Below are 121,079 nucleotides of genomic sequence, written 5' to 3' on the forward strand. Positions count from 1 at the left end.
CTAATACTAGAGTTAATATGCCATGTCCCAGCCTGAAGCTGCTCATCACTGAGAAGGCCATCATGTTGTCATTTCTGGAAAATTAGGTCCGCTTTTATGAGTTCAAAATCCATTACAACTCTTGAAATCAACTTGATCTATGAAAGGCAGTTCAATCTAAAACTCAAATGATTAGCAACATGTTCGTTCATAGACCTGCTAAAAAAAGAGTTGATAGTGAACAGATCTCAATTTGATGATAATCTGGAGGTTGGCTTGTCCTGTACAGAACCCTCTCTATGAGACTGGAGGTCAAGCTGACCTTCTGAAGAACTGCTGTGTCTGGACTATACTAAATACCTGAGCCGCTAGCTGCCTGGTAGAGTCACTGCTCCCATACACCCACCTATTCACCCATACTATGGGAGAGACCAAGTCATTCAACTAAATATATTTCTAAAATATCCAAACAGTAGGCTACTTTGACTACCACTGCCTGCTCTATGTCAATGTACTTATTGGTATGTGACTGCTTCATTGTTCATGAGTATTTACATGCTGCAACACAAATGGCCCTTTGGGACAATACAGATCTAGTCTTCTTTAATGTCCCTAAATAGATTGTAGGTGAAATGTGAAGAGAGCTCTTTTCATCACACTACTGTATCCCAGTTTCTTCCGTGACTGTATTTGATACGGATTCTTCTCGTAGGACTGAGTTCAAGGCCCACAGGGATGTGAAGCCAGTGAAGCTGATCCGAGCCAAGTCCCAGTTCCTTCCCCCTGATGAGAAGACCAGCCTGGAGACCAGCTATAGTGCCACCTACAAGGGAGAGCAGGCCAAGAAGCAGCCCAGTGACAACAAGGCTGTGGACAGGAGGAGGATACGTAGCCTGTACAATGAGCCCTACAAAGCGCTACAAGAGACCAAGGTGAGGACGTTTCAGCTCCTTTAAATCATGCAGGCCATGTCCTATTGACTACACCAATGGTACAGCAATAATGCAGCCCTAGTAAAAAAAAATCTGATAGGATTCCCAAAAACAAATTCCAATAGAAATTGCAATCAGACTTTGGAACCTATCCTATATGATTTTATCCCATATTGTGATGGTGCGATGAAGAGTTTGAGAACCTCAGGATTTTTTCAGTGGTATGAATAGGCAAAGATATGGAGATTGTGCTCCAGAGACACGGGTGAGATGATGTTCCTCAGTTTACTGGTCTTTAATCTTGATTGCAGGTAAACATAAATGTTCAGGTTTCTGTTCCATATTTAGCTGTGAGATTTACATTTTAGCAGACGTTCTTATCCAGAGTGACTTACAGGATCAATAAGGGTTAAGTGCCTTGCTCAAAGGCACACCAACAAAAAACAATTCTCCTCACCTAGTCGTCTCCGGGATTCAAGCCAGCGACCTTTCGGTTACTGCCACCCAGATTTTCCAATAAAGCTGTATTTATGTAATTCTAGTGTCCATACAATGTGATCTGAAATAAAAATGAATAGAATAATATCAATATTATGGCTTGACAGGTTATAATAAGTATGCAGGGTGAATGAACTGCACAGTCACTATGGGAGCTCTTTGCAGAGCAGGCCTGTTCAATTGTGCAGAAGAGCATTTTTTTACTCTGTAAATTGTTAAGCAAGTGAGAAATTGAAATGTTGATTGATTTTTATACCCTCAATTATTTTATATTGCGCTAATTTCCTGCACGTACAGAGTTCTCCCCTAATCAATATGAGTGATCAATTGCCACTTGTCAAAAGTTTATAAGTAATATGATCGCTATTATGGTACATGTATGTGTAGGTAGTGCATTTTATGTTTAGGTTTTCAATATATCACAAATGGTTTATTCATTATTGATTTGGACACTTCAAAACAGTGTTTTGACATTAGGCTCTTTATCAAAAGTTATTGTCAATGGGAAGCAGCAACAGCATCATTTTCAATGTATGTTTTAGGAATATAAATGGCAAAATCAATTTTCAATAGTATATGTAATGACCTGGCTAGATCATAAAGGAACAATTGTCCAGACAGAGGAATGAGTTTACAAATTCACGGTTTATTCCCAACTCTGCACAGGTTACTGTTTGGCCGTAGCCCATGCCAAATAAATGAAAGATACCCGTATAAAACAACCATGACCTTCTCTTGTAAAGACCAGACATAAGCGAGAGAACATTGGCTAAAACATGGGCTTAAACATGCAATGCTCCACCCCCTGCCAACCCCTGTCACTCCACCAACCAGAACATTCCAGGCATTCCCGTGATTGGCAGATAGCAGGTTGATTGGCATGTCAGTGGGCTGTCTGGAGCCTTGTCTGCGGTGCCGGGGGGGAGGCTGGTGAATGTCATTGGCAAGAGAGGAGAATTGTGGTGGTTCCTGGGGTTTGGGGAGAAGAGGCCCCTCTGTGTGGGGTTAACTTGTCCCATAACAACAAAAAAAGCTGCACCTGGGAAACAACCTCTCCTACCCTCTGCAGGGCTCCACCCAGTGCCTGTCCAACTTGGGGCATCTGCCTTTCTTTCTCAGGGGGCTATAGACCCAGACTAGCTCCCCAGCCACAAAGTGCCTTCCCCGGGTGTGCACATCATAGTTCCTCATCTGCCTCACACCTGCATTCACCAGCTGCTCTCTGGTGAAGGTGTGGGCTGTCTCCAGGCGGTCCTGGAGTCTCTGGGCATACTCCGTCCCGGGGGAACAGGAGGGCTATCCAGGGGCCGACCAAACGCAATCTCTGCAGGGGTGCGGATCTCTCTCCCCAGCATGAGGAGGGCAGGCGTGCAGGAAGTGGAGGCTTGGACAGCGGAGCGGCATGCCATGAGGACCATAGGCAGATGCTTGTCCCAGTCACGCTGGTGTTTGGCAGAGACGATGGCCAGCTGCTGTCCAAGCGATTTGTTGAAGCGCTCCACAAGGCCATCACTTTGAGGATAGAGAGGAGTAGTGCGGGACTTGTGCAATACCCAGCCTCTCACACATGATGGTGAACACACACAAAGTTTCTGCCTTGGTCATTGTGGATGGACTCCGCAGCTCCAAACCTGCTGAACATCCCCGCTGTCAGGGCGTCGACGATGGTCTCTGCCTCCTGGTCAAGCAGAGCATAGGCCTCGGGCCAGTTTGTGAAACAGTCCATGGCCGTGAGCACCCATCGGTTTCCACTGTCTGTGGTGGGGAACGGCCCAACTACATCCACTCCCATCCTCTCCATGGGAGCCCCAACTGGGAACTGTTGGAGCTGAGCATGAGAGAGGCCTGGAGGCCGGCAAAAGTCCTCCACATCCCTCTTGTGCTGCCCCCAATAAAAGCCTTGACGGAGGCCGCAAAGTGTTTTTGTGACCCCAAAGTATCCAGTCTCCACCACCCCATGAGTGCTCTGGAAACACAGCTCTCTCTCACAGCCCTCTCTCTGCTCACAGTGGCGGCAGCTGTCTGCAGTACAGGGCTGATGGGACATGGCATCGGCGTTGGAGTGGCGTGTCCCTGCCCTGTGCACCACTGTGAAGTCGTACGGCTGAAGCTCCCCCAACTAGCGTGCCACCTGCCCACCTGAAAGACATGAGCCACTGTAGAGCAGAGTGGTCAGTCCTTACAGTAAAGGGCAGGCCACCCAGGTAATACTTGAAGTGTTTGATGGAAGCCACAACAGCAAGGAGCTCCCGCCGGGTGACACAGTAGCGGCGCTCATGTTTGTTGAATGTTTTGCTGAAGTACGCCACCACTCTCTCCCCCTCTGGCCCCACCTGGCCAGCACCCCACCCATGCCCATATTGCTTGCGTCAGGGGGGGCAAGCACAGGGGCCTTGATCAGTGCACGTTTGAGGGTGCTGAAGGCCTCCTCGCACTCCACTATCCAAGTGAATGCCTTGCCCTTCGGCAGCAGGTGGTTCAGGGGAGCACCCTCGTCTACTTCTAGGGGACATGGAGCCTTGCTCCCCCATCCTCGTCGGTGGGCTCCTCCTGAAGATGGTGGGGGTTGGGAGACCCTGGGACTAGGGCGTGTGTTTCGTGCTGCATGTAGCGACACAGCACGAATGAGTTCAGTCATTTCAGCCACTCATGCAGGCTTTTCCGGCTCTGGGCTGCTCTGCCCACCAGCTCAGACAGTGGGTCTGTCTCCCTGCAACTTCATTCGACCACCCCCCAAAATGAGCTAACAGTTCTACCTGAGCATGACAAGCTTCCCAATCCGCCTTACCGGAGTACTTCGGAGTCTTACCAGATATGGACGCAATCGGGAACTGGACGCCGCCATGTTCGTTTACATCCTGAGCCTCAGATACCTAGTCCCGCAGCGTTGACGTCACCCCTTCGGTCCGCCCATTAGAATCCGTGCGAAGCACGGTCGATGAAGCTCTCATGCCCGCTTCAGCCACCATCATTCTAGCGGTCTCCATCAAGTGGCCTCTGTGCTCCGATGCCCTGGCGATCTCCTCAACCAGATCCTCCAACGTCCATGCACATGCACCTCCTTGGCCATAATCATCCCCTACCTCCACCTCCACTCAGATTCGGATTGGGTTGACAAAAAAAGGTTTATCAAAGACGTATAAGATCCAATCAGATTACTTTTGATTTCCAATAAGTAAAAACTAGTCCAATAGAATTCCAATAGGAGTTTGATAGAATTGTGAGAATCATATAGGGTCCAATAGGAAAGAAATAGTCCAATATAATTCCAATAGGATTCTGATACAGGTGACACAAAATCCTATAGGACTGTGAGAATCCTATTGGATCCAATAGGATTACTTTTAATTTCCAATTGCAAAACAAGTAGTCCAATAGGATTCTGATAGAGGTGACACATAATCCCATAGGTTGGTGAGAATCCTCTAGGATTCTATTGGAAAAATCACTTATCCTATAGGATTTTTTGACTAGGGAGATAATCTCCTATTCAGAACCACAGCCTCCTAGAGTACATTTTCAAACCCACTGTCTTTGTGAATGACAGAATATTTCTCTTGCTGTTCTGTTTACTGTGTATTTCATGATGGCAAAACACATCTAATTGTAATAATGAAACAAACACAACATCAAACCGAGGACTGCTGCAGCTTTTTTTCACAGTGATTTACTCCTGTTGCTAATTTCTTGGGTGATAGACTATATAAAGAATCCCAATCTTCCCCATCACCTGTGCCTAGGTTGAGAGGTCTAACAGTGCTCCCCGATCCAAGCCCAAAAAGGCGGGCACCAGGTTAGCGAGCCAAGGGGACAAACCTGTGAAGAAGGCAAAAGAGCAGAATCTGCAGGGCAGCACAGCACTGCAGGGAACCAAGAAGAAGACCTTGGAGAACCAGCCCACTGAGTCCAGGCCTGCGGAGATGGACAAGGAGAAAAGTAAAGAGATGAACAACAAACTGGCTGAGGCAAAAGAGTAAAAATCATCACTTCTACCTTTTATTCTTCTTTGAGGGAAAGAACACAAAGGCTGCATAATTAGAGGTTCTCATCCCCTTTTTAAGTTTTGTCTCTCTTTTCTATCTCTCCTCTTTCTGCTCTCTCTCTCTTTCACTCTCTTCTCTCTGCCAATTGGCTAAGTTAGTAGTAGTTACAGTAAATGTCAGAGTTGGGACATGACATGTCGTTTCTTCCCTGCCTCACATTACATTAGATCACCGTACTAACGAGGGGATGTGTGCATCCGCTTCCTCTGCTTCCTGATGCCACCGACCACCCCCCTCTCTCCGTCTCCATCTCAAGGTTGCCATGGCTACCAATGAACGGCGTGTGCTATTGTTGCATGAGCTCACCGACTAGCAATCCTGTGTGGTTGGCTTCCATCTTCCAACTGAACAGATTGCTTTGTTGAGTTTATCAAGGATTTTTGGGAAAGAGAAAACCATGTAAATTGGGTCACTGAATGGACTTGATCTTTATAGCTGTAACTTGCTAAATGTATCCAAAGATAGATACTCATCTAGAATTATGGTCTGAAAATCTTTGATAAATGTGCAGCTTGGTATTTCTAGAGTGTATTGGTCCGTGGCTGAGTGTATGCCTGCTCTGTAGGTCCTGAATGCTGTCTTCCAGTGCACACGGGCCTCCAAGTCTGTCTATAATCAGATTGCCATTACTAAGATGCTTTGTTCAACTTTGCCATCATTCCTGAATGAAATCTTATTTTGTAAACCTAATAACTGTTGATTGTGGATGATGTGGGAAGGGTTTTGAGCAATGAATTGTCAGGTAAACATTTAAAACCTCATACTGTCTCATTCAAAGTGTTCTCTCTATTCACAGGAAAATAAGTTAATCAAGTTATTTTAAAGGTCAGACAAGGATATCTTATTTCATCAACCTTGTTGCCAAACCAGGAGCCATCTGGGTTACAGTAACATGATGATGCATTACTAGACCAGTTATTTGCACAGCAGATAAATTAAATGTTACTATCATGAAATTATAATTACATTATCCATTTGCATAACTACATTACATGTCACTGAGTCACGATAGGAAATTGATATTGTGGCTCTGTGGTCGTTAGCTATGCTTTCACCCAGACCATGCAGACTCTGTATAGATAAAGCTCAGTGGAGTGCCAGGATCACTTTCTAATCCTACATAGAGCAGCCTAACCTATAACCTCACACACCCCCGCCTACAGCCCCTCCCCTCCTCTCAGACACACACACACAGAGCCATGGTGGACTGTAACCGACGTGATTAGGCCCGCATGGGACTAGCAGATGGGACCCCAGCAACACTATCACATCCCAGAGGTCTAAAGAGGTACCTGGCTGGATGTGATATTAGTCCACACTAGTAGGAGCAGACTCATGGTTAAGGTTTTGGAATTATATGTCATTTATTATGTTTTATTTATTAATCTATTTGTTTGGGTATGAAACAGTGATTACCACCTCTGCTAATACCTCTCTATTGAATAACAATGCGACTGTGATGTGATGGTAAGTTGAATGCTGGCTGTTTGGAATGCTTCTTTTTCCCAAATTATTATCTGTATGTGTCTGTCTAACACAGGCCTCAAAGAACTGGCCTCTTCCACAACCAGGTGTGTGTTTAAGTGTGTGGATTTGATTAGGTTGACAAGATTACGTGTAGATGTCAAGATTATATTCAACACATTCAACTTCAAATCCATCTCTCTCTGCTGCCTTCCATGGCAATCTAAATATTGTAGGCATAGGCTAACAATGTAGAGCAACTTGATATTTCTCCCCTGTGATTTCATTGAATTAGGATAAGCAGCAAAACTCGATTCTATATTTGGTTTACATTTGTGTTATACTTCTGCATATGTTTGCAGTTTATTGAATGGGATAAAAATGAGTGAGCAAGGAAAATGATCTCTTTTACAAATGAAACCCTAATTATGTCCAAATGAATCAAGTTAGACTTGTCAACTTTGTATTGGCTGTATAGTGCCAGTGGAGCTCTATTTGCTGTAAGTAATAGCATGTTACTAGACGTCTGCTTATGTCTTAGCAGACAGTAGTAAAGACCAGAACAGCCTCCTGACTCCTGGGATAGGATAGGCCTCAACAGAGCAGTGCGTTGTGCAGCACTTGTCTTGTCATGGGTCAACCCCCACCTCCTCACACTCCCCAGTCTCTTTCTTGTGTTGTTGTAATCTATTGTGCTAGTCAGTGTCCCCTGACTCCCTCCCTCCCCTCAGTTTTGAGTAATGGAGTGTGTTGTCTCTCCATTTGACATGGTGGTGTCTTGGTTAATATGTCACAATGAATCACCACACCATATTCCACTCAGACTGAGCATGCGCCCACGGAGCAGAGAGCGAGGGCCATCTTATTAGCATTTTGCAGCCTTTGGTTGGGGAAGGGGGATGCTTCCTCTCGTAACACATGAAGGGGGATGCTTTCTCTCGTAGCACAGGAAGGGGGATGCTTTCTCTCGTAACACAGGAAGGGGGATGTTTTCTCTCGTAACACAGGAAGGGGGATGCTTTCTATCGTAACACAGGAAGGGGGATGCTTTCTCTCGTAACACAGGAAGGGGGGGTCGGGGGGTCATACATGTAAAGTGCTGACACAACCCACCCAGTGATATCGATTTTGAATCCAAGTATTAGAAACAAAAGCTAAAAATTGAAAGTAATAATGGAACAAAGAAGTATTGGCCCAATATATTTTACTGTGAAGTGCTTGTGTTTCTCTCTGCTTGCTCCTATTTACTGAAATATGAATAAATGCAAAAGCAGAAAAAGCAGTGTCCTCTTGGTTCTTTGTGTTGAAACGTATGGAGAACGGTGAAAGAACAGTGGTTGCAGGTATTTGTTTAAATGTTTTTGTGTCTTTGTCTTTGTGAGACATGAGATGATTTTGAGAGAGTGAATCCACATGGAAAAAAAAAAAATTATCTTCAGATTTTCTTTAGCGCTTATCAAAGCTCATCAAAGACATTCTGGCATGAGTTCTAACATCCTTTCAAGAGCTTGAATATTGCTGCTACAATATGTTATTTTGCATCATGTGTCCCAATATATTCAAAGCCTAAATTATACAGCAATGTACAATTTAAGGATGGGTGGAACATTATTACAGAATTAGATGTCATGTAAATACACTGGGCCAACAAACTGTACAAATTTACAATGTAATGATTTATGAAAGGTGCCTTTGTTTGGCTGTGAGAATGTGTGAGACATTTGGATATATTTTCTGAAACCATTTTAATCATGTAATTACTATATTTTTCAGCTTTATCTGGTATCATGAGTAGCTTTTTGAGGATGTGAAATCCTACGTCTGGAAAATCTAACCAGTGACATTCTGATTCATTTGAAGGGTTGTGCTAAAACAGTACCACTACATACAGCTCTGTCAGCCAATCCGTGATACAGGCTGGGTGCAGACGCTAAAGCAACACCTGTGGGGCTGTGCACTACCCATTCCAAGGTAACCTAAAAACACACACAGCCGCCACAAGCCATAAATCCCTCATTATCGTGCATATGTGCTCATAAAATTTCATTCAAAGTCATGATTTCTTCGATATTTGATAGTGGCACAGTTTTGTTTTGAAAGTAACCCACCATGAATCTCTCTGTACTAGGTTACAGTTCCCACCAGGTCAGATTCCTCTTCCATATGGAAACGAGTAGGGGAGTGAGTGAGTCAGTCAGTCAGTCAGTCAATGCTTGAAAGTTGGCTGTCACATCCTATACTGTAGGTATGGTGCCTTAATAAACATGTTGGATAACACACCTTACAGATGTTTATATTAACACAGTTATACATCTGAACTTTTTTGTTGTATCATTGTTGATCATTTGATGTAATGATGTTATGTTGTTTGCGTTAGATCGGCAATCCAAATGTTATACTGTAGTACCAAATCTGATACTAAATATAACATAACGATTTATTTTCTTAAATGTATATTGAATGGGTATTGGGATGGGTTTCAATAGGGTGGGTATACTGAAACTCTAGCTGTAAAGAGAGAAAATTCTGCTACTAGAGAAGATTGTAAGTGCATGTTTTAGTCTCCTCAAGTTTCTAGCTCATTTTAGGTTAGATTATTTCTGAATGTCCTGTGGCTGTGTATCCTTGAACACCCTGGGCCTCTCATTAGACTCTCATTATTCCCATTAGTGTGCTCTAGCTTTTAGTCTGAAAAGGTTTTTGGTGACAGGTTGGATTCAAACTCGGAGAGCAGTGGCTATTTATTGACATGAACTAAGTAACAAAAATCCCTCAACAGAAATTGATCAAATCCTCACTCTGATTGAAGAACAATGCCAACTTTTGTTCGGATTTGGGGAAGGTATGTGTTTTCTTTATAAATGCCAACAGTCTGTTCCAGAATGAAGATTAGGGAAGAAAATATGAATCGTTTAAGTCCACCAACAGTCTTTTTGAGCAACATTAGATTTAGTGACAAGAAACCAAGAGCAGCTTTGCCTGAGACTGAGCTTCATGCCCCCACAGTATCAGTCTGATGTTGTACACTGATATGAGTAGCCACAGGGTGCTCAACTCAGAAAAATGCTTTTTGATTGGCCTTTGAGAAATGCCTCATCTTGTGTCTCTTTGTTTGTGCCTTTTTATTTGTATTTCAACTATGTGCTGCCTCACCTCCTAGAGAGCCTAATGGCGAGGTTCTCCGACCCGGTGATCATCATTCCCAGGGTGCCGTTGGAGGAGAACCAGAACCACTGGAGGAAAGACCCGAACCACGGAGGAGCGGCGGAGTCGTGCGCTTTTCCCCAGATGTAAAGTAGAAGTAGATCCACTAGATCTACACTGTAGGCCTGTGGTATACAGGGAGGGACTATTGTTCTGATCTGTACTGTATCTAGTATTTTCAACTGAGTTCTATTCATGAAGAGAAATACCCCATTAAGAACTCCTCTGTGTGAGGTAAACCCACATACACGTAGTGTGTTTGAAACAGCGTAATGGTCATAGCTGTTTGAGCAATTGCAAATGCAAAAGGTGCTATGAATAGAATTTCCGTGACATGCTCATGTCTGAAAATAATGTTGTTTCATTGGTAATGATATTAGAAATGCCAAACCATAAAGTGCTTATTGAAAAAATGAAACGGTACTGTACTATATATTGATCAATTCAAATGCAAATAAATATATATAACTTGTGGATTTGCTAATCTGTGTTGCATTTTTACTGGTGTGTTGTAACGGCTTTCTTCGGGTGAAAGAGAGTCGGACCAAAATGCAGCGTGGTTAAATCGATACATGTTTAATAGAAGAATAAACACGATAAATACAAAAAAAAACAATAAACGTACGTGAAAACCGAAACAGCCTAAACTGGTGCAATAACACAGAGATAGGATTTTTTTTAAATAAAAAATAATTTATTACCTTCAATACCATTCATTCTTTACAACTCTTAATTTTCATACATACTCCAACAATGGTATTTTAATTTAACTAAACAAAAACCCCAAACAAAACCTCAGGGGAGCATCTTCCCTCCCCGTCACCCTACAAACTACCTTTCCCTATCTCCCCATCCGTAATCTATCCCCTTACAAATCTAAATGACACCCAGCCCTAAACCCCCCTTCCACCTCTCCCGAGCAGCATGCTGCCCCCACTTCCTCTCCTCCCTCTTCATCCTCCCCCTCAAATCTCCTTCCACCCTCCTCACTATCCCTTCCACCCCCAATCTCTCCCTGTCTTCACCATGTTCTGCCTGGCTTCCCACAGCCCCCGTTTAAAGAGACTCATGAGAAGCCAGAGCAGAAACCTGTCCCTATCCGTCCCTCTCGCCCTCCCTACACCTCTCTCTAACCTGGCCCACGTCAATACAAAATCCCCCCTTACCAAACCTAACAACACCCGTGCCCTAGCCCATACTACTCCGGCAAAGGCACAGTCCCAAAAGACATGGCGCACAGTCTCCTCCCTGCCACAAGAGGATCTTGGACAGGTGGGGGATTGCACCAAACTATACCGGTACATGATGGAACTCAACCAATTCAGGTCCTTGAGCCTGTTGTCCAGACCACACGCCTGCACTCCCTCCCAGACCACTTCCAAGATGCCCACTACAGGCGCCGGACTCCCTGCCACTCTGACCTCCTCGTACAGGTGCCTGTGATCTAAACCTACTCGGGCAACTTCAACCTCAGGGTGCACACGCAGCCACTTGGCCGCATGACCAAAGTGCCACGGCAGCTGTTCCACCCGAGGACCCGTGTTAGACCACACCATTACGCTTCTCGCCTGATACGAGAAGAACACCCGCAGGAGGTAACCGGACGGGTGTATCACTGGATGAGCAAGCTCCGTTAACAAGAAAGAAACACAAATTGTGTCCAGCTTGGGGGGGAAATGTGGTACCCCCCTACCTCCCTCCCCGATGGGACAGAGCATGCGTGCCCTGGCGACCCACTCGCACCTGCTACTCCACATGAACTGAAACACAAGCCTCACTAGAGGCCTCCTCAGACAAGCCGGCAATGGGTAGATGTACGCCAAATACAAAAGAGACGGCAACACATCCACCTTTAGGACCAGGACTTTGCCCATAAAAGACAAATACCTAGCCTTCCACATTGCTAGCTTCCTCTGTACCACTGCGATACGCATGTTCCAGTTTAGCGTCGCTGAGCCGGAGGTCTCAAAATGGACCCCGAGAATCCTCAGGGCCCCCTCACAGAGAGATAACCCCCAGGCACATCTGTTCTACCGCGCCATCTACCGAAAAACTTGACGGAAGACTTTGCATGGTTCAGAACCGCTCCCGACGCTCGGGTGAAATCCCCAAAGATGGCAAGGGACCTTGTCAGGCACGAGTCCTTGCACAGCAGCAAGGAAGTGTCGTCGGCGTACTGCGTCATCTTAACACGCAGCCCACCACTTCCAGGGATCAACAAGCCTACCACCCCTGTGTCTGCCCTAATGGCAGCCCCCAGAGGCTCCATGTACAGAACGAAGAGGAGAGCCGAGAATGGGCACCCCTGCCTGACCCCAGACGAGAGGTCAAAAACGTCACCCAAGTGACTATTTACACTAACTCGGCACCCCGCTCCGACATATAATGTACGAATCCATCCTATGAACTTCTCCCCAAATCCTAATCGACCTAACACTCTGAATAAAAAGGATCTATTCACGCGATCAAAGGCTTTCGCCTGATCTAGCGCTGCTACCATTAAAGGCAGTCCTCTATCTTCAACCCAAGCGATGGAGTCCCTGATTAACTGTAGGTTCCATCTAATAGAGCGGCCCTCTACCCCGCACGTCTGATCCTCATGGACGACGTAGGGAAGGGCTGTGCGCAACCGGTCTGCTAAAACCTTTGCAAGTAGCTTGTAATCTACACACAGCATGGTCAACGGCCGCCAGTTGCCAAGGTCTGTTACTTCCCCCTTCTTATATAAAAGTGACAGCACACCAACAGCCATTGATCCCCCCGGGACCCCCCGTCTCAAGGATGGCCTTCAAGACTTCGAGGACCACTGGTCCAAGTATACCCCAAAACTTGAGATAAAACTCAGCCGGCAGCCCATCCATCCCAGGCACCTTCCCTTTTCCCATCCTCCTAAGAGCGCTCTCAACCTCTTCTAGTGAGATCTGGGCCTCCATCACTTCTCTAATGTCCTCCGGCAACCGCCTGGACAAGTGTTCTAAAAACACATTTCCCTGCTCTACATCTATTTCCCTTTCCTTAAATAAACCTTGGAAATGATCAGTTGTCACCCTGACCATATCCTCTGGTTCTCTAACTATACTACCATTTTCTTCCCTAACGCCATGCATTACCTTCCTACTCTGTCTGGCCCTAACCGACTTAAAGAACATAGCAGAACAAGTCTCATTGTGTTCTAGAAAGCCACTATGCGCACGCTCCAGGAAAGCTCGAGCCTTCCGCTCCTGCAACTCCCTGAGCTGCGCCTTTAGGGTTGCGGATCTCTCCCAGTCAAACGACCCGCCGAGGTTGCCTGCCTCGTACTCGAGTTCAATTAACTTTTGGATACGATCCACCTCCCTCCTCTCCTCCCTTTTTTCCTCTTGCAATACCTTATTATAAAAGCCCTAATCCTCACCTTAACTAATTCCCACCACTCTAACACCCCCTCGCACATGGACCGGAGGCCTTCAAGCCTCCAAAAGAAACCATAAAACCCGTCAACAAAAGCCTGCTCCTCGAGCACATCCCGATCTAACTTCCAGTACCCCCTACCAAAGAGGCAGACTGGCGACCCCACCTGCAGGAGCACCCCGTCGTGATCCGAAAAGAAAACAGGCAACAGCCGCCCAGACAACTTACCCAAAGACCTGGGTACAAAAATATAGTCGAGCCTCCGCTCAACCCCCCTGGAGTTGCGCCATGTAGGACCGGCCATTTTCGGAGTAGTGTGCAGACCACCATCAACCAGACCATGGCAAGCCATTAGCCTGGTAATGGCGCCTGCACTGCTATCCCCCTATTCCTAAATCTGTATTAAAATCCCCCTATCACTAATTTCCTATTTGTGACACACAGGGCGTCAGACAGTCCACCATCTCCCTCCTGTCTGCCACCACCTGTGGCCCATACACCACCACTAATCTAAATTTACAATCCCTTATTGTGACATCCACCCCTATAACCCTCCCCTGCATTACCACAAAAGAATCCTCCACTTTTACCTCCCTGTGCCCACACAAAATCCCTACCCCGATGAGTGCACCCCCAATACCCCAAACCGACTCCCCCTTGTCCCACTCCCTCTTAAACTTACTAACATCCCCTCCATCCCTCAGGTGAACCTCCTGTAAAAAACAAAAATCAAACCCCACAACCTCCAAATAACTAAAAACCGCCCTCCTCTTAACAAAATCCCTTAAACCCCTTACATTTAAACTAACAAAAGTAAAATTAGATGCCATGAAAAAATAAAATAAAATCATGTAATACACTCAAATTCTAAACCCAGACAGAAAAAAACAAAAACAGGAGACTCACCCGATGCTCCCCTGCTCCATATCTACCGGTGAGAACACCATCTGTACTCCCGACATCCCCCCCTCTTCCTCCATCTCATCAACCCAGGATGCAGGAATAGTGTTTGGCTCCGGGGTGCCCTGCACCCTGGGTCTATCCCCACACTCCTCCCCCTCCCCAGTGCTGCAGCTGGTTTGGAAAAAAATCGGGGAGGCTGAGTCCCCAAACAAAAAAACTCCCCACCTCCTCCTGTACCCAGTCTTGAGTCTTGTTAGGTGTGTCCCCACCCAACAGAAGTTGAGGGCCTGGGGAAACCAGCAGCAACCCAGAGGTTTCTCCCACCCCCATCACTCTCTTGGCCATCCCCTCCCTCTCACTGTCGGCCAATCGCACCCTCCTCTTCATTCTCTTCTTTGGTGATGGCGGCAGTGGAGAGATACCACCCTCCCCCCCGCCAGCTCCTCCACCATACCCCTCATCTCTTCCACCAGGGCACTTTCCCCCCAGTCCACTTGCTCTTCCACCGTCTTCTTCTCCAACACTCCTCCATCGCTTTCTTCTCTCTCATGCTTCTCCACTCGGTTGCCTTCTTCCGCCGCTTTTCCTGGTTCTCCTACTCCCGTGCCTTCTGTTTCCTTCTCTCTTCCATCCGCCGCTTCTTGCTCCTCCTCCTTCCTTGCGGCCTTCCCCTCTGGACCTGTACTCTGGTCATGAGGCGTGCTTCCTTCCGCTCCTCTTCTTCCCCCATCCCCCGCTCCTGCTCCCCCACCAGCCGCAGACGCATATGACCTCTGACGAGCCGGGCACCCACGCCACAGGTGTGCAGACGAGCCACACCCGTGGCACGCCTTAGGCTTGTCACAATCCCTCGCCTCGTGTTCCTCAGATCCACAAAATCGGCATTTTCTTGTGCTGCACGAGGCGAATATGTGGCCGTAGGCCATACAGCGCCTGCAAAATGGGGGCTGACGTGCATAAAACAACGTCCCCCTGTCAGCCCCTAGGGAGAACATAGCAGGAGGATGGAGGTAGCCACCATGTCCCTTTGGGTCCTCCCTGAGGAGGGCCTGGAAGCCTCTCCTCCCATTCCAAAACCCAAGGGAGTCTTTGAGGTGCCTTGCTGAGGAGACGTTATCCATGTATCTCCCCAGAAAGGCCCTCACCTCTTCGTCCTTAACGTATGGGTTGTAAATGTTGACAGTTACAACCCTAAAGTTGTTCTTCGCCAGGCTTGTTATTTCATAGTGGCTCATCGGCCTCTCACCTCCCACTGCTCTTGCCCTTCTCAGGATATCATCGTGTTTCTCCTCTGTATATAGTGCCACGTCGTATGCTCCCTCCAACGAGTTGCCTTGGAAACAAAACACGTCCTTCACCGTCAGCTTTAGAATCCCCATCAATATTATCCTTCCAAAAGTTTCACGTCCTAAAGGCTCCAACTCCTTTTCCTTCCAAGCAAACCGAATCGTGTTGGCCAGCCCAATCCCAGGGACCGACCGTGTTGATGTATTTAGCACCATCTCCGCAAGGAGAATGGCGCTCGTTCTCTTCTCTTCCAAAACAAGGAAAAAATAAAAACCAAAGTGACTGAGCCTATTCTGTGACAACAAACACAGAGACAGGAACAATCACCCACAAACACACAGTGAAACCCGGGCTACCTAAATATGGTTCCCAATCAGAGACAACGATAATCACCTGACTCTGATTGAGAACCGCCTCAGGCAGCCATAGACTATGCTAGAACACCCCACTAAGCCACAATCCCAAAACCTACGAAAAACCCCCATACATAAACACAACACAAAATAAACCCATGTCACACCCTGGCCTGACCAAATAAATATAGAAAACACAAAAATACTAAGACCAGGGCGTGACATGTGTGAAGTGTGTAAACGCACTTCAAAATGAATATCAAGGTTGTCAGGCCGCCCTTTTGTGAAGCAGAAATGCTTTAGGACACATATTAATTTTTAATTTACTGTATGAGTTTCATTTTAGTCTAGTGAATATTTGTGTGATAATGCTATATAAACTCTTGTGTGAAGGGGGTTTTAGTTCTTGGCTGGAGCAGCTGTTTCTCTGTCACTCTTCATAATACTCTTCATTAAGTACCCCTCTCTCCTTTCTTTGATTATGGAGTAAAAGATGAGGAAAGAGTTAGTATTAAATAATAAGAATAATCAGTGTAGGCAACGAGACATCTGACTGTACAGATGTGCTCTGCTGCCTCCTCCTCAATGTGCCGCCCCAGAGGAGTAAACACACATGCATGCACACAAGACTTTGATGTGAAGCCTTCACATCTTCACATGATGCTACAAGGACTTGAGTTGCTCATCAGGATTGGAGGACTCGTATCTCTGAGGATGATTCTTCTCCTATAGACTGTGTCTCATCACACACAAGTCTCCTCCTACTACCTGTAAACATAGCTATTACAATTAATAATAGCTATGTCCAACTAGAATCTTGTTGCAAAGTTATTGTCGGTTATAACAATTAGAGGATATTTCAGTAATTTTCCATATAAAGCTGTTGTCTATAACAGGGACATGGACAGAGGAGAGATATGTTGTTGTTTTTTCAACCATCTACACACAATAGCCCTTAATGACAATTTTTAGAAATGTTAAAATGTATTGAAAATTAAATACAGAAATATCTCATTTACATAACTATTCACACCCCTGAGTCAATAATTTGTAGAAACACCTTTGGCAGTGATTACAGCTGTGAGTCTTTCTGGGTATCTAAGAGCTTTCCACACCGGGATTGTGCAACATTTGCCCATTATTATTTTCAAAATTCTTCAAACTCTGTCAAATCGGTTGTTGATCTTTGCTAGACAATCCTTTTCAGGTCTTGCCATATATTTTCAACTAGAGTTAAGTCAAAACTGTAGCTCAGCCACAGGTAGACATTCACTCTTCTTGGTAAGAAACTCCAGTGTATATTTGACCTTGTGTTTTAGGTTATTGTCCTGCTGAAACGTGAATTCATCTCCCAGTGTCTGTTGGAAAGTAGACTGAACCAGGTTTTCCTCTAGGACTTTGGCTGTGCTTAGCTCCGACATACACAACATAACCAAAAGTATGTGGAAGCCTTCTCCTCAAAAGTCTCATTCCAAAATCATGGGCATTAATATGGAATCGGTTCCCCCTTTGCTGCTAGAACAGCCTCCACTCTTCTGGAAAGGCTTTCCACTAGATGCTGAAACACTGCTGCGGGGACTTCCATTCAGCCACAAGAGCATTAGTGAGGTTGGGCAGTGATGTTGGGTGATTAGGCCCGGCTCGAAGTCAGTGTTCCAATTCATCACAAAGCAGTTCATTAGGGTTGAGGTCAGGGATCTGTGCAGGCCAGTCAATTTCTTCCACACCAATCTTGATAAACGGTTTCTGTATGGACTTCGCTTTGTGCACGGCGGAATTGTCATGCTGAAACAGGAAAGGGCTTTCCTCAAACTGTTACCACAAAGTTGGAAGCACAGAATCATTTGGAATGTCATTGTATGCTGTAGCATTAATATTTCCCTTCACTGGAACTAAGGGGCTGAGCCTGAACCATGAAAAACAGTCCCAGACCATTATTCCTCCTCCACCCAACTTTACAGTTGGCACTATGCATTGTGGCTGATAGCATTGTCCTGCCATCCGCTAAACCCAGAATCATCCGTCAGACTGCAAGATGGTGAAGTGTGATTCATCAATCCAGAGAATGCGTTTCCACTGCTCCAGTGGCAGCAAGCTTCACACCACTCCAGCCGACACATTGCACATGGTGGTTTTAAGCTTGTGTGTGGCTGCTCGGCCACGGACTCCCATTTCATGAAGCTCCCGATGAACAGCTCTTGTGCTGATGTTGCTTCCAGAGGCAGTTTAGAAATCGGTAGTGAGTGTTGCAACTGGGGACAGACGATTTTTACCCACTACGCGCTTCAGCACTCGGCGGTCCCGTTCTGTGAGCTTGTGTGGCCTACCAATTCACAGCTAACCCGTTGTTGCTCCTAGACATTTCCACTTCAAAATAACAGCACTTAGAGTTGCATACATTTGACAAACTGACATGTTGGAAAGGCGGCATCCTATGATGGTGCCAGCTCTTCAGTAAGGCCATTCTACTGCCAATGTTTGTCTATGGAGATTGCATTGCCGTGTGCTCCATTTTTACATCTGTCAGCAACGGGTGTGGCTGAAAATGTTTTGGAATGTTTTTATTCTCTACAGGCTTCCTTGTTTTCACTCTGTCAATTAGGTTAGTATTGTCGAGTAACTACAATCTTGTTGATCCATCTTCAGTTATCACAGCTATTAAACTCTAACACTGGCTTCATGATGAAAACTCTGACCGGTTGCCTTCCTCTCCGGCAACTGAGTTAGGAAGGACGCCTGTCTCTTTGTAGTGACTGGATGTACTGATACACCATCCAAAGTGTAATTAATAACTTCACCATCCGGAAAATAATATTCAATGTTAGCTTTTTTTTATTGTTACCCATCTACACATAGGTGCCCTTCTTTGTGAGGCATTGGAAACCCTCCCTGGTCTTTGTGGTTGAATCTGTGTTTGAAATTCACTGCTCAACTTAGGGACCTTTACAGATAATTGTATGTGTGGGGTACAGAGATGAGGTAGTCATTCAAAAAACATGTTAAACACTATTATTGCACACAGTGAGTCCATGCAAATTATTTTGACTTGTTAAGCCAATGTTTACTCGTGAACTTATTTAGACTTGCCATAGCAAAGGGATTGAATAGTTCTTGACTCCAGACATTTCAGCTTTTCATTTTTTATTAATTTGTACAAATTTTGAAAATAATATTTTCACTTTGACATTATGGGTTATTGTGTGTAGGCCAGTGACAAAAACATACATTTAATAGATTTTAAAATCAGGCTGTAACACAACAAAATGTGGAAAATGTGAAAGGGTGTGAATACTTTCTGAAGGCCCTATATATACACTGGCTGTATAAAACATAACGAACACTTGCTCTTTCCATGACAGACTGACGAGGTGAATCCAGGTGAACGCTATGATACCTTATTGATGTCACTTCAATCAGTGTAGATGAAGGGGAGGAGACAGGTTAGAGAAGGATTTATAAGCCTTTGAGACAATTAAGACATGGATTGTGTATGTGTGCCAATCAGAGGGTGAATGGATGAGAAACAATATTTAAGTATCTTTGACAAGGTGCTAGGCACACAGGGTTGAGTGTGTCAAGAATGGCAGCGCTGCTGTGTTTTTCATGCCCAACAGTTTCCTGTGTGTATCAAGAATGGTCCACCACCCAAAGAACATCCAGTCAACTTGACACAACTGTGGGAAGCATTGGAGTCAACATGGGCCAGCATCCCTGTGGAACGCTTTTGACACCTTGTAGAGTCCATGCCCAGACGAATTGAGGCTGTTCTGAGGGTAAAAGGGGGGGTGCAACTCAATATTAGGAAGGTGTTCCTAATATTTTGTACACTCAGTATATACTGTATATGCCATTTTAGCAGACTCTTTTATCCAAAGCAACTTACATTCATGCGTGCATACATTTTAAATATGGATGGCCCCGGGAATCAATCCCACAACCCTGGCAGTGCAAGCCTCTGCTAGACCAACTGAGCCATACAGGACCATGCAGTAATATGACCTCTTAAAGTAGTGAATGTCCTCACCTTCAGCGATAATTATGTAGTTGAGGTGCAAAGAGCATGCCCTGGCTGATTATGGTACATAAATGGACAATAGGCTTAAAGTAAGAGGAAGAGAGAAAATGAATTAGTAATAATCTGTGTGATTTCTGAGCACTGAGAAGGGACTGGTCTGAAAGCCCAGGGAGATGACTGAACACATAGACAGACAGACCGACTGCTAGGGTGATAAATGCTGTCTGTGCCTGTCCTATCTGCCACAGAGACGATACTTAACAATGGGGGTTCTTTGGAAATTCAGTACAGCTTTCTGTGTTTTCTTATTCACTCTGAATGTTATGGATGAACCAACACATCTGCCCACCATAAAAAAACTGTCCTGATATCCCTAACAAGGTAATCGAATGTGTTTAAAGCCAGAGTAATTGCTAAAGGAATCTCTAATTAGGTCATTAGATCAGGGGAAGAATGCATATAACAAAATTGCAGAGGTGGATCATTGGGAATCCAACCTAAGGCACTGACAATCATCCAATGAATTTGATTGAAGGAGGATGTTATTCTGGTGGGTACTGAATCTACAGTTCACTCAGCTTACAATGTGGGTATAACTGTAACAAACACCCCCGTGCACACTGAGGCTGCGCCAGAGGTGTTTCCATGGAAACAGATTGCCAGTAACGGGGGGCGGCTGTATGGGTTAATTGGGGGTGGGGTTTATAAGAGCCCACCTCAACACAGATGTTAACCCCCAGGTCTCCAGGGTACGCCTCTCAAAGAAACCAGCCTCTTGGTTACCATGTATCCCTCCACCGGACTCGCCTCTCAGAGAGAGAAAGACGTGTGTCACAAACAACCTACCTATCAGGATTATCAGCACTCATTAGCAGAAGGCTCAGCGGTTTGAACTGAACTAAAAGGAATTTGAGTAAAGTGGTGATTTATGAATGTAACCATATGTAATTAATATTGTCATAACACTGTAAAATCACATCTGTGTCCTATATGTAAAGGGGACATGTTTTTTTTTAGTTTTTTTTTTTACAGTGGTTTCATGCAATGACCCAACAGTGTCCTCTAGTGTATGGATCATTACAGTACTTCTAAGATTGGATCACAAATTCAACATAAGTACTTATTGTATTTCACCTCATAAATAGCAACTGGGGAAATACTCTCTTCCTCTGCTACAAATGATCCAGTATACAATTCATTCCTTTTTATTACTATGGTTTTTATTAACATATTTTACATTTCATCAGGTCAATATTCCAGGAAGTGTTAGCTATTGATTGAATAAGACTTCAGGATATGCTGATAAAATAAATGCAATTTCCATCATTAAAAACGGTAGATTTTCTCAGTTATAGAAAAACATCTGTTAAAAATAAAATAAAGTGATTGTAGTATATATATTTGATAAATACAATTTCCTATACAAATCTGATCTTAACTAGACTGTTACAAATCTGGTAAATGGTGCCTTTTAAACACGAACATACCGTATACATGTATCAATGTTGAAATAATTGAAGTGACGATGTTATTCAAATGAATAATGAGTTGTGGCTTTTGATACACTTTTCTAATAATATATCTCTATTTCAATTAAACTATCTACAGTATATTGACACTTTCATTACACTGACGACTACACAACAGGCATTGCAGCTTGAATCCCAACTTTAATATCTCTTTAAGTTCTCTAAAACTACCCTAAAAGCATTCCAGTGCTAAGCATCAAAAACATGATAGGTAAAGTTCTCTTGCTTGGGTTTAAGGCTGAAGCTGTAGGTTCCAATTCGCTTCCTGTAGCAGAAGAACAAGGACGAGAGACTACCGACGAAGAGGAGGAACAGTCCTATTCCCAGTAAGACGTAGTCCACCAGACGAAGAGTAACAGAACTCTCTTTGATGGGAACTGCCAGAAAACATGTCAGAATACATTAACTCCCCAATATGTACATCTGATCATCATCATATACTGTATGTCATGGGCTATAAGTAGGACATTCTGGATATTTTGGATATTATCAGTAGCCTAGTCATTATTTGATGCAGTCACACTTTGAAGAGCATTTACCTTTGTGTGATCGAAGGAATGGTCCACAGGTTGCTTTTCCCATTCCGATTAGATTAGAGAATCTTTCTGTCCGTTCAATACAATCCTAACAAAAATTAATATATGGAAAGAGAACAGCATTGAACTAGTTAAACTTCTTCTCCTAGTAGAGAAGTTTTCAAAAGCCTCTAGGGTAGTCATACCAAAATGGTTGAACACAGTGGCTGAAATTAAACTGGAAATACCCGGAGCCGGACTCCAGCACCTATTAGGGGTGGCAGGTAGCCTAGTGGTTAGAGCGTTGGACTAGTAACCGAAAGGTTGCAAAATCGAATCCCCGAGCTCGAATCCCCAACCGGAAGGTTGCAAGATCGAATCCCTGAGCTGACAAGGTTCAAATCTGTCATTCTGCCCCTGAAGAAGGCAGTTAACCCACTGTTCCCAGGCCGTCATTGAAAATAAGAATTTGTTCTTAACTCACTTGCCTAGTTAAATAAAAGGTTGAAAAAATGGTTAAAGGCAGAGCCAGGTAGAGCAGAGCGCCAGCACCTTGGGTTAAAGGGAGATTCATGCAGAGCTGAGCTCCAGCACCATACGGGTTCAAAAAAGAGTAGGATAAAGTACACTGCTCAAAAAAATAAAGGGAACACTTAAACAACACAATGTAACTCCAAGTCAATCACACTTCTGTGAAATCAAATAGTCCACTTAGGAAGCAACACTGATTGACAAGGAATTTCACATGCTGTTGTGCAAATGGAATAGACAACAGGTGGAAATTATAGGCAATTAGCAAGACACCCCCACTAAAGGAGTGGTTCTGCAGGTGGTGACCACAGACCACTTCTCAGTTCCTATGCTTCCTGGCTGATGTTCTGGTCACTTTTGAATGCTGGCGGTGCTTTCACTCTAGTGGTAGCATGAGACGGAGTCTACAACCCACACAAGTGGCTCAGGTAGTGCAGCTCATCCAGGATGGCACATCAATGCGAGCTGTGGCAAGAAGGTTTGCTGTGTCTGTCAGCGTAGTGTCCAGAGCATGGAGGCGCTACCAGGAGACAGGCCAGTACATCAGGAGATGTGGAGGAGGCCGTAGGAGGGCAACAACCCAGCAGCAGCAGGGGTTGTGCTTACAGCCCAACACCGTGCAGGACGTTTGGCATTTGCTAGAGAACACCAAGATTGGCAAATTCGCCACTGGCGCCCTGTGCTCTTCACAGATGAAAGCAGTTTCACACTGAGAACATGTGACAGACGTGACAGTCTGGAGACGCCGTGGAGAACGTTCTGCTGCCTGCAACATCCTCCAGCATGACCGGTTTGGCGGTGGGTCAGTCATGGTGTGGGGTGGCATTTCTTTGGGGGGCCGCATTGCCCTCCATGTGCTCGCCAGAGGTAGCCTGACTGCCATTAGGTACCAAGATGAGTTCCTCAGACCTCTTGTGAGACCATATGCTGGTGCGGTTGGCCCTAGGTTCCTCCTAATGCAAGACAATGCTAGACCTCATGTGGCTGGAGCGTGTCAGCAGTTCCTGCAAGAGGAAGGCATTGATGCTATGGACTGGCCCGCCCGTTCCCCAGACCTGAATCCAATTGAGCACATCTGGGACACATCTGGGACATTACATCAAAGTTGGATCAGCCTGTAGTGTGGTTTTCCACTTTAATTTTGAGTGTGACTCCAAATCCAGACCTCCATGGGTTGATAAATTTGATTTGAATTGATCATTTTTGTGTGATTTTGTTGTCAGCACATTCAGCTATGTAAAGAAAAAAGTATTTAATAAGAATATTTCATTCATTCAGATCTAGGATGTGTTATTTTAGTGTTCCCTTAATTTTTTTGAGCACTGTATTAATCCTAACCCTAGAATAATAATACATTGTACTCACAGCAGTAAGCCTAACTCTAACCCTAATTTTGGCATAACCCTTATATTCAACCCGCCAGGACTTCCCCAGTTCCCAATTGAACCCCTGATTGAACAGTAAATCTAGACATCAATATACATACTGTATACTTGAATAGTCCAGTATGAATAAAGATGGACAGATACTCACAGGCTGGCAGGTGCCTGAGCCAGTCTCAATACAGATATGAATCTGGCAGTGCAAGTAGATGACATTGAGGTTGACGTAGGAGAAGATGCGAAGGGACAGGCGAGACTTGCTGGAGTTGCCGTTCTCCAAGACTGTGGTGTATGTGTTGACGAGGGGACAGCTGATGAGAAAAGAGAGACAGATAACTAGCAGAAAGCTTAGATAGTACCTAAACACATCTGAATCTTCAGGAACATTTCCATTCTATTCTGTTCTATTCCATGCCACTTAAGGAAAACCTAGCATCTAAACTAACTATGATATGGCAACATAAAAATAAATTGTAGAACAGACCTGTTTTCCAGGAACAAGTAAATTGTTGGTTCCAAAGGGTTGCTGCTCTGGGTGGCCCAGCACTTGTTGATGACCACTTTGATCTGGTCAACTGTGGAGTTGACGCTGACCTCGACCACAACTTCCTCCTCGGGAGATAGGCTGTAGTTCTGAGGGAGAGGGGACATTCCATTCAGGAGCTGAACCGTCACATGGAAAGTCCCTGAGCCCATGACGACATCTTTAATCATGTCATACCTGTCAACAAAATATATCATGAATAAGATATTTTGTAACAGCATGCTGAATATGTCATAGTTCATAGATACTGCATTACTATATGTCAATCAGAGAGACATTTCAAGCCTTTATTGAGTAGAGTTATGTGTAATCAGTTTCAGTCTAGCTGAGCAGTGACTTGTGGGTGTATAATGGTGGTGACCATAGTGACGGTAGATAAAGTCACCATGGCGCCTGGCACAGCGTACCCTGTGGGGTCATAACCCGCAGAGATGAGGATGCTCCTCCCAAAGGTACACATGATGGGGACCTCCAGTCGTACTGTAGGAACTCTTGTTTTGCTGTCGGGCAGGCTCTGGAGATCCATGGAATTGAACAGAGTCGTCTGAGCAGTGTAATGAGTGCTATTCTGAAATACAAAAGTTAACATGGGTATGGGAAAGTTATTTTACTTTCTAACAGACCATGAGGACAGTTCAATCTAGTTTGGTCATCAAACATCTGCACCTACAAGAGACCATGTTCATAGGCTGTTCACAGGCATATTTTTTGTTGTTGTTGCATGTTTAGACTAAATAAGGACATTTAAACCTGTAAAATACAGGTCTGTTATGTACTGTACATTACAGAATAGCCTTTAATTTACCCAAAACACACCAGAGACGCTCGTTGTGACACAAAGGGGCAACAGTTATCCTCCTCTAGCCACTGACTCACAAATGTACTGACTCACATATAAGAGTTGTGTGTTACACTGGTCCCAAGCCACCGTCAGCTGGACATGGCTGCTGTTCGCTTCGTTCACGCCACACTCCTGTCTCCCCAGGTAGAGGGAAGAGTCCCCGATGTGCCTCGCCTCCAGGAAGTCCCTCGCAACTGTCACGATGATATAGCTGGCCCTGCACTCCACAGAGATGCCCCTCGTATAAGAAACCAGAATAGCCGGAGATGTAGGAGTCTTAGGCTGCAGACTCGTTGTGATGAGACCGCTGGTCACAGTGGTGGTCATTGCTGTAGGAACGTCAGTGGTGGTTGTGGTTGGAACTGGGGTCATGGTTGTGATTAGAATTGGAGTAGCGGTTGAAACAGTGTTGTTGATTCTAACGACATTGTTGGTTGTAACTTGTGTGTTGATTGTAGTTGTACTTTTATTGTTGGATGTGATTGAGGTTGGATTGTAGGTTGTAGTGGTTGAAACTATATTGTTGGTTGTAACCAGAGTGTTGGTTGTGGTTGTGATTGTAGCTGGAGCTGTGGTCGTCTGGACAGGTGTCGTGATGGGCATTGTAGGTAGGGTTGTGGTCAAAGGTGCTGCAAGGCAAAAACATGAAAATTACAGGTTGAACTGTAGTGAACTGATTAGGCAATGAAGCCCAAAGTACTCTACTATCTCCAAATACCTATGAATTAAGACTATCAAACTAAAGTGAAAGAAAGGATTCTCTATTGTCTACCTGAACAGCCCCGTCCTGGCCTGGAGGGGTTGGAGTCAGTGAATCCGTCCAGACAGAGACAGCTGTAGGAGCCCCAGGTGTTAGTGCACTGGGCCCATGGGGAGCAGTCCATGTCCCCTGTACTGCACTCATCATCATCTGTTAGAGACAAAAACAAAAATAGAACTGGCATTGAAAATCAGGTTAACAGTTGATGCAGATTTGTATCACAAAATGTGCCCTACATCTAATACTCACAGAGAGTTACCTTCTTTCATATTTAACCTACAGTATATTTCATCAGGAAGTTCTATTGATACAAATAATAGTTTTCAAGAAGGCCAATTTAAGACCTAGCACATTATCTTGTGCACATTCCTTTTATCAAAAGCAAAGTATTCTTACAAATGTAAAAGGTCAAGACAGTGTTACCATCTATACGGGTGTTGTTGCTGTCAACAGTGTATCTGGAGCTGTTCTGTAGGGCCTGCATCAGAGCAGAGGACACCTTCAGGATGTCCTCGGACTGACTGGGTGTGAAGATGATGATGAAGTTCACTACTACACTTCCAGGAGTCAGGCCTCTGATCTGAACCCTCACATCTCCTGAGTTCACCAGGGCCAGGATATCAGGAGGGAGAGACTGGAGGATCTATGAGACAGTTAGCGGAGACAGGGTGTTTGTGTCAGTGTTGTTTGATAGAAACTACAACATTACAACATGTATGAACTACAACAACAACATGTAGGAACTACAAAACATGTGTAGGTGTCTTTACATCATTAATGTATTCCATGCTATTAGTGAGGACAATGACAACATTCAAAAAACATTTATCAAAGCATCCGTTGCCTTGTACCTCTTCCTCAATACTACGACTGAGATTCTGATACTCCAGGCTAGTGGAGTACAGCAAGGCATCAGTGAACTGCACATTGGTCAGGCGAACTGTTGCTCGAAGTGTCTGTGCAGCTGTGGATGGGATACAATCATCCAGTCAATGCACTGCAGTAACTAGAAAAGCAGTGGTGTAAAATACTTAAATAAAAATACTTTAAAGTACTATTAAGTAGTTTTTTGGGTTTTTATTTTTACTTCACTACATTCCAAAAGAAAATGATGTACTTTTTACTCCATACATTTTCCCTGACACCCAAAAGTACCCATTACATTTTGAATGCTTAGCAGGACAGGGTCCAATTCACACACCTATCAAGAGAGCATCTGTCACGATCGTCATAAAAAGGAGACCAAAGCACAGCGTGATTAGAATACATTCTTATTTTAATGAATGAAGACCACGAAGAACAAAAACAATACAACAAACTTGACGCTATGACAACAAGCGCAGACACGGGCAACTACACATAGACAATAACCCACGAAATACCCAAAGCAGATGGCTGCCTAAATATGGTTCCCAATCAGAGACAACGATAAACATCTGCCTCTAATTGAGAACCAATCTAGGCAACCATAGACATACATAAACACCTAGATGGTAAACAACCCCATAAACCTACAAAAAACCCTAGACAGTACCAAAACACATACATCACCCATGTCACACCCTGACCTAACCAAAATATGTGAAGAAAATGAAGAATACTCAGGTCAGGGCGTGACAGCATCCCTGATCATCCCTACTGCCTACGATCTGGCGGACTGTCTGAGTGTTAGAGTGTGCCGCTGGATATCCGTAAATAAAAAACAAGACAATGGTGCCGTCTGGTTTGCTTAATATAAGGAATTTGAAATCATTTATACTTTTACTTTTGATACTTAAGTATGTTTTAGCAATTACATGTACTTTTGATACTTAAGTATATTTAAAACCAAATAACTTTAGACTCTTACTCAACGAGTATTTTACTGGGGGACTTTCACTCTTACTTGAGTCATTTTCTATTAAGGTTTCTTTACTTTTACTCAAGTATGACATTTGGGTAGTTTTTCCACCACTGTAGAAAAGTTTAATATCTGCTATAGGAGTCAGCATTTTTGCTGTGCCAGTGTGTAATGAATAAAGTGCACAGCATCAGTTAGGAGAACACAACCCTCATAACAATTCAAGTTTGAGCATATTACAGTTAGTTGATCTGTCGAACATCCTGCACATGGTACTAACCAGTCTTAACCAGCACCAGCAGGCTGGCCCAATGGCTCCCACAGGCACAAGGAGTGACAGTGACGTTGTAGAGAACCCCAGGTTGCAGCCCTGTCACCTCCCAGACTGACAGCTTTGTCTCCCAGCGTCCCTTGACCTCTGACCCCTCCTTCAACACCACGAGGAAGCTGAGCCCGCTCTGGGATTGGCCAGTCCAGGACAGGCAGAAAGAGAAGCCAGTAACGTTGGAGGCCTGCAAGTTGGTGGTGGGGGTTGGGTCTGGGGGAGAGGGGAGAAGGGAATCAGTAGTCAATCTCACCTTCTATGAAATATTACAGCATCTGAGCTGCTTTGAAATTAGTTGTGATTTTGTTAAGTGTTCAATTTCTTAAAACTATTAGATTAAAGTGGAGCACTTTGGAAAATATTATCCAAACAGCCTCAAGGGCTTTGAGAAACAGCAGGGGAGTCATTGGGGGAAACTGATATTGGAGACAAGAAATTGTCACAGTTATACACTGTATAAAGAGAGTTTTATTGATTTACATACGGCATGTGGATGGTGATAGTGAGGATACACTCAGGTACATGTCCTCCACAGTAGGTCCCATGCTGGTTTGGGGCATAGAGGTGGAGAGGGGCAGGGTAGGAGTGTTGGTGTTAGTGGTATGCTGCAGTGAGGTGGAACTACTCCAGGATGTGAGAGCTGGTCTGGTCTCAGACCTGTTGGAGCTGGCCATAGCTAGGTCATGTGTGGTAACAGGCATATGGGTGGAGCTCAGCATCATGCCTCTGTCTGTGGTTGTAGCTACGGCTGCTGGGTTATCAATAAAGCTGGAGTCCCATGACTGATAACTGGTGCTGTTGGGTGGCAACTCTGTTGCATTGGCCCACCAAAACATATGAGTGGCATTACTGGGCAGGGCTGAGGTCACAAGGTCAGAAGCTGAAAGGAGAACAAATAGGTTGAGTTAAACATTTTGATTTTGACATTCATTTAGTATAACCCAGAGTTAGTATACACCACTCTCTGTTCTTACCTTGGCAGTCTACCCCAGTGTTGTTGGGGTTCAGATCAGTGAATCCAGGATGACAGGTGCAGCTGTAGGAGCCCTCTGTGTTGGCACAGTCTGCCTGACGTGAGCAGCTGCTGAGAGCGGCATAGGTACACTCATCTATATCTGAAAGGACAGCAGCATAATGTGTGTTATAAATAAAAAATAAACGTCCTCTCACTGTCAACTGCGTTTATTTTCAGCAAACTTAAACATGTGTAAATATTTGTATGAACATAAGATTCAACAACTGAGACAAACTGAACAAGTTCCACAGACATGTGACTAACAGAAATTGAATAATGTGTCCCTGAACAAAGGGGGGGTCCAAATCAAAAGTACCATTCAGTATCTGGTGTGGCCACCAGCTGCATTAAGTACTGCAGTGAATCTCCTCCTCATGGACTGTACCAGATTTGCCAGTTCTTGCTGTGAGATGTTACCCCACTCTTCCACCAAGGCACCTGCAAGTTCCCAGACATTTCTTGGGGGAATGGCCCTAGCCCTCACCCTCCAATCCAACAGGTCCCAGACGTGGTCAATGGGATTGAGATCCGGGCTCTTCGCAGGCCATGGCAGAACACTGACATACCTGTCTTGCAGGAAATCACGCACAGAACGATCAGTATGGCTGGTGGCATTGTCAAGCTGGAGGGTCATGTCAGGATGAGCCTGCAGGAAGGGTACCACATGAGGGAGGAGGATATCTTCCCTGTAACGCACAGTGTTGAGATTGCCTGCAATGACAACAAGCTCATTCCGATGATGCTGTGACACACAGCCCCAGACCAATCAATCCCGCTCCAGAGTACAGGCATCGGTGTAACCCTTATTCCTTCGACGATAAACGCGAATCCGACCATCACCCCTGGTGAGACAAAACCGCGACTCGTCAGTGAAGAGCACTTTTTGTCAGTCCTGGCTGGTCCAGCGACGGTGGGTTTGTGCCCATAGGCGACGTTGTTGCTCATGATGTCTGGTGAGGACCTGCCTTACAACAGGCCTACGAGCCCTCAGTCCAACCTCTCTCAGCCTATTGCGGACAGTCTGAGCACTGATGGAGGGATTGTGCGTTCCTGGTGTAACTCGGGCAGTTGTTGTTGCCATCCTGACGTGTCCCGCAGGTGTGGTGTTCGGATGTACCGATCCTGTGCAGGTGTTGCTACACATGGTCTGCCACTGCGAGGACAATCAGCTGTCCATCCTGTTTCCCTGTAGCACTGTCTTACAGTACAGACATGACAATTTATTGCCCTGACCACATCTGCAGTCCTCATGCCTCCTTGCGGCATGCCTAAGGCACATTCACGCAGATGAGCAGGGACCCTGGGCATCTTTCTTTTGGTGTTTTTCAGAATCAGTAGAATGGCCTCTTTAGTGTTCTAAGTTTTCATAACTGTGACCTTAATTGCCTACCGCCTGTAAGCTGTTAGTGTCTTAACGACCGTTCCACAGGTGCATGTTCATTACAGTTTTTTACAATCACTTTGGCACTAATTTCGGAACCTTGATGTCATTTTTCAAAACTCTAGACACAAAACTCACAACCAATGATCAAAATGCAAATTTTTCAAAACTCTTAACACTTTTTCCAATTGCTTGGATACAATACACATAAAGCTAAGATCATTTGTTCATTGAACTAAAATCACTTGTTCAAAATGACACAACCTAACATCAAAGTATTACCACTTCAAAATGTAATTCACACATTATATCTGAGTTGACTGTCTATTCATTTAATTACAATGATCTAACTATCAATTGATACAACTGCTCAAAATGATAAGTAACTGTTGCGTTACTCTTAATGCATAGTTTTATGGGAACTGACAAACAATATTCCATGTTTAGATCATGAAAGTTTCAGGATAACGAGATCCATTGACTCCAATTACCGTGGAACATGAACCAATTGGACTACATTATTTATGGATGTAATATTTCATCATCATTCTTTATCAGACACTGTTTCTATGGTCCCATATATCAATTTTCCAGACCATGTTTTCAGATTTGGCATTACTGTACACTCACTACACTTTATTAGGTGCACCTATCTAGTACTGGGTAGGACCCTCTTTTGCCTCCACAACAGCCTGAATTATTCACGGTGTTGTACGTTAAGAGATGCCCTTCTGCACACCACTGTTTTAAACAGTGAGCATTTGTGGCCTTTCTGTTAGCTTGAATGAGTCTGGACATCCTCTTCTCTCATTAACAAGGTGGTTTTGCCCACAGAGCTGCAGCTCACTGAATGTGTTTTGTTTATCGCACCATTCTCTGTAACCTCTAGAGACTGTAGTGCGTAAAAATCCCTGGAAGGCAGCTGTTTCTGAGATGCTGGAATCACCATGTGTGCCATCAACAATCATACCACGGTCAAAGTTGCTTAGATTACGCATCTTGCCCGTTCTAATTTTTGGTCTAACAACATCATAATCTCTCTACTCTATGTACTGAAAACAAGACTCCCTAAATTTTATCAGCATATTGATTGCGCAACCAGGGGTGGAAAGACCCTGGATCATTGTTACTCTAACTTCCGCGACGCATACAAGGCCCTGCCCCGCCCCCTTTCGGAAAAGCTGACCACGACTCCATTTTGTTGATCCCTGCCTACAGACAGAAACTAAAACAAGAAGCTCCCACGCTGAGGTCTGTCCAACGCTGGTCCGACCAAGCTGACTCCACACTCCAAGACTGCTTCCATCACGTGGACTGGGAGATGTTTCGTATTGCGTCAGACAACAACATTGACGAATACGCTGATACGGTGTGCGAGTTCATTAGAACGTGCGTTGAAGATGTCGTTCCCATAGCAACGATTAAAACATTCCCTAACCAGAAACCGTGGATTGATGGCAGCATTCGTGTGAAACTGAAGGCACGAACCACTGCTTTTAATCAGGGCAAGGTGTCTGGTAACATGACTGAATACAAACAGTGCAACTATTCCCTCCGCAAGGCTATCAAACAAGCTAAGCGCCAGTACAGAGACAAAGTAGAATCTCAATTCAACGGCTCAGACACAAGAGGTATGTGGCAGGGTCTACAGTCAATCACGGACTACAGGAAGAAACCCAGCCCAGTCACGGACCAGGATGTCTTGCTCCCAGGCAGACTAAATAACTTTTTGCCCGCTTTGAGGACAATACAGTGCCACTGACACGGCCTGCAACGGAATCATGCGGTCTCTCCTTCACTGCAGCCGAAGTGAGTAAGACATTTAAACGTGTTAACCCTCGCAAGGCTGCAGGCCCAGACGGCATCCCCAGCCGCGCCCTCAGAGCATGCGCAGACCAGCTGGCCGGTGTGTTTACGGACATATTCAACCAATCCCTATACCAGTCTGCTGTTCCCACATGCTTCAAGAGGGCCACCATTGTTCCTGTTCCCAAGAAAGCTAAGGTAACTGAGCTAAACGACTACCGCCCGTAGCACTCACATCCGTCATCATGAAGTGCTTTGAGAGACTAGTCAAGGACCATATCACCTCCACCCTACCTGACACCCTTGACCCACTCCAATTTGCTTACCGCCCAAATAGGTCCACAGACGATGCAATCTCAACCACACTGCACACTGCCCTAACCCATCTGGACAAGAGGAATACCTATGTGAGAATGCTGTTCATCGACTACAGCTCGGCATTCAACACCATAGTACCCTCCAAGCTCGTCATCAAGCTCGAGACCCTGGGTCTCGACCCCGCCCTGTGCAACTGGGTACTGGACTTCCTGACGGGCCGCCCCCAGGTGGTGAGGGTAGGCAACAACATCTCCTCCCCGCTGATCCTCAACACTGGGGCCCCACAAGGGTGCGTTCTGAGCCCCCTCCTGTACTCCCTGTTCACCCACGACTGCGTGGCCATGCACGCCTCCAACTCAATCATCAAGTTTGCGGACGACACAACAGTGGTAGGCTTGATTACCAACAACGACGAGACGGCCTACAGGGAGGAGGTGAGGGCCCTCGGAGTGTGGTGTCAGGAAAATAACCTCACACTCAACGTCAACAAAACTAAGGAGATGATTGTGGACTTCAGGAAACAGCAGAGGGAACACCCCCATCCACATCGATGGAACAGTAGTGGAGAGGGTAGCAAGTTTTAAGTTCCTCGGCATACACATCACAGACAAACTGAATTGGTCCACTCACACAGACAGCATCGTGAGGAAGGCGCAGCAGCGCCTCTTCAACCTCAGGAGGCTGAAGAAATTCGGCTTGTCACCAAAAGCACTCACAAACTTCTACAGATGCACAATCGAGAGCATCCTGGCGGGCTGTATCACCGCCTGGTATGGCAACTGCACCGCCCTCAACCGTAAGGCTCTCCAGAGGGTAGTGAGGTCTGCACAACGCATCACCGGGGGCAAACTACCTGCCCTCCAGGACACCTACACCACCCGATGCTACAGGAAGGCCATAAAGATCATCAAGGACATCAACCACCGAGCCACTGCCTGTTCACCCCGCTGTCATCCAGAAGGCGAGGTCAGTACAGGTGCATCAAAGCTGGGACCGAGAGACTGAAAAACAGCTTCTATCTCAAGGCCATCAGACTGTTAAACAGCCACCACTAACATTGAGTGGCTACTGCCAACACACTGTCAATGACACTGACTCTACTCCAGCCACTTTAATCATGGGAATTGATGGGAAATGATGTAAATATATCACTAGCCACTTTAAACAATGCTACCTTATATAATGTTACTTACCCTACATTGTTCATCTCATATGCATACGTTGATACTGTACTCTATATCATCGACTGCATCCTCATGTAATACATGTATCACTAGCCACTTTAACTATGCCACTTGGTTTACATACTTATCTCATATGTATATACTGTACTCGATATCATCTACTGTATCTTGCCTATGCTGCTCTGTACCATCACTCATTCATATATCCTTATGTACATATTCTTTATCCCCTTACACTGTGTATAAGACAGTAGTTTTTTTGGAATTGTTAGTTAGATTACTTGCTCGTTATTACTGCATTGTCGGAACTAGAAGCACAAGCATTTCGCTACACTCGCATTAACATCTGCTAACCATTGTATGTGACAAATAAAATTTGATTTGATTTGATTTGATTTACTCTATATATTGAGTTGCAGGCAGCCACATGATTTGCTGTTCTACTCTAACTGTCCTTGATGAGCTAAATCAGGTCTGTAGAGCTGATGGCATGACCCATGTCATTGTGTGGGATACTGTCAGGTTCCACCATGCTCAAATGGTGCAAGCATGGTTTCAGGCCCATCCACAATTTACCACCCTGTGCTTACCCCATACTCTCCTTTCCTTAACCCGATTGAGGAATTTTTCTCCACATGGAGGTGGAAGGTATATGATAGGCGCCCTCACGAACAAGCCGCCCTTCTCCAGGCCATGGATGACGCATGTAATGACGTCACGGCAGACCAGTGTCAGGCCTGGATTCGCCATGCCCGAAGATTCTTCCCAAGATGTTTGGCTAATGAAAACATCCATTGTGACGTGGATGAGAACCTGTGGCCAAATCCCCAAGACAGGGTTGATGGAAATATAGAAGTACAGTAATCAATATTTTGTTTTGCTTTTTACAGTAAGCCAGGTGAGGAACACTGCAGTGATGTTTTACAGTAAGCCAGGTGAGGAACACTGCAGTTGACCTTTAACTGTTTTTTCTTTTTTTGTAGCTAATTATTTTTGCTTTGATTCAAAGAAACCTATGTTGTGATTTTATTGTATTTCATCAATAAATTTCATATTTTGTTCAATGATTCCACTGTCTGTAGTATTCTCTCTACTAGTCCTTTTACAGTGATGTATTTACGTGTAGTAGCATAATGAAACATGTATCACATATTTTGTACTACAATATTTAATGATTGTACGAACAACTACACAGTGAAACTATCGGTATCTCGTGTGTGGGTGATCTAAATGAATGTTCCTATGGTATTTCATGATAAATTAGTTATTTGAACCAATGATTCTGCAGGTGCAAGGTTTCTTTAACGATATGAATGCACAATGCAATGTTTTGAACTTTGGACAGCCTGTGTTACAATTGATGACCGTTTTGAGTTTTGTGTCTAGAGTTTTGAAAAAGTGATTGTTAAAAACTGTAATTGTTTAATGGTTCATTGAACAAGCATGGAAAACATTGTTTAAACCCTTTACAATTAAGATATGTGAAGTTCTTTGGATTTTTACTCATTATCTTTGAAAGACAGGGTTTATGTAGACACTGTGTATATCTACAGGATATATAATACACTGCGCAAAAAAATAAAGGGAACACTTAAACAACACAATGTAACTCCAAGTCAATCACACTTCTGTGAAATCAAAAAGTCCACTTAGGAAGTAAAACTGATTGACAAGGAATTTCACATGCTGTTGTGCAAATGGAATAGAAAACAGGTGGAAATTATAGGCAATTAGCAAGACACCCCCAATAAAGGAGTGGTTCTGCAGGTGGTGACCACAGACCACTTCTCAGTTCCTATGCTTCCTGGCTGATGTTTTGGTCACTTTTTAATGCTGGCGGTGCTTTCACTCTAGTGGTAGCATGAGACGGAGTCTACAACCCACACAAGTGGCTCAGGTAGTGCAGCTCATCCAGAATGGCACATCAATGCGAGCTGTGGCAAGAAGGTTTGCTGTGTCTGTCAGCGTAGTGTCCAGAGCATGGAGGCACTACCAGGAGACAGGCCAGTACATCAGGAGACGTGGAGGAGGCCTTAGGAGGGCAACAACCCAGCAGCAGGACCGCTACCTCCGCCTTTGTGCAAGGAGGAGCACTGCCAGAGCCCTGGAAAATGACCTCCAGCAGGCCACAAATGTGCGTGTGTCTGCTCAAAGGGTCAGAAACAGACTCCATGAGGGTTGTATGAGGGCCCGAAGTCCACAGGTGGGGGTTGTGCTTACAGACCAACACCGTGCAGGACGTTTGGCATTTGCCAGAGAACACCAAGATTGGCAAATTCGCCACTTGCGTCCTGTGCTCTTCACAGATGAAAGCAGGTTCACACTGAGCACGTGACAGACGTGACAGAGTCTGTAGACACCGTGGAGAACGTTCTGCTGCCTGCAACATCCTCCAGCATGACCGGTTTGGCGGTGGGTCAGTCATGGTGTGGGGTGGCATTTCTTTGGGGGGCCGCACAGCCCTCCATGTGCTCGCCAGAGGTAGCCTGACTGCCATTAGGTACCGAGATGAGATCCTCAGACCCCTTGTGAGACCATATGCTGGTGCGGTTGACCCTGGGTTCCTCCTAATGCAAGACAATGGTAGACCTCATGTGGCTGGAGTGTGTCAGCAGTTCCTGCAAGAGGAAGGCATTGATGCTATGGACTGGCCCGCCCGTTCCCCAGGCCTGAATCCAATTGAGCACATCTGGGACATCATGTCTCGCTCCATCCACCAACAGACTCATCAGGAGCATGCCCAGGCGTTGTAGGGAGGTCATACAGGCACGTGGAGGCCACACACACTACTGAGCCTCATTTTGACTTGTTTTAAGGGCATTACATCAAAGTTGGATCAGCCTGTAGTGTGGTTTTCCACTTTAATTTTGAGTGTGACTCCAAATCCAGACCTCCATGGGTTGATAAATTTGATTTCCATTGATAATTTGTGTGATTTTGTTGTCAGCACATTCAACTATGTAAATAAAAAAGTATTTAATAAGAATATTTCATTCATTCAGATCTAGGATGTGTTATTTTAGTGTTCCCTTTATTTTTTTGAGCAGTGTATATTCCCTTGAATGAATGTGTGTGCGTGCATGATTGTGCGCATGCGTGTTCATGTGTGTGTTCATGTGTGCGAGTATGTGTGCTTCTGTGCACATCTGTGTGTGTTTTTGTGAGTGTATGATTGTGTGTTTCCACTGTTGTGGTGTGTGTTTATCAGAGTGTGTGTCAATGACACGTTTTTAATTTCCAGAGGAAACATGTCACAGATGAGTGTGAAGGGGAAATGGAAGCAGAGTGGGACACCGTGGTGTTACTGAGTCAGCACAGTGTTCTCAGTAACACGAGTATAACTCCAACACAGACTACATAATCATAGCCACCAGAAAACACAACAAAGTCGATAGACAGATGTTACAGTATTTCTGGTATATGGTGCTCACTTACATTAGCTAGAGATATTTATGGCCCTGGATGTTACCCACTACAAAAGCCTTGTATTTACACCCCACAGTGCAGTACTGTATCCTCTTACCTTCAACTGACACAGAGGTGACTTCTTCAATGTGTTTGAGAAGAAGGTGCAGTTTTGTGGTCATGTTGGACAAGGACAGAGTTTCAGGGGAACCAATCAGCATAGATGAAGCGGTTCTGAATGGCCCTATAGGCCAGGAGCTGATGTAGTATACAGAGATGTCAGGGGAGTCCAGGGCTCCGGTCACCTATAAGGCAATACAGAATGGTCAATACATACTGGGCACACACAGTGAGAAATGTAGGGACAATATAATGGACCATCGTGAGAAAAACATAGGGAGAGATACAGTAGCCTACCACAGAGTGCAAAAGCCTTGTGTGGTTCATGATTCCCCCATCCATGGATATCAGCTGCTGGTAATCTGTCTTCACGGTCACAGTGACGTTGAAGCAACAGCCTCTATTGCCTGAGTGAAATAATAATGAATAACGGTTTGCAATATGATTTTATGTGCCGTGATGTTTACACAATTGCAGTTATTATACAATTTAAAACATACATCTTGAATCACTTCAACAATAAAGTTGATCTAGGATCTGTTCTCACCTGTATGTTGAGGGTTGGTGCAAAAAGAGAGGCCCTCTCTCTGGCAGCACTTTTGCCACCCTGGACAGTCTGAGTCCCATTCACACCCTGTATTCCTGGGTGTGTCCTCTACACCCTTGGGGCAGGAGCCTGGTTTGGCAGTGAACTCTCCACTTCTGTTCATAGCTTAATCAATGAGAGAAACAGAAATAGAGAGAGTATCATATCAAATGTTTACAAAGAGCACTGTAAATAGCAAACTACGAACTGTATTCTTGGTCGACAGCCCCATCTATTGATCTTTGTTAGATACTTCATAAAAAGGGGTCTCCGTGACTACAGGTCCTGCTTGTTGTAGGGCAGGGTGCTGATGTAAATTGTGAAAATTAGTAAACGGTTAAATGTGTTCTTTACACATAGATACTTCTGTGTGCTCCTAAATATACTTTGTTTTCATGATGAACAAGTCCTAAAATTTAAGCTGGAACACTCACGTAAAGCACAGTAGCTGCTCACTTGTTCATAGCCTTCACAGCACCTCATAACCTCCTCGGTGACATTCATGTACTCAGTCCAATAGGCTGTTTTGTAAAGAGTGACCACACACGTCTTCCAGGGTAGCCATCCGCCACACGACCTCCGGTCCCTGTAGGAGGTCTTATAGGACCACATTTTACTCACCACCGTGCTCTCATGTCCAGTACACAGGTGGTAGCTGGACATAGACAGGTCATATCCTGAAATAAAGAAATACTTAAGTTATATAGTATCTAATGGAGACAATGCTGTTCTTTATGTTTGCAGAATGTAAGACAAATGGGAAGGGAATTCCAAACAACAGCTACAAATACATAATATTGGAAAATAAGTATTTGCAGATCAATGTTGCATAAATAACAGGATATATGAACACAAACACATAACAAAAGGTATTAATTTCCACAACAGCCAGCATTCATATAGGGCCAAGGAGTGCCCACAATATAAACGCACGTACAGTATGCTACATTTTATGGTTACACCTGGTTTTAGAAATGGAATCAAAACTGATTAGCAGATATCAGCCACCTGTCTCAACCTGTACAAAGAAAACATTAACAAAGATATCATGGAACATGGCAATAAACAGTAAAGCTTACACATGATAATATTATTGATTGTGTCATAACTTATTGTCCTACCTTTAAACAAAGTGCTGTGTCCCTTACAGAGGTCCAGAAGAGCCACGGCCAGACTGAGAGAGTACATCCAACTCATCTTGAATAAATGAAATACGCCACGTATTCAAAGACCATGCTGTACTACCATTTTCAGAGCTGAGCTTTTGGTAATGGAGTTTCTTTTCCCTCGTCGTCCACACACCCTGATATCCTCCACCCTTGCTCCCACAGTCCCCAGTGTAACATACTGCATGGCAATATCTAGATGGAGAGTGCATACAGCTATATGGAGACGGTGTATCCATTCACATTTGGTTGAAGTGACATTTCTGGAATCAAATTGATCCCTTTGTTTGTTCCTATATGTTTCCTGTATTTAAAAGTACTGTTCATCCCTAACTGTTGAGTGTGTGCTTATCATCCCAACCAGTTATGCGTGGCCGGGACAAACATAAGGCTTTGCACATACACTACATGAACAAAACTATGTGGACACCTGCTCGTCGAACATCTCATTCCAAAATCATGGGCGTTAATATGGAGTTGGTCCCCCCTTTGCTGGTATAACAGCCTCCACTCTTCTGGGAAGGCTTTCCTCTAGCTGGAACATTGCTATGGGGACATGCTTCCATTTACGCACAAGAGCATTAGTGAGGTCGGGGAATGACGTTGGGCGATTAGGCCTGGCTCGAAGTCGGCGTTCCAATTCATCCCAAAGGTGTCCGATGGGGTTGAGGTCAGGGCTCTTTGCAGGCCAGTAAAGTTCTTCCACACTGATCTCGACAAACCATTTCTGTATGGACCTCGCTTTGTGCACAGAGGCATTGTCATGCTTAAACAGGAAAGGGCCTTCCCCAAACTGTTGTCACAAAGTTGGAAGCACAGAATCAAGATTTCCCTTTACTGGAACTAAGGGGCCTAGCCAGAACCATGAAATACAGCCGCAGACCATTATTCCTCCTCCACCAAACTTTACAGTTGGCACTATGCGTTCGGGCAGGTAGTGTTCTCCTGGCATCCGCCAACCCCAAATTCGTCAGTCGAACTGCCCGATGGTGAAGCGTGATTCATTACTCCAGAGAACGTGTTTCCACTGCTCCAGAGTCCAGTGGTGGCGAGCTTTACACCACTCTAGCCGACGCTTGGCATTGCACATTGTGATCTTAGGCTTGTGTGTGGCTGCTCGGCCACGGAAACCCATTTTATGAGGTTTGGAACTCAGAGGGAGTGTTGTAACCGAGGACAGACAATGTTTACGCGCTACACGCTTCAGTACTTGGCGGTCCCGTTCTGTGAGCTTGTGTGGCCTACCAACTTCGCGGCTGAGCCGTTGTTGTTCCAAGACATTTCCACTTCACAATAACAGCACTTAGAGTTGACCGGGGCAGCTCTAGTAGGGCATACATTTGACGAACTGACTTGTTGGAAAGATGGCATCCTACGACAGTGCCATGTTGAAAGTCACTGAGCTCTTCAGTAAGGCCATTTTACTGCCAATGTTTGTTTATGTAGATTGCATGGCTGTGCGAATCCACTAATTTGAAGGGTTGGCCACATACTTTTGTATATATAGTATATGTTATGACCTACCATGGCAAACAAAATGTTTGTGATGCTAGAGGGGAAGAGATGGTGGCTATGAAAAGAGAACAGCAGTGACTGTCCCAGGTGATTTGTTTCCACTCAAGTAACCATGGCAGTGTTTGCTCTCACTCATTTCCTTACCTACTGCCTCCGGCAGGCAGGCAGGCTGGAGAATCAGGAGAAGTCACTAAAATACTGTGCTACCTAGTGTTTCACTAGTCTTGCCTAGGGCAACAGACTCAAATCAAAGTTTATTTTTCACGTGTGCCGAATACAACAGGTACCTTACAGTGAAGTGCTTACTTACAGGCTCTAACCAATAGTGCAAAAAAGGTATTAGGTGAACAAAAGGTAGGTAAAGAAATAAAACAACAGTGAAAAGACAGGCTATATACAGTAGCGAGGTTATAAAAGTAGCAAGGCTACATACGGACACCGGTTAGTCAGCCTGATTGAGGTAGTATGTAAATGTAGATATGGTTAAAGTGACTATGCATATATGATGAACAGAGTAGAGGTCGACCGATTAATCGGAATGGCCGATTAATTGGGCCGATTTCAAGTTTTCATACAATCGGAAATCTGTATTTTTGGACAACGATTTTGCCAATTTTTTTTTTCTTCTTTAAAAAAATCTTTAATCTTTATTTAATTAGGCAAGTCAGTTAAGAACATGTTCTTATTTTCAATGACGGCCTAGGAACGGTGGGTGAACTGCGGCCTAGGAGCGGTGGGTTTTCACATTGTCAGCTCGGGGCATCCAATCTTGCAACCTTACAGTTAACGAGTCCTTGTGCACTCCACAAGGAGACTGTTACGCGAATGCAGTAAGCCAAGGTAAGTTGCTAGCTAGCATTAAGCTTATCTTATAAAAAACAATCAATCAATCATAATCACTAGTTAACTACACATGGTTGATGATATTACTAGATATTATCTAGCGTGTCCTGCGTTGCATATAATCTGACTGAGCATACATACATACATACATACAAGTATCTAAGTATCTGACTGAGCGGTGGTAGGCAGAAGCAGGCGTGTAAAAATTTCATTCAAACAGCACTTTCGTGCGTTTTGCCAGCAGCTCTTCATTGTGCGTCAAGCATTGCGCTGTTTATGACTTCAAGCCTATCATCTCCCGAGATGAGGCTAGTGTAACCGAAGTGAAAAGGCTAGCTAGTTAGCGCGCGCAAATAGCGTTTCAAACGCCACTTGCTCTGCATGGGTAACGCTGCTTCGAGGGTGGCTGTTGTTGTTGTGTTCCTGGTTCGAGCCCAGGGAGGAGAGGGACGGAAGCTATACTGTTACACTGGCAATACTAAAGTGCCTGTAAGAACATCCAATAGTCAAAGTTTAATGGAATACAAATGGTATAGAGGAAAATAGTCCTATAATAACTACAACCTAAAACTTCTTACCTGGGAATATTGAAGACTCATGTTAAAAGTAACCATCAGCTTTCATATGTTCTCATGTTCTGAGCAAGGAACTGAAACGTTAGCTTTCTTACATGGCACATATTGCATTTTTACTTCTCCAACACTTTGTTTTTGCATCATTTAAAACAAATTGAACATGTTTCATTATTTATTTGAGGCTAAATTGATTTTAATTATGTATTATATTAAGTTAAAATAAGTGTTCATTCAGTATTGTTGTAATTGTCATTATTACAAATAAATAAATAAAATCGGCCGATTAATCGGCATCAGCTTTTTTGGTCCTCCAATAATCGGTATTGAAAAATCATAATGGGTCGACCTCTAGAACAGAGAGTAGCAGTAGCATAAAAGAGGGGTTGGCGGGTGGTGGGTGGGACACAATGCAGATAGCCCGGTTAGCCAACATGCGGGAGCACTGGTTGGTCGGCCCAATTGAGGTAGTATGTACATGAATGTATAGTTAAAGTTACTATGCATATATGATAAACAGAGAGTAGAAGCTATTCATGAAATATGAATATCTTCTGCTGGTTATAATGCTAATTTGATTTGATAACTAAGCTCTCTAGGAAAAGTAGTTACTTTAGAAATTGTGTCACTTTTCCCTCAGACTGTAACAAAAAATACATGCGCCATCCTCCATAAAAAGATCTCTATAACCTCTGGAATTTTAAAGGTTCACTCATCACAACTAATTCTAATGCGATGTGAAAATGAACTATTAAACATATTAAACAATTAAACCTAGCCTCAGTAATATGACTGAATCAATTATGATACTCTGAGGCACTGGGGCATATCACTGCATTAAAGGCACATTTACAGGCCGTACGCTCCAGTGCACAAGTCCGAAAGGGTATACAGTAGTTTCTGGAAATGTTTGTGTGCACTTGTCCAGCAGTGTTTGGCCCTGCACAAATAACGAACCACTTTTGTGCACAGACATGCACGGACGTGTATACAATATGTCAGGAAATAGTTCAGTAAAATCCCCAGAAACCACACATGTCCACCCACATACCAAGACACATCTTGAAATTCCAGTGCACTCCTTTGACGTCAGTTGCAACACATCTCCTTCCACATCCGCCCACGTCTCTCCCATGAATGTCAGTAAATGGCCGTGCACTTGCTAACTTCCGGCGTCGACAGAGATGGCCGTCTCGCTTCGTGTTCCTAGGAAACCATGCAGTATTTTGTTTTTTTTTACGTGTTATTTCTTACATTGGTACCCCAGGTAATCTTAGGTTTCATTACATACAGTCGGGAGGAACTACTGAATATAAGAGCAACGTCAACTCACCATCATTACGACCAGGAATATGACTTTCCCGAAGCGGATCCTGTGTTTTGCCTTCCACCCAGGACAATGGATCGGATCCCAGCCGGCGACCCAAAACAACGACGCTGTAAAAGGGGCAAACGAAGTGGTCTTCTGGTCAGGCTCCGGAGACGGGCACATCGTGCACCACTCCCTAGCATACTACTCACCAATGTCCAGTCTCTTTACAACAAGGTTGATGAAATCCGAGCAAGGGTAGCATTCCAGAGAGACAGAGACTGCAACGTTCTTTGCTTCACGGAAACATGGCTCACTCGAGAGACTCTATCGGAGTCGGTGCAGCCAGCTGGTTTCTTCATGCATCACGCCGACAGAAAAAAGCATCTTTCTGGTAAGAAGAGGTGCGGGGGGGTATGCCTTATGATTAACGAGACGTGGTGTGATCATAACAACATACAGGAACTCAAGTCCTTCTGTTCACCTGACTTAGAATTCCTCACAATCAAATGTCGACCGCATTATCTACCAAGGGAATTCTCTTCGAATATAATCACAGCCGTATATGTTTACTCTATGTAAACTGGAAACCACATATCCTGAGGCTGCATTCATTGTAGCTGGGGATTTTAACAAGGCTAATCTGAAAACAAGACTCCCTAAATTGTATCAGCATATCGAATGAGCAACCAGGGCTGGTAAAACCCTGGATCATTGTTATTCTAACTTCTGCGACGCATATAAGGCCCTCCCCCGCCCTCCTTCCGGAAAAGCTGACCACGATTCGATTTTGTTGCTTCCAGCCTACAGACAGAGACTAAAACAAGAAGCTCCCGCGCTCAGGTCTGTTCAACGCTGGTCCGACCAATTTGATTCGACGCTTCAAGACTGCTTCGATCACGTGGATTGGGATATGTTCCGCATTGCGTCCAACAACAACATTGACGAATATGCTGATTCGGTGAGCGAGTTCATTAGAAAGTGCATCGGCGATGTTATACCCACAGCAACAATTAAAACATTTCCAAACCAGAAACCGTGGATTGATGGCAGCATTCTGGCGAAACTGAAAGTGCGAACCACTGCTTTTAACCAGGGTAAGGTGACCGGATAACATGACCGAATACAAACAGTGTAGCTATTCCCTCTGCAAGGCAATCAAACAAGCTAAGCATCAGTATAGAGACAAAGTAGAGTCGCAATTCAACGGCTCAGACACAAGAGGTATGTGGCAGGGTCTACAGTCAATCAAGGATTACCAAACGAAAACCAGCCCCGTCGCGGGCCAGAATGTCTTGCTCCCAGACAGACTAAATAACTTTTTTGCTCGCTTTGAGGACAATACAGTGCCACTTACATGGCCCGCTACCAAAACCTGCGGACTCTCCGACGTGAGTAAAACATTTTAACGTGTTAACCCTCGCAAGGCTGCAGGCCCAGACGGCATCCCCAGCCGAGTCCTTAGAGCATGCACAGACCAGCTGGCTGGTGTGTTTACGGACATAATCAATCCTTATCCCAGTCTGCTGTTCCCACATGCTTCAAGAGGGCCACCATTGTCCCTGTTCCCAAGAAAGCTAAGGTAACTGAGCTAAACGACTACCGCTCCGTAGCACTCACTTCCGTCATCATGAAGTGCTTTGAGAGACTAGTCAAGGACCATATCACCTCCACCCTACCTGACACCCTAGACCCATTCCAATTTTCTTACCGCCCCAATAGGTCCACAGACGATGCAATCGCAACCACACTGCACACTGCCCTAACCCATCTGGACAAGAGGAATACCTATGTGAGAATGCTGTTCATCAACTACAGCTCAGCATTTAACACCATAGTACCCTCCAAACTCGTCATCAAGCTCGAGACCCTGGGTCTCGACCCTGCCCTGTGCACTGGGTACTGGACTTCCTGACGGGCCGCCCCCAGGTGGTGAGGGTAGGTAACAACATCTCCACCCCGCTGATCCTCAACATTGGGGCCCCACAAGGGTGCGTTCTGAGCCCTCTCCTGTACTCCCTGTTCACCCACTGTAGCTACAGGCATGAGAACTAAAGTAAGAAACAGAATGTTTGCCAAAGTGTGTACCAAGCTTATGGTTACTGTTATTTTCAGTAAAACAGTCAATAGTCAAAACAGTCAATAACCAAGCTCTTGGTTACTGTTATTTTCAATAAAACAGTCAACCGCAGAAACAATTAATGTTCTAACAAAGTACAGCAATCAGTGATTAACGGAACTACGAGGGCTATAGCAGCCACTTTAGACCAGGTGGGTGGAATTCAATGTCTGTTTTCATTCTACTTTTCTAGACTCAAATATATAACTTGAAACATGTAATAGGGCCATATATGCACTTTGTTTTCCAAGGACCAGGAGTAATAAACCTAGTGTTACACAGAAACCACTTCTCCAAAAATACTTCTTTGTATGTGTCACGACTTCCATGGAAGGTAATTCCTCTCCCTGTTCAGGAGGCGCTCGGGCGTCGCCGGCCTACTAGCCATCACCGATCCATGTTTCCTTTTCAGTTTGTTTTGTCTTTGGTTCTTCCACACCTGATTTCAATTGCCTTAATTTCTGTGTGTATATATTTACCCTGTTGCCTGCCTAGGTTTGTGCAGGATTGTTTTATTTTGTGATATAGCTCAGTGAGGTTGTGCCCGATTTTTTTGTTTCACGCATTTAATAAGAGTGTGTTAATTATGAGCTTTGTTTGTTCCTTCTTGTGTGAGTAACGGGTGTCTCTGTTGTCGAGGGCGTTTGACTTTTGGATTGTGCCATACCTGAATTTGATGGACTTACCTGTTAAAAGTACGCTTCTCAGACATCTCTGCTCTCCTGCGCCTGACTCCTTCACCTACCTCCTAACGTAACTTTGTCACAGAATCCTGCACCAGATCGATGGAGTCAGCAGGAGTTGACACGCTCCCAACATCTATGGAGGAGCGAGTTCAACACCACACAGGAGTGTTACACCGGCTGGGGACCGCTATGGATCAGGTGATGGCGACGATGGAAAGATGGGAGAGTAGTGGCCTTCCTACACCTCCACCAGCCACACAACCCTCTCCTTCATTGCCTGGTCCCAGTGGTATTCGACTCACACTCCCGAGGGAGTACGATGGGACAGCGGCCTGGTGCCAGGGGTTCTTACTCCGAGATTGAGTTATACCTGGCAACCGTTCACCCGGCTCCTTCGGGAGGTGAGAGCGTGAATGCCCTCGTCTCCTGCCTCTCAGGCAAAGCCCTTGAGTGGGCCAACGTGGTATGGAACGATCCAGACTCGGCGAGGGACCACTACCCAGAGTTCACCCTCCGCTTTTGGGCCATGTTCGACCCACACCTGAGGGCCGAGAGGCGGTGAACGGCATTTCCATCTAAGGCAGGAGAAGAGGAGAGCACAGGACTTCGCCCTAAAGTTCCGGACCTTGGCCGCTGGCGCGGGATGGAATGACAGGGTCCTGATTGATCACTATAGGTGCAGTTTGCGCGAGGACGTCCATAGGGAGCTAGCCTGTAGAGACACCACCCTCTCCTTGGACCAGCTGATAGACATGTCCATTCAATTGGACAACTTGCTGGCGACCCGCGGACATCCGGATCGGGTCCTGTCAGTTTCATCCCCCAAGCCCCTCCACCCCAACGCCCATGGAGCTAGGAGGTGCTGTAGCGAGGGCGACCGGAGGAGGAGCCCTTTCCTGTACCAGCTGTGGTTGTAGAGGGCAAACTGCTGACCGGTGCTGGAGGGGTCCTTCGGGGAGTCGAGACGCCAGGATGAGCACTGCTCGGACACCCCAGGTGAGTCGGCACCAGGCTCACCCAGAGCCCCCTGTTGGTCACATGTATGCGTTTATTTATTTTCCTGAATTTTCCCCTCATTTCCAGCATAAGGCGCTAGTAGATTGAGGCGCAGCAGGACATTTTATTGACCGCAGTTTTGCGCATAGCTTAGGGATCCCCCTTGTTCAGATTGATAAACCCTTCCCAGTGCACGCCTTAGACAGCCGACCATTAGGGTCAGGGCTAGTCAGGGAGGCCACGGCTCCACTGGGCATGGTTACGCAGGAGGGTCATGAGGAGAGAATTAGTCTCTTCCTCATTGATTCTCCTGCGTTTCCGGTGGTGCTGGGGATCCCCTGGTTGGCCCGTCACAACCCCAAGACTTCGTGGCAACAGAGGGCTCTAAAGGGGTGGTCAGAGGAGTGCTCAGGCATGTGTCTAGGGGTTTCCATTGGTGCAACGAAGGTGGAAAGTCCAGACCAAATCTCCACCGTGCGCATTCCCTCAGAATATGCCGATTTGGCTATCACCTTCTGTAAAAAGAAGGCGACCCAATTACCACCTCATCGACGAGGGGATTGTGCGATAAATCTCCTGGTAGATGCTGCACTTCCCAGGAGTCACGTGTATCCCCTGTCACAGGAGGAGACGGTGGCTATGGAGACATATGTCTCTGAATCTCTGGGGCAGGGGTACATTTGGCCCTCCACATCACCTGCCTCCACGAGTTTCTTTTTTGTGAAGAAGAAGGAGAAAGGTCTGTGTCCGTGCATTAACTATAGAGGTCTAAATTCCATCACGGTGGGGTACAGTTACCCGCTACCTCTCATTGCCACGGCGATTGAGTCATTTCACGGGGCACGCTTTTTCACAAAACTGGCTCTCAGGAGCGTGTATAACTTGGTGCATATCCGGGAGGGAGATGAGTGGAAGACAGCGTTTAGTACCACATCCATGAGTACCTCGTCATGGCGTACGGGTTGAAAAATGCTCCAGCAGTTTTCCAAACATTGGTAAACGAGATTCTCAGGGACCTGCACAGGCAGGGTGTGGTGGTTTATATCGATGACATTCTGGTCTATTCCGCTACACGTGCCGCGTATGCAAGGTACTTGGGCGACTGTTGCAGCATGACCTGTACGTCAAGGCTGAGAAATGCTTGTTCTTCAAACAGGCCGTCTCCTTCCTTGGGTATTGCATTTCCACATCAGGGTTGGTGATGGAGTGTGACCGCATTGCAGCCGTGCGTAATTGGCCGACTCCAACCACGGTAAAGGAGGTGCAGCGGTTTTTAGGGTTTGCCAACTACTACTGGAGGTTTATCCGGGGTTTTGGGCAGGTGGCTGCTCCCATTACGTCACTGCTGAAGGGGGGCCGGTGCGTCTGGTGTGGTCGGCTGAGGCAGACAGTACTTTTGGTCGCCTGAAGGCTCTGTTTACCTCGGCTCCCGTGCTGGAGCATCCGTATCCCTCTTTAGCATTCATAGTGGAGGTGGACACGTCCGAGCCTGGGATTGGAGCCGTGCTCTCACAGCGCTTGGGTGCGCCACCGAAGCTCCGCCCCTCTGCTTTCTTTTCGAGGAAGCTCAGCTCGGCGGAACGAAACTATGACGTGGGGGATCGGAAGTTGTTGGCTGTCGTCAGAGCTCTGAAGGTGTGGAGACATTGGCTTGAGGGGGCTCAACACCCTTTTCTCATCTGGACTGACTACCGTAATCTGGAGTACATCCGGGCGGCAAGGAGCCTGAACCCTCGTGAGGCAAGGTGGGCTATGTTTTTCACACGATTTAGGTTTACTATCTCCTATAGACCAGGTCCCCAGAACACTAAGGCAGACGCACTGCCCTGACTGTGTGATACAGAGGAGCGGTCCATCGATCCTACTCCCATCCTTCCGGCCTCTTGTCTGGTGGCACCGGTGAGGTGGGAGGTAGACTCAGACATCGAGCGAGCATCACGTGTAGAGCCTACTCCACCACAGTGTCCAGCTGGACGGGTGTACGTTCTGCTGGAGGTTCGGGACAGACTGATCTGGTGGGCTCACACGTTCCCCTCCTCTGGTCATCCGGCATCGGTAGGACGGCGCGATGTCTTAGTGGGAAGTACTGGTGGTTCACTTTGGCCAAGGACGTGAGGGTTTATGTGTCCTCCTGCTCGGTGTGTGCTCAGTGCTAGGCACCTACCCAGAGGGAAGTTACAACCCCTTCTCGTTCCACAGCGGCCTTGGTCACACTTGTCTGTTGACTTCCTGACCGATGTGACTCCATCACAGGGAAAAACCCCGATCCTGGTCGTTGTGGATCGGTTTTCTAAGCCCTGTCGTCTCCTCCCTTTGCCTGGTCTCCCTACGGCCCTACAGACTGCAGAACCCTGTTTACTCACGTCTTCCGGCACTACGGGGTGCCCGAGGACATTGTTTCTGATCGGGGTCCCCAGTTCACGTCCAGGGTGTGGAAGGCGTTCATGGAACATTTCGAGGTCTCGGTCAGCCTTACCTCAGGTTTTCACCCCGAGAGTAATGGGGGGATGGAGAGAGTGAACCAGGATGTGGGTAGGTTTCTGTGGTCGTATTGCCAGGACTGGCCAGGGAAGTGGGTGAAGTATATCCCATGGGCAGGGATGGCCCACAACTCACTCCGCCACTCCTCTACGAACCTGTCGCCCTTCCAGTACGTGTTGGGGTATCAGCCGGTCCTGGTACCATGGCATCAGAGCCAGACCGAGGCTCCTGTGGTGGATGATTGGTTGAAGCGCTCGAGGGGGACCCGTGTCTGGCTCTCGACCCGAAACCTGCCCCTCTGCCTGCCCTGCCGGAAGCTGGGCCTGCGGTTTGTGGAGCTGTTTAAAATCCTGAGGAGAATAAACGAGGTGTGTTAATAGGTTACAGCTTCCCCCTTATTACCGTATTAACCCCTCGTTTCATGTGTCTCTCCTTAGGCTGGTGGTGGCTGATCCGCTTCAAGAAGCTGAGGTGCGGGAGGTCCCTCCGCCCTCCTGGACATCGAGGGGGCACCGGCGTGTGCAGTTCGGTCCATTATGGACTCGAGGCGTCGGGTGAAGGGCCTTCAGTACCTCGTGGATTGGGAGGGGTACGGTCCAGAGGAGAGATGCTGGGTGCCGGTGGAGGACGTATTGGACCTATCTATGCTGAGGGAGTTTCACCACCTCCATCCGGATCGCCCTGCGCCTCGTCCTCAAGGCCGTCGTCGGTGCACTGCAGGAGCCGCGCGTCAGGGGGGGTGGGGGGTACTGTCAAGACTTCCACCGTTCCTCTCCCTGTTCGGGCGATCCGGATGAAACGGACTTGTGGAGGTCTAAAAAATTTGGCCGGCTTTCTTTAGATTTTCCCATGATGTCAAGCAGAGGCACTGAGTTTGAAGGTAGACCTTGAAATACATCCACAGGTACACCTCCAATTGACTCAAATGATGTCAATTAGCCTATCAGAAGCTTCTAAAGCCATGACATCATTTTCTGGAACTTTCTAAGCTGTTTAAAGGCACAGCCAACTTAGTATATGTAAACTTCTGACCCACTGGAATTGTGATACAGTGAATTATAAGTGAAATAATCTGTCTGTAAACAATTGTTGGAAAAATGACTTGTGTCATGCACAAAGTAGATGTCCTAACCAACTTGCCAAAACTATAGTTTGTTAACAAGAAATTTGTGGAGTGGTTGAAAAACGAGTTTTAATGACTCCATCCTAAGTGTAAGTAAACTTCCGACTTCAACTGTACATATCATTAGTGTTGTTCATATGTACAAATGTTCCAACAGAAATTAAAATAATCTGAGACAGGATCTTGTTCTCACTGATTTATAGACAAAGTTAGCTAGCTTGGCTACACTCATATGAATGAGAAAATCTCACTTGTTTTTCACTTGTTCAAAACACTTAAATTATACATCAAAATAACCAGAAAAACTCATCAGTTTAGATAAACATGCTATCTATAGAAACCATGCTTATAATTGTTACAAACCTTAAAACAGGATAAATAAGTAGACACAGAGATATGGCTTCTTTTCACTGGGCTTCACTTGCAACACATGAGGTAGAAAGGCACGCGCCTGTGGCATTTGAGAATTTACGTGATGTGCACCATCCGGAAATTTCCTGAACTGTACTAATGCATAATTGTGATTTTACTATCCCTGAAATTCCTGTATCACGCAAGTGTTCTGGGATGCGTGGATCTCTACAGGAGTCTGCACACTAACATTGGGAAATTCCCACCCACAACCATGCACCTCAAATTTCACAGGAATATAACAGATCCAATTTCACCCAGAAACTCTGCTTTTCATACAGGCTGTGCTGGAGGGAGGTGAGGGAGGGAGGGTGCTCTCAGAGAAGAGGGGTGGCTCAACCTGAGTGACACAACAACCATTAACAGGTGTCTTCACATCACTTAGTTCCACAGATTATGGGACTGGCCCTAACTGCAGAACCACAATCATAGTGTCCCCCCACTCAGGTGCAGCTTGTTCTATCCAGTTTATTTGCATACCTTAAAGTCTTCGCATATACACACAGATTGTACATACATGTTAAAATGAGGCAATAGCAGTGCCACACCTTCCTTGGATTATCCGCTTGTGAGGTACAGTACTACATGAAGACTTTCCAGGATGTGGTCGGACAAACAGAGCAACAGGCGTCCTCTGGGTATCTGTAATGAGAGAGAGCAGAGGTGCCATAATTACATTTTTAATCACATGTCTTTAATTAGTTTCAGTGGGACAGTGGATCTGGTTACAGAGAAATGCATTCATCCACCAATGTCAAATGCAGATATTACCCTGTGCTTTGATTGTCGTCATTTAGATACAACATAAAAATAACATTAACAATAAGAGAAAAATACATTCTGCATTTAATTATGTAATTTAACAGTATCCACCTATTTTTAAAGAACAGAATATTGATATTTTGCAACTGGACAACGATGTTGACCTGATAGCAATATGAATGTTTTTTTTATTGAATGTGAATTGGTGTTGCTTCCCAAGGGCATGTTCATATGGCAAAGAACGAAAATATGGCCTGTCACTTTAAGATGGTTAAGTCTGCCTGTCATATCCTACACTCCCGCCTACATGGTATAAAGCAGCCTATCAGCTCACAGCGCACGTGACGAGCGTTCTATGCGATGACCTCATCCCTGGAGTGGGATGACGTCAAATTCAAGATGGATGGAATCACGACTACCACACACTCAACATAATTCTGATATAAAGTCTTTAGTGTGCTGCGTGGAAACAGAACGAATACATAGGGGTAAGTTTAGAAAGCCATGAAACTACTTTGGTTGAGATTGTCTTGCGCTAGTGCTCCACATTGGACTCTTGTTTGGAGAAAAGCTTTTTTTCCTGACGTAACTCTGAGGTGGTTTCTTCGTCTTTTCTAAACCCCACGAGTAACTGCTCTGTGTCTGCTCCTGTAGATGCTGCGTCTGCGCTTTAACTAACCAGGGAGAAAATACAGTAGTGGGTGTGTGCGCACACAGTGACCACACACTCGTTTCTCGAGCACTGTGGTTTTATTCTGTTTCTTTACGTTTCTCTTTCGGAAACATTAACACAAAGTGATTACGTGATTTCACCACCAGCAACGGTAACAAACAGACCATATACCGCGTCATTGTTTTAGATGTAATTAACCTATTTAGTCCATCACGGAGAAGATACTTGGCAGAGTTCTTAAACCAGTTTCGGCTGAATATTTGTGTCATCAGGAATTTTAGCCACGTCTCGCTTATTATCTAATGCTTGCTCCCCCTGGCTTTTCCTCAGACACATTCTATGGGCGCAGCGTTCTAAACTTTTCTGGCATGGAATGTACCAAACATGTTTGTGTAATCATATGGAATTATTAGCTGTGTGCAATGGAATGAACGCTGGCTGCGTTCCTTCTAAATATGCCCCCCGCCATGTCTTCTGATTAAAGACATGATGTAATCTAAATAGAACCTATAAATGCGCATGCGTCATGTTATTTGCGCTCATAGCACAGAAAGATACACTAACCTACCAGTTGCTGATCTAAAAAAGATTGGATAGTCTAATTCAGTACTCTTCATGATTTACAGAATACGTGTTTTGGTATTCTAAAATTGAAAATGAAGGATTTACAAACTAGGCAAGTGTTCACTAATAAATTGTTGGCACAGACTGCATAGCAAAATACCTCTTACCGAGAAAAAAAATCAGGCTTCTGGCAAACAGTTGTGTCAAGTCTTTGGCCAATTTGTCGCAAATTTGCAGCAATCTCATATTTTCACATGCATATGGCAGACTGTTGCGGTAAATTTGCGGCAATTTGTGAACTTCTGGCGATCAATTCTGTGTAACTTGTGATGAACTTTCTGATTGCTGCAAACTCAGTATGAATATGCAAATTAGATCATTTCCAAAATAAATTGTTTATTTAATATTTTATGTAGCTACAACACATACATGAGAGAAATGTGAACACTATGGGTGAGGATGTTGACCTTAGGATGTTTAAAGGGACAACTACAGAATTATTTACATGAGCCAAGTGATAACTGAGCAATAGATTTCAACCAATGGAAGTTTCAAAAATCATTAACAAAATCTAAATAATTAAAACAAAACTAAATCATACCCTGTTCAGGACTATTGCCTTTTTGAGTGAACTTTGGAGATGGCGGCTTTGTGGAAGTCCTTCGTCCAAAGCTTGTTGAATGCATGTACTGAAACAATCAGAAAACACCAAACAAACAATCATTCATTCATCATTAAGGTTGTTGGAATTTTCAGAGGGTTTTGTGATGAATCTGATTCAATGAACGCACATTTAGCTATATTCTGCGACAACACTCAAATTTAACCATCAAATTCATCATTTGTAACGCTTGTTACTTATCGTTTTCACAGTTTTCACTCTGCCAAAACACCCGTAGTTTGTCTAAATAACATTAGCCGTTTTCCACTCACTAAGTCGCACTAGAGGACGTTAGTTGCCACGTCTTGACACTTGCTCACATTATGCTGGACTTATCCCACTGGCTGGGTCAAATATCTATAATGTATTTTTTAGTGTTGCATTGCGCAGAGGCTTTGCTGACATGCATCTAAAAAAATTGGTTGAGTTTGCCCCACCAAGATTTACATGCTAAAATCAGCACTGCCATAACCCAACCTTAATAACCCAGTACCAACGACCCAACCCTGCTGTTTTTACAGAAAACAACCCAACTATTGACCCAATGCCTGCAGCCCAGCAATTGGGTCATCCAAACAACCAAGCATTTTGTAAAGTGTAACTAACATCTCAAAGTCAAGCATGCAAGAAGTCTTGGCCTGTCTGGTGCACAAATATTTCTCTGTCCTCAGTTTGATTGAAGGCCTCAATCTGTATTTTTGCCTTGTAACTGATTCTAGAACAAGAGGAGGAACAGCATGATCAAGATGAGTTAGCTTCAGCTAGTTTGAAGCAATGAAAGATCTGATTGTTACAAAGAATGAATGTATGGGCTACATTTGAGAATACATGCATTTGCTTACCTTATCAATCTTAAAGACAATACTAATTTATCACTTAAAAAAAGTGTTATGAGTGATTGCACCGCAAACATATTTCCAGGGTGTTGATGCATCCTCCTCTCTGCCTCTTCAACACCACTGGTCAGGGAAGGGTATCCATCTGCAAAAGTAAATGTTGCATTATTGTCAAATCAACTCATATTGTTGCTACCTTAGCAATTGTGCTAACTAACATGCTACTGAACTGTGACACTAGCATATTGGCATGCATATTGGTATTAAGACACCCCAAAATATAAATGTTTAGGCAAATCATTAGTTAGATAGTTTAGCTACCTATCACATGAATTGTGCAAAAATAGGATCGCCAACGTTAGCTAGCTCAGCACTCAGTCAGTGGCACTGAGATTGAAACTCGTATCAACAAAATGTGTTTCACTCTATCCCATAAAACATGACATTGCTAAGTAGGTGTCATTTTACCAAATAAAATGTAGAAGTTTATTCACTAGGAAGTTTAATTAATAAGTTAGACACTCACAGGACAACTTTGGTAGCTAGCTAAGATAGCTTGGTTTCCATTTTTCACCAGATGTTTCTAATCCCGTTGGTTATGTAACGGTTACTGGTCTTGGAACTTTTTGCAACAAGTTATGCCACAGATTCAAATTGAATCTTGAGAGAATTATCTACCAGAAAAAAAATTCTGGCGAGCTCTTTACCACTTGTGGCAATAAATATTAATGCTGCCAAAGATTTGCCACAGATTCACCATTAGGTGCAAACATTTGCAGACCACTGGCAACATTTTGTGGCACACCATCTAGTTTTCAGAAAATTTGCCACACACGTGGGCAAGTTTCTGAAACATTGTCACACCTGTATGTCATATAAGAATTTAGCATAATGTTATTAGATTCTTTTCTACTTTTCTACTTTTCTACTGTTATTTATTTCTTTAGGTAGATTTATTTGACACATAGTGTGTTTGATTTGATGTATTTCCTAAATGTTTAGGTAACTCCTTCCTTAATTTTTTTTCCTGAAAAATGTTAGTCAAACTACAGGTCTTAAAATTAAAATCCTCATTTTTTTCTTGCCTTTCAGTCAGAATGGAGAGTCTGGTGCACTATAGTAATCCCTCCCATGGCCTCTCGGTCCTGGGGATGCTTAATGAGCAGCGCCTGAAGGGGCAGCTCTGTGACACAGTCTTGGTTGTCGGGGATCAGAGGTACCAAGCCCACAGGAGTGTGCTTGCTGCCAGCAGTGAGTATTTCCAATCCCTGTTCACACGGAGGCTGTCTGACACCCACAAAGTGATACAGTTGGACTTCTGTGAGCCTGAGGCCTTTGAGGTAGTGCTGAATTACATATACTCATCCTCCCTCTTCGTGGACAGAGGCAGCCTGGCAGCCATCCAGGAGATGGGATACAGTCTAGGAATCCCCTTTCTAACCAACATCATGTCAACAAGGCCGCATGTGTCCTACTGCGTCTCCAGAAAAAGGTTGTCCTTCTCAGAGGAAGATGACAACGACAGCCAGCCGAGGAGTGTCATTATGCGCCAGAACCGAGGTGGTGATTCTCTCGGCTCCAGTCGCTACGGTTCAAATTATCAAGGAGAGCCCTCAGGACAGAGGAATCCAAATGAATCATCCAGGAACACTGCATCCAATACCAGAAAATCAGCTGAAGCAACTAGTGAGGGTTCTGATAGCAAGTCCATCAGTTCATATGCCTCCATCTTAAAGGGGAAGACATCATCACGCACAGGGTCATCAGTAAGGCCCCAGCTCACCACCTCAGTCTCCTTCAGTGAATCTCCAACAGTCATGTTACAGACTGAGTCTGATCTAAGCACTAAAGAAGAGGAGGAGGAGCAGAGGCTCTACAGACCCAAATCAAATGTTCAGGGCTCGGCAGGGGAGCCTAGCCAGACCATTGACAGGAGTGGCCCACTCATAAAAAGCCTGCTGCGCAGGTCATTATCCATGGACAGTCCCGTCCCAGTCTTCTCCCCAACACTGGAGCTCAATAAGCTGCAAGGCCGAGAACAGTCTGTTAAGATGGTGGCAAAGACAGAGGAAGGGACTCAGATTGAGCACAAACACAGTGTGAAAGTGGTTCCCCCACTTCTTCTCAGGTCAAGGCACCACAGTAGGTATGATGATGAAGAAGAAACTCAGGGAGAGGTGTTCCATGTGAAGACAGAACCTAGCAGCCCACTGTCTGACCCCTCAGAGATCATTAGAATCACAGTAGGGGATTCTCTACCAGTAAACCTAAAAGACATTGAAATTAATTTTGACCAAGGCCCTACTAAGCCATGTTATAATCTCCCTGGAAAGAGAAAGGTGAGAAGAGACAACAGAAGGTACCCATTCAAAAAGTCCAAAGGTGTGAACAAAGATGATTTACCATGTGAAGATGAAAATAACATGTCAGAATCTGTACCTCACAACTCCAACATGGACGACAATGATGGAGACTGGACTGATGAGCCCAGGCAGAGCAAGATGTTTAAATGCTGGAACTGTTTAAAAGTGTTCAGATCCAAAGCTGGACTGCACCGCCATGTTAACATGTATCACAACCCAGATAAGCCATATGCTTGTGACATCTGCCACAAACGCTTCCACACCAACTTCAAAGTCTGGACCCACTGCCAAACCCAGCATGGAGTGGTACAAAACCCTGCTTCATCCTCCAGCTCGTTCCAGCTGGATGAAAAGTTTCAGAGGAAGCTGATTGATATTGTGCGAGAGAGAGAAATAAAGAAAGCCTTGCTCATGAAGCTGAGGAGGAATAAGCAGGGTTCACAGTCTCAGGTGTTTGCCAAAAAAGGTGGCCTGAGGTCCAGGTCAAATTTGATATGCCCTTACTGTGGGAAAACATTTTTGTTTCTGTCTCAGTTCAAGCAGCATTTGAAGACACACCCTGCAGAGAGAGACAACCAAGAGACTGAGAGAGAGAGCAGTCTCTGCCAAAAGGACCAGGACCAGCCCGGTCAGAGAGAGAACACAGACACAGAGGTTTACTCCTGCAGGCTCTGCAATGAGAAGCTGTCCTCTCACTTTGAGCAGGGAGACCATGAGAGGGGCTGTCGACATGCAACCGTGTGCCCGTACTGTGGCCTCCGATTCTCCAGCCCAGCGGTTAAAAAAGAGCACGAAGCACACTGCAAGTACAAGAAACTGACCTGCCTGGAGTGCATGCGGACCTTCAAGTCCTCCTTTAGCATATGGAGACACCAGGTGGAGGTTCACAACCACAACATTATGACTGTTAAGGAACAGCTGAGCCACCAGGAGGAGATCAATGGGGAAGTATCTGACCACCTCGGAAGGCCGCTCCATACACAGGAGTCTGTGGGAGCGGGGAGCTTCAGAGAGGACATCATCTACAGTGACTCTTCAGGTCCGCCTATGTTCGACTCAGAGGATTCTTCATCATTCGTGCCAGAGGACTTGAGTGTTAGCCAGCATAAGAACGACCATCATGGCGAGCTGACAGTGAAGGAGGAGCCCATTGAGGAGGCTGTGAGCGAGAGGGAGGACATGACATCTGGGGCCTCCATTGAGCCCGAGGAGCCAGGTGTTTGGCCATGTGAAAAATGTGGCAAGCTCTTCGGTGGCCACAAAGACCTGGAGCGCCACCAGGAGCTGCTGTGCCACATCAAACCCTTCATCTGTCACATCTGCAATAAGGCCTTCAGGACCAACTTTCGTCTTTGGAGCCACTTCCAGTCCCACATGTCCACCTCCGATGAACCTGGAGTGAGAGAGGTCGATGATAGGCGCCCTTCGTCTCCCTCCCCCTCACCACCACTTGCGGTCACACAAGCAACTGGACGTCCTGCCCCACAAGTTTCTCCACCTAAACCAATGGAGGCAGAGCCAGTGGTAGCTAAATCTGTGGTAACTAAATCTGTGGTAACTAAGGAGGAGGAGAAGCCTGTAAGCTCGTCGTCAATGCCCAGGACCAAGAGGCCGGAGATGGACAGATCATACAGTAACCCCCTACCCAAGACGGATAGTGTGGATAATCCTCTCACCCCTCAGGAATCAGAAACCTTTTTTTACCATGCTCCCACTCTCTCTGCCCTCACCTTTAAGAGGCAGTACATGTGTAAGCTCTGCCACAGGACATTCAAAACTGCCTTTAGTCTTTGGAGCCATGAGCAGAGCCATAGCCACATTTGAATGTGTCTCACTTGGACACCTGTGCTCTGTTTTAAGCCTCTGAGATGATACTTTATGCTCACAGCATTGTAAAATATCAAATACAACTCTGTCTACACAAGAAAGATTTTGAATGTATCTATTGCTGTTGGTAGTTTGCTTTCCTTCATGTTATATTTTCCAGTGGCCATGTGTGTTGGTGTAAAGGTGTGAAAGTGAATGTGTGCAATGAATTGCTATTTGCCTCGTCATCAGCTCCTTACAAATGTTACTTGGCTTTTGACATCGTTAGTACTGCGTAAATATATTTCAGATAACCACCTTTGACTCATCCTTACCTATTAAAACTCTTGATTTAGGAATTGCTGTACTATACAATTAAAGATCAGTTAAGTGCTTTTGCTTAAATTTGAATTTGTGTTGATTGATGCGTGACGATTATGAATATGATATATGAATATGATATTAGTGGCCTCAGGCATCATGTTTATTGATATGCACTTTGCAATTCTGTTCACTATTAACGTTGCGCATATTGGTCAAATTACATCGATTAATTATTGTTATATGAATCTTTATTTTAGATCCTCTGCATCCCATTAACATTTCAGCTATAATCTGTTTTGTCCCATAAAATTATGGTTTTCATATTGACTATTCATATGAATTCTTCTTTATTCAGATTTTGTCATTGCCTTAGTGATATTTTGTGTAGATTATACAAGTAAACAAAACCAAAGAGGAGATAGATTAGCAAGGGGATAAGAACTGGAAAAACGTGCAGTATTTTAACTGACACTTTTTGTAGATTCTGAGAAAATAAATAATCTTTATTTTAATTTTAGATATCACACAATAAATTACAGATCATCATGAATGGATTATTGTGTAAAAAACAAGGAAAATATGTACTTCATTGGGAGAGGGGTGTTGTTTACCTTCTGGGCGTGGTGTATGATAGATTTTGTTGTAGTTTTTTAAATGATTAATTTGGTACAAAAATACAAAAGAAACTTGTATAGTAATACATACAGAAGAATGAATTTGAATGACCAAAGACATGGGTATTGTATCACTGCTCTGTGAAAGCTCAATACCAGTATGATGAAGTCTGAAATAGTTTGTATGATAATTACATAATTAATCGTGTGAATTGATAGAATGGTCTTAGCATATGCATCCTGAGAAAATTGACAAATGTTCTGTTAAAACTAAGCACAATAAATCGTTGCAGATTAACTACTTTTTTTTACTTTGATATTTTGAATGATTTACAACCAAGAGCCAATAAAGGTTTAAAAAATGTAAGAACGTGAAAGCAAGACTTGCCCTAGGGGAAAAAGTGGGATTTGGAAAATAGTTCCTTTATGACAGTCCAATGTTTTTGGGTTGCTGTGATTGTGATGGCTTGTTTAATTACAGTACATCTGGAAAAGAGGATTTAATTATTGATTATAAATGTTTTTATCAGTTGTACACTGATACTGTAATAACCACAGATATTGATATTCAGATTTGAAAGATGTAACTTTTTGATGTTTAACATCTGTGGTTAGGTTAAAACAATCTATTTATATTTGTGCTCTGAATTTTTCTGGAAGATCTTAAAAAAATAAATTGAGTTCAAAGAAATTGAATATAATTTTGTGTATATGGCAGTGTTTGTATAACCTTTGATTTTGTTTATGAAAATACATATCTTTAGTATTATTCTGCTATTTCTGCAATAATGCATATTTGTATGGGTTGCATTATTGTTGCTTTACATAAAAGGCAGCCATTTTGTGTTTTTTCTACAGTTTTTGTGCTTGAATTCTTTCTGTAATAAAGAGTGATATTGCGGTAGTTGCCTTGGTATTGAGTGTGTATACTGTTTGGATTGCGTTAATAAGAAACTAACACCCTTGAATCATGTGAAGGTTTTCAGGAGAAGTTGGTATGTGTTTAAAATCACCTGCTGGGTGTCAATAAAGTGTGGCGATTCAACGTGTAGTCAGGAAATTAACATAAAAGGATTAACGAGGTTCTGTGGTCAGAGGCAATAGTACGGCAACCCACCACGAACGACCGATGTTCGTGTTGGTCTGTCTTGTCCTTAACATCAGTAAGCACAGTAGGTGTTTTTCTAAAATAACAATTAGGAATGTGCAATTAATTCAGGTGATACATTTTATTTTCAAAAGTGAAACATCTTTCTTCACATCATTTTCTTAGAAGCAAATGTCAAACATAAATCAGAAAATTACTTTACAATTACTTGAAAAGATAATTAAAACTTCCTTTGAAGCAGTTATTAAATGTGAACCTGTTTCAGGCAGACATGTTACTTGTAGCACTTTGTTCATACAAAAAACCTAAAAGCAAAAATGGTACTTGACAATGTTATACTCTGTACTATCAGATGTGAAAGGTCATGTTTCAGTGTTGACAAAGGCATTTAGAGAAAGAGTAGGCATTGATAACCAGGATTGTAAAATGACTGCTTACAAATGTGCACACACTGCTTACCTCATTTGCACACACTGTATATAGACTTTTTCTATTGTGTTATTGACTGTGTTTGTTTATTCCATGTGTAACTCTTTTGTTGTTTGTGTCGCACTGCTTTGGTTTATCTTGGCCAGGTCACAGTTGTAAATGAGAATTTGTTCTCAACTAGCCTACCTGGTTAAATTACGGTAAAATAAAAAATAAACTGATTTTACTTTCTGATTAGACATTGGGTGGTTGTACTTCTAGCGTACTAACTAATAGTTAAGACCCACGGGCCTGCAAATGCCCATGTCAATGAAGCAATTACATCCCATAGTCAATAAAGCCTACAATTTAGCCTGGTCCCAGATCTGTTTGTGTTTTCTTGCCAACTTCTATGGTCATCCTATGGTCACAACCATAAGAGTTGACAAGGCAGCCCAAACGATTTGGAACCAGGCTACCCACAGCCATGTTTTAAGATGCACATCATTTTGAGGTGACTTCACAGTGCTAAGGTGTCTTTTATTAGCCTTCTCATGGTGGTGCTCACTGAGCTGCCCAGCGTATCAGTGATCTGAAAAGTGATTTTGTACAGGTAAGGCTGGACATCTTTGAGGCTGGTGTCGAACACATTGTCCACTTCCGACTGGGTGGGCATCTTGGGTAGGTACTCGTGCCGGTTGATCACCTCCACGATGTTGATCACCTTCTCACCTAGCTTCTCACCCACTTTCTCCCGGCAGATCTGTCTCTCCTGCTCGTTGGCCAGGTTGACGACATTGACCTTGATGCTCCAGACCTCCCAGGGAATACACTCATCAGAGAAAGGCCAGCGGGACTTTTTTTTCTGGTAGAACTCCAGTGAGATTTGTCCCATTCCATCCATCCCATTGCCCATGGCATCCTGTAAAGCACAATATAGATTCCAGAGTTCAATGGATACCAATAAATTACAAGTATAGTTATACATAACATAACTCATATAATATCTAGCTATACGTTTTAGTGGATAATATCTATACATTTCAACAAACAATCCGTCATCATATAGGCCTACCTTGAATTCTCCTACTGCTTTCCTGATGGCCCTATCAAGCTCATCGGAAGAAACACGAACAAAACTGAAATCAATAAAGTCGCAGTCAATGTCCTGTGTGCCAACAGTACCAATGGAGTAGGTGCCCTCTTTCTTGTAGTGAAATTTCCCAGTGCTGCGATGCAGTAAGATAGTGTGCAACAGAGCCAACATGGCCTCGTCCACCTGTCTTCCCTCCACCGACACTTCTAGAGCCTCCGAACGGCAGTTCATGGTGATCTGCTTCCCCACAGAGGCAGATGGAATATATGGGGGAATTCGCTATTCCAGCACACCCTTCAACTGTTGTTCACGTTCCATAAAACTGGGCTAAACATCAACACAAGCTAGCTAGCTAACGTTATTGCTAGTTATTGTAAGTAGCTAACTAGCTACTAACGCAGCAAACGTTAGTTTCCTGTGGCAAGCTCGATGGTTATCAAGAGAACACGTTACTTTTAGACTGACTTGTTGAATATTGCAACATGTGTAGAAAATGTGTTGTTGCTAGCTATGTTCTTTATAAGTATTTATTAATAACAACATGCTGACACAAACTGCAATTTCGTTGTCCTACTAAAAAGGGGCGGAACTACTTCTGTAAACAGGTTGGGAAAACTGTGGACCAATCCGAACCGTGTATCCTTTCTTATACCCCAGCAATGTAACAACACGTGTATAAGATACAAGTAGCTATAAGTCAGAAACTATCAATAAAAGCTATGTAATTGCAGTTATTTCTACACAAAAACGCAGATTTTTCTTAGAAATTAACATGTATTTGACGATAGAATTGAAAGTTTGGGAAAACCCACTAGAGTATAGATGAAAGCAATGCGCACATGGACACTTTAAGATATCGCTATGCACTCTGGGAATAGCAGTTCATGCCACATCACATGACATTTGCAGTTTTTCGATTTCGGTCATCGACGGTATCGGAGATGGTCTTCAAGCGTGTGATGGGGCTTTATAGATAAGGACTTCACAAAATAATAAATTTGTTTCGTCGTTTGAAGCCACGAATAACTTTCACTTGGCTTTACGCCATGGACGCCAGAAACGATTCATTGACATTACATTTTGGACTACGTGATATTAGCTTGCTAGATAACTTGCTAAATTAGCTCCCGTTGACTTGTAATCTAAATGAGAGCAAGGTCTGATGCTACCTAGCCAATTTTTATGAAAATCTCGTCGTTATGTGTAGTTAGCTGACTTACTGTTGTTGGCTAGCAATGCTAGGGGCTAGCTAGCAAACACAGACATACAATGGTGTGCAGCTAACGTTAGAGATGCGTGGAGCTTGCTCGAACTTGCTTGGTCTAACTTACTCAAAATGCTCCGTTATTTAGTAGGTAGCTAAGTTACTTGCAGAAACCATTTATATTGCTTGCTTGTTAGCTACCTAGCTTTCTACTGCAGTTTTCAAACAAGATAGCTAACGTTAGCAAGGATTAACTACTTCCTTGAAGTCTATTGTTACTCATCTTGGGATATTTTAGTTGGATGTTGAGCCTCCATCACTAACCACGATATTACTGACCAGATAAGAGGCTAACATTGCATAGAGTTACTTGTTCAGTGGTTGAACTTGTTGACAAGACTTGCTCTCATTGCTAATATAGCTGGATCCATAACTCAGTTAGATGGCAAACGTTAGCTAACTTAATTGTCTTGAATGACGGGGACTTAAATCAAAAGCGCATCAGACCATGTTTTTGTGCTGGTCTTACTTTCAAGAGACAATTGTCATTAGTTAAATAAATAGCTAGCCAGCTATTTAAGTCAGTTGCTGAGGATGACTGACCCAGAAAGTCCCCTTTCAAATTCTGTTTTGGGAGACTTGCAGTGGCTTTGCATGGTAACACTGTTCATTGCATCCAGCATTACATTGATACTGTATCTAATACAGTATTTTTACGACGATCTACGGATACAGAAGCCTGAGCAAAACAATGCGGTTTCGGAGGAAGCGGACGCTCTGTTGGGATGGGCGCTGTCACTGAAAAGCTGGAAAAGTCAATGGAGAGTTGCTTGGTGCAGAGCGTTGAATGACGAATCGAGGAAGTCTGGGGTGAGTCCCATGACCCATACACTAGTTTATTTAACTTTCCAAATTACTATGGATTTACACAAGTTGCCTGTAGCTAAATAAATGAATAGGAAAGGCAGTGACAGACGTTAGAAATAATCCTCTATAAAAGAACAAACAACATATGAATACAGGATCTGTATTAAATGAAACAAGACCTGAGCACACAGATGAGCCTCGTAGTAGAAGAAATCACCTTCACAGAATCCAGTGTCAACAATCTTGATTCCTGTACCTTGCTACTGTTCCTTGTAACCTTTTCATATCATACCAAATTGTAAACATGATCCATTTGTAACCTGTTCTGTGACTCTTTTAATGTTGAAATAATGTCAGTTGTTGGGGTATAGCTTTTTGCTGACCACCACCTGACCCAGGTACTCCTAACTCACACAGAGCCCAGTGCAACTAACATTTGAAGAGGAGAGCCTTCAGTCATCAGAGCTGGTGGTTGGCCAAGTGTCCAGCTTTAAAAAATCTGCTGGTCAGAAGGTAAGATAAAATCCATGTGTCTGACGGGCTCTCATCGAATGGCTCGCAACAAATTGCACACAGAATGAAAAGCTCAGTACATGATTCCGTATAGTTCAGATATGTTCATTGTTGTTTCTAAATGCTTATTTTCCTGATTTAAAATCAAGTTTGAGGTAAGAGGAGGAATCTGGATCAATTGGGTCATTGTTAAACCCAGTGCAGCGTCGTCCTCCGCCTACAGCCACTGAAATAGTTTTGCAGTTGTTTTTAGTTTGACAGTGGAGGCCTCTTAAACACTAACTACAGTTAGTAAAGAAAGCATTTATGCTGTTGCCATTTCCTAATCAATGTGCCCTAATGTCATATCCCGCCTCTATAGTCAATCGAATCTTCCACTGTAATTCAATGTCAATGGCAGTGCTCTATTGGTGCTGCAGCCTTTTAACTTCATTTCAGGTCCGCAGTGGCCAATATTCTGATTCACACACAATGTCCATTAGCTTCACTGGCACTTCCAGACATTTTCCTCCTCGCCTTAAATTGTCTGGCCAGAGCCAATAGCACATTTTTACGACCTCTTCTCCAGCTCCAAGTTTATGGGATCCTCATATAACCAGCGCCTCTTCTAAAAAGGTGAAGAGAATTCTCACTGTTTTTATACATTCTCAGTAAATCAATATTTTCACCAATAGCATTAGCAGATTTTGTATGGAAAAGGGAAGCAAAGCAGGGTTTTTCAGATGGACTAGTCTGTTATTCAAGCTGCAATATGTAACTTTTTTGGCGACCTGACCAAATTCACCTAGACTTGAGTTATAGATCTGTCCTTTTCATTGAAAGCAAGTCTAAAATGCAGTATATCTGTTCTGTGTGTGCTATTTCTATGATTACCATTGTTAAGTTTTGTTTTTGCATCTTTTACATTTTTGGTTTTGTACACCAGTATCAAACGACTGAAAATACAATCTTTTTGGTTATTGAAAACATATTTCACAGTGGTTTAGATGGTACAATCATTCTCTGCACTTGTTTGTTTTGTCAAAAACTGAAATTCGGAGAGCTATTAGAATTTTAGCAACCAGGAAATGTCGAAGTGATTTCTACACATTGCACCTTTTAAATGCCTGCTAAAAAAATTTCTTTAGGATTTTCTGTAATATGCAAGATCCAGATGCTGTTTTTTAGAGACTTTGGTAAACAAAGGCTTATCCTTGACCTGCCTGCATTAGTGAGTGTGCAGTAAGAAGCTTAGTTGCTGTCTCCTTATAGCCAGCCAGGTAAACAAGTCTGAATGTGAACCATGTATGTACTTTGCAAGAATACCACAATTATGCTTGGGCATGTTTAGCATCAAGCACCTTTTTACCTCAAATAGTATTTTTTGTGTAACCTTATTGTACGGTACTATTGTAACTGTATGCTGTCTTGTCTTCCCCAAGGCTGCACAATACAAGGTTGTCGGGGACAAGCTTCAGTTCTCCCTCAGTGCCTCACCATCAGCTATGTCTCCAGGAGAGCCCTGTAGGTACAGCGTGAAGATATCGACACTTGAACTGCAGGTAAAGGAACACAACAGTTATGTCCACTACATCTGCAGCTAACATCTTTCCCATCCCATCTCTATTGGAGCGATGCTTTAGACAAACAAAGGCAGAGTGAGGAAGAGAGGGGGGGGGGCTCCTGGTTCTCTCCCTGTGTTGTCTTAATGGAGGAAGCTCGGATTTATTGAACATGACACACTTCAGCGTAGCTTTGCTGCTGCAATGAGAATCGGATTAAATGGCGAGGGCCTAGAGGTTGGAAGATGTCCTGGAAACCTTGTTTAAATCACTGTCTGTCTAATGTAAAATACCGGAGGAGGTATAGGAGCCCCTTCTTGGTAAAGGTGCCCCATTTTTTTCCCTACTACCTCCACTTTTGTCATTGGAGAAGAGAGAAAGTAAGAATAATTTCTCACCTAAAAAGTGATGTTGAGAAATGCTCCCTCTTTCATGTTAAACAAGGTAGAGATGGCTTGATACATCCATTTTATTAGCATCGCCCGTAACTGGGCACCATTTAAAGTCAAATCTCTGACTCGGGCTCACCCATAATGTTTAGCAATCTAGCCTTTCCCTCTGCTGGTTTTTCCCTCTAGGTTGCTTGCTGTAGCGTAGTACTACTTGTGGTTTCATATTGAACATCATGAAAGTGAGAAAAACAGCCGGAGTGTGTGTTGTGGGCATATTACATAAAGCTCTATAAGCTTCCATCCCGTCTAAGTTATTGAGCTAGTTGTTAAGCTGTTGCAAATGCACGGCTAGTAAGTGGCTGTTGACGTTAACCCAATTAAATTAAAGCTATTTTTTAAAATAAATCTGGTGGCATCATTGTGGGCCTGATCCTGTCATAAATACAAGTTCAGTGAGATGTAAAAAAATCTAAAGCCAGGACTAGGTTTGGTTTGGTCAGGACACCTTTTGTTAGGGTTTTGGATTGGTTGTTGTTTTTGGGAGGGGTAGAGGGAGGCTATTGTTAATTTTTTTTTTCATACTGCCTCCTTCAGTTTGTTCTGGAAAAGTCCTGGGGGCAGGCCTTTTGAAATATGTTCATCCTTTTTCACATTGTGACTGACTGACACTAGAATGGTCCCTGTTCTTGTTATGAGTGATTGTGAAAGATGTATTTGAACAGTATATTGAGCCAGTGTGTTTCTCTTTCTGCCTCACTCACACGCTCTGTGGTTTTGCAGCTTAGTGTACTTTGGCCATGTGTAACCACACAGTTGTAACACAACTGTAGTATCATTGCAGTGGGGCATTTCATGTGACTCACTATAAATGGAATCCTTTTGTTCTCAGGTATTTTTTCCTAAACCATAAGACACTAGGCTATATTCATTCCCCATTACTATAATGATACCGTGTTTGTTAACATTTTCCCACACATGGATGATACATCTCCCATGGAAATAGTAGTGCTTCTGGCAAAATATGGTTGCTGTACTTTACTCACCATTACTTGACTCCATTTGTACTGTGCTTTATGTAACACTAAGGCTTACACTTTTTCCAGTATGACCAAAACCTATTTTTACTGATCAAAATGATTTTTTCGAAATATATATATATTGTATTGTATTGTATTTGAGTGCTACCAAAGGCTTTTTCTGATAACACAGTTGGCTGTACAGTCAGAGTGGATTCTAGGCATGCTGGGACAGGATGGCCCAGTCACTAGCACACAGTCCTCTCTCCCACTAGCACATAGCCCTCTGTCTGTCTCTCTCCCACACTTGCTCACTCTCCTTCTCTCTCACTTACGCTCTTTTTCTCTCTATGGTGGACTGCTCAATTACAGCTCATTGTGTTGGCTTGCACTCTGCAGGGTTGAAGCGTGTATTTGGAATAATATAACAACTGTATTGTTGCTCATGGCCTTTCTGTTGCCCTCTGTTCCCCAGTTGGACTTGCAGATAAGGGAGGCTGAAGGAGAGGTCTGGGTGGGCTGGGGGGTGTCCCATCTGGAGACATGGGACCTGCAGCTCAGCCCCAGCTTCACACAGGTATGACCCATAACCCACAGTCTGTGGTATAAAATATATATATATCTATAAGGCAAACATTTGAAAAACTGCAAACCTCAACCTTCCTGAGGGTAAACTGCAAACCTCAACATGTTTTATTTTTTTTATGATGTTTCCAAAAATCATCAGTCCTGACAAGTCAGACTGTAATGGAGATGATTGCTAGTGATGTGATGGTGGAGTGTTGATCCATTTGTCTGTCAGGACAATGCCACAGGCCCAAGTGTGGCTGCAGTAAAGGACGTGCTGAGACAGCTGCTGTGTGTGGCGCGTCCCTCCGTGATGCTGAGTTGCAGGCCTGCTCAGGCCACAGAGGTCAAGGTGAGAGGAAGACATTACAGTTTGACACTGGAACAGGACTCCCGTGGGTCAGGACAGGATCGACAGACCAAAGGAACAGGCAGTACAGGAATAGTTCTAAACTGTTTTTTTTGGGGGGGGATAGAAATATGCAATGTGTGAAAATGGGGGGGACGATTATAGTTTACTTAATAAAAATGAAATGTAAAATATATGGACATTTTCCCCTTCCATCAACCCATTCCAGTTGTAGCCAGCAATGTCGGAGTGGCATTGACTAAAATACAGTAGAATATAATACAGTATATACATATGAAATGAGTAAACATTATTAAAGTGACTAATGTTCTATGTCTATGTACAGTTGAAGTCGGAAGTTTACATACCATAGCCAAATACATTTACACACAGTTTTTCACAATTCTTGACATTTAGTGATTTATTTAAGCTTTTATTTCTTTCATCACATTCCCAGTGGGTCAGACGTTTACATACATTCAATTAGTATATGGAAGCATGGCCTTTAAATTGTTTAATTTGGGTCAAACGTTTCAGGTAGCCTTCCACAAGCTTCCCACAATAAGTTGGGTGAATTTTGGCCCATTCCTTCTGACAGAGCTGGTGTTTCGGAGTCAGGTTTATATGCCTCCTTGCTCGCAAACCACACATTTTCTATGGGATTGAGGTCAGGGCTTTGTGATTGCCACTCCAATACCTTAACTTTGTTGTTCTTACGCCATTTTGCCACAGCATTGGAAGTATGCTTGGGGTCATCGTCCATTTGGAAGACCCATTTTTTATTTTTTTCACCTTTATTTAACCAGGTAGACCAGTTGAGAACAAGTTCGGGATGGGAGGGATTTTATCGGGACGGGACAGGAAAGTTCCGGGTTTATAGAACCTTTGCAGAATCAGGATAGTATGGGAAAATTGACAAGACTGGACATGAATACATTTTCCCTCCTGTGTCAACCTGTCAAAGACATACAACAACAAATGCACCCTGTCAGCACATTGTGCTCCTGTCACCTGTTGGCCATTTCTATACCTCTCTATTGATAGATTGCCTGATATGTCTGATAAGTGCTGTATATCAACATAGTTGGGTTGCTTATTCTCCACGCGTTCCTGAGTCAGGTGTGTTAATGCTGGGCTGGAACAAAAGCATGCACACCCTGTAGCTCTACACTTCTCTCCACTATATAATATATGGTAGTACCTAATATCGGCATGTTCTCTGTCCGCTTCTCTAGGAGGCCTGTAAGCAGGTGACATCACCGCCCAAGCCCCCCCGCGCTCACGACTGGAAGCTACTGGTGAAGAATATCCGGGTGACATGTAAGGAGCAGGAGGACGGTGCTGCAGGTGAGGGACACAACTGGATATAACCTGGTTCAACCATGAAAACATGGGCAAAACAATGAAGTGTTGGTACAGCGCCACATGTGCCTCATGTTGAGTTGGCTGCCAGCTGAGATCACAGTAGCATGGACCTCAAGGATCCGCTGAGACTTGTTATTTTCTGACATCAGTTGAACCCATTGAAGCCTACTCAATGTGGTTCCAAACTCGCCTACAGTAGCAGGGCTGTCAGAGCTGCAGATCATCATCCACAGCAGGGAGAGAGAAGAGCGTCTCTCCCTGTATACATTACTGTTGATAATTAGATGTGTAGTGTTCAGCACTTCTCTCCCCGGTTGCTTCTTTTTCATTAAAGCTAAGAGGACAACTATGCTGATAGGGTTTATTGTTGAAATGTGCAGTGTGGCATAAAGCCAAGGAGGCAGCAGCTATGCAATAGTTAGGGAAACTTGTGTCTCCACCAGTTGATACATTATTCATTCAGTTACAAGCCTGATAGCCAGACTGGCTTTATCTCAGCCATTGACATGTACACTGATATTTCTAATATTGAGTTTCACCCCCCTTTTTCCTTAGAACAGCCTCAATTTGTCCGTGCATGGACTCTACAAGGTGTCAAAAGCGTTCCACATGGATGCTGGCCGATGTTGATTTGAATTCTTCCCACAGTTGTGTCAAGTTGGCTGGATAAACCCAGCAGCGTTGCAGTTCTTGACGCATTCAAACCTGCCTGGTACCTACTACCATACCCTGTTCAAAGGCACTTACATATGTTGTCATGCCCATTCACCCTCTGAATGGCACATATACGCAATCCATGTTTCAATTGTTTCCAGGTTTAAAAATCCCTCTCTAACTTGTCTCCTCTTTGATTGATTGATTTGAAGTAGATTTAATAAGTGACATCAATAAGGTATCTTAGCTTTCACCTGGATTCACCTGGCCAGTCTGTCATGGAAAGAGCAAGTGTTCCTAATGTTTTATACACTCAATGTAAATGTACTGTCACTACAAGTAACTATCTTGCTATTAACCTTTCTGCAATTTCTGGCAGCCCCAAGAAAATCTTATTTACATAACAATAAAAAACATCAGTCCATCTGTTTCAGCCAGAGAGATCTGTTTTTTTGGTGCTTCTCAATCTACCTCACCCGCCAATATCTCCCTTCCGCATCTGCGGTGAAAGGTGGCAGAGCTAAATCTGTTTTTCAGACCATGAGATAACCCGAAAATCGGTCTTCTCACGAAAACATCTGTAGCGTCGATACGGTTTGGCCTACAAACCATTATGACCCTCTGGAAATTTTCACGACTGGGAACAAGACCAGTTAAAAAAATTAATAGAAGTGTATATGTATGGATATAGTTTAGTGCCTAAAATATGGGGTTGAATACATGTCCCAAAATATATACAGTACCAGTCAAAAGTTTGGACACACCTACTCATTCAAGGGTTTTTCTTTATTTGTACAATTTTCTACATTGTAGAATAATAGTGAAGACATCAACACTATGGAATAATGTTGTAACCAAAAAAGTGTTAAACAAATCAAAATATATTTTATATGACAGATTCTTCATAGTAGCCACCCTTTGTCTTGACAGCTTTGCACAGTCTTGGCATTCTCTCAACCCGCTTCATGATGTAGTGACCTGGAAGGCATTTCAATTAACAGGTGTGCCTTAACTTAATTGGTGGAATTTCTTTCCTTAATGCATTTGAGCCTATCAGTTGGGTTGTGACAAGGTACTGTATGGGTGGTATACAGAAGATAGCCCTATTTGGTAAAATACCAAGTCCATATTATGGCAAGAACAGTGCAAATAAGCAAAGGGAAATGACAGTCCATTACTTTAAGACATGAAGGTCAGTCAATCCAGAAGTATCCAACAAGTATTCAGCATATGTGGGAACTCCTTCAAGACTGTTTGAAAATATATATGTTCCATGTAGTGAATCTTTTATTCAATGCATTTCTATGGGCTAATAGCAGTAATGCCCCCAAAAATGTTTATGCCTAAACTAAGGTGTTCAGACCATAGAAATAGAATGAACTCATTCTAATACTGTAGGTTCAGACATCCAACATCCATTACAATGAGGCGTCAGGGTAGCCTAGTGGTTAGAGCGTTGGACTAATAACCGGAAGGTTGCAAGTTCAAATCCCCTAGCTGACAACGTACAAATCTGTCGTTCTCCCCCTAAATAAACCCCTAAATAAACAATTTTATTTAGTTTTCCAACAATTACTTGAACGTCGACTTAATCTAATGTTCAAACATTATAATGCTCATGACTTGGGTTGTCTGTGTACTGTACCAATCAACCCCAATGTTTGATTTGTATGGGGCTGTGCATTTCTGTTGAACTCTTCTGTTGTTTGCACTTCGCAGGCAGTATGAATCCCCTGTGTGTGCTGCAGCTAGACGACCCTCCACAGAAACTCTCCACTTCAGTCCTACAAAACACAGCCAGCCTAGCCTGGGACCAGCCCTTCATCTTGTGAGTCCAGACTTGAGATCCACTGCTACTGCTGCTGCCAGAGAGTCTTTACAGAGCCCTTTTTATATGGAAATAAAAAAATGAAGCTAGTAGACATTATAGTGACATGTGAGCTCAATCTCTTAGTAAACACTTGCCACTCAGTTGCATAATATCCAACCCACAATCCCTCTCGCTCCCTCAGTCTTCCTGTTGCTCGTCCTCAGTTTTGTAAATGTTCCTCTTTTTCTCACCAAGTGAGCTGAATGGACGATCAAAAGAGCTCAATATTCAGCTGCTGGATGATGGGAAACCTCAGGAGAGTAAGTATATATTTGTTTTGTATCTCTAAATTCAGTCACGGAGAGGTAAGGATACTAATAGTATATCTGATGCACACCCACAATATTTGAATTTAAGAACAATTGAAGCTTTTTATCAACCTTAAAATATGTCTGATAGTTTGTGAGCAAAATTATACAGTTGAAGTCGGAAGTTTACATACATTTAAACTCAGTTTTTCACAATTACTGACATTTAATCCTAGTAAAAATTCCCTGTCTTAGGTCAGTTAGATCACCACTTTATTTTAAGAATGTGAAATGTTAGAATAATAGTAGAGAGAATAATTTATTTCAGCTTTTATTTCTTTCATCACATTCCCAGTGGGTCAGAAGTTTACATGCGTTCAATTAGTATTTGGTAGCATTTTCAGTTCCTTCCACAAATTTTCTATAGAATTGAGGTCAGGGCTTTGTGATGGCCACTCCAATACCTTGACTTTGTTGTACTTAAGCCATTTTGCCACAACTTTGGAAGTATGCTATCTATTTTGTGAAGTGCACCAGTCCCTCCTGCAGCAAAGCACCCCCACAACATGATGCTGCCACCCCCATGCTTCACGATTGCGACGGTGTTCTTCAGCTTGCAAGCCTCCCCCTTTTCCCTCTCAACATAACGATGGTCATTATGGCCAAACAGTTCTATTTTTGTTTCATCGGACCAGAGGACATTTCTCCAAAAATTACGGCCTTTGTCCCCATGTGCAGTTGCTAACCGTAGTCTGGCTTTTTTATGGTGGTTTTGGAGCAGTGGCTTCTTCCTTGCTGAGCGGCATTTCAGGTTATGTCGATATAGGACTCGTTTTACTGTGGATATAGATACTTTTGTACCTGTTTCCTCCAGCATCTTCACAAGGTCCTTTACTGCTGTTCTGGGATTGATTTACGCTTTTCGTACCAAAGTATGTTCATCTCCAGGAGACCGACTACGTCTCCTTCCTGAGTGGTATGACAGCTGCGTGGTCCCATGGTGTTTATACTTGCGTACTATTGTTTGTACAGATGAACGTGGTACCTTCAGGCGTTTGGAAATTGCTCCCAAGGATGAACCAGACTTGTGGAGGTCTACCATTTTTTTCTGAGGTCTTGGCTGATTTCTTTTGATTTTCCTATGATGTCAAGCAAAGAGTCACTGAGTTTGAAGGTAGACCTTGAAATACATCCACGGGTATACCTCCAATTGACTCAAATTATGTCAATTTGCCTATCAGAAGCTTCTAAAGCCATGACATAATTTTCTGGAATTTTCCAAGCTGTTTAAAGGCACAGTCAACTTAGTGTATGTAAACTTCTGACCCACTGGAATTGTGATACAGTGAATTATAAGTGAAATAATCTGTCTGTAAACAATTGTTGGAAAAATTACTTGTTTCATGCACAAAGTAGATGTCCTAAACGACTTGCCAAAACTATAGTTTCTTAACAAGATATTTGGAGTGGTTGAAAAACGAGTTTATGACTCCAACCTAAGTGTATGTAAACTTCCGACTTCAACTGTATGTATGAAGTCTTGTTATAGCAAACTGATTGGGATGTGTTGTCTTCCTGACAGACTCCTTAATGGGTCAAGTGTCTGTGCCTTTTCATCTGGTGAAGAAGCAACCCAAAGGACAGCAAACATTTGCCCTCATATCCAAAGACCAAGTGACTGGGTCACTTACTGCTGAGGCAAGATAACTACCTTTTTTAAGGCCCAGTGTGTTTTTTTATATATATTTCCACTCTGAGGTGGGAATAATATTGTGAAAATTATGATAATGCCCTTTTACTGTAAGAGCTGTGAAAAAAGACCACCGGAAATGTCAGCCTGTTTTGGTAGGATGTAGTTTTGACCTGCCTGGTGACATCACCAGGTGGTAAGTTTGTTAACAGACCAATAAGAAAGAGTTCCAAACCTCTCTGCCAGTAACAGCTAGTTTTCCGCTCCTCACTCCCAGACCGTCTTAGCAAAATTCTTGCTTGTCAAATTGTTCTTAGCTAAGAAGCTATTTTCGTTTCTTTTTGGCCATTTTATTGAGAAGATTCATTGTAAGTTACTTAATTGTTACCCAGAAATGATTTGATATAGAAATAAAAATATCTGCTTTGGACATTTTAACTTCTTAATACATATCAAATTCATATTCAATACCTTACCATTTTACACAATGAATCATGTCATTCCATCCTTTCTCTCATCCCCAAGTTTACCTACTTGGAACCTAGCGAGGTGCGGTCGTGGCAGCCCCCTACTCCAGCCCTCACTAAGAGAGTGGAAATGGACCGCACGGTCATGCCCTGTGGTACTGTGGTCACCACAATCACTGCAGTGAAGAGTAAACCAGCTCGACCGCTACTGCCTGGACTGAGCAAAAATCCCACCCAGCGTACGTATTGAGTCTTTAACAATACAATTAACGTTTAAGATGGAACCCCAAAAGTATGACAGCAGGTAGCCTAGAGGTTAAGAGCTTTGGGCCAATTACCGAAAGGTTGCTGGTTCGAATCCTGGGCCAACTAGATGGAAAATCTGTTAATGTGCCCTTGAGCAAGGCACTTAACCTGAATTGCTCCTGTAAGTCGCTCTGTCCAAGAGGGTCTGCTAAATGACTCAAATGTAAATATATGGCAATAATTTGGAGGTAATATAGTCATTGTCCACATACTATTGACAACTATTCTCTGGGGCTTTGATGTTGAGGCTTTTGGACTTTTTTTCAACACATGACTGCCTCTTGTCTAGGCATTACTATGAGATGGGCTCAGCTTATTTTAACAAAAATGTATAGAATGCAATTACCGGTATTAATGTCAATAAAATGATAAGGATCTTATCCAAGTGATCTTGTATGTTTTCAGAGACCCCCTTGAAGCCTCCCAGCGGCACCAAGTCCAAGCTGTCGTCTCGGAGGGTGTCAGAGCAGCCATCCATGCTGGGGACGATGGGGAGTAAGGCCCTGTCCTCCTCTGACACAGAGCTGCTTATGCTCAATGGGTCCGATCCCGTGGCAGAGGCCGCCATCCGCCAGCTCCACGAGTCAGCCAAGCAGAAGCTCAAGTCCCCGGTCAAGAAGAGCACCATCATCATCTCAGGAGTGGCCAAGGTACCATAATAATACATAAGATTTGGTTAGGGATTTTCTGAAACCCAAAGACACTTGAACTCAAAGGCATACCATACGGAGCAGCTCGGCAGTACACTCCAAAGGTCAAATAGGGGATGCTTATATTTGCCCATTTTCACTGCATTAGCAAGTGGGTAACCTGCACAAGTGTGGAATGCAAATGTTTTTTGCATATCCACACCCACAAAGGTTGTGGTCACAATCAGGGATCAGCCATTATTGATGGCGACCCTGGAACAATTAGAGTTAAGTGCCTTGCTCGAGGGCAGAGCAACACTTTTTTTCACGTTGTTGGCTCGGGGATTCCAACTAGCAACCTTTTGGTTACTGGCCCAAAGCTCTAACCGCTAGGCTACTCTCTACCTCTTAGAAGCTCTTCAGCTCTTCTTTTTGAAATGTTAAGAGTGGGTTTTCTATTCTGTACTCCATTTCTTAGACCCCTCTTTCTCAGGATGATGAGATGGCATTGATGGTGGGCTACGCTGCTGCGATGGATGCCTCCATGTCGGAGCAGGGTTCTCAGGAGATTTCTGTGGCGACTGCTTCAGTAGTAGGAGCCAGTAGCAACCTCCCGGAGGCGTGGTCAGAACCCCAGGAGGGCCCCAGTGGAGTTGTCCAGGCTCAAGCCCAGCAGGCCCCGGAGGACTGGGAGAGCCAAGCAGGAGAGGACCCAGACAGAGATGCAGATAAAACCTCCATGTCCCTCTGCATCTCAGAGTCGGGCTCCAAAAAGAGCAGGGGTGAGAGTTTATGGGATGGTGCCCTATGCCAGCACTGGCAAATCTTTAAGATCTTATTGTTGTCTATTTTTAGCCTTATTCTCTCCTAAAATATTGTACTGGGCATATCACTTTGGTAACGCTCTTACTCTACTCAAGTCCTTATGATCCTGGTCACCACTCCAGTCTTCTCATTATTCCTATCTCCACCCTTCCCTTGTCTCTTTATTCTTTGCCATCTTAAAGAGGATACCATTGCTAACCAGAAATGTTTTCCTGAAGAGTAAGTTACCTCACAAGCAGCTGTTAGTAGCTTGGTACAGTAGTGACTAGACTAGCATGCTATCCATCTATGAAATGTGACGTTCACATTTTCTTTCAGATGGTATAACATCTTTTAGGCTGCAACAGCTCCAAGCTGCGTTGTAGGAGCAGTTTTAGGTGCACTTCTATCATGGTCGGTGCTATTTTTCAAGACCAGGGTTGGGGCTGGGCAATATGGCCTAAAATTCATATCTTAACGATTCACAATATATCACTTAAAAAAATAATGTTTTCTCTAAATAAGCTTTGTTGTAAAGGTCAAATACACTGCATTTTCAATGATCTAAAGAATTTCCGGTTTGTGAAATTATATCCTTTTTTTTGCAATAATCACTGATCTGGCTTTCAAGTCTGTCTATTAAAATGTGTTTTTTGTTACAAATTTAACTAGAGCCGTGCATAATGCACATTCACTAATAATGACTAACTTCTTGTAGCAGGCATAACAGAAAATTAACACGGGTTTCATAAACAATCTTTCAAGCAAGTCCACATGCTGGTGAGTAGCCCGCTAATATTTATATTTCAAGTCTAGCCAACTTGGAACTACAGTGCATTCGGAAAGTATTCAGACCCCTTGACCTTTTCCACATTTTGTTACAGCCTTATTTAAAATTGTATTAACTTGTTATGGCTGCAATCCCGCTAACGGGATCGATATGACAACTACCAGTGAAAATAGAGGGCGCCAAATTCAAACCACAGAAATCTCATAATTACAATTCCTAAAACATACATATGTCTTATATCATTTTAAAGTTAATATTGTTGTTAATCCCACCAAAGTGTCCGATTTCAAATATGCTTTTCAGCAAAAGCACTACAAACGATTATGTTAAATCTCCACCAAACCACAATAAGCACAGCCATTTTCCAGCGAAATATAGCATTAACAAAAAGCAGAAATAGAGAGAAAATTAATCACTAACCTTGAATTATCTTCATCAGATGACACTCATAGGACTTCATGTTACACAATACATGCATGTTTTGTTTGATAAAGTTCATATTTATATAAAAAAATCTGTTTACATTGGCTTATTAGATTCACTAGTTCCAAAAACATCAAATGATTTTGCATAGCCACATCGTTTCAACGGAAATACTCATCATAAATGTAGATGCTAATACAAGTTATACACATGGAATTATAGATATACCTCTCCTTAATGCAACCGCTGTGTCAGATTTCAAAAAAAGTTTACGGAAAAAGCAACCCATGCAATAATCTGAGACGGAGCTCAGAACAGTAGCCAAATTAGCCGCCATGTTAGTGTCAACAGAAACCAGAAAATACATGATAAATGTTTCCTTACCTTTGATGAACTTCATCAGAATGCAGTCCTAGGAATCCCAGGTCCACAATAAATGCTTAATTTGTTCGAAAATGTCTGTTATTTATGTCCAATTAGCTACTTTGGTTAGCGCGTTTGGTAAACAATTCCAAAGTCACAAAGCGCGTCCACTATAACGTTACGAAATGTCCAAAAGTTCCGTAACAGTCAGTACAAACATGTCAAACGGTGTACTGAATCAATCTTTAGAATGTTGTTTATATATATCTTGAATAACATTCCAACCGGAGAATTAGAATGACTTCAGATGACCAGTGGAATGCAGGTCCTTCCTCTGTGAACGTGCATGGTGAAAGCATGGTCAACTCGTGGCAGTGGTGACTATTCCCTGTCTCATTCGACCCCCTTTCACATTAGTCATCAGACAAAGTTCTATTGACTGTTGACATCTAGTGGAAGGCGTAGGAAGTGAAAACTCATCCATATCTCGCTGTAATTTCAATGAGAGCTTGGTTGAAAATCTGCCACCCCCAGAAAAAATACAAACAGGAAGTGGAATTTCTCAGGTTTTTGCCTGCAATATGAGTTCTGTTATACTCACAGACATAATTCAAACAGTTTTAGATACTTCAGAGTGTTTTCTATCCAATACTAATAATAATATGCATATATTAGCAACTGAGACTGAGGAGCTAGCCGTTTACAATGGGCACCTTTTCATCCAAGCTACTCAATACTGCCCCTGCCCCATAAAAAGTTAAATCATTTTTTTCTTTCATAAATCTACACACAATACCCCTTAATGACAAAGCAAAAACACCTTTTTCCTTTTTTTTTGCATACAAAGTAAATAAATAAAATATCACATTTGTGTAAGTATTCAGACCCTTTACTCAGACCTTTGGTAGCAATACAGCCTCGATTCTTCTTGGGTATGACACTACAAGCTTGGCAAACCTGTATTTGGGAAGTTACTCCCATTCTCTGCAGATCCTCTCAAACTCTGTCAGGTTTGATGGGGAGCATCGCTGCACAACTATTTTCAGGTCACTCCAGAGATATTAGATCAGGTTCAAGTCTGGGCTCTGACTGGGACACTCATGGACATTCAGAGACTTGTCCCGAAGCCACTCCTGCTTTGTCTTGGCTATGTGCTTAGGATCGTTGTCCTGTTGGAAGGTGAAACTTCGCCCCAGTCATCAAGGATCTCTCTGTACTTTGCTCTGTTCATCTTTCCCTCGAGCCTGACTAGTCTTCCAGTTCTTGCCACGGAAAAAGATCTCCACAGTTTGATGCTGCCACCACCATGCTTTACTGTAGGGATGGTGCCAGGTTTCCTCCAGATGTGACACTTGGCATTCAGGCCAAAGAGGTCAACCTTGGTTTCATCAGACCAGAGATTCTTATTTCTCATGGTCTGAGAGTCCTTTAGGTGCCTTTTGGCAAACTCCAAGTGGGCTGTCATGTGCCTTTTCCCGAGGAGTGGCTTCTGTCTGGCCACTATACAATAAATGGCTGTTTGGTGGAGTGATGCAGAGATGGTTGTCCTTCTGGAAGGTTCTCCCATATCTACCGAGGAACTCTGGCGCTCTGTCAGTGACCACCAAGTTCTTGGTCACCTCCCTGACCAAGGCCCTTCTTCCCTGATTGCTCAGTTTTGCTGGGTGGCCAGCTCTAGGAAGAGTCTTGGTGGTTCCAAACTTATTCCATTTAAGAATGATTGAGGCCACTGTATTCTTGGGGACCTTCAATGCTGCAGACATTTTGGATACCCTTCTCCAGATCTGTGCCTTGACACAATCCTGTCTCGGAGCTCAACAGACAATTCCTTCGTCCTCATTGCTTGGTTTTTGCTCTGACATGCATGTGGGACTTATATAGACAGATGTGTGCCTTTCCATATCATGCCCAATCAATTGATTGTACCACAGGTGGACTCCAATCAAGTTGTAGAAACATCTCAAGGATGATCAATGGAAGGATGCACCTGAGCTCAATTTAGACTCTCATAGCAAAGGGTCTACTTATTTTCATAAGGTATTTTTATTTTTTAATCAATTAGCAACATTTCTAAACCTTTTTTCACTTTATGGGGTATTGTGTGTAGATTGATGACCATTTAAAAAAAAATCCATTTTAGAATCAGTCTGTATCGTAACAAAATGTTGAAAAAGGAGAGAGAGGGAGCTTAATTAGCGTCTCCTGGTATGATGCAGTCAAGACGGGTGACATGTAATCATATTTGATGATAAATAACCTCGCTATGGCAGCTATTAGTCTACTTTAACACAAGTTGGCTTGCTTGGTTGGTTGCTCTCTCTCCCTCCTCACTGCTTCCCGTTTCACTCGCTCACAGTAACTTACAGCACCTCCCCCACAAGAGGGTGAGTAATATGTGGATGAGGTAGTTGGGTGTGCTAATTACAGATTGGCTGTGTACAGGTACAGTGATCAGTAAGCTGTTCTGGCAGCTGATGCTTAAAGTTAGAAAGGGAGATATAAGACTCCAGCTTCAGTGATTTTTTTTTGCAATTTGTTCCAGTCATTGGCAGCAGAGAACTGGAAGGAAAGGCGGCCAAAGGAAGTGTTGGCTTTGGGGATGACCAGTGAAATATACCTGCAGGAGCTCGTACTACGGGTGGGTGTTGCTATGGTGACCAGTGAGCTGAGATAAGGCGGGGCATTACCTAGCATAGACCTATAGCTGTCCTGGAGCCAGTGGGTTTGGCGACGAATATGAAGCGAGGGCCAGCCAACGAGAGCGTACAGGTTGCAGTGGTGGGTAGTATATGGGGCTTTAGTAACAAAACAGATGGCACTGTGATAGACTGCATCCAATTTACTGAGTAGTGTTGTAGGCTATTTTGTAAATGACATCACCGAAGTCAAGGATGGGTAGGATAGTCAGTTTTACGAGAGAATGTTTGGCAGCATGAGTGAAGGAGGCTTTGTTGCGAAATAAGAAGCCAATTCTAGATTTAATTTTGGATTTGAGATGCTTGATGTGAGTCTGGAAGGAGAGTTTACAGTCTAACCAGACACCTAGGTATTTGTAGTTGTCCACATATTCAGAACCATCCAGAGTAGTGATGCTAGTTGGGCGGGAGAGTGCGGGCAGCAATCGGTTGAAGAGCTTGCACTTAGTTTTACTTGCATTTTTAAAGCAGTCGGAGGCCTCGAAAGGAGTGTTGTATGGCATTGAAGCTCGTTTGGAGGTTTGTTAGCATAGTGTCCAAAGAAGGGCCAGATGTATACAGAATGGTGTCGTCTGCGTAGAGGTGGATCAGCTAATCACCAGCAGCAAGAGCGACATCATTGATATCTACAGAGAAAAGAGTCGGCCAGAGAATTGAACCCTGTGGCACCCCCATAGACTGCCAGAGGTCCGGACAACAGGCCCTCAGATTTGACACACTGAACTCTGTCTGAGACGTAGTTGTTCAACCAGGCGAGGCAGTCATTTGAGAGCCAATGCTATTGATTCTGCCAATAAGAATGTGGTGATTGACAGATTCGAAAGCCTTGGCCAGGTCGATGAATACGGCTGCACAGTACTGTCTTTTATCGATGGTGGTTATGATATCGTTTAGGACCTTGAGCGTGGCTGAGGTGCACCCATGACCAGCTCGGAAACCAGATTGCATAGTGGAGAAGGTACGGTGGGATTCGAAATAGTAGGTGATCTGTTTGTTAACTTGACTGGCAGGGCAGGATGGATATAGGTCTATAACAGTTTGGGTCTAGAGTGTCTCCCCCAGCTTTCCAATCTTTGGGGATCTCAGACGATATGAGAGGTTGAAAAGGCTAGTAATAAGGGTTGCAACAATTTTGGCGGATAATTTTTGAAAGAGAGGGTCCAGATTGTCTAGCCCAGCTGAATTGGTAGGGATCCAGGTATTATAGCTTTTTCAGAACATCAGCTGTCAGGATTTGGATGAAGGAGAAGCGGTGGTGCTGGGTTGTGCAAGTTGCTACAGGGGGTGCTGAGCTGTTGGCCGGGGTATGGGTAGCCATGGCCAGCCATAGAAAAATGTTTAATGAAATGATCAATTATTGTAGATTTATCGGTGGTGACAATGTTTCCTATCCTCAGTGCAGTGGGCAGCTGGGAGGAGGTGCTCTTATTCTCCATGGACTTTAATGTCCCAAAACCTTTTGAAATTTGTGCTACAGGTTGAAAATTTCTGTTTGAAAAAGCTAGCTAGTATATTGGTTCCTGACTTCCCTGAAAAGTTGCATATTGCGTGTGCAATTCGATGCTAATGCAGAAGACCACAGGATGATATTGTGCTGGTCAAGGGCTGTCAAGTCTGGGGTGAACCAAGGGCTATATCTGTTCTTAGTTCTACATTTTTTGAATGGGGCATGCGTATTTAAGATGGAGAGGAAATCACTTTTAAAAAGCAACCAGGCATCCTCTACTGACAGTTTGTGGGCAGTTAGACATTAACTGGGCACAGTAGAGTAGCCTACAATGCTTATACGAAAACCATCAGAGTGACAGGTGGAAAAGCATTATACCAGAGGCAGGCAGGCTAAAGGTAGGGATGCAGGCAGAGGATGATGTTGGTGTACATCAAGAAGTTAAAAAAAGTTAGCCCAACTAGGTAATCATGAATTATTTACAATTCCTCAATTATCGTTCTGTCACTGCAAGACAATGCAGATTTGTTATAGCCTACAAGTGTTAATGTCTTTGAAGCCAAAAAAGACATACAGTGCATTCGGAAAGTATTCAGACATTTTGTTATGTTACAACCTTCTTCTAAAATTGATTAAAATGGTTGTTTCCCCCTTCATAAATCTACAAACAATACCCCATAATTACAAAGCAAAAACTGGTTTAATCATTTTTGGAAATGTATTAAGAATAAAAAATTGAAATATCACATTTACATAAGTATTCAGACCCTTTACTCAGTACTTTGTTGAAGCACCTTTGGAGGCGATTACCGCCTCGATTCTTCTTGGGTTTGACGCTACAAGCTTGGCAAACCTGTATTTGGGGAATTTCTCCCAATCTTCTCTGCAGATCCTCTCAAGCTCTGTCAGGTTGGATGGGGAGCGTCGCTTCACAGCTATTTTCAGGTCTCTCCAGAGATGTCTGATCGGGTACAAGTCCGGGCTCTGGCTGGGCCACTCATGGACATTCCGAGACTTGTCCTGAATCCACTCCTGCGTGGTCTAGGCTGTATGCTTAGGGTTGTTGTCTTGTTGGAAGGCGAACCTTCGTCTCAGTCTGAGGTCCTGAGCAGGTTTCCAAGGATTTCTTTGTACTTTGCTCTGTTCATCTTTCGCTCGATCCTGACTCGTCTCCCAGTCCTTGAAAAACATCCCCACAGCAAGTTGCTGCCACCATCATGCTTCACCGTAGGGATGGTGCCACATTTCCTCCAGACGTGCCGCTTAGCGTTCAGGACAAAGAGTTCAATCTTGGTTTCATCAGACCAGAGAATCTTGTTTTCATGGTCTGAGAGTCTGTAGGTGACTTTTGGCAATCTCCAAGCAGGGCTAACTTTTTTTAACTTCTTGATGTACACCAACATCATCCTCTGCCTGCATCCCTACCTTTAGCCTGCCTGCCTCTGGTATAATGCTTTTCCAGCTGTCACTCTGATGGTTTTCGTATAAGCATTGTAGGCTACTCTACTGTGCCCAGTTAATGTCTAACTGCCCACAAACTGAATAGCCTTATTCTAGCTGGCTACTAGACAGAGACGCTGTCCGTTCAGCCACACCCCATGGAGCTCCACTATGCCTACCTGTACCGAGGCGCTGTCCATTCAGCGGTGCTGAATCACAGGCACGTCCTTACTGTGTAGATTTTTCTTAATTCCTTGGTCGAGTTTGTTTGTCTGTTTGTCCTTCCCGGTTGTAGGCTAAGTCATTCCTGTGTGCGCCTTTTATTTCAGTGCATGTATAGGATTTATCTGGCATAGTTTGCATTCGCGACAGCTGTTTTATGCTCTGGTTACTTTCACATTGATGTCGGTATTTAGTGGGCATTGATAGCGTGTGTTTTGCATCTGTCATTTTGCAGTGTATGCACTGCTCCACAAGTAGGATAAATGAGTCAATGTAGCCTACAGTATGTATGATGAGTTTGAGTAGTACGTTGTACAGGCTATTCCGCAAACCTTGAAACCAAATATAAAGCTCATATTGGGGTGGTAATGTCTGGGAGACATTTTGTTTTTGCTCTTCTACACAATTTTAAAACTCTAAAATGCTATTTGGTGAAGTACAGTAAATGAGCTTCAACTGGTGGATGTATTTCCACACCCCACTTTGCCGTACCCGAGGTTTAGCCGAACTGACACCACTGCCACCCCCAAAACACAGCAACCCCATCCCCAATCTACTTCCCACGGCTATGTAGATGACACAATTTCAGTTATTGTTGAATTATATTAATTTACGACAACCTCGTCTTGTTTTCTCCTCTTCCTCCCACCAGGAGGCGGCTTCCTACAAAAGAGTGCCAAGCTGTTCTTCCGCCGGCGCCGCCAGTGCAAGGACCCGGGTATGAGCCAGTCGCACAACGACCTGGTGTACCTGGAGCAACCTGTGACGGTGGACCGAGAGAAACGCACAGCCACTTTCAGCCGGATGTTGAACCGCAAGCTGCTGCCCAAGAGCAAGAGCAAAGCCAACGGCTCCACAACCCAGACATCCACCCCCACCCTGGAGGAACAACACGCAGCCTGACTCTCCCTCCAATAGTTCTGGAGCCCCCCACGCCACCTCTAACCCCTTCTTTAGTCCTCCAGCCCCCACGCCACCTCTAACCCCTTCTTTAGTCCTCCAGCCCCCCACGCCACCCTAACCCCCAGTCCTCCAGCCCCCCACGCCGCCACTCCTACCATCTCTAACCCCTTCTTTAGTCCTCCAGCCCCCACGCCGCCACTCCTACCACCTCTAACCCCTTCTTTAGTCCTCCAGCCCCCACGCCGCCACTCCTACCACCTCTAACTTTAGTCCTACCACCTCTAACCCCTTCTTTAGTCCTCCAGCCCCCCACCTCTAACGTCCTCCAGCCACTCCTACCACCTCTAACCCCTTCTTTAGTCCTCCAGCCCCCCCCCACCCCTACCACCCACTTCTTCTCCTCCTCCTACCATCTCTAACCCCTTCTTTAGTCCTCCAGCGCCCCCCCACGCCGCCACCCTACCACCTCCTAACCCCTTCTTTTCCTCCAGTCCCCCACTCAACCACCCCTACCACCCACTTCTTCCCCTCATCTAGTCCTCCAGCCCCCACCCCCACTACCACCCACCCCTCTAGTCCTCCAGTCCCCCACCACCACCCTTACCACCCGCTTCTTCCTCCTCTAGTCCTCCAGTCCCCCACTCCACCATCCCTACCACCCGCTTCTTCCCCCCAGTCCTCCAGCCCCCACCACCATCCCTACCACCCGCTTCTTCCCCTCCTCTAGTCCTCCAGCCCCCACTCCACCACCCTTACCACCCGCTTCTTCCCTTCTCTAGTCCTCCAGTCCCCCACTCCACCATCCCAACCACCCGCTTCTTCCCCCCTCCTCTACTCCACCATCCCTCCAGTCCCCCACTCCACCATCCCTACCACCCGCTTCTTCCCCCTCCCTCCAGTCCTCCAGCTTCTTCCCCCCAGTCCTCCACCACTCCACCATTACCACCCGCTTCTTCCCCTCCTCTAGTCCTCCAGCCCCCACTCCACCACCCTTACCACCCGCTTCTTCCCCTCTAGTCCTCCAGTCCCCTACTCCACCATCCCTACCACCCTTCCCCTTCTTCCCCCTCACCCGCTTCTTCCCCTCATCCCTCTAGTCCTCCAGTCTCCCACTCCACCATCCCTACCACCCGCTTCTTCCCCTCCTCTAGTCCTCCAGCCCCCACTCCACCACCCTTACCACCCGCTTCTTCCCCTCCTCTAGTCCTCCAGCCCCCCACTCCACCACCCTTACCACCCGCTTCTTCCCCTCCTCTAGTCCTCCAGTCCCCCACTCCACCATCCCAACCACCCGCTTCTTCCCCTTCCTCCTCCTCTCCAGTCCTCCAGTCTTCCCCCCACTCCACCACTCCCCTTACCACCTGCTTCTTCCCCCCTCTAGTCCTCCAGCCCCCACTCCACCACCCTTACCACCCGCTTCTTCCCCCCTCTAGTCCTCCAGTCCCCCCTAGTCCTCCACCATCCACCAACCACCCGCTTCTTCCCCTCCTCTAGTCCTCCAGTCTCCCCCACTCCACCATCCCTCCACCATCCCTGCTTCTTCCCCTCCTCTAGTCCTCCAGCCCCCACTCCACCACCCTTACCACCCGCTTCTTCCCCTCCTCTAGTCCTCCAGCCCCCACTCCACCACCCTTACCACCCGCTTCTTCCCTCCTCCCCCACTCCACCACCCTTACCACCGCTTCTTCCCCTCCTCTAGTCCTCCAGTCCCCCACTCCACCATCCCAACCACCCGCTTCTTCCCCTCCTCTAGTCCTACCAGCCCCAGTCCTCCAGTCCCCCACTCCACCAACCACCCGCTTCTTCCCCTCCTCTAGTCCTCCAGCCCCCACTCCACCACCCCCGCTTCTTCCCCTCTAGTCCTCCAGTCCCCTACTCCACCTCCAGCTTCTTCCCTCCTCTAGTCCTCCCCCCACTCCACCACCCTTACCACCCGCTTCTTCCCCCCTCTAGTCCTCCAGCCCCCACTCCACCACCCTTACCACCCGCTTCTTCCCCTCCTCTAGTCCTCCAGTCCCCCACTCCACCACCCTTACCACCCGCTTCTTCCCCCCCCCTCTAGTCCTCCACCCTTACCACCCCCCCCTCCCACCACCAGTCCCCCACTCCACCACCCTTACCTGCTTCTTCCCTCCTCTAGTCCTCCAGCCCCCACTCCACCACCCCTTACCACCCGCTTTTTCCCCTCTAGTCCTCCAGCCCCCACTCCACCACCCTTACCACCCGCTTCTTCCCCTCCTCTAGTCCTCCAGTCCCCCACTCCACCACCCTTACCACCGCTTCTTCCCCTCTAGTCCTCCAGCCCCCACCCCACCACCCACCACCTGCTTCTTCCCCTCCCCCTCTAGTCCTCCTCAGTCCTCCCCCCACTCCACCACCCTTACCACCCGCTTCTTTCCCCTCTAGACCCTCCAGCCCCCCACTCCACCACCCTTACCACCCGCTTCTTCCCCTCCTCTAGTCCTCCAGTCCCCCACTCCACCACCCCTACCACTCGCTTCTTCCCCTCTAGTCCTCCAGCTCGCCATGCCGCCTCCACCCATACCACCTTGCACTGACTGAGAGATCCCACTTCCCGATCCGTGAATTATACATACACTACTGGTTGGGAAAACTTTGTCTTTATCTCCCTTTCTCCTGCTCTTCCTTCACCTTCACCTTTTTTTGAAGCAGAAATATTTGACAGGAAGTATATCTGTTTGGGTGATGCTAATTTGAATAACTTTCACCTTCATGCCATTTCATGAGATCATTTTTTTGTTTGATTTAAGTTTACCGTTTTTTTTGCATCATTATGGAAACATTCTGTATGAATGGCCTTCTAAACCATGAGAAGAACTACTGGTGGCCAACCTGGACCCTTGTCCAATCAGAGGGTAGTAAGGGCAACCTGATGGGATCTAATGGAAGGTGGACCAAAGGAGTGAAGAATGGTGTTGACAACTCCACCAATATCATATTTTTTGCCCTCAGAACAGCCTCAATTCGTCGGGACATGGACTCTGCAAGGTGTCGAAAGCGTTCCACAGGAATGCTGGCCCGTGGTTACTCCATTGCTTCCCACAGTTGTCAAGTTGGCTGGATGTTCTTTGGGTGGTTGAGCATTCTTGATACACACAGGAAACTTTTGAACAAGAAACACCCAGCAGCGTTGCAGTTCTTGACACAAACCGGTGCGTATGGCACCTACTACGATACCCTGTTCAAAGGCACTTAAGTGTTTCGTCTTTCCCATTCACCTTCTGAATAGCACACATACACAATGCATGTCTCAATTGTCTCAAAGCTTAAAAATCCTTATTTAACTGGTCTCTGCTTCTTCGTCTAAACTGATTGAATTAGATTTAACAAGTGATATAAAAATAAGGGTTCATAGCTTTCAACTTGATTCACCTGGTCAGTCTGTCATGGAAAGAGCATATTCCTATTGTTTCTTCAGTCAGTGTATAGAAGCAGCTTGTGTACTGTAGCCCCTATGTGATTGAGATAGGTGTTTGATGTGTTGTCAAGGGAACCAGTCTGTTCCACTGTAAGGTTGATACTAGTGGGAGATGATAAAGCCTAACATTGTAATACAAGACATCTAAAATAAATTCACATACAAACCTCAGAGCTACTGTGAAAATCATATGCTAGACTAAATATTTCAGACATAAACAGTTATGACAGTTCTGTAAATAACACATCGAAAGAGGTAAATGTCATTCATACGTTATCTGACACTGAAACAATTTTGGGAAGACCAAAATTAGTTTTTAATATATAGTTCATTGAGTTTTGTATTGTCCACTATAAACACTATTTCAAAACAGTGCAGCGACATCATGGAGAAGATGAATTTATTTTTTATATATTAACATTTTTGATTTTTTTTGTATTATCACTTTTCTTTTATAAGCTATTGCAGTGTTTTAAAATGATATGCCGTTTCCTGTGATCTTCTGACCTAAAGATGCCCTCTTTACACTACAACTCTGTCTGGGGTTGGTGAAGTGGTAACTAGAACCCCAATGATCTCATATGCTGAGCGAGGGAAAGAAAGTGAGACTACCCCAAGGCATACTTATTGCAGTGTTGATGCACACATGCATTTCCACTGAATTACTTGTTTTTGTTGTTTTTTGTTTTAAAAAGGACATGTATCGGAGCTTTAAACATTATCTTAACTGAAAGGGTGATGAGGAAAGTTTGGGAAATCTGAAGGGTTTCACTGCTTTGGGCTTTTACTTAGCTAATGATTGTACTGTTATTTTTCTTAAACCGGTAAATTAAATGAATGTTGTCTTCGAGATGAATTCCCTTTGTTAACTACTGTTTTTCTTCTCAGCAAATGAACCTCCTGAGAGGACTGCTATACTCTTACCGACATGATGGCAGTACTCAAGATGGACGTAGTAGTCAGATGCCCTACTGTTTAAAATACTTTTGAAAAGACAGGAGAACAGTTCTTCTACTAGTGTAGTAGTGACAAATTGTAGTGGTAGGGTTTACTCTTGGAAATGGTCAATTTTTCAGGTATGAACAGTCTTAGAATGACCTGGGGCCTGTGTGACCCTGGCCTTGCTATCCCTGGCTGTGCTTTCTATGCCTATCATCTGGTGGTTTCAGAGGACTTGTGAATGTTGCTATATGGCTTGAAAGGCTTTGAGATGAGAGGGGCCAGTTCGATTTCTCCCTCTCAACAACCCATATGAAAACGGAATAAGCAAGGAGCCCTGATTTTTAAAATTAAAAAAAAAAAAATCATATCCAGGTATGACTGACTGATTACACTGGGGCATCTGGTTGCTGGAAAAAAATGCATGCCATTTATGTTGATCTAGAACAACCACATTCATGAAGTTATCTCCTGCATGTACTGTATGGGTTATATTTGAAGTTGTCCGTAGGGCAGTTTGGGCAAATGCCAGATGGCCTGGTCTGTTTTTTTTGCCAATTGGGCCTGTCAAAATGTAGTGCAAAATTGTTAGTTAGCTAGTAATGAGGGCCTTGAGGAAAGAAATTGCCCAGGATGGCCATTGAACAAAATGGGCAGGTGTGTTAAATGCCTAGGCTGATGTCTGGTACCAATCTCTTGCTGTTTGAAAAGTTGTGGGTCAAATATTGACATGGGCTGCTGGTAGAGTTTCCAATGGCCTGACTGCTCCCTGTTTTAGTAAATAAGAGCCCTTTTAGAGCGATCTTGCAGATTGAGGCGTTTGCTGATGCCCGAAGTCATCTTAAAACCATGTAAAAAGAATGTGGGAAGTTTTAACCATGCTAACTTATTTCTCAGCCTATAACATGGTAACTGACAAGTGCAAGATTATGCATTTCAATAGGCAGTGGGCCAGTGTTTGATCAAACTGCTTCCTGCCATTTAATATTGGCATTGGCTCTGTGAAATGCACAGAACCTGGTTGACTGCTTATATTGAATGTCAGTCAATGCCATGCAGGGATTATGACTAATTAATTATTGACATATCAGGTTTATCATCTTGAGCAATAAATATTGTCTGAATAACCACCAAAGTGTGCTGTTCTCTTTCAAGCTGTGAAAAAATGCTTGTTAACCTTTTATGATTTAATAGGGCTATGTATTAAAGTTGAGGCCACACCTATTTTATGCAATTAAATGTTATGTAATGCAGTGTTTATATGGAGATCACATCTACAGTTGAAGTTTACATACACCTTAGTCAACTACATTTAAACTCAGTTTTTCACAATTCCTGACATTTAATCCTAGTAACAATTCCCTGTCTTAGGTCAGTTTATTTTAAGAATGTGAAATGTCAGGATAATAGCAGAGAGAATGATTAATTTCAGCTTTTATTTCTTTCATCACATTCCCAGTGGGTCAGAAGTGTACATACACTCAATTAGTATTTGGTAGCATTGCCTTTAAATTGTTTAACTTGGGTCAAACGTTTTGGGTGGCCTTCCACGAGCTTCCCACAATAAGTTGGGTGCATTTTGGTCCTTCCTCATGATAGAGCTGGAGTAACTGAGTCAGGTTTGTAGGCCTCCTTGCTCACACACGCTTTTTCAGGTCTGCCCACAAATGTTCAATAGGTTTGAGGTCAGGGCTTTGTGATGGCCACTCCAATACCTTGACTTTGGTCCTTAAGCCATTTTACCACAACTTTGGAAGTATGCTTGGGGTCATTGTCCATATGGAAGACCCATTTGCGACCAAACTTTAAGACTGATGTCTTGAGATGTTGCTTCAATATATCCACATTTTCATTCCTCATGATGCCATCTATTTTGTGAAGTGCACCAGTCCCTCCTGCAGCAAAGCACCCCCACAACATGATGCTGCCACCCCGTTCTTCACGGGTGGGATGGTGTTCTTCGGCTTGCAAGCCTCTCCCTTTTTCCTCCAAACATAACGATGGTCATTATGGCCAAACAATTCTATTTTTTTGTTTCATCAGACCAGAGGACATTTCTCCAAAAAGTATTATTTTTTGTCCCCATGTGCAGTTGCAAACCGTAATCTGGCTTTTTTTATGGTGGTTTTGGAGCAGTGGCTTCTTCCTTGCTGAGTGGCCTTTCAGGTTATGTCGATATGGGACTCGTTTTTACTGTGGATATAGAGACTTTTGTACCTGTTTCCTCCAGCATCTTCACAAGGTCCTTTGCTCTTGTTCTGGGATTGAATTGCACTTTTCGCACCAAAGTACATTCGTCTCTAGGAGACAGAACGTGTCTCCTTCCTGAGCGGTATGACGGCTGCGTGGTCCCATGGTGTTTATACTTGCATACTATTTTTTTTTTTATACTATGTTTGTACAGATGAACGTGGTGTCTTCAGGCGTTTCGAAATTGCTCCCAAGGATGAACCAGACTTGTGGAGGTCTACCATTTTTTTCTGAGGTCTTGGCTGATTTCTTTTGATTTTCCTATGATGTCAAGCAAAGAGTCACTGAGTATTTCAAGGTCTACCTTCAAACATCCACGGGTATACCTCCAATTGACTCAAATGATGTCAATTTGCCTATCAGAAGCTTCTAAAGCCATGACATCATTTTCTGGAATTTCCAAGCTGTTTAAAGGCTCAGTCAACTTAGTGTATGTAAACCTCTGACCCATTGGAATTGTGATACAGCGAATTATCAGTGAAATAATCTGTCTATAAACAATTGTTGGAAAAATGACTTGTCTTGTGCACAAAGTAGATGTCCTAACCGACTTGCCAAAACTATAATTTGTTAACAAGAAATTTGTGGAGTGGTTGAAAAACGAGTTTTAATGACTCCAACCTAAGTGTTTGTAAACTTATGACTTCAACTGTGTGTGTATGTGTGTGTGTATGTATTTATGTATATATATATATATATATATATATATATATATATATACTACTCAAAAAAATAAAGGGAACACTTAAACAACACAATGTAACTTCAAGTCAATCACACTTCTGTGAAATCAAGCTGTCCACTTAGGAAGCAACACTGATTGACAAATTTCACATACTATTGTGCAAATGGAATAGACAACAGGTGGAAATTATAGGCAATTAGCAAGACACCCCCAATAAAGGGGTGGTTCTGCAGGTGGTGACCACAGACCACTTCTCAGTTCCTATGCTTCCTGGCTGATGTTTTGGTCACTTTTGAATGCTGGCGGGGCTTTCACTCTAGTGGTAGCATGAGACGGAGTCTACAACCCACACAAGTGGCTCAGGTAGTGCAGCTCATCCAGGATGGCACATCAATGCGAGCTGTGGCAAGAAGGTTTGCTGTGTCTGTCAGCGTAGTGTCCAGAGCATGGAGGCGCTACCAGGAGACAGGCCAGTACATCAGGAGACGTGGAGGAGGCCGTAGGAGGGCAACAACCCAGCAGCAGGACCGCTACCTCCGCCTTTGTGCAAGGAGGAGCACTGCCAGAGCCCTGCAAAATGACCTCCAGCAGGCCACAAATGTGCATGTGTCTGCTCAAACGGTCAGAAACAGACTCCATGAGGGTGGTATGAGGGCCCGACGTCCACAGGTGGGGGTTGTGCTTACAGATTGTAGATTGTGTGAGCCTATCATACTGTTAGTAGTAGTATCTGACCCAATGTGACTGGTGCTGTTGTTGTAGGTGGTGGTGCAAGCCAACCCCCACGCGTCCTCAGCCTCCTGTACCAACATCACAGTGACCCCCATCACCTCCCATGCCCCTTCCCAGTTCACCAGCCTGCAGCCCGTAGCCGTGGGCCACCTGACGGCAAGTGACCACCGGCCCCTCACCCTAGACAGCTCCATCCTCACTGTCACCTTTGACGCAGTCACTGGCTCCGCAATGCTACACAACCGGCCCACCGAGCTCACAGCCGAGACAGTGGAGCCAGGTGGTGACAGAACTGGGCCACAGTCGGTCGCCCACTTCATCAACCTGACCACCTTCGTCAACCCAATCCAGGGCCAACTCCTGGAGGCCCCCACCTTGGCCTGGAGGCCCGTCACGCAGGCTGAGGGGTTCCAGGTCACCCCTGTGGTGGAGGGGGCTCCAGATGATGCCCAGGACTCTGAGACCCAAACCCCAGTGCAGGCTATACAATCCCATGCAGCGCAGCAGCAGGCCAACACAACACAGCATATGTTCAGCTACTAGACTGGAGAGGGGAGGTGCTGGTCACCTCACAGTCCTGGTGAAGGTGAAGGATAGTGGATAGTCTACACACATGGTATGCCGATTCTTATTATGAAGGCCTATGTGGACTAGAGACCTTGAACGCTGTCACCGAAATGCCTATGTTACATTCCCCCCAAAATACATCCCTGGAACAAGAGCACATTGATGGAGGATGATAGCATTTACTAGAACCAAGAGCCACTTTGTCTTACGTCAACATTAGTTGTTCCTTTCTTTTATTGTAAAAAAACAAAACATAGAGGAAGCTGTTTACAGAGATGGATGTACAGTTAAAAGTATTTTGCTGCATTGCTTCTTTGGTCAAAACTGCACAGGTTGACTTATCAACATAAATAAAAGTATGCTATTGAATCATTTGTGAATTTTAAACATGCATGTCTCACAATATTTACATACTATATATACAAAGGTATGTGGACACCACTTCAAATTGGTGGATTCAGCAATTTCAGTCACACCCTTTGCTGACAGGTGTATAAAATTGAGCACACCGCCATGCAATCTCCATAGACAAACATTGGCAGTAGAATGGCTTTACTAAAGAGCTCAGTGATGTGGCACCGTCATTGGATGCCACCAAATTTTGCCCTGCCAGAGCTTCACTGGTCAACTGTAAGTGCTGTTATTGTGAAGTGGAAACAGCTAGGAGCAACAACAGCTCAGCTGGGAAGTGGTAGACCACACAAACTCCCAGAATGTAACCGTCGAGTGCTTATTAAGCGCAGAGCACATAAAAATCGTCCTTCCTCGGTTGCAACTCTCACTAATGAGTTCCAAACTGCCTCTGGAAGCTACGTCAGCACAATAACTGTTCTTCAGGAGCTTAATGAAATGGGTTTCTATGGCCGAGCAGCCGCACCACGCCTAATATCACCATGCACAATACCAAGCATCGGCTGGAGTGGTGTATAGCTCGCCACAATTAGACTCTCAAGTAGTGGAAATTCGTTCTATGGAGTGGACAAATCTGGGTTTGGCAGAAGCCAGGAGAGGCTACCTGCTGTGTCATCAAGGCAAAGGGTGGCTACTTTGAAGAATCTAAAAAATATTTTCATTTGTTTAACACTTTTTTGGTTACCACATGATTCCGTATGTGTTATTTAATTGTTTTGATGTATTCACTACTGCTCTACAATGTAGAACATTTGCAAAAAATTAAGAAAAACACTTGAATGAGTTGGTGTGTCCAAACTTTTGACTGGAACTGTATGTTTATCAAAAGAACCAGTCAGTCTTTCCACCTGTTTTACACCTATAGCTTCCCACCAGGAGTCAGAACCTGGATCAACCAGAAGGGAGTGCTATCTTCACAAATGTGATTTGTCTGAGAGACCCCGAACAGAGCGCTTGACATCAGCATTAGATTATGCAAAGATATTCTGTCTAAGAAAGGTGTTTAAAGGATCATAGTGCTTCAGTCTGTATGGATCTAGCTATTGTCTCTTTCCACAGTCATGGAACAAGGTGTGTCAAAACCCACAATAAGGTGGGTTAACATGAGGTGTGGACTAGATGGACCATCATCTGAAACGACCCTCATTCTCAGGGTTCACACCTTCAAATGTTGTTAATGTTAATGTACCTATGAGATATGTGAAGTGTTTGTTGTGTCTATTAGCCCCAGGCATTAAACAATTAGCTCTGTCTCAGTGGTGATGTGCATCACTGTGGTGTGAAGTAGGGTCCCTCATAAACGATTAAGATCTCATTATTATTTCCCACATGGCCCATTTACATCTGGTCACCCCTCTATGTTAATATAAATCAGGATAAGAAGTTGTTCTGTCGATCCAGGGGGGTCTGTGGAAACTCGGATTGAAAAGGGATACTATTGTAAGAAAATTCATAGATGTTTTGGGGATTTCCCCCAGAATAAAATAAAACATTTTTAACCCATTCCCATGATAGATAATACTTTTTCATTCATGGAGGAGCTTCTATAAACGTGATACTTTTGAGAAACAATTATTCTCTTCCAAAATTGTTATTGTTCATCAAGTTTGCTGATATACAGTACCAGTCAACAGTTTGGACACACCTACTCATTCCAGGGTTTTTTTCTTAATTTTTAAAACTATTTTCTACATTGTAGAATAATAGTGAAGACATCAAAACTATTAAATAACACATAAGGAATCGCGTAGTAAACAAAAAGTGTTCAACAAATCAAAATAGATTTTAGATTCTTCAAAGTAGCCACGCTTTGCCTTGATGACCTCTTTGGACACACTTGGCATTCTCTCAACCAGTTTCATTAGGTAGTCACCTGGAATGCATTTAAATTAACAGGTGTGCCTTGTTAAAAGTTAATTTGTTGAATTTCTTTCCTTTAATGCATTTGAGCCAGTCAGTTGTGTTGTGACAAGGTATGGGTGGTATACAGAATATAGCCCTATTTGGTAAAAGACCAAGTCCATATTATGGCAAGAACAGTTCAAATAAGCAAAGGGAAATGGCAGTCCATCGTTACTTAAAGACGTGAAGGTCAGTCAAAATGGAAAATTTGAAGAACTTTGAAAGTTTCTTCAAGTGCAGTCGCAAAAGCCATCAAGCGCTCTGATGAAACTGGCTCTCCTGAGGACCGCCACAGGATAGGAAGACCCAGAGTTACCTTTGCTGCAGAGGATACATTCGTTGGAGTTACCAGCCTCAGAAATTGCAACCCAAATAAATGCTTCACAGAGTTCAAGTAACAGACACATCTCAACATCAACTGTTCAGAGGAGACTGCGTGAAGCATGCCTTCATGGTCGAATTGGTGCGAAGAAACCACTACTAAAGGACACCAATAATAAAAAGTGACTTGCTTGGGCCAAGAAACACGAGCAATGGACCTTAGACCGGTGGAAATCTGTCCTTTGGTCTGATGAGTCAAATTTGTGATTTTTGGTTCCAACTGCCATGTATTTGTGAGACGCAGAGTAGGTGAACGGATGATCTCCGCATGTGTGGTTCCCACCGTGAAGCATGGAGAAGGAGGTGTGGGGGTGCTTTGCTGGTGACACTGTCAGTGATTTATTTAGAATTCAACCAGCCTGGCTATCACAGCATTCTGCAGCAATACGTCATCCAATTTGGTTTGGGCTTAGTGGAACTATATATATTTTTCAACAGGACAATAACCCAACACACCTCCAGGTTGTGTAAGGGCTATTTGAACAAGAAGAAGAGTATTGAAGTACTGCATCAGATGACCTGGCCTCCACAATCACCCGACCTCAACCTATTTGAGATTGTTTGGGATGAGTTGGACCGCAGATTGAAGGAAAAGCAGCCAACAAGTGATCAGCACATGTGGGAACTACTTCAAGACTGTTGGAAAGCATTCCAGGTGAAGCTGGTTGAGAGAATGCCAAGAGTGTGCAAAGGTGACATCAAAGCAAAGGGTGGCTACATTGAAGAATATAAAATATAACAAAATCAAAATAAACTTGGTTATTACATGATTCCATATGTGTAATTTACTAGTTTTGATGTCTTCACTATTATTTTACAATATTGAAGATAGGAAAAATAAAGAAAAACCTTACAATGAGTAGAGGTGTCCAAATGTTTGACTGGTACTGTATATGACACCTGCTGAATCACTGGCATGTCTCACACAGTGTGGACAGGAAAGGAATCAGGCAGGTTTATGACAAGGCTTGTGGGTTTGGATACCTCATGAATAGGTTAGTATACTTCTCATATGAACCCACACATTCCAAATCAGAGACATATGGGTGATATCATGTAACACATTTTTTTAAAGGATATTTCCCATGTCTCCTCAGGATATTTACAGGGTCTTTACTAGTGTTATGGTTATCAGAGGGAGAAAGGTGTTGGGTGATATGCCAACATTCCACTGTTCTTGAATTCCATCTTATTTACAAATATGATGCTTATTGTTTTTCTGGGCAGAAATAGGAGAGTTGGGACTCGAGCTCTTTGACAAACTGGTTCAGTGTTGAATGCTCCCTGGAAAGGCTGGTGTTTGGTCTGTCTGGCCAGACCCAGGAAATGATGTCACATCTACTGGCCCTTCCCCTGCTTTCACCTGAAAAGAAGGAGGGGCCAGACTGAGTCAGGCAAGAGGGTGGAAAAAAACAAGGAAGGAAGCTCTCAGTAGGCATGTGTGTGTATGTTTAGTTCTTCTGAATGTGTGTTAGAGGAAAAAATAAGGATTTGGGGATTTCAACACTATTAAAGCCTTTCTAAAGATGGATATGGATGTTCCGGACCCTTCCCATGGGAATATGGGGCTACTGAGAACCTTTGACTCCTCTGAGTTTGGGAGCTGGGAGAAGATAGGCTCGGGCGGATTTGGACAAGTATACAAAGTCCGGCATGTACAGTGGAAAACATGGCTGGCTATCAAGTGCCCTCCCTGCCTTCATGTAGATGACAAGTGAGTGGGACAGCTGTTATTCTGGGATTCATTGTGTGTGGGGGTATGAAGAATGTTGTTTCAAGTATTTAAGCCTAGACTCCATGATATCTGGTTGATATCATCTGTGGGCTTCAGAGTAAGAAGTTGTAGTTCTATGTGATTGTGAGTTTGATCCTCTATCTAAGGGTGTGAGGTACGCTGTGAACTGGGCAACATGCTTATTCAGCCTTATGTCACGGACTCATGGATGGCGAACATACACTGAGTGTACAAAACATTAAGAACACCTGCTCCTTCCATTACAGACTGACGAGGTGAAAGCTAGGATCCCTTATTGATGTCACTTGTTAAATCCACTTCAAATCAGTGAAGATGAAGGGGAGGAGACAGGTTAAAGAAGGATTTTTAAGTCTTGAAACAATAGACATGGATTGTGTATGTGTGCCATTCAGAGGGTAAATGGGAAAAACAGAAGTTTGAAGTGCCTTTAAACAGAGTATGGTGGTAGGTGCCAGGCACCGGTTTGTGTCAAGAACTGTGACGCTGCTGGGTTTTTCACGCTCAACAGTTTCACGTTTGTATCAAAAATGGTCCACCACACAAAGGACATCCAGCCAACTTGACAAATGTGGGAAGCATTGGAGTCAACATGGGCCAGCCTCCCTGTGGAATGTTTTGACACCTTGTAGAGTCCATGTCCCAACGACTTGAGGCTGTTCTGAGGGCAAAAAAAAAAGGGGGGGGGAGGCAACTCAATATTAGGAAGGTGTAATTAATGTTTGGTATACTAAGCGTAGCTAACGTCTCTCACGAGCAGTTCTTGTCATTGCACTTAAAAAGCTTGAGTGTACAACCTAGAAAATGTATTTAGAGATGTGCAAATTATGTCAACACCACACTTCTCTCCTTTGGTCCACCTTCCATCAGACCCCATCAGGTTTCCCTTGCTACCCTCTGAATAGACGAGGGTCCAGATTGGCCGCCAGTAGTTTTTGTCGTAGTTTAGAAGGCCAGAAATACAGAATGTTTCAATAATGTAAAAAAAAAAAGCTAAAGTTAAATAAAACAACAAACTGTGGGAAGCATTGGAGTCAACATGGGCCAGCATCCCTGGAGAATGCTTTCAACACCATGTAATCCATGCCCCAAACAAATTGAGACTGCTTTGAAGGCATGCCCTCTTGCGTGGGTGACCCATGACCTTTCACATGTATGCCAACAGCAGGAGGAAACACGAGAGGCCTAGCTCAGCTGCCCCCTTCAGAAGAACATCCTGTCCCCATCCTGTCACCCTACCCTCTTCTTAACGGATGTTTTCCACTCCACCATCTTGGATGTAGTATACACCTGAGCCCCCCCTGGAGCCTCAAGGAGGACTATCAGCTATTCTTTTACTCTCATTATTAGTTTCCTACTTTCTACTTGATTTAAAAACTAACCGGAGTGGATGTGTTTAAAAAATCTGTACAATGTCCTTTCATTCCTTTGGCACAAAAGTTGTTGCTTATGAAATGGTGGCTTTACATTCATCAGCAGTGGAGAATGTTTATGCATTTGTACATTTTTGGTGTCATATCAAGTTAATGTTTCTAAAGGTGTAAGAGGTTGGGAAGATTGTTCAATGGGCTTATAATGTAGAACACTTTAACCATAATGACCATCTGTCATTTGAGAGCTTTTACAGCTTTGAAGACAATGATTGGATCAGGTTGCGGCTAAACTTAATTTCACTTGAGGCTATATATCCACAGACCGAATGCTGAACTTTCTGCCGTTGAGAACTTGTTGAAGGAATTGTTCACTGTCACAGGCACTTTTAAATGACATTTTAATCATTTAAGGTGATTACAGTGTTATTGGCATTACATTTACACACAAAATCAGAACTTAAATGTCTCACCGAATGGAATAAATATAAATACAAATGTTGATGTGTGTCTACAGTACTCCTTGGGGGGAGTGTATACCTAAAAAAGCAGACTTGTAAATATTGACATTTTGGCGAAGTAAAGCAAATAAGAAGCGTTATGAATGTTACGTGAAATGGACAAGCTTTTTGGGGAGACTGAACGTACTGTATTAGCAAAAGTCTGAGTTTGTAAGTCTTAGGTCAAAACATGGATTGCTGTTTTGAAGGAAAGGCGTGGCTGAACACATACTAAAACTTTTTTAAATATTGAAATGTACATTATATCTTTTTAGTGTAAAAACAACTGTTATAGATGTTACACCTTCTGTTATGGATATTAGTCTGAAATACATATTCAAATCTTAGATTTTTTGATAGATATCTATCATAAACACATGCCATTTGGAATGTTTTTAAAATGTCAGCAAAAGGCATAGTACCTTAGGATTGCATAATTACACGTAGCCTGAATAGTATACAAGCCATGCACCATACCCTAATATGTCATTTTTTTTGTCATACACATACAGTTGAAGTCGGAAGTTTACATACACTTAGCTTGGAGTCATTAAAACCCGTTTTTCAACCACTCCACAAATTTCTTGTTAACAAACTATAGTTTTGGCAAGTCGGTTAGGACATCTACTTTGTGCATGACACAAGTAATTTTTCCAACAATTGTTTACAGACAGATTATTTCACTTACAATTCACTGTATCACAATTCCAGTGGGTCAGAAGTTTACATACACTAAGTTGACTGTGCCTTCAAACAGCTTGGAAAATTCCAGAAAATTATGTCATGGCTTTAGAAGCTTTTGATAGGCTAATTGACATAATTTGAGTCAATTTGAGGTGTACCTGTGGATGTATTTCAAGGCCTATCTTCAAACTCAGTGCCTCTTTGCTTGACATCATGGGAAAATCAAAATAAATCAGCCAAGACCTCAGAATATTTTTTGTAGACCTCCACAAGTCTGGTTGATCCTTGGGAACAATTTACAAACGCCTGAAGGTACCATACAAACAATAGTACGCAAGTATAAACACCATTGGACCACGCAGCCGTCATACCACTCAGGAAGGAGACGCGTACTGTCTCGTAGAAATTAATGTACTTTGGTGCGAAAAGTGCAATTCAAGCCAAGAACAACAAAAAAAGAACCCTGTGAAAATGCTGGAGAAAACAGGTACAAAAGTATCTATATCCACAGTAAAACAAGTCCTATATCGACATAACCTGAAAGGCCGCTCAGCAAGGAAGAAGTCACTGCTCCAAAACCGCCATAAAAAAGCCAGACTACGGTTTGCAACTGCAAATTGGGACAAAGATCGTACTTTTTGGAGAATTGTCCTCTGGTCTGATAAAACTGTTTGGCCATAATGACCATCGTTATGTTTGGAGGAAAAAGGGGGAGGCTTACAAGCTGAAGAACACCATCCCACCCGTGAAGCACAGGGGTGGCAGCATCATGTTGTGGGGGTGCTTTGCTGCAGGAGGGACTGGTGCACTTCACAAAATAGATGGCATCATGAGGAACGAAAATGAAGTGGATATATTGAAGCAACATGTCAGGAAATTAAAGCTTGTTCAAAATTCTATCTTCCAAATGGACAATGACCCCAAGCATGCTCCCAAAGTTGTGGCAAAATGGCTTAAGGACAACAAAGTCAAGGTATTGACCTGTCGAAAATTTGTGGGCAGAACTGAAAAATCGTGTGTGAGCAAGGAGGCCTACAAACCTGACTCAGTTACACCAGCTCTGTCAGGAGGAATGGGCCAAAATTCACCCAACTTATTGTGGGAAGCTCGTGGAAGGCAACCCGAACCGTTTGACCCAAGTTAAACAATTTAAAGGCAATGCTACCAAATACTAATTGAGTGTATGTAAACTTCTGACCCACTGGGAATGTGATGAAAGAAATAAAAGCTGAAATAAATCATTCTCTCTACTATTATTCTGACATTTCACATTCTTAAAATAAAGTGGTGATCCTAACTGACCTAAGATAGGGAATTTTTACTTTGATTAAATGTCAGGAATTGTGAAAAACTGAGTTTAAATGTATTTGGCTAAGGTGTACGTAAACTTCCGACTTCAACTGTTATTTCACTCAGAAATACAACTTTTTTGTTCATTAAAATAACATCAAATCAATCAGAAATACAGTGTAGACCTTGTTAATGTTGTGATTTACTATTGTAGCTGGAAATGGCAGATTTCTCATGGAATATCTACATAGGGGTACAGAGGCCCATTAACAGCAACCATCACTCCTGTGTTCCAATGGCATGTTGTGTTAGGTAATCCAAGTTTATAATTTTAAAAGGCTAAAACCCTTTTTCAGTTATGTTAGCACAGCTGAAAAAGAAGCATAAAACTGTCCTTCTTTCGACTAATTGAGTATCTGGAGTATCAGCATTTGTAGGTTCGATTACAGGCTCAAAATGGCCAGAAACAAAGAACTTTCTTCTGAAACTCGTCAGTCTGTTTTTGTTCTGAGAAATGAAGGCTATTCCATGTGAGAAATTACCAAGAAATTGAAGATCTTGTATAACGCTGTGTACAACTCCCTTCACAGAACAGCGCAAACTGGCTCTAACCAGAATAGAAAGAGGAGTGGGAGGCTGCAATGCACAACTGAGCAAGAGGACAAGTACATTAGAGTGTCTAGTTTGAGAACCAGTCACCTCACAAGTCCTCAAATGTCAGCTTTATTAAATAGTACCTGCAAAACACCAGTCTCAACGTCAACAGTGAAGAGGCGACCCCGGGATGCTGGCCTTCTAGGCCAGAGTTCCTCTGTCCAGTGTCTGTCTTCTTAAGCACATCTTTTATTTTTATTGGCCAGTCGGAGATATTGCAACTCTGCCTACAAGGCCAGCATCCCGGGGTCGCCTCTTCACTGTTGACGTTGAGGCTGGTGTTTTGTGGGTACTATTTAATTACAAATTTGCTTCTTTTTTTTAAAAACAAGGACATTTCTAAGCGACCCCAAACTTTTGAATGGTACTGGTTGAATTGCAATTTTTAAAAAAAATATATTGCAGCAAAATGTCAAATAAAACAATATACATGTCCATATACTGCCGATCATTATTCTGGACACTGGACGAAGTCAGTATATTTTGGGGGGCTTTCATTTCAAAAAGACACTCCAGGACAGTTGACATATTGTTGATAAACACTTCTCATCTTTCTATCTAAAAGAAAACAGTACTGCCATGTATGAGAAATGCATTTCAGCATATATTTTCCAACATATCATTTTCAAGATATCAACAATTGTTTCAGTAAAAGTCTGAAGAATAAATCCCAGAAAAAGCACACAAAATGTGTTGAATGCACAAGCTTCTGAAGCTATGGTATGATACATCCATTGGTGGAAAAAGTACCCAATTGTCATACTTGAGTATAAGTAAAGATACCAAGAAAATGAAGTGAAAGTCACCCCATAAAATACCACTTGAGTAAAAGTCTAAAAGTATTTGGATTTCTACTTAGGTATCAAAAGTAAATGTCATTGCAGAAATGTACTTAAGTATCAAAAGTAGAAGTATAAATCATTTCAAATTGCTTATGTTAAGCAAACCAGACGGCACAAGTTTCTTGTTTTTTAATTTATGGATAGCCAGGGGCACACTACAATGTGCAGGCATAATTTCCGAAAGAAGCATTTGTGTTTAGTGAGTCCTCCAGATCAGAGGCAGTACAGATGACCAGGGATGTTCTCTTGTAAAATGCGTGAATTAGACCATTTTTCTGTCCTACTAAGCATTCAAAATGCAATGAGTACTTTTGGGTGTCAGGAAAAATGTGTGGAGTAAAAAATTATTATTTTCTTTAGGATAGTAGCAAAGTAAAAGTTGTCAAAAATATAAATAGTAAAGTACAGATACCCCCCCCAAAAAAACTAGATAAGTAGTACTTTAAAGTATTTTTTACTTAAGTACTTTACACCATTGGATAAATCAATATCCATCACATCCACAACCGTTATGGATGTTACAGATATCATCATGCTGAAAAAGGATACTGACAAGGAAAAGAGAGAAACCAGTTAAAGACCATATAAAACCTTGATTAAAGCTTTAAAGAGAACGTTTCAAGATGATCCGATGTAAGGCACATGTTTTACAAAAAACAAATGGGTGTTACAAGACAGTGAAGACACTTCAATTTTGTATGTATTGCTTCATTAACATCTCATCTTTTTAATTAACACTGGGGAGCAGCTGTTAGTGGAAAAACAAGCTTTGTGAGCCCCTTCTAAAAGCCATGAAATATGAGACTTGGCCATCTACTCTTCAATGATAAAAATTCATGCTTTCACTTCCGTAAACTTGTCATATAATGCCTGAACTCCAACATGTAGAGGATATGTCTAAAGGATGTCTAAAGGATAATTATGAACGTGATTTCATTTGGAAATGACTAACTTTTTCATTGTGCATGCTCAGGTTAACTTGCACTGAATCACCCTTTAGCAGACACTCACAAACATGAATTTGTTGCCTCCTTTAAATTGTTTTATTATGTTACTTCCTATGACCATTTATTTCACTTCTACCCTACTGCTTTTGCAAAACATTTACAAAGGAAAATGTCAGATACACAGCACAAGGAGGAAGTTCTTCAGCTTTACCAATGACAAGCATTGACATCCATCTCCAATCCGTGGTAGCTAGACTCATGGCACCCACTAAACCTGAACTAAAAATGCTATCTGCTCTTAACATCTGAAAAGTACATGAACTGTAATTTGCCTGCCATCACCCTGCATCCACACACTCCTCTGACTCAAAGCCAGCTTTGTCTGACTGGGTCCCAACTCCCTTCTATGCAGACGATGTTTGGTGGAAACAATAAGAGAAGTTGCAGAACCGGTCTTGCTGGGCTCCTCTCCCTTATAAAAAGGGTCATTGTTTGGTTTTGAAAGGTTTCTGAGCTGAGGAGTTTTCTGGGTAATGCCAGGTGTTATGACTGTCAGCCCCTCTCTTCCCCCCCTAAATCTCCTAAATCCACACATTTGCACTGATTTTTAATTCTTGTCAGATTTATTTGATGAGAAAGCTTGCACTTTTATTGAACTTGAATGATCATAATTGACACCTCCAAACAGAAAGAAATGGCTGCCTTAGAGATAGACTATACTTCATAATTTGATCTGCTTCTACTACTTTTTAAGGTGTTCTCATCAGCATGCTGTTTTGACATTAATGAATCCTTTGTAAACCCAAGTCATTGCTCATTTGTAGTGAAGACACTCCCGCACACATTCATTATTCATGAAGATTAAGCAGTTTATCTGAGTTTGTTTTCAAAGGGACCTCTCCTTGAGATCTCTCTATTGAGGTCAGTAGTGATAGGCTACACTGCTCTGTTTGCATCTGCTAGCCTAGCCAGGCTAACACTGATAAAGGTAATACGAAATTGTGCAAAGGTTGAACAACGTGCACAGAGAACAAGAGGTTTGTTGTGTTCACAACTCCATACAGACCTCGATGATTTGGCCTGGCTCTCTCTGAGGAATGTCATTAAGGCCTAGCATGTCAGAGAGACCGGTTAATGCATGGGGAAAATCATGCATCTCAGTTTGTTGTCTCCTTGTATTCTACTGTGTAACAAAGTTTGAATTTGGGCCAATGGTAAAAGGCATTCCAGATGGTGCTGTTTTAACAAGGCTTAGAATACCTGTCTTAGTAAGATAAGAGAACAGCATTTTTTATGAATTTGGTGTGAATCGAGGGATGTAGATGGATGGGCAGGTTTATAGGACAGCTAAACCTAAATTCCCTTTACTCTGTACAGTGTGAGTTACAGTATGTAGTTCAATCTGAACAGACAGGTATACAAGGCCTTTCTGCACCACTTGGCGTAATGAAGGCTAAGTAAGTAGGTTAACAGACCGCTATGTCCTCTGTAGGGAGCGAGCAGAGCTGCTGGAAGAGGCTAAGAAGATGGAGGCGGCTAAGTTTCGCTACATCCTGCCAGTGTATGGGATCTGTGGGGACCCCCAGGGCCTGGTAATGGAGTACATGGAGACAGGCTCCCTGGAGACCCTGCTGGCTGCTGAGCCTCTGCCCTGGGAGCTGCGCTTCAGGATCATCCACGAGACGGCGGTGGGCATGAACTTCCTGCACTGCATGAGCCCACCCCTCCTGCACCTGGACCTAAAACCTGCCAACATCCTACTGGACGCACACTACCACATCAAGGTGAGAGACGACTTACTTGGTTTGTTCATTGGAGTTCGCACAGGGCGCTGTGTGGGAAGAGCTTGCACATTTGAAACAATTGTTTCTGAAATACACATTGCATTGGTTCTAAATTGGGATTCTGCCTCCCTGGTGCGGCGGGCGAACTCAACCAAACACTCCTACAGTATTGCTACTGCTTCTGTTACTGTTACTACTGCTACAGGTTCAGAAGATTGGTGGTGCACAGAAAATGGCCAAAAACAGTAGAACCAGCTCATCTGCTTCTACACTATGATTTGACTATTAGATGTTCAATGGTTTTTTAGAAAAAATATTTTAAAAGGAATAGTTTCACCATATTAAAATGACAGTTTAGGTCAAGTAACAGGATTTACCTTAAAATGTGTGACAGTTTTTATTTAAAAAATGTTACCTTTAAAATGAATCACTAATCACGTTGTTATTTTTTTAATCTTCAGAAATGACTTTGTCAAAGCAACAAAGTAACTAGGGCTTTACAATGACGGTGAAAACTTGTTGGGTTTAAACGTCTGAATTTAGGCACTTCAGCAAGTCTTTACTGTATATTAAACATCTGATTCATTGAATTCTCCATGTGATCTATACTAAAGGGCACTTCATTTAATATAACAGGATTTTACATTTCAATATTGGTGCACAATTCCTACTTAAAATATCAGAGACACAAAAGGCACTTATTTCATGGAACAACCCAAATATGTCAAATCAATACACTGTCTAATGTTAGAAAAGTCCGATTTGACCTGATAGTGAGTATTTACTAAACCTTAGCCCAAATGATGTAGCATGACTCTTTAAAACAACAGCCCAAACGCAATATCTTCAAGTCCTTTTCATAGGATTTGCTCAAGGATGAATTTCAGCTGACAGGTATTGAGGGAATCTATTATTCACTTGCATTTTGCTTTAAATGGCCGTCCTGTTGGACACATATGCTACGGGTTGAAAGGTGTCTCCCGCCCAGCCTTCATCCCACCTCATCTCCAACCTCCCCCTGCATGACTAATGGTTGGAGGTGGAGGAGAAATGGGTGGGAACCTTCCTTCAACCTGTCTGTTTTAATACCTCCATGTAAACACATAGCCTGGGCCTGTCTTAACAGGCTGAGGTACTCTGCCAACACTGACTGAGTTTGTGTTCGGCTACTCGCCCACACATGTAACTCAGTCAAACAGGGTCTCAACTTCTGACACGAGGGGTAAGGAAAGCACCCACAGGCTAGGACAGGACATGGCTGGGAGGCACCCTCAGGCTAGGACAGGACATGGCTGGGAGGCACCCTCAGGCTAGGACAGGACATGGCTGGGAGGCACCCTCAGGCTAGGACAGGACATGGCTGGGAGGCACCCTCAGGCTAGGACAGGACATGGCTGGGAGGCTCCCTCAGCCTAGGACAGGACATGGCTGGGAGGCACCGTCAGGCTAGGACAGGACATGGCTGGGAGGCACCGTCAGGCTAGGACAGGACATGGCTGGGAGGCACCGTCAGGCTAGGACAGAACATGGCTGGGAGGCACCCTCAGGCTAGGACAGGACAGGGCTGGGAGGCACCCTCAGGCTAGGACAGGACATGGCTGGGAGGCACCCTCAGGCTAGGACAGGACATGGCTGGGAGGCACTGTCAGGCTAGGACAGGACATGGCTGGGAGGCTCCGTCAGGCTAGGACAGGACATGGCTGGGAGGCTCCGTCAGGCTAGGACAGGACGTGACTGCCTCTGACCTCATCATGGCTCTGGATGCATAGAATACAATGAGGGCTCAGCCATCAGCTTGAGGGTACGGTAGTCATAGGTAGCCATGACCATAAGAACAATGGGAAAGGCTGAGAATTCCAGTGGGTTCTTGTCTTAATAAGATATGTTCTGTATATCCTCATCTCCCCCTTAGAAATCGGATGTTGGTCTTGTCCTAACAAGCTGTGTTCTGTTCTGTATCTCCCATCTCCCCCTTCAGATATCAGATTTTGGTCTGGCACGATGGAACGGCCTCTCCAGGGTTGATGAAATCAGCCGTGACGGGTTCTGTGGCACCATTGCCTACCTGCCGCCGGAGAGCATCATCGAGAAGGACAGGGTGTCAGAAACCAAGCATGACGTCTACAGGTGAGTGTCTTCACCTTCACTTCTCTCTGTCCTTGTCTGCCAGAGGGGTGGAACGTTGTCTGTTTAATGCTTAGTCATGATGTTTTGTTTTTTCACTTCTTCCCTCCATTGTTTGTTTTACAAAATTTGTTTTAATCAATATGAACCTGAATTGGATTTACACTGAGTTTACAAAACATTAAGAATACCTGCCCTTTCCATGACAGACTGACCAGGTGAAAGCTATGATCCCTTATTGATGTAAATCCACTTCAATCAATGTAGATGAAGGGGAGGAGACAGGTTGAAGAATGATTTTTAATCCTTGAGAACTGAGACATGGATTGTGTATGTGTACCTTTCAGAGGGTTAAGACAAAAGATTGAAGTGCCTTTGAACGGGGTATTAGATGCCAGGCGCACCGGTTTTAGTGTGTCAAGAACTGCACCGCTGCTGGGTTTTTCACGCTCAACAGTTTCCCGTGTGTATCAAGAATGGTCCACCATCCAAAGGACATCCAGCCAACTTGATACAACTGTGGGAAGCGTTGGAGTCAACATGGGGTAGAATTCCTGTGGAACGCTATCAACACCTTGTAGAGTCCATGCCCTGATGAATTGAGGCACTTCTGAGGGCAAAAGGGGTGCAACTCAATATTACAAGGTGTTCCTAATGTTTTGTACACTGTGTATATTAATCAGTTATAGGTTATGCCTGGAAAACCCATAGTGAGTCAGTCATTCAATCATGTATCACTTTTGACAGTATGTCTTGATACTGAACTGTTGTTATTCTCTTCCTGTTACAGCTTTTCCATAGTCATCTGGGGAATTCTCACACAAAAGAAACCTTACCAAGGTGAGACATGTTGAGGAAATGTATAGATATTCTGTTCTCATGTAAAGACACCTTGTAGTTCTTCAGGGTTTGTCTTATAAAATGCACTCCTAGTATTTCTTAAACTCAAAGTTCCGGGACTGCAATTGAGCCCCACAGGGGAGGTGTCATTATACCCATAAAACCTAGCGGTCAAATAGGGAAATGATTCCAATTGTTTTTCTCATGAGGGATTTTAGAAACACTTAAAATAAGGGCTGTGTTTCATGTATGCTTACTCCGGCATGACTTTTTATAACCATGTAAATCTCTCTCGGAGATACCAAAGAAGCCAGGGTGATCTGAGTTTAAGTCCACTGCCTCTGTTTGCTTTGAATTATTGACTGACTCGCTGGTCCCAACGCCATGATAACAAAGAGACCATTAACAGAAGAAAGCCTAAGAGATTTTTTTCAGGCCTGGTGTGGGAAACAAACAAAACATCTATACACCTTCCTTATCTGAGCGCACATGAATGATAATAATGATAATAATTAACTGTACATACTAGTGTCAGTCTTACCCAGATTAGTTTATGTTGCTTCTCCATACCTTCAACAGCACACAATCAAGACATAATTCATTGATATGATCAAGGATTTAATTTGTATTTAGAGTAATGTGACCTTAGTAGACCTTATGGACTGAGGTATCATATGAACAGTAGAGAATTGAATGAAGTGTATCAATTTGTCTTATGTCTTGTGTTGATTGGAAACATATGTCCTCTATTTCCTCCAGGGGAGAACAACATCCTGCAGATCATGGTGAAGGTGGTAAGAGGGGTGCGCCCTGACCTCAATGTTGTGCCCCGGAGTCGACCCCAGGCCTGCACGGGGTTCCTGTGCCTCATGCAACGCTGCTGGGCCCCCTCACCTGACACCAGACCAAGCTTCCAGGGTGAGTAGAGACCAAATGGGGCCTATGTCTCTAAAGGGTGGGTGTGTGTGTCTCAAAGCAGTAAGAACCCAATTAAGGGATGCTATTCTGTACACCGAACCAAACCTGACCTTTGTTGTTTTCTGTCTGCAGATATCACATCAGAAACTGAGGAGCTGTGTTCTAAACCCCAAGAGGAGTCCAAGACCCAAACTCCTGAGCTCGAGAATAACCACTGCCATGGACTACCCACTGACAAGGTATAACCTCTACACTTCTATTCCCCTGCCTTCTTCCTCTGTTATTTCTATCCTCTTCTTCTCCCTGACATGCCATGCTATATAGTATTCTGTCAGTCTTCTTTGTTGTTCTTCTGTAATGTAATTAGAAAACCCTCTGGTATGTCAGAATGTCTGAGTGCCTATTTTTGAGATTGCTTTCCTGTGTACTGGACCTGTTATTGTTTCCAAAATACATACACAGTCAATGTTTGATCCTGACAAACAGTTTCCTCATGAAATAAGAATGCTGTCCAGCAGCATTGTTCAACTTGGTTAACTCTGTTGCGACACATTCTGTGTTTGGTGCTCAATGTACGTGACAAACTGACCGACACCCATTGACCAAATATGACAGAATTTACAGGTGTTATTGTGCAATGTGTGAAGATGATATATTGGTGATGATAAACAGTCGGAGAAAGGCATGAAGACTGAGTTTGAGAGAAACTATTGAAAGGCCCAGTGCAGTCAAAAATGTGATTTCTCTGTGTGTTTTATATATACTTCCACACTATGAGGTTGGAATAATGCTGTGAAATTGTGAAAATTATGATAATGCAGAAACCGGTCAGGCCCAAATCAGCCATGCTGCCAGAGAAAGACTACAGCCTATCAGAGCTGCTGAGCCAGGTGGACTCTGGGATATCTCGGAGCTTTGACCGTGTGACAGAAGACTGCTGTCCCAGCAAAGACAACACCAGCAAGAGACTGTCAGGGATCTCCTCTGTAGACTCTGCCTTCTCCTCTCAAGACTCCATCACCCTCTCCTTTGAGAAAGAGAATAGCTGTGGTAAGACTGGCTGATATGGTGATTGTAGTCAATACATTGTGGCATTGTACATGGTTTTCTTTAACAGATGACAGGAATTCTTATTTATCAGGGTCATATATCCTACATATAAGTAATACAGTTCTGAATGACTTCTGGAGCATGTGGAGTGTCTCATTAACTTTCAGACAGGTTCTTTGTCGTTTTGGCCCTGTCTATACTGTATCTTCTATCTCCTTGTTGTTTAGACTCAGGGGAGGTGCAGAGGAGGAAGCTGAGCGACGCCATCCGTACCAAAGACATGTCCAAGCTGATGAAGATCCTGCAGCCTCAGGACGTGGACCTCTTATTGGAGGGCGGCTGCAGCCTGCTCCACCACGCTGTCACGCAGGCCAACGAGGAGGCCATCAAGTTCCTGCTCCTCAACCACGCCAACACCAACCTGGCCAACGCTCGCGGCTCCACCCCACTCCACCTGGCTACCGAGATGCACCTGAAGGGCCTGGCCGAGCTACTACTGGGCCGTCGGAGCACCAACGCCAACGCTCGGGACGAGGACCAATACACGGCCCTGCACTGTGCTGCTCAGAACGGGGACGAGGCCATCACCCGCCTGCTGCTGGACCGCGGCGCCTCCATCAATGAGACGGACGCCCAGGGCCGCACACCTGCACACATCGCCTGTCAGCATGGCCAAGAGAACGTGGTCAGGGTGCTGCTGAGCCGAGGTGCAGACGTCCACGTGAAGGGCAGAGATGACTGGACGGCACTTCACCTGGCTGCCTGGCAGGGCCACCTGGGCATTGCCAAACTGCTGGTGAAGCAGGCTGGAGCGGACGTAGATGGGCAGACCACTGACGGGCGCACGCCGCTGCACCTGGCCTCCCAAAGGGGGCAGTACAGGGTGGCAAGGATCCTGATAGAGCTGGGGGCAGATGTCCACGTGACCTCCATGGGCTTCCACACCCCCCTGCACGTGGCGGCTGAGACAGGCCACACCAGCACCTCCCGCCTCCTGGTCAAGCACAATGCAGACATCCAGGCCCGGACTGACCAGGGTCTTACCGCCCTCCACCTCGCTGCCCAACGCGGCCACTTGCCCACAGTGAAGATGCTGATGGAGGAAGGGGCAGACCCCTACTGCACCAATCAGACCCTGCGTACCCCCTGCCACCTGGCGGCAGAAGGGGGCCACTGTGAGGTCTTCAAAGAGCTTCTGGTCCACTGCCCTGAGGCTATTAGTCTGTCAGACGAACAGGGCCTCACCCCTATGCACCTGGCTGTGCGGGGAGGCTATACAGATATAACCAGCATGCTTTTGGCCCAGGGGGTGGAACTATCATCGGAAGTACCACAGGACTCCATCTCCCAACATACACAAGAGTTACAACAGGACTCCATACCCCTGCCACAGGATGTACCACATGACTCCTTCCTCCAGGACACCCTGCATCCAACAGCAGAGGACTGCCCAAAGCTCCTGGCTCGTAGGCCTAGCCAGTTGGCCTTGCAGCTCCAGAGGAAGGTTGTAATCTTGAAACTGACGGAGCGTGAGGGTAACGAATGTCCAGAGTCCTCCGCTGAGAGGAGGGAGTCACCCAGTGACTGGATTGTACAGAACTGTCCTTGAATTGAAAACAGTCAGGGATCTCTTCTATTCCCTTCCCCATTGATGTGATGGGAGAAGTGTCCAAGCTAAAGAGACCAGCTGTTTTTTGTACATAGTATTTTTGATTGATTGTGTGTTATTATTATGTCCGTCTTTGATTGATCATTCATTGCCAGATGTTATGATTATTTGGTGCTTTGGGCCTCTCAAAGCCCCTGTTATCTTACTTGGTATCTTGTCAGGGAAGGAATGCTTTAATGTAAATACACTGTATATAGAACCATGAGATCTTTTGGATCATCATTTACTTTTTTCCTTTCATGTTAAATATAGATTCCATGTCACGTTTTTCCCCTTAATAGTGTAACTTTTCTACTTTGCATATGCACATTCGTACATTCATTGCCTTCTGTACAGTAAGAGAATGTTGACATCTGTGGAATGCTCATTTGTATTTTAATTTCCCATCTACTTACTCTAGCTGGTATGTTCATCCTGTCCATAAGTTATATTCTCTAATAAAACAAGTGTCAGTTCAAGTGTGTGTGTGTGTTGTGAGTGTACCCATGTGCGCCTGTGAATGACATCTTCAATACCAGGCAGAATGGGCATGTCTCTATCTGCAGCCAGCTTTGTTCTTATCTGTGCCTCCTGCCTATCCCCCAGACCCCACAGAGCATGCTCAACTTGGCACCAGCCATGGGAACTGCCCTCGGGGGGATCACATTCCAGGCAGGTGGGAGGGGGGTGGAGTGAAGAGGGGGGAACATGTCTGCCTTTCCAGGCTATTGGCTCATTCCACAGACCACTTAAACTCCTAAACCTCACTCTCCTTAACCAACATGCCATTGTTGACGCTTGCAGGGCTGGTCCTCTTGATGAGTCGTATCCCGAGTCTGAAGCCCTCCTGAGCTGAGCCCTGGTGAGCCTTGTAATTGCCCTGTTTTTACAGCTCATGTTTGCGGAGTCCCACAAATTTGATTGGTGAGTTTTGTGTAATCAGAGGCCTTGTTTTGTGTGTGTCTATCTCACCTGTTGCCAAGTGATCCTTAGTGGTGAGGAAGATCATGTGCTGCCATTACTCAATCTTCCCTCGATTATCATGTCATTCCTTCACTGTACCCTTTCTACATACTGTACACAGTAGCTTGTTATCCAAGTACACTCCCTCTACTTGCACTGTGCCCACCCTTATAGTGTTTGATGAAAAAGTAAGTAGAGAACATTATTTAAATGTATTTGACTCTTTAAATCTCTCATGGGAATAACAAACACTGCTTTGACACATTTCTCCCTCTTAGTGATGCTCATCTCTACTTCATCTTTTGATTGTGTCAAGATGATTCATATTATGTTAATGTGCAGAAAATGTTCCTTCTGATCCCTGGGCCTCCAGCAGTCGCTGCATGCAGGCCTCTAGGTCCTCCTGGTCCAGGGAGTGATCCAGAGTGGAGGGAAACTGACCCCTGCCTGAACCTTGCTGGGCTGGACAATATCCCCTTGTGGCACCGGAACACTCAGCCCCAGCCTGCTGGCTGGGTTCAGCCTCCAGCTCAGTGGAAGATCTTCTTAGCCTCTTCTAGGGAGGTGACTGCAGGCAGGGAAATGTCCCCTAACCCCTGCTGGGGCCGGTGACCTGGGTCAGAGGGCCCTGGGAGACTTTTGCAGCTCTGAGGCTATGGCTCTGAAGCTGTGACAGAGGGCTGCTGGAGTCTACCTGGAAGGGACCTGCTCCAGCCTGAGGCCAGTAGGGGCTTGTTGGGGCTCTGTGGAGAAAATAGGATACATCCTAGCATCTGTGGATCCTCCTGTGTAGGACCAGGGGACCCCAGCCTATTAGGCCATCCTATAGGACTCAGGCCTCCACTGTGCGGCAAGCTGGTCTTGGTGTAGCTGGTGCTGAGGCAGCCAGTAAGTAGCACTGCACATGTACTGCACAGACACCTGCTGGGCCTGGGGGCCAGAATGAGATCGGTGGCCAGGTTGGCCCTAGGTCCTCCCTGTCCCTGTCTGTGGGTAGTACACCTAGGGAGGACTGTGGAGCCAGATAACCTTGGTCTGCTGAGGCCACATGTATGGAGCCTGCATCTGCATGACAGTGGTGTCCAGCATGGCTGAGGAGCTCATTTGTCTCATGTTAAATACTAGACCATGACGAATATGGAATGCCAACAAAGGTTCTCCCTGAATTTGCAGCACATTTTTTGTTACCAAGCAAGTTACTTTCACTTGAATTACTACCAATTAGGTTCACGAGATAGCTAGGTCTCACCTGGAGGTCCATTATTCTGATAAGGGAAAAACAAATTAATTTGAAGGTGGCAGGTAGCCTACTGGTTAGAGCGTTGGACTAGTAACCGAAAGGTTGCAAGACCGAATCCCCGAGCTGACAAGGTACAAAATCTGTCGTTCTGCCCCTGAACACCTCTTCCTAGGCAGTCATTGAAAATAAAAATGTGTTCTTTACTGACTTGTCTAGTTAAATAAAGGTTAAAAATGTTTTTTTTTAAATGGAGCGAGTAGATTCACTATTTAGTTTTTTTGTGACTCAAATGATTTCTGAACATTCTGTCTGCTATTATTCCTGTGGAAACCAAGTTCTTTTGATATTGTAGGACTAAATGTTTTTCATTATGAACCATCGTTTCTAATAGTAGTCTGATCCATCCTAAGGTGAATAACTAAACTGTATTTAATTGGAAACGACAGTTATTGTCTGCCCTCTCTGTGTAGTCATGTGGCTAGCCTGGCCTTTTCCTGTCAGGACTTCCTCCCTGGAAGACGCTAGTACAGGTTGTGCTCATCTGGATGCTACAACAGGGCCTTTTTGTGAGGAGTCATACCTCAATGGCAGGAGACCCACGCCCAAACACTTCACTGAGTCGAACGGCTAAAGTGACGCAAGCCCCGTATTTGTAATATCATCAGACATAACTCAGATGAAATCTGTGAATGTATTGTAATGTTTTCTGAATTGTATAACTACCTTAATTCTGCTGGACCTTGGTGCCTTGGCATCAGATAATGGGGATCCATAATAAATACCAATACAAACTCTAGTCAGTTTGTTACACTGAAGATTGTTATTCATACTAACATTGCTGATATACAGTAGACTGAACTGCTTCTGAATTCAAATATACCAAATGAAGAGTGATTTTGGAAAGCAATGAATTGAAACAGTGTTAACATAACAGTAGCCTAACATCTTTACAAACTCACAAGCTGGCTTCTCAGAGCTAAAACGATCACATGATCACTGAAAGTTTTTTTAGCCTGACAGAACTCGTCTAACCAGATCTGAGCTGGTGTCTCTGGTTGTGAACAAGCAGCAACCTGTAGACTAGAGATCGCCTTGGGGTTACAATGTGGGTGCACTGAGGCAGTGATGATGAATTCCTGTAGATTTAATGGCTGAATATGTAGATGCTACAAGCACCGTGTTGAACTCATGAAAAGTTACTAATTGACAGAGTTGAGAGGCAGAGAGAGAGAAGGGGGTTCATGTCCAGTGAATTTAAAAGATAAACGTGGTTATTTCTTTCCTGCGGTGGATAAACAAACATGTTACTGTGTATCTTATTATTGATGTACATATTTTCAATCAGTTTAACGTTATTTACAGACTAAAATAGTACAATATTTTGCTTCTGTAGTTGTATGCCCACATTTGATGTACAGAGCATTTGGAAAGTATTTAGACCCCTTGACTTTATCCACATTTTGTTACGTTACAGCCTTATTTAAAAATGGATTAAATCGTTTTTTTTCTTCTCCCTCATCAATCTACACACTACCCCATAATGACAATGAAAAAACATTTAAAAAAAAAAAACATTTTTCTATGTGTATTAAAAAAAAAATGGAAATATCAGATTTGCATAAATATTCAGACCCTTTACTCAGTACTTTGTTGAAACGTCTTTGACAGCTATTACAGCCTCGAGTCTTCTTGGGTATGACGCTACAAGCTTGGCACACTATTTGGGGAGTTTCTCCCATTCCTATCTGCAGATCCTCTCAAGCTCTTTCAGGTTGAATGGGGAGCGTCGCTGCACAGCTATTTTCAGGTCTCTACAGAGATGTTTGAGCTCTGGCTGGGCCACTCAAGGACATTCAGGGACTTGCACTGTGTGTAGATTGCTGAGGATTATTGTTTATTTTATCCATTTTAGAATAAGGCTGTAAAGTAACACAATGTGGAAAAAGTCATGGGGGCAGAATACTTTCCAAAGGCACTGTATGTCTGCATAAGTCATTTGAGTTGTTAATCCTCTTCCAAACCAAGTGCTTCTTCATAGTGAATGAGATCCATTTGGTGAGCTGGTTACATGACTTGTCTTTTCCCTTACCCCCTAATAGGCCTATTGAGAAGAAAATCAAAATGTCCAGTTTACCCCACGTTATTGAGGTCATAAGAGACTTTGTTCAGATTGTGTACCTGTAGCACTTTCTCTGACCACGAGGGGGCACTGTTACCCTATCTTTAAAATGTGATGTCCATGTTTTAAAAAATATTTGATTAACTAGGCAAGTCAGTTCAGAACAAATTCTTATTTTTAATGACGGCCTAGGAAGAGTGGGTTACCTGCCTGTTCAGGGGCAGAACGACAGATTTGTACCTTGTCAGCTCAGGGATTTGAACTTGCAACCTTTTGGTTACTAGTCCAACACTAACACTCTAACCACCAGGCTACCCTGCTGCCACTTTGTCTTAATATATTAACCACTAGGCTACCCTGCCGCCATGCTTGTCTTAATATATTATTTATAGAGAGAACATTAGCATAATGGTACATTTGTTATGGTTGAAAACCTACCCGATTACACCCGTTCTCTGAATCTACAACTGTTTATGTTTTAGTCCCTATTATATAGGTAAAGGGGATAGCTACTGAACAAGCAATTCAACATCAATCTGATTTTAATGGGGAAAGCACAGATCTGTTTTGATCAAGCAGAATCATTCAGAAAAACGGCTCTTTATTCTGGTGCCAAATTGGAGGTGCTGTGTGTTTCCATGATGCAGGCATAAGATGAAACACTAGAACAAGCTGGTGCATGTCACGTTTTAATGACCGTTGTCAACATGCCCTGAAATATATACAGTTGCAGGCTGCAGTGAATCAACATAGGTTGCATTGTTTTAGAGGAACAATATGTTGTAAACAGTTTTCTACTGGAAAAACTTGTCTCTGTGGACCTGATGAACCATTAAGCCACATTCAATCATTGAACTGCAATGGATCTCTGCATATGAAGGTCCATGTGTTTTGCCATTAGACTTGAGTCAATTAGTCAAATGAAAACTGCTTAGGAATACATTCAGGTGACGCTCCTGTAGTAATTCCCATTATATACGCCACCTCATGGGGGCTAATGACATTGATACCGCTGTGTGGTAATGTGACCATAATAGCCCTGATGAGGTGTAGTAGGTCATAAATATTGTCATGGCTTCATGGTCAGGATGAACAGAGATCACCAGTGGCAGGGTATAGTAGGAGGCCTAACAGGAGGCCAGGGTATAGTGGGAGGCCTAACAGAGGAGGCCAGGGTATAGTGGGAGGCCTAACAGAGGAGGCCAGGGTATAGTGGGAGGCCTAACAGAGGAGGCCAGGGAGTAGTGGGAGGCCTAACAGAGGAGGCCAGGGTGTAGTGGGAGGCCTAACAGAGGAGGCCAGGGTATAGTGGGAGGCCTAACAGAGGAGGCCAGGGTATAGTGGGAGGCCTAACAGAGGAGGCCAGGGTATAGTGGGAGGCCTAACAGAGGAGGCCAGGGTATAGTGGGAGGCCTAACAGAGGAGGCCAGGGTATAGTGGGAGGCCTAACAGAGGAGGCCAGGGTATAGTGGGAGGCCTAACAGAGGAGGCCAAGGTATAGTGGGAGGCCTAACAGAGGAGGCCAAGGTGTAGTGGGAGGCCTAACAGAGGAGGCCAGAGATATATTTACTGCTTGTCAAGGAGATCAGAAATTCACAGCACCACTCCATAATGGAACACAAGGCCCTCTTTTATATACTACTTATGTTATGCAGCTCTTTGTCTTCCAGTATTTCCCAGCAGTGCTGGGGGCTGATACAAGTGTAATTGCATGTCATTGTAGGGTCGTAAATGGAGATGTTTTCCCAGCGGGAGTGGGAGAAACATGCATTATGGATTGTAAATCCACACCAACCCAGACTGTCCTTTCTAAAATTATTAAGTTCTCTCCACAGAGGAAGCTACCTTGCTGGAAGCCCAAATCTATCTCAATGAACTCAAAAGGGCATAGATCACCTGGGTAGGATGATATTCCTCCTGTTTATAATGTTTGAACAAATGAGGTCCATATTGCTCTAAATGATTCATAGAGCCGTTCACAAAGGTTCAATTTGGGAGACGTGAACACAGCACTAATTTGGCTCCACCTAATGTTCTCACTATTGCCCCCTATCTTTGAAAAACACAAATATAAAAATGTTCCCGAAATGTTGTCCTCTCGTCTCGAGACTAACTTACCCAAATTGATCCACATGAACCAAAGCGAGTTTGGTTAAAAGCATTTATCCTCGGATAACCTCCGTTGACAATTGCAAACACTGCATGACCAAAAGATCTTATCGGCCATGGATAAGAAGACACCTGCTCAGTTTTGAGATTGCATGGCATTTTTGTCCTATGTGTGCACTTGGTGGTCCTGTTGTGAGCTTTTATACACCTGTCAGCAATAGAAATTGTGTGGATGAAATGAAAGTCACTGAATAAGGCCCACTAACTAATTTTTGTATATATTGTGTATCTTAGACACTTCATCAGAAACAACAGCTCCTTGGGCTGTAATATCTCTCGATGCAGAAAATGCTTTTGATAGACTGACTACAATGGTCATATCTCTAGTCTGCTCTTGGAACATACGGGAATTGGCTTCAATTTCATTCATATGATTAAAATACTATATGTCAATCCCTCAGCCATACTTGTAACAGGCAATATCAGCTCTGCTCCATTCAGAATCACTAGACGCAGCAGACAAGGAGATCCAGTCTGGCCTCTGCTATTCTTATTATCCATGGAACATCTGGCCCAGACAATTAATACATTGAAAGTAATAACACCAATTTCTCTCAAATCTATGGATAATTCCATATCATTATATGCAGATTATATTTTACGATATCTAGACAATGTATCGCAATCGCTCCCAAACGCATTGAAGATCATCAATAAATTCAGCTTCATCTCAAGTTAGAAAATGTATCTAACCAAATCAGCCCTACTGCCTCTCAAGGCCCCGATGGAGGACTCCATCTCTACTTATGGAATCCCAATCGTTTCCCATTTTAAATATTTGGGAGGAGATATATTTCCTTCTCTAGATAAAACAATTGCCAGAACCTTTTAACAGAACGCTGAAATCAATTCAATCCGACCTCAGTTGATGGAATTAATATCCCAGTTGCTTTAACCGGCAGAATATCTATTGTCAAAATGAATATATTGCCACGGCGTTCAGTGCTTCCCATGGCTCCCCCTTCTGGCTATTGGGATAAAATTCATTGTGCGTTTCAACAATTATATGGCAAAGTAAATTATTCCAAATAAAGGTGTAGGAGGACTATCTGTACCAAACTTTAAATTGTATTTCCAGGCTCTAGCATTTCGTCCCATCCTAAATTGGTTTAGACATGATTATTTTGCCCCCTGGCTGAGTATAGAGAAAAATAAGGTGTCTCCTATTGCCCCGGAAGAGGTGGTCTTCACTGATATATGCCTTAAACAATGTTAGTAAGTTACGCTTTGGTCCTATTATTGCTCACACAATTTTTATTTTTAAACAATGTAACTGGGAATCAAAGTGGCCTCTGGAGGATGGCCCTTTTCACCCCCCAATGGTCCACATGTTGAACCCGTACCCTTACCGATATCATGGACAGTAAGTGTTTGATAACATTCCAAGATTTGAAAGATACCTACACATTACCAGGAAACTTTTTTTCTATATACAATTTAGGTCAGCTATGGAGTACTTTGGGAAACCCTACTACCAAACATCCAATGATGGGATTTATAAATAAATGATCTGGTCGCCCGAAAGG

General features: G+C 44.0%; 6 protein-coding genes and 1 long non-coding RNA gene across 10 annotated transcripts in view; 4 read left to right on the plus strand and 3 right to left on the minus strand.

The window, feature by feature from the left end:
- Positions 1-10,573, plus strand: part of LOC112233381 (microtubule-associated protein 6 homolog) — a 31,503-nt gene extending 20,930 nt beyond the window's left edge. Inside the window, exons 2-5 of the mRNA XM_024413033.1 lie at positions 692-911; positions 5,150-5,382; positions 8,777-8,887; positions 10,077-10,573. Coding sequence (XP_024268801.1) covers positions 692-911; positions 5,150-5,382; positions 8,777-8,887; positions 10,077-10,215 — 703 coding nt within the window. The 3' untranslated portion in view covers positions 10,216-10,573. The remainder of the gene's footprint in view (positions 1-691; positions 912-5,149; positions 5,383-8,776; positions 8,888-10,076) is intronic.
- Positions 10,574-21,290: 10,717 nt separating this feature from the next.
- On the minus strand, positions 21,291-39,251 carry umodl1 (uromodulin-like 1). Its single transcript, XM_024413069.1, has 16 exons — positions 38,585-39,251; positions 38,112-38,276; positions 37,862-37,971; positions 37,563-37,749; positions 29,310-29,450; positions 28,820-29,215; positions 28,291-28,548; positions 27,022-27,134; positions 26,594-26,813; positions 26,183-26,320; positions 25,462-26,039; positions 24,977-25,137; positions 24,510-24,746; positions 24,177-24,336; positions 22,137-22,221; positions 21,291-21,974 (listed from the first exon to the last, which is right to left on the minus strand). Exons 1-16 carry the CDS (start codon positions 38,811-38,813, stop codon positions 21,787-21,789), a joined length of 3,366 nt encoding a protein of 1,121 aa, XP_024268837.1. The 5' UTR covers positions 38,814-39,251; the 3' UTR covers positions 21,291-21,786.
- A 13,246-nt stretch (positions 39,252-52,497) lies between these two features.
- On the plus strand, positions 52,498-60,878 carry LOC112245107 (zinc finger and BTB domain-containing protein 21). The gene is made up of 2 exons (XM_024413076.1): positions 52,498-52,621; positions 55,960-60,878. Exons 1-2 carry the CDS (start codon positions 52,516-52,518, stop codon positions 59,052-59,054), a joined length of 3,201 nt encoding a protein of 1,066 aa, XP_024268844.1. The 5' UTR covers positions 52,498-52,515; the 3' UTR covers positions 59,055-60,878.
- A 310-nt stretch (positions 60,879-61,188) lies between these two features.
- LOC112233384 (autophagy-related protein 101) lies at positions 61,189-63,187 on the minus strand. Its single transcript, XM_024400971.2, has 2 exons — positions 62,566-63,187; positions 61,189-62,412 (listed from the first exon to the last, which is right to left on the minus strand). Exons 1-2 carry the CDS (start codon positions 62,815-62,817, stop codon positions 62,011-62,013), a joined length of 654 nt encoding a protein of 217 aa, XP_024256739.1. The 5' UTR covers positions 62,818-63,187; the 3' UTR covers positions 61,189-62,010.
- Positions 63,188-63,475: 288 nt separating this feature from the next.
- LOC112245081 (C2 domain-containing protein 2-like) lies at positions 63,476-85,617 on the plus strand. Of its 4 annotated transcripts, none has more exons than XM_042309022.1 (14): positions 63,477-64,660; positions 65,075-65,170; positions 66,592-66,711; positions 68,595-68,696; positions 68,922-69,038; positions 70,271-70,382; positions 72,774-72,882; positions 73,120-73,184; positions 74,755-74,870; positions 75,388-75,568; positions 76,041-76,285; positions 76,743-77,046; positions 85,102-85,415; positions 85,537-85,617. In XM_042309022.1, the coding sequence occupies exons 1-13, from the start codon at positions 64,385-64,387 to the stop codon at positions 85,350-85,352; spliced, it is 2,094 nt and encodes a 697-aa protein (XP_042164956.1). In that variant the 5' UTR covers positions 63,477-64,384; the 3' UTR covers positions 85,353-85,415; positions 85,537-85,617. The 4 variants fall into 4 exon arrangements, with proteins under 4 accessions (XP_042164957.1, XP_042164956.1, XP_042164955.1 ...); XM_042309021.1 differs by having other exon boundaries at positions 85,102-85,404; positions 85,476-85,611; XM_042309024.1 differs by having other exon boundaries at positions 65,015-65,170; positions 85,102-85,404; positions 85,476-85,610.
- LOC121841358 lies at positions 85,476-85,734 on the minus strand. Its single transcript, XR_006080338.1, has 2 exons — positions 85,695-85,734; positions 85,476-85,610 (listed from the first exon to the last, which is right to left on the minus strand). It is a non-coding gene; the product is annotated as an uncharacterized LOC121841358 (long non-coding RNA).
- Positions 85,735-98,040: 12,306 nt separating this feature from the next.
- LOC112245078 (receptor-interacting serine/threonine-protein kinase 4-like) lies at positions 98,041-113,541 on the plus strand. The gene is made up of 8 exons (XM_024413014.2): positions 98,041-98,372; positions 106,191-106,482; positions 108,461-108,609; positions 109,397-109,446; positions 110,206-110,364; positions 110,497-110,603; positions 111,186-111,414; positions 111,642-113,541. The coding sequence occupies exons 1-8, from the start codon at positions 98,185-98,187 to the stop codon at positions 113,021-113,023; spliced, it is 2,556 nt and encodes an 851-aa protein (XP_024268782.1). The 5' UTR covers positions 98,041-98,184; the 3' UTR covers positions 113,024-113,541.
- The last annotated feature ends 7,538 nt before the right edge of the window (positions 113,542-121,079 follow it).

The sequence above is a fragment of the Oncorhynchus tshawytscha genome, linkage group LG30, assembly GCF_018296145.1.
Source record: "Oncorhynchus tshawytscha isolate Ot180627B linkage group LG30, Otsh_v2.0, whole genome shotgun sequence".
Lineage (NCBI taxonomy): Eukaryota > Metazoa > Chordata > Actinopteri > Salmoniformes > Salmonidae > Oncorhynchus > Oncorhynchus tshawytscha.

Excerpts from the sequence above, each read along its gene's own strand:
- LOC112245107 (XM_024413076.1), top strand. The coding sequence starts at position 52,516 with ATGACGTCAAATTCAAGATGGATGGAATCACGACTACCACACACTCAA. Across the intron at positions 52,622-55,959 it reads AACAGAACGAATACATAGGG|TCAGAATGGAGAGTCTGGTG; the intron begins GTAAGTTTAGAA and ends CTTGCCTTTCAG.
- LOC112245081 (XM_042309022.1), top strand. The coding sequence starts at position 64,385 with ATGACTGACCCAGAAAGTCCCCTTTCAAATTCTGTTTTGGGAGACTTG. Across the intron at positions 66,712-68,594 it reads TATCGACACTTGAACTGCAG|TTGGACTTGCAGATAAGGGA; the intron begins GTAAAGGAACAC and ends TCTGTTCCCCAG. Across the intron at positions 77,047-85,101 it reads GGGCTCCAAAAAGAGCAGGG|GAGGCGGCTTCCTACAAAAG; the intron begins GTGAGAGTTTAT and ends TCCTCCCACCAG.
- LOC112245078 (XM_024413014.2), top strand. The coding sequence starts at position 98,185 with ATGGATATGGATGTTCCGGACCCTTCCCATGGGAATATGGGGCTACTG. Across the intron at positions 110,365-110,496 it reads CACCAGACCAAGCTTCCAGG|ATATCACATCAGAAACTGAG; the intron begins GTGAGTAGAGAC and ends TTCTGTCTGCAG. Across the intron at positions 110,604-111,185 it reads ATGGACTACCCACTGACAAG|AAACCGGTCAGGCCCAAATC; the intron begins GTATAACCTCTA and ends ATGATAATGCAG.
- umodl1 (XM_024413069.1), bottom strand. The coding sequence starts at position 38,813 with ATGTCCAGCTACCACCTGTGTACTGGACATGAGAGCACGGTGGTGAGT. Across the intron at positions 29,451-37,562 it reads CACCTCTGTGTCAGTTGAAG|ATATAGATGAGTGTACCTAT; the intron begins GTAAGAGGATAC and ends CTGTCCTTTCAG. Across the intron at positions 24,337-24,509 it reads TACTTGTTCCTGGAAAACAG|CTGTCCCCTCGTCAACACAT; the intron begins GTCTGTTCTACA and ends TTTTCTCATCAG.
- LOC112233384 (XM_024400971.2), bottom strand. The coding sequence starts at position 62,817 with ATGAACTGCCGTTCGGAGGCTCTAGAAGTGTCGGTGGAGGGAAGACAG. Across the intron at positions 62,413-62,565 it reads AAGCAGTAGGAGAATTCAAG|GATGCCATGGGCAATGGGAT; the intron begins GTAGGCCTATAT and ends TGTGCTTTACAG.